The sequence below is a fragment of the Lagenorhynchus albirostris genome, chromosome X (assembly GCF_949774975.1).
Source record: "Lagenorhynchus albirostris chromosome X, mLagAlb1.1, whole genome shotgun sequence".
Taxonomy (NCBI): domain Eukaryota; kingdom Metazoa; phylum Chordata; class Mammalia; order Artiodactyla; family Delphinidae; genus Lagenorhynchus; species Lagenorhynchus albirostris.
This window is the reverse complement of record NC_083116.1, coordinates 105,495,188-105,639,366: the sequence shown is the minus strand read 5'-3', so window position 1 is coordinate 105,639,366 and position 144,179 is coordinate 105,495,188. Positions and strand designations below refer to the sequence as shown.

Here is a 144,179-nt window from a genome sequence, read left to right as displayed (position 1 = left end):
TTAAGACTGTGGAAGGATGCTAGAGGCCTTGGCTATGCTGCAAAGGATGGGGCCCGTGCAATTTGAGGTACTGAGATAATGGATAGTGGAGCAGAGACAAGTCATCTCAGCTGAGGCCGCCTGAGCAACAGTCTGACCACTCTGAATAAGTGAAGATGTCCTAGACCACTCAGCCTCCAGCAGATCCTGACCAGAGAAGAGCAACTGCCCACCTGGTGCACAGAATCACAACAGATCAGAAATAATAAATGTTTGTTGCTTTAAACTACTGAGTGTTGACGTGGTTTGGTACACAGTAAAAACTGACTGATAAGGTCCCAAGATGAGAATTGGTGGGAAGGCTGCTTAAGTATGGTCGACAGCTTGGTCCAAGTCTCCAAATGTGGGAAGCATAAACCTGAATGACAAGGCTCCTTTGGAAGGATGGTGGAGGATTTGTATTGTGTCAACTCAGTGAAGCCGAAACTGTGTTTCCCAGAACTTCCTTCACTGCATAGTTCCACCTTAGCTGGGATCCTGAGACATCCTGCACATCTTTCAGAAGGTGGAAGTAGAATAGCAGTCATTTTCTCCTTAATTCAGAAGGTCAGAGTGGGACGTGAGGTACTGTTGCAGCTCCTGCATGCGTCACCTATCTGCTGGATCACGTGCTTGGCGTGTGGCAGCAGGAGGGCCCATAGCTCTTGCAGCTTCTGTCACATCCACCTCCAGCTTCTCTGACTCCCAGGCCAAGTGTGTATGTAACTATGCAAGAGGTACCAGCTTCTCCTTCGGGACACTCCATCATCAAGGTTGGTAGCTTAAAGGCTGTGAGGGACTGACAGTGGTTCCAGTCTGCCTTCCTGGGTTCCAACTCAGCCTCACAGCTTCCAGCTTATTCTTGTTTCTCCTACTTCGTGTTTGTTTCCTTCCCAAATGCCTACCTGAAGCCTTCAGGCTACAGCATCAACAGCCTCATGTAGATTTCTAAAATTAGCTCCCACAATTGGATAAGGCCAAATCTTTACAATAAATGTATACTATATATAACGTATAACGTACAGATGGTGTATAATATGCAAATTATAATGTTCAAATTATAGTATACAAATCATATGTGTATGTGTGTGTATGTAAAAAATCTAGTAGTTCTGCTTCTCTGACTGACCAACACAGAGAGCCTAAAAACTCTGGCCAGCCAAGATAAGTAGAAGGAACTTCTAGTGGCCTCCTTCCACAAGGAGCTGAAAATACCATAACCCTCGGGTAGAAAAAACTGAGATACTCATCAGTGCATCAGAAGAGAGGAAATCAGAAACAGAGGACAGAAGCAGTGGTGATGCTGTACTATCTAGGGTCTCACTACTAAGGGACCCTTCAGCTAAATAGCTCCCAGCCTCTTCGAACTTCCCTAAGTAGACATTGAAGAGAGGAGGGTATTCTAGAACAATGGAGGATTTGTTCAGACTGCAGCTGGATATCAGATGAAACAATCGACATGAAGTCCTTATAAGATTTGCTGAGAGATGTTCAACTTCACTGTAATCAGAGAAATGTAAAATGGAACTAAAAAGTGATTCCATTTTTTCCCTTACACAAAGGGTCACAGATATCTATAAAAAATGTAATTACACAAACCCTCTGACTGGGCAGTTTTACTCTTACGTATTTATCATACAGATATCTTCACATGTATGTGAAATGATGTATGTATAAGGATATCCACTGCAGCATTTTTTTATTATAGCAAGAGACTGGAAATTGCTTAAGTGTTCCCCAGTAAGGAATTGGATATATAAATACGGTTCATCTATATAGCAGAGCATAATGCATCTATTTAAAAGGATGAAGCTGCTGTATGTGTGCTAATACAAAACAGTCTTCAAGATATATTAAGTGAAAAAAAGAGCTTGCATAATGTGTGTGTAGTATGCTTCCCTGTGTGTGTGTGTGTGTGTGTGTGTGTGTGTGTGTGTGTTTTATATGCTAGAATGCTAGAACATCTCTGGAAGAATTCACATGAAACTGGGAATTTTGGTTACCTCCAGAGAAAAGAATTAGGTGCCTAGGGCACTTTTTACGCTTTTGTACAATATCTCTATATTACTTATTCCCCTTCCTCCAAAACTTAATTTTAAAAATTCTTGCAGGCTTGTTCCAAATATCGCTTGTCAAGAGATGGCGCTTAACCTTTTTCTGATGGCAAGAATGGCCTGAAGAACAATAATGACAATTATACCTAAGATTAAGCAAGCTAAATCCCAGATTTCCCCTGCAACAGAGATTCTGCTTAGGAGCTATTAGGAACATGTATAGGTAAGAAAAATGCATAGACCCAGGAGGGATGCCAAAGAGTGAGATACCCCAGAGAATAAGAGCTTTAGTGTGATGAGTGCATGATCAGTTTTAGGGATGGCATAGTGGCATAGGGAGGAAGATTGTTAGGAACGAGGAAGATATTTCTGTGCAGAAACCAATGGGGTTAAGAATAGTTGGTGTGTATTAGGGAGACTGAGAGAGAGGTAATCAAATCCTCATAACAAAAGGAGTTTGAGGATGCCACAAATATAATCAGGCAAAACTCCAAATATTGATAATTATGTATATGGGATACATCAAAAAATAGAAGGACTTTCTGTTTTGTTTTTTCAGTAGTTTCTTTGTAACCAAGAGAAGTGACAGGAACAGGCCTGAAACAGGCTCCCCTTTAGGTAAAGGACAAGAAATACTCCGTGGGCTAGTGAATTCCTGATGCTAAGATCCAGCTACGCAGGTAGAGGTAGAAAAGGCATGCCTCTTGGTATACAACCTGGACAGGCCCTCCAAAACCCCTTTAAAGTCCTGATGGTGGGCAACTGGGTGCATGAGCACCCAGATACCAATTGCCCTTTCTACTCAACCCAATAACCAGACAAAATATCCTAGTCATGAATGGCATTTTACAAGCATATGCATTTGAAATTTTGTTTGAATCCCTTGAAAATCGAGTAATCTCTCTTTACAAGCTGCAAAGTCTGTTCTTTTTAGGTGTTTAATAAGTTTTATTTGACAGTTGATAAATAACTTGTTTTAGATGTCAGAAATAATGATCTCATATTTATTTACAATTTTTACTTGTTTATTTCCAATATTTAAAAGTGCTTTCATAAATGCTTTGGTTGCCAGACAAACACAACTGTTTTGTTCTCAAATGTTTTTTCTCTGTGATAAATGTAGATTGAATGTTATTAGCTAATTATTACCTACTTGTACCTAATTTTGAAGGTATAAAGTGGCTTACCCAAAAGTCACACTGTCGGCCTATAGCTGGTTTCTATATTTGGTAATTTTTAAATTTGTCATCATCCTGTAAAAACATATGTACTCAACTGAAATATATTGGAAACTGAATTAGTTGGTATGCTAGTCAGGGTTCTCCAGATAAACAGAATAAATAGAGACAGAGAGAGAGAATTTCTGCATATTTTAAGGAATTTCCTCATACGATTGCAGGGGCTAGAAAGTCCTAAATCTGCAGGGAAAACTCACAGGCTGGCGAATCCAGCAAAAAGTTAATGTCTTGAGTCCAAAAGCCGTCTGGAGGCAGAATTCCTTCCTCTCAGGTGGACCTCACTCTTTTCTCTTAAGGCCCTCAACTGATTGGATGAGGCCCACCCACATTATGGAGAGTAATCTGCTTCACTCAAAGTCTACTTATTTAAATGTTTATTTCATCTGAAAAATACCTTTACAGCACCATCTAAAGTGGTATTTGGCCAAGCAGCTGGGCACCATAGCCTAGTCAAAGTGACACATAAAATCAACCGTCACAGGATTTGGAATGGCTGTGTGTGACTCATATCCGAAATTAACAATGACTTAAGCAAGATAGCTTTCAAGTCAGCAGTCAAATGCAGCAGTCCAGAGCTCATATAGTGACTCTACAATCATTAAGGGTCCAAGCCCATTAGAGTTTGTTGCTCCACTATCCTCAATACATAGCTTCTGCCTCATGTCCAAAGATGACTGCTTTAGCCTCAACTATCATAATTTCGTTCAAGTTTGTGGAAGAGGGGGAAACGGAGGGGAAGAGCATCCACCTCACTTTAAAGACACTTTTGGGGAAGTTTCACATGTATTACACACATGGTCTAGAATTGAGTTACATAAGCACAGTTACAGTGGAGGCTGAGAAATATTTTTATTTGGGTATTTATTTATCTGGCTAAAATTCAGGGAATCAGAACTTTGAACTTCATGGAAGAAAAAGAATGGATAGATATTGGGAAGAGGCCTACCAAGTACAGATTACTACACTGAACAACTGAAGGGATGCTATTTCAATCATGGTCTACACCATAAATTATTCAGGCTACCCATATGTGAATGTGAAATAGTGAGTAGCACATAAAAGTAGACGTAGTCTATGTTTGGTTGAAAGGACTATACGAATCAAGGGGCACCAGTCATATCACAGTATGCCATGGGTCTTTCTTAATTTCTACTCTACTCAGTGTGAAGGTAAGTGATGACCACGTGAAAGTAGGCACTGCATGTATGGTGGGGTGCGATGCACAACTGAAGGAGGGCCATTTATATTCTACTCTATTCCACAGATCTTTCTGGACTCTATATGCTCAGTGTGGAGGTAAGAGATGGCCACATAAAAGAAGACTTATCCTATATTCAGTGTGAGCACTGCACACCCAGAGGATGCCATTCACATCACAGTCCACGCCAGGTTTCTTTCAGGACTCCTAGTATGCTCAAAGTGGAGGTAAGTACTCATAGATGCACTGTGCAACTCAATTGGTATCATTTACATTCCAGTATATATCATGTAAGTTTCTGGACTCCTCATATGGTCAATGTGGCGTTAGTAATGATCTCATCAAATATGGGTGCACTCCACAACTTAAGGGGTTCTATTCACGTTACGGTCTATGCCATGAGTCTTTCTGGATTTCTCATATGTTCAATGTGGAAGTGTTGGCCATATGGAGTTAGATTGTGCCATGTATATTGGGTGCACTGCCAAATACAAGTGGTGCCACTCATATCCTAGTCTGTGCCACGGATCTTTCTAGTCTCCTCATATGCTCTCAGTATGGAGGTAAATCATGGCCACATGAAAACAAATTTATCCTTGTACATTTGGACACAGTGTATGACTAAAGAATTGCCATTCGCTGTCTGGTAAATTCCATAGTTATTTCTGGACTGCTCATATGCTAATGTGGAGGTAAGTGATGATCATGTGAGTTTAGACTTATTTCACTTACAGTTGGATATACTGTACGACTCAAGGACTGACAGCCACATTCTAGTATATGTCACAGATCCTTGTGGATTGTTCATGTAGTTAATGTTGAGGTTAATGATGGCCTTATGAAATTAGGCTTTTTGCATATACTGTTGAGTGCACTGCACAAGTTAAGCAGTGCCAATCACATGATGAGCTCTGAACCCATAGGCTTAATGGGGGGGTAAATGCCACATCCAAATAGATTTACTGTGTGTAAATTTTGGTGCACTACAAAACGTAAAGATGTCAGCCACATCCTAATTTGTGACATAGATCTTTCTGGACTCCTCATATGCTCAGTGAAGAAGTAAATGATTTCCACAGTAAAGAAGGATTATGCAAAATGCAAATCAAAACCACAATGACATATCACCTTACATCTGTTAGAATGGCTGTTATCAAAAGACAAGAAAAATAAGTATTGGCAAAGATGTGGAGAAAAGGGAACCCTTGTGCACTTGGTAGGAATATAAATTGATGCAGCCATGAATTTCCTTAGAAAATTAAAAATATAACTACCATATGATCCAGCAATTCCACTTCTGGGTATTTATCTAAAGTACTTCTAGGTACTAATTCGAAAACATACACGCACCCGTGTGTTCACTGCAGCATTTTTTTTTAACAATAGCCAAGATGTGGAAACTATCTGAATGCCCATCACTGAATGGATAAAGGAAATGTGATATATGTATACAGTGGCATATTATTAAGCCATGAAAAAGAATGGAGTCTTGAAATGGCATGGATGGACCTCAAGGGCTAAGTGAAAATAAATAAGACAGAAAAAGATAAACATCATATGATCTCACTTGTATGTAGAATTTAAAAAATTAATCTCATGAGTATAGAGAACAGACCAGTGGTTGTCTGAGATGGGGATAGGCATGGGGGTGCGCAAAATGGGTGAAGGGAGTCGAACGGTGCAAAGTTCCACTTTTAAAAAAATTTTATTTATTTATTTTTGGCTGTGTTGGGTCTTCATTGCTGCGCGTGGCCTTTGTCTAGTTGCGGCAAATGGGGGCTACTCTTCATTGTGGTGCATGTGCTTCTCATGGCAGTGGCTTCTCTTGTTGTGGAGCACAGGCTCTAGGCGTACGGGCTTCAGTAGTTGTGGCACATGGGCTCAGCAGTTGTGGCTCGTGGGCTCTAGAGTGCAGGCTCAGTAGTTGTGGTGCACGGGCTTAGTTGCTCCGTGGCATGTGGGATCTTCCTGGACCAGGGATCAAACCCCTGTCCCTTGCACTGGCAGGCGGATTCTCAACCACTGTGCCACCAGGGAAGCCCTACTCGTCATTCTTGACTCCACACATGCTCAGTGTAGAGGTAGGTGATTGCCATATTAAAGTATATTTATTCCATGTACATTTGGGGCACTGTACAACTAAAGGAGTGCAATTAACATGCTAATGTTAGCCATGAATCTTTCATGATACTTTGTGTATTCAGTGTGGTAGTAAATTCAGTGTGGTAGTAAGTGGTGACTACATGAAGGTAGAAAAAAAATCCATATACAGACGAGTGAACTGCACAACTCTAAGAGTGCCAGTCACATCCCAGTCTATGCTATGGTTCATTCTGGATTTCTCCACGCTCAGTGTGGAGGTTAGTGAAGGACACGTGAAAGTAGACGTATTCTGTGTCCTGTTGAGTGCACTGCACAACTCTATGGAGGCGGTTTACTTCACAGTCTAGACCATATATCTTTCTGGGTTACTTATATCCTCAGTGTAGTGGTAATTAATGGGCACATGGAGGTGGATTTATTCCATGCTCAGTCAGGTGCACTGCATAACTCAATGAGTGCCATTCCCATCACATTCTAAATCATAAATTTTCTGGATTCCTCATATGCTCAATGTAGAAATAAATGATAGTCCTGTGAATGTAGACTTATCTCATGCGTGCTTGGGTAGGCTACACAGCTCAAGGAAAGCCATTACCATCAGTCTATATCATGGAATTTTCTGGACTCCACATATGTTCATGTGGAGGTAAGTGATGGCCTCGTGAAAGTAGGTTTACACCATATATGGTTGTGTGCATTGAGCAACACTAGCATGAACCTGAGTACACAACTCCAGTGGCATAAATCACATTGTCATCTCTATCCTGTATTTCTGGGCTTAAGAAGAAATACCAGATAAATAAGTATATAGAAAAATGGTAACACTCCAATTTTTTACCAGATTTGTAGAATAAATGTTTTCCATATGAAAACATTTCAAAAATTTCCAAATAATTTAATCCCTTATGAATTAAAATCACAGGTGTTGCTATGTTTGATGGAAATTATTCTAAATAAATTACTAATTCCTTTAACAGACAGCCTTAAATGTAAATTGTTTTTGATGAATTGGTATCATCATAGTAATCATGTGTCATTACTCTGTGCTGTAAAAGGATGTCCTTGGGGGTTACTAACCAAACCTCAAATAATGGTTTGGAGGCTCTCTCCTGTCAGCTTTCTGTAGTCTCCTTTTTCCACCTCTCCAACCTGAAGTTAGTTCAGATTGGCACTCCATTTGTCATGTAGTCTTTGCAATCCTTTCCATCCTTTCTGTTTCAGGATTCTACTCTGTAAAATGATCGGATACTCTCTCAAATGTGCCTTTCCACCCTTGGTCTCTATGAGAAGACCCTTCTCTGTCTGCAAAGTTTTCTCCCCTTCACTTCAGGGACCAAGTACATACTTATTACCTAGCTTGCTCCTGTCACATACAAACCCACTTCTCTCTGTCCTGTGTGCCTTGTCTGAACCCCCTTCACTTGCCAGGTAGTTAGGCTGTTTTTGCACTACTGGTGAATGGATGTGGTAGATTGTTTGCAAAGATGACCGCGAAATTTACTCCTACCCCTGAATGCATACCTTTTGCAATGTAACTCTTGACATACTTTTTGCAATGTAGCTGTTCCTTCCATCAAGAGGTGGAGTTTATTTTCTCACCCCTTGAATCTGGGATGGACTTATGACTTGCTTTAGGCAATAGAATACAGCAGAAATTATGCCACGCCAGTTCCAAGCTAGCCCTCAGGAGACTTGAAGCTTCTGTTCTCACCTCTTGGGATGCTGAAGCAGACATGTGGGGAATCCCAGGCTAACTTCTTTGATGATGAGGTCCAAGGGAAAGCAAGGCCCAGTTGACAGCCACTGTCAACTACTAGAAATGTGAATGAGACTGTGTGAGACCATCCAGCCATAGGCAACCCCCAGATGACTAGCCGCATGCACGACCAAAAGCAAGAACAGCAAAAGAATTATCCAGCTGATCCAGATTGCTGACACAAGCCCAAGTTGCTGACACACCAAATAGTGAGGAAATAAAATGGTCATGGTTTTAAATGAACATACTCCACTTTAAGGGTGGTTTGTTATACAGGAAAACTTACACACTGGATTTACCGGCTGAGTTGCACCATTGATCATGGGGCCTCATCTCAATAATTTCAGCGAATACTTTTCAGCATCTATTCTTCTTTAGGCCCTGTGCTAGGCATGGGAAAAGAGCTGGAGGTCCCTAGGGTCAGGGATCTCCTGGTGTCATGTGGAAGTAAGATCCTAAACAGGTAATAACAATTATGACAAATGTAAGAAAAGAAGAAATACAGGTGATTTGGAGTGGATAATGAGAGGGAACCTGACCTAATCCTGATCAGGCAGGGCCTCCCCAGGAAATGACTTTTCAGCTGAGACTAGAATAAGATGCAGTTTGCCAGGCTGAGACTTGGGAGTGAAGAAACTGAGCAGGAATAACTACATGTTTATAGGCTCAGAGTTGAGAGGAAATACGGTGTGTTCGAGGAATGAACAAAGCCCATGTTGGATGGGGCCTCAAGAGGAAACAAAGGAGACTGTGGTTTAAGACAAAATCATCCCCAGAGGACCAAGGTCACCAAATCCCAGTAACCTACTTCCATTTGTTATTTTCTCAGGAAAATCAGAAATTTTCATCTATTTGAAAATACAAAGATGACCACAAAACACTCCCTTGAAAACATTCCCAGTGTTCTGGTTTTAATCTGAGGCAAAAATATAATTTCTGAAGCCCTCGCCGTGTGTTAGGCACACTACTAAGCCCTTTACATGTTTTTATGCCTTCTATTCATTTTCATGGCCCCATGAATTAGATACTAGTCATATTCCATTTATAAAAAATGAGGAAACTGAGGCAAAATTACACAGCTGGTAAGTAATAAAGCCAAGATTTAGGGCTTCCCCGGTGGCGCAGTGGTTAAGAATCTGCCTGCCAATGCAGGGGACACGGGTTCGAGCCCTGGTCTGGGATGATCCCACACGCCATGGAGCAACTAAGCCCGTGCGCCACAACTACTGAGCCTGCGTGCCACAACTACTGAGCCCACGTGCCTAGAGCCCGTGCTCTGCAACAAGAGAAGCCACCGCAATGAGAAGCCCGCGCACTGCAACGAAGAGGAGCCCCCGCTCGCCGCAACTAGAGAAAAACCCGCGCGCAGCAACGAAGACCCAACGCAGCCAAAAATAAATAAATAAAATAAATTAATTTATTTTTTTAAAAAAGCCAAGATTTAAATTTAGGTCAATCTGAAACTAGAGCTCAAAGTATGCTCTCTTGTTAATACCGCTTTAAACTATGTTGTCTTTCTACTAATGGTCTTTTGAGCAGAGAAATTTAGCTGCTCCACAAATATTAAGTGTTGAAGAAATGGGAAGTCCATTGAAGGAAAATATGAGTCATAAGATCTCAGACTGACATAGGCAACTGTCATGCATATAAACTGCTGTATTAATTAATGTGCTCTGGTAGCTGAGATTTCATTCCATTCAAAGGAGATGAAATTTAAAATAAAAAACAATGATTGTTGCCTACACCTGGATCTGTACCCAATAAAATGATCAAGTATGACTGAAGCACAAAGAGTTCACATACCTCTCAGAAGGAGCTCGTTTACATCGTAAAAAGTGAGTTGCTACAGACATTGAAAGAGATGTGTCTAGAGGAAAGCATCATAGTAGTGGCTTGTTCCTACTGGGCCTGGGTCTTCAAGCAGATCCTGATATGGTATATCAAGGCCTTTTTAAAAGCACCGTTATGTGAATTAATCAATAGATCACTGAAAAGTTAAACAAAGTCCCTAGGAAACTAAAAGGAATACTCTAGGACAGTGGCCCCACAGCTAAATTAGGCCAATATAATTCTTTAAGTTCTAGCTTTTAGGCCACTCTAATTTGTCTATAAATGCAGTATCGAATTGCTGACAAGTTAAGGAGACATGGTCTTCACCCACAAGCTTCTGTTTATAAACACCGAGTATGTCTGGAACCACTTCTTTTGCTAGCGAGGTTTAATTCTGCCTTGCAATTTAAGGAGAAGTAAGAATTGTAATAGTTGGAATGTATTCTCAAAGCTGAAGTATTCCTGAACTTGTGGGACAATCAGTAACAAGTATACCTATCTTAAAAGTTGTGGATGAGCAATTCTATGAATATTGAATGTCTTTTTAACCCGTAAGAAGACACCAGCATTGATTTTTGGAGGGCCTAGGTTCAATTTAAAGGATTTCAGCATGAGGTACACCAATTGTTATAAAGGTTTTTTTTCTTATTTTACTTTCACTGTGTTTCCCCATTCCTGTGTGTGTGTGTGTGTGTGTGTGTGTGTATACATACCAACAACACCCTCTCTTAGAATAGAAATATAAATAAATAATATCAATGAAAGAAGTGTTATTTCTGCTTTCCCTATAAAATATGTTTAATTTGTTGTTCCAATAAAAGAGTTAGCAAAACTGTCAAAGTCTGACTTCCTCAAACCTGAAGATGTCTCCTCCTGAGCATTGAATTTCCATTTCCATTTACTCTCTTCCTGAGTGTTTTCTGTCATTTCTTAGTATGGAAAAATACACCTTATTTTGGCTTGTAATCAAAAAGAGGTATTTTTTTAATCACAATTCCTTCAAAGTTTATGTTAATAATGCAGCATTTGGACTTCTGCTTCTAGCCAAGATGGAGTAACAAGGTCTAGATTTACAAGGACAGAGTTAGGAAACAACAATTTTCAAAACACTGGACATTAGGTAATGAAGAACAATAATCCCTGAGACAGGAAACATACTAGGTAACCTCTATGATTGCCCCAGAAAATTGAATCCAACAATATATAAAAAGGATAACACATCATGATCAAGTGGGGTTCACCCAAGAATGCAAGGTTGGTTTAACATTCAAAAATTAATGAGTAAAAACTCTCAACAAATTAGGAATAGAAGGGAATATCCACAACCTAATAAAATGCATCTAAGAGAAACCTACAGCTAACCTCATAGTTAATGGTGAACAGTAAAAAACTAAAAGCTTTTCTTCTAAGATCAGGAACAAGGCAAGGATATCCACTCTCACCAGTTCTATTCAAAATTGTATTGGAGGTTGTAGCCAGTGCAAGAGGGAAAGAAAAAGAAATGAAAGGCATCCACATTGGATGGGAAGAATAAAACTGTCTTTATTCAAAAATAAAGTACTTTTCTCTGTAAAAAAAAAAAAAAGAAGCATATAGAATTACAAGGTACACTAATAAGTGAGTTTAGCAAGTTGCATAATACAAGCTCAATACACAAAAATCACTTGTACTTCTATATACTAGCAATGAAAAATTAAATATTGAACTTCCCTGATAGCGCAATGGTTAGGAATCCACCTGCCATTTCAGGGGACATGGGTTCGAGCCCTGGTCTGGGAAGATCCCACATGCCGTGGAGCAACTAAGCCCATGCACCACAACTACTGAGCCTGCACTCCAGAGCCTGCACGCCACAACTACTGAAGCCCACGTGCCAGAACTACTGAAGCCCACGTACCTAGAGCCCGTGCTCCACAACAAGAGAAGCCATCGCAATGAGAAGCCCGTGCACTGCAACGAAGAGTAGCCCCCGCTCGTCACAACTAGAGAAAGCCCGTGCACAGCAACAAAGACCCAGTGTAGCCAAAAATAAATAAATAAATAAAATCAATTAAAAATTAAAAGTTTTTTTTAAATGTTTAAAAAAAGAAAAATTAAAATTATAAAAATAATATCTATAGGGGCAACTATACAAAATACCTAGGAATGAATCTGACCAAAAAATGTCTGATACCAGTCCATGGAAAACTACAAAAATGCAAAAACATTGCTGAGAGAAATTAAAGATGACCTAAATAAAAGGAGAGATATGCCATGTTCATGGCTTGGAAGACTCAGTATTCTGAAGATGTCAATTCAAAGCAACCCAATTAAAATTCCAGCATGATTATTTGTAAATCTTAACAAGATAATTCTAAAACGTACATGGAAATGCAAATAACCTAGAATACCCAAAACAACTTTCAAAAACAGGAGAAAAGTTGGAGGACTTATAATCACTTGACCTCAAGAGTTACTATAAAATTGCAGTTGGTATTAGTGTAAAGATTCATAAATAGATCAATTGATCAGAATAGGGAATCCTAAACAGACCCACACCCACACGGTCTATTGATTTTTGACAAAGGTGCAATGACAATTCAACACAGAAAGATGAGTTTATTCAACACATTGTGCTGGAACAGTTGGATATCCATGTGTAAAAAAGTAAACGTCAATCCATACCTCACATCATATACAAAAATGAACTAAAAATGGATAAGATACATAAATGTAAAACCGATAACCATAAATTGTCTAGAAAACCATGAAAGAAAATCTCTGTGACATTGAGTTAGGCAATGATTTCTTATATATGACGCTAAAACCATGGTATATAAAAGAAATGATAAATTAGACTTCAACAAAATTAAGAACTTCTGCTCTTCAAAAAAAATAGTGTTAAGAGAATAAAAAGACAAGCCACATATTGGGAGAAAATATATGCAAATTACATATATGATAAACAGTATTCAGAATATATAAAGAACTCTCAAATCTCAATAATATGAAAACAACCCAATTTAAAAATCGGCAAAAAACTTGAATAGATACTGCACCAAAGAAGATAAATGGATGTCAAACAAGCACATAAACAGATGATCAACGTCATTAGCTCAATGAAATGCAAGTTAAAATTATAATGAGCTACTACTACACACCTATTAGAATGTCCAAAATTAAAATGACCATACCAAGTTTTGGTGAGGATGTGGAGCAGCTAGAGCTTTCACACATTTCTGGTGGAAATGTAAAATGGTACAGTCACTTCAGAAGACATTTTTACAGTTTATCAAATAGTTAAACATACACCAACCATATAATTCAACTATTTCATTTCTAGTTGTTTGCCCAATGAAAGAGGAATAAAAGCATATATCCACACAAAGACTTGTATATAGACGTCATACTTTACAGTTATACTGGTAATAACCAAAAACTAGAAATATCCTAGTTATTCAACAAGTGAATGAATTAAAAGATTGTCATGTATCATGCAATGGAATATTACTAAACAATAAAAAGGAATGCACTAGTGATACGTACAACAACCTGGATGAATCTCAAAGTAATTTTTCTGTGTTTAAAAAAAGCCAAACAGAAATGAGTACACACCGTATGATTCCATTTACATAAAACTCTAAAATATACAAACTAATCAATAGCAACAAAAAATACATCAGTGATTGCCTGGAGAGATAAGATGGAGGGTCCAGGAGAGAAGAATTACAAAGGGGCATGAAGAAGCTTTTGGGAGTAAAATGTTCATTATCTTGATTGTGGTGATGAATTCATGAGTGTGTACCTATGTCAGAACACATCAAATTGTACACTTTAAGTATGTGAACTTCATTACATGTCAGTTATAGCTCAATAAAGCCATTAAAAATAACAAAATTTTTCTTCTGCAGTAAATTAGCTTGTATTCTAAAAGATGTTCAGTTGCATTTGGTGCTTTGGCATCAGTGCAAAAGACTCAGAAGTAATGAACAGAATGAGAGACATGGTCAAAGACCAGCTGCCTTGTGGGTTAAAAGAATGTAAAAATAACTTCAACCAACTGAAAAGTTAGTACGAAAAGGGGAAGCAGTTTTAGAAATAAATGGTAATCATTCCTCATTTTATAAATTATTTCTAAATATATTTTGTTAGTAGCCTGTTTTATTCCTTAAGTTGAAATTTTTTTAATTTAAAATTTAAAAGATACATAAACACACACACAACATGTCAAGGAGGAAAGAGATTGCAGTCATTGTGACCAGTTATTATCAAATAATGTGGCATGTTTTGTAACGTAAAGTAAAGCTGAGAGAAGGCAAATGTTCTTTTAAGGTAATAAAACAGAAGTGTTACTTCCCAATAAATAAAGGTCCAGTATGTATTAGAGAGAAAACTGGATTTCTCTTATAGGCCTTTGTCTTTTGTCTCTTATAGACAGACTTCTGGGAGAAAATTAATTTTTGTGAAGGCAGGATGTGTTTGATTTTAAATTCTTTAGCAGATCAGCTAGAGCTCATCATTCTTCATGTCCCCCTTCTCTATGGCCCTGTTCCAACAATAGAGACCACCAGAGTCTGAGCTTATCTGCCTTAGAGCAGTGGTAACTAGAAGGAAAAGAAGGGCATATTGAAATTAGGGGTACCTCAAGCTACAAGATCTGCAAAGCTCCAGAAGAGACTAATGGGTGCTGTGACTTAATTATTTCTACTGGGGAATTTGGCAAATACTTAGGGCAAAGCCTATCTCCTGCCCTACGCTTTACACCAAAGGAGAAGAATAAAGAGAGAGAAATGGTTTGGGAAACATACCAGTCTGAGTCAAATCAGGAAAGAAGAAGCACACAGAGGAAGTTTGATATAAAGAATTATTAATGAGAAGTGACATCAGTAAGATAGGAGAATAGGAGATCCCAGCCCTCATATCAATACATGCATCATGGAAATCCCAGAAAGAGAAGAAGAAGAGAAAGGGGCAGAAAGCTTATTAAAGGAAATAATGACTGAAAACTTCCCAAATCTGGGGAGGAAAATGGACATCCAGATTCATGAAACCCAAAGGATTCGAACAGGTTGAACCTAAAGAGGTCTATACCACTACACATTATAATTACAGGCATACCTTATTTTATTGTGCTTCGCTTTATTGTGCTTCACAGACATTGCTTTTTTTTTTTTTTTTAACAAATTGAAGTTTTGTGGCAACCCTGCATAGAGCAAGTCTACCAGTGCCATTTTTCAACAGCATTTCCTCACTTTGTGTCTCTGTATCACATTTTGGTCATTGTCACAATATTTCAAACTTTATTATTTTATTTGTTATGGTGATCTGTGATCAGTGTTCTTTGATGTTACTATTGCAAAAAGATTACAACTTGCTGAAGGCTCAGATGATGGTTTTAGCAATAAGGTGTTTTTAATTAAGGTGTGTACTTTTTTTTTAGACATAATGCTATTGTACACTTAACAGATACAGTATAGTGTAAACATAACTTTTTTTTTTTTTTTTTTGGCCACACCGTGTGGCTTGTGGGATCTTAGTTCCCTGACCAGGGGTTGAACCCATGCCCCCTGCAGTGGATGCGTGGAGTTGTAACCACTGAACCACCAGGGAATTCCCGTAACTTTTCTTTAAATTGACATATAGTTGATTTACAATGTTGTGTTAATTTATGGTGTATAGCAAAGTGATTCAGATATATATGTCTGTGTGTGTGTGTGTGTGTGTGTGTGTATTCTTTTCCATTATGGTTTATCGCAGGATATTGAATAGAGTTCCCTGTGCTATACAGTAGTACCTTGTTGTTTATCTATTTTATGTACAGTAGCTTGTATCTGCTAATCCTAAACTCCTAATTTATCCCTCCTCCCCTTTCCTCTTTGGTAACCGTAAGTTTGTTTTCTATGTCTGTGAGTCTGTTTCTGTTTTGTAAATAAGTTCATTTGTATCATGTTTTAGATTTTACATATAAGTAATATCATATGGTATTTGTATTTCTCTTTCTGACTTCATTTAGTATAATAACCTCTAGGTCCATCCATATTGCTGCAAATGATATTATTTCATTCTTTTTTACGGTTGAGTAGTATTCCATTGTGTGTGTGTGTGTGCGTGCACGCACACGTGCACACATGCACCACATTTTCTTTATTTATTCATCTGTTGATGGGCATTTAGGTTGCTTCATGTCTTGGCTATTGTAAATAGTGCTGCTACTAACACTGGGGTGTGCATATATCTTTTCGAATGAGAGTTTTCTCCAGATATTTACCCAGGAGTGGTATTACTGGCAACTCTATTTTTAGCTTTTTAAGGAAAGTCCTTAACTGTTTTCCATAGTGGCTACACCTATTTACAATCCCACCAACAGTATAGGAGGGTTCCCTTTTCTCCACCCCCTCTCCAGCATTTGTTATTTGTAGACTTTTTAATGATGGCCATTCTGACCGGTGTGAGGTGATACCTCATTGTAGTTTTGGTTTGCATTTCTCTAATAATTAGCGATATTGAGCATTTTTTCATGTGCCTCTTGGCCATCTGTATGTCTTCTTTAGAGAAATGTCTATTTAGGTCTTCTGCCCATTTTTGGATTGGGTTGTTTTTTTGATATTGAGTCATATGAGCTGTTTGTATATTTTGGAAATTAAGCCCTTGTCAGTCGCATCATTTGCAAATATTTTCTCCCCATCCATAGGTTGTCTTTTCATTTTGTTGATGGTTTCCTTCGCTGTACTAAAGCTTTGAAGTTGGATTAGGTCCCATTTGTTTACTTTTGCTCTTATTTCTGTTGCCTTGGGAGACTGACCTAAGGAAACATTGATATGATTTCTTTCGGAGAATGTTTTGTCTATGTTCTCTTCTAAGAGTTTTATGGTATCATGTCTTATATTTAAGTCTTTAAGCCATTTTGAGTTTATTTTTGTGTATGGTGTGAGGGTGTGTTCTAATTTCATTGATTTATATGTAGCTGTCCAGTTTTCCCAGCACCCCTTGCTTAAGACACTATCTTTTCTCCATTGTATATTCTTGCCTCCTTTGTCAAAAATTAATTGACCATAGGTGTGTGGGTTTATTTCTGTACTCTCTATTCTGTTCCATTGATCCATATGTCTGTTTTTGTGCTAATACCACACTGTTTTGATTACTGCAGCTTTCTAGTATTGTCTGAAGTCTGGGAGGGTTATGCCTCCTACTTCGTTCTTTTTCCTCAGTATTGCTTTGGCAATTCTGGGTCTTTTATGGTTCCAGAGAAATTTTAGGATTATTTGTTCTAGTTCTGTGAAAAAAATCAGGGGTAATTTGATAGGAATCACATTAAATCTGTAGATTGTTTTGGGTAGCATGACCATTTTAACAATATTAATTCTTCCAGTCGAAGAGCATGGGCTATCTTTCCACTTCCTTGAATCATCTTCAGTTTCCTTTATCAATATTTTATAGTTCTCAGCATATAAGTCTTTCACCTCCTTGTTCAGGTTTATTCCTAAGTATTTTATTATTTTTTGAAGTGATTTTAAAAGGGATTGGTTTTTTTTTTACATTACCTTTCTGATATCTCATTGTTAGTGTAAAGAAATGCAACAGATTTCTGTATGTTAATCTTGTATCCTGCTACCTTGCTGAATTTGTTTATCAGTTCTAGTTGGTTTTGTGTGTAACTGTAACTTTTGTATGTACTGGGAAAGTAAAAAGTGTGTGACTTGCTTTATTGTGATATTCAATTTATTGTGGTGCTCTGGAATCAAACCCACAGTACCTCCAAGGTATGCCAATAAACTGTCAAAAGTTAGAGATAAAGAGGATCTTGAAAGCAGCAAGAGAAAAGTAACTCATTACATGCAAGGGGACTCCCATAAAACTAGCAGTAGATTTCTCAGCAGAAACCTTGCAGTCCAGGAAAGAGTGGGATTATATATTCAAAGTGCTCAAAGAAAATAACTACAAACCAGTAATACTAACTGTGCCTGACAAAACTGTCCTTTAAAAGTCAAGGAAAGAGGAACTTCCCTGGTGGTTCAGTGGGTAAGACTCTGCGCTCCCAATGCAGGGGGTCCGGGTTTGATTCCTGGTCGAGGAACTAGATCCTACATGCATGCCACAGCTATGAGCCTGCATGCCACAACTGAGACCCAGCACAGACTAAATAAATAAATAAGTAAATATTTTTTTGAAAGTCAAGGAAAGATAAAACTTTCCAGACAAACAAAAACAGAGAATTCTTCACCACTAGACATGCTTTACAAGAAGTGCTAAAGGGAGTCCTTCAAATTGAAATGAAAGGACACTGAACAACACCACAAAAGCATATAAATGTATAAATCTCACTGGTAAAAGTAGATATATAGGCAAATATAGAATAATGTGATACTGTAATAGTGGTGCATAGAACACATTTAACCCTGGTGTTAAAAGCCAAAGGCATTAAGAATAAACATAAGCACAAAAATTTGTTAGTAGATACATGATATAAAAAGAAGTAAATACTGGTATTAATAACATAAAGGAGGTGGAACTAATATGTAGAAATGTCATATGCAATTGAAGTTAAGTTATTAATTTAAAATAAGAGTAGTATAACTATAAGAAGTTCTATTCAAGCCTCACGATAACCACACAAAAAAACTACAGTAGAAGTAAAAAAGATGATCAAAAATAATCAAAATGTATTACTACAAAGAAAATCAAATCACAAAGGAAGACAGCAAAAGAGGAAGAGAGGAACAAAAGCACTACAAAGCAGAAAGAAAATAATGGAAAAAACGGCAATAGTAAGTCATACCTGTCAATAATTACTTTAAATATAAATAGATTAAAGCCATTAATCAAAAGATACAGAGTGATTGAATGTATAAAGAAAAAACCTATCTGTCTGCAGGACTCTCAACCACTGCGCCACCAGGGAAGCCCGAGCTAGTTTCTTTTTAAAAAATAAACAAAAGTGACAAACCTTTAGCTAGACTAACTAAAAAAAGAGAGAGAGAAGACACAATCAGAAATGAAAGAGGAGACACTAAAACTGATAACACAGAAATACTAAGGATCGGGCTTCCCTGGTGGTGCAGTGGTTGAGAGTCTGCCTGCCGATGCAGGGGGCACGGGTTCGTGCCCCGGTCCAGGAAGATTCCCACATGCCGTGGAGCGGCTGGGCCCATGAGCCGTGGCCGCTGAGCCTGCACGTCCGGAGCCTGTGCTCTGCAACGGGAGAGGCCACAACAGTGAGAGGCCCGCGTACCACAAAAAAAAAAAAAAAAAATACTAAGGATCATAAAAAAGTACTATGAACAGTTACATGCCAACAAAATAGGTAACGTTTAAGAATTGGATAAATTCCTAGAAACATACAACCTACCAAGACTGAATCATGAAGAAATAAAAATCAGAATAGACCAATCACTAATAAGGAGATTGAATCAATAATAAAATACCTCCCAAGAAAATCCGGGGACCAGATGGTTTCACAGGTGAATTCTATAAAATATGTAAAGGAGAATTAACACCAATATTTCTTAAACTCTTCCAAAAAAGAAAAGAAGAGGAAATACTTCCAAACTCATTTTATGAGACCAGCATCATCCCAATACCAGACAAAGACACCACAAGAAAAGAAGTCTACAGGCCAATTTCCCTGATGAACATAGATGCAATAATCCTCATCAAAATACTAGCAAACTGGGCTTCCCTGGTGGCGCAGTGGTTGAGAGTCCGCCTGCCGATGCAGGGGACGTGGGTTCGTGCCCCGGTCCGGGAAGATCCCACATGCCACGGAGCGGCTGGGCCCGTGAGCCATGGCCGCTGAGCCTGCGCGTCTGGAGCCTGTGCTCCACAACACGGGAGAGGCCACAACAGTGAGAGGTCCGTGTACCGCAAAAAAAAAAAAAAAAAAAAAAACTAGCAAACTGAATTCAACAGCACAATAAAAGGATCATACACCATGACCAAGTGGGATGCAAGGGTGACTCAACATATATAAATCAATCAATGTGATATATCACATTGACAGAATGAAGGATAAAAATCACATGATAATCTCAATAGAAGTAGAAAAAGCATTTGACAAAATTCCACACCCTTTTCATGATTAAAAATAATCTCAATAAATAAGATAAAGAAGGAATTTACTTCAAAACAATAAAGGCCATATTTGAAAAGTTCACAGCTAACATCATACTCAATGGTGAAAAAATGAAAGATTTTCCTCTAAGATCTGGAACAAGGCAAGGGTGCCCACTCTCAACACTTCTATTCAAGATAGTACTGGAAGTCCTAGGCAGGGCAATTAGGCAAGAACAATAAATAAACGGGATCCAAACAGGAGAGAAAGAAGTAAAATTGCCTCTGTTTGCAGATGGCATGATCTTATATGTAGAAAACCCTAAAGACTCCCCACATGCCCAAAAAAATCTGTTAGAACTAATAAATTCATTCAAGTTACAGGATATAAAGTCAACATTTTAAACACCAGCAACAAACTATCCAAAAAGGAAATTAAGAAAACAATCTCATTTACAGTAGCATCAAGAAGAATAAAGTACTTGGGGATGAACTCAACCAAGGAGATGGAACACTTGTACACTGAAAACTGTAAGACATTCATGAAAAATATTAGACACAAATAAATGAAAAGAAATGCTATGTTCATTGATTGGAAGAATTTTTGTTAAAATATCCATACTACCCAAAGTGATCCACAGATTCAGTGCAATCCCTATCAAAATCTGCATGGCACTTTTTATAGAAATAGAACAATTCTAAAATTTATGTGGAACCACAAAAGATCACGAATAGCCAAAGCCCTTTTGAACAAAAAGAACAAAGCTGAAGGCATAACACTTACTGATTTAAAAATATGTTATGAAGCTACATTAATCAAAACAGTATGGTCATAACATAAAGATAGACATATAGACCAGTGGAACCAAATTGCTTGGAAATAAACCTACACATATATAATCAAATAATCTTTGACAAGGGTGCCAAGAATACACAATGGGGAAAAGATAGCCCCTTCAATAAATGATGTTAGATATCCACATACAAAATAATGAAGTCGGACCCTTATCTTACACCATACACAAAAATTAACTCAAAATAGATTAAAGACTTAAAAGTAAGACCTGAAACCATAGACTCCTAGAAGAAAACAAAGAGGAAAAGCTTCTTGACATTGGTCTTGGTGACGATTTATTTGATATGACACCAAAAGTTCAAGCAACAAAAACAGAAATAGACAAATGGGGCTACATCAAATTAAGAAGATTCTGCACAGCAAAGGAAACCATCAACAAAAGGAAGAACAACCTACAGAATGGCAAAAAATATTTGTAAACCATATATTTGATAAAGGGTTAATATACAAAATATATGGGGAATTCCTATAACCCAATAGCAAAAACAAAAGAAAACAAAACACAATTTTTTAAATAGGCAAAGGGACTGTATAGACATTTCTTCAAAAAACACATACAAATGGCCAACAAGTATATGAAAATGTGTTTAATCACTAATCATCAGGGAAATTCAAATCAAAATCTCAGTGAAATATTACCTCACACTTGTTAGGATGGCTATTATCAAAAAAACAAAAGATAACAAGTGGCAAAGGTGTGGGGAAAAGGGAACATTTGTGCATTATTCGTGGGAATGTAGATTCGTACAGCCTCTATGGAAAACAGTATGGATGTTCCTCAAAAGTAGAACTACCATATGATCCAGCAGACCCACTTCTGGATATATGTCCAAAAGAATGGAAATCAGATCTCAAAGATATATCTGCACTCCCATGTTCATTGTAGCATTATTCACAAGAGCCAAGAAATGGAAATAACCTAAATGTCCATTTATGTATGAACGGATAAAAAAGGTATGCATTGACAATGGAATATTATCCAGCCTTAAAAAGAAGGAAATCTGTCATTTGTGACAACATGGATGAACCTGCAGGACATTATGGTAAGTGAAATAAGACAGACACAGAAGGCCAAACACTACATGATATCACTTATATGAGAAATCTAAAATAGTAAACTCATAGAAGCAGAGAGTATACTGGTGGTTGCCAAAGGCTGGGGGAGAGAGAGAATAGAGAGGTATTAGTCAAAGGGTACAAATTGTCAGTTATGCAAAATAATAAGTCCTAGACATCTATTGTACGGCATAGTGCCTATTATTAACAATACTCCATTGTATACTAAGAAGATAGGTTTTATGTTTAGTGTTCTTATAATATAAGTCAATAAATAAAGAGGGCAGGAGGAAACTGTTGGAAGTGATTGGCATAGATTGTGGTGATGGTTTCATGGGTTTATAATTATCTCTAAACTCATCAAGTCGTATACATTAAATATTTACAGCTTTTTATATGTCAGTCATACTTCAGTAAAGTGGGTTTTCTTTTTTAAACATCTTTATTGGGGTATAATTGCTTTGCAATGGTGTGTTAGTTTCTGCTTTATAACAAAGTGAATCAGTTATACATATACATATGTTCCCATATCTCTTCCCTCTTGCGTCTCCCTCCCTCCCACCCTCCCTGTCCCACCCCTCCAGGCGGTCACAAAGCACCGAGCCGATATCAAGTGGGTTTTTTTTTAATGAGCAAAGAATACAAAGAGGCATTTCACAGAGAAAGAAATAAAAATGCCTAATTAAATTTTTTAAAGTATCACAGGAAGTTGGGGTAATAAGGGATTGCTTAGTAAAAGGTAAAGAGAACTCTACAGAATCTAGGAATAGAAGATGTAGAAGCGGCCACCACTCCTAGACCCAATCCAGAGCTTGCTAAGAAGTCATGGCCATGACTCACTGGATGACAGAAGTCACTGTGTTGTCATGTCAGCAGAACTTGCTGGAAACCCACTCTGGGAATCTTCTTGGATTCCTGGGAAGCTGGTCACAGGGAGGTGTCTCACAAGAGTCACTCTGCTATAAAACCACTGCAGATGGGAAGCTTCTGGACAGTAGGTGCTGCTGGATTCTGTGCACTGTGGGAGCTGGGCGCTGGAGAAGTTACCCGCACTGGGGCCACCCAGCATCCTGAAGGAGCTTGCTGAGCAAGCACATCAGACCATGAACCAAAATCCTTTCCTCCCGCAGTGTCTCTCCAGCTCCTTCTACTGATAACGCTTCACATTGTGTAACTGGCAAAGGAAGATCTTAAAAAGTCCAGACCCATTTTCCCATAGCAGGGGAAAAGGGTGTATTTAAACCTTAGAGTCAGTGTATCAATAACTGGCACAGAAAATGAGAAAGGAGGAGCAGAGGAGTCAGTGAGCAAGGTGATGAAGGCCTAAGGAAATGTCCGCACAGCACACCTCCCACGTACACACCATGTTCTGAGGAACAGGGAACCGAGTGCACTGGTCCTCCTCAGCCCTCCACCCATAAGGTTTTGAGTCAGCTACTAGCTCTCTACAGGTAAGAACAGTTTAGCATTTGCTCTGGGCCCTGTGTGCCTTCCCTTCAGAAAACTATGGTATCTCAGGCCGGAAGAAGTATCCTCATCCTCCAGGCTCTTCAACTCTCACTGGCTATATTTACAAGGTGGTTTACTAGGAGCCCAGGAGCATTTACCCAGAGATGGTGGCTTGAACAGACTAACAGTATATTCATTTCCCCAGCTTAACCTTCCCCAGCAGGCAACCAAAAAGAAAAGGAAGGGTAACGTAAGAAACATTTATGAAGTGTTCTTTATCACATACTGTAGTGGGCACTTTTATTACATTATATGTATATGTGTGCATTTATGTACATACATTTTACAGAAGAGGCATCTGAAAATTAATGACTTGCCCATGTGGCAGAGCTATGACTTCAACTCATACCTTCTGACTCCAGTTCCAGAGTTCACTAATCCGTGTAGAACACTGGCTCCCCATAAATATCACTGAGATGACTTGCTGACAAGACATAGCTGAGTGCATTCTTTTTTTTTTTAACATCTTTATTGGAGTATAATTGCTTTACAATGGTGTGTTAGTTTCTGCTTTATAACAAAGTGAATCAGTTATACATATACATATATCCCCACATCTCTTCCCTCTTGCGTCTCCCTCCCTCCCACCCTCCCTATCCCACCCCTCTAGGTGGTCACAAAGCACCGAGCTGATGTCCCTGTGCCATGCGGCTGCTTTGAGTGTATTCTTACTGCAGTAAAAAAGAGCAACCTTGGCAGAATCTTAGGTGGGGAGGGGAAAATCAGTATATTTATGAGATTTGGAAGTCTGGATTAAGGAAGGCCTTTTGATGAGGAGTCTTGGTTAGGATTAGGTAAGAATTGTGGTATATGGTAACACAGTTTTAGGATTGGTGGACATAGCAAGGTGAGGATTTTCAGGGCAAGGAATTGAAAGTCTGGGCATGTAATGTGTCTTTCAGAAAGTTCCCAGAATGAGCGATACTTATTTGCAAATATTATCTTCTTGGGCAAGAGTCTGCTGAGATAGTAAATTATGGTGATGAAGACAGTGGAGTATGGAGGAATAAAGTCACATTAATGATTGTGGACAGTAAGCTGTGCGGGTAGATGGTTTTGGTTGTCGTCCATAAGGAGTTTTTTCTTTTTCTCTTTTTCTTCTTGGTGAGCGAGCATGATATGTGGCAAATTATTCTGTTATTGATCATTAACCAATTTATACATTAAAACTAGTCTTAGCACAATAACTAACTCTTACATAGTACTTTATATGTGTCCTTCATATACTAGGTCATTTAATCATCATAACAATTCTATGAGGTAGGTGCTATTTTCATCCACATTTTATAGATGGTAAAGTGATGCACAGAGAGGTTAAGTAATTTACTCCAAGTCACAGTTCAGTAGACAGCTGAGCTGGGATTTGAACCCAGGCCAAAAGGATTTTAGAGTCCTTTCTTGGGAACTAATTAGTATACTAATTATTCCACACTAGGGTTTTACAGCTACCACTCCCTCAATTCATGTGCAATTCATATAATTCAGATCAAAGAGGTGATTCAGATCAATCCACTGCTCAAGGTCATTCAGTTAATAAGTTATGGCCTTAAAACGAAGTTTCTGGACTTCCCCACCCCCACTTGGTCTTCTATAACTACCTCTTAATTTCCAAAGAACAATTAACGTCCTTAAATATTGCCCAACAAAGACTAAATACACAAAAAATTTAGTTCATTATTAAGTTAGATTTTTTTGCAAGTTAGAGCACTGACTAAACTTTGATTCCTGCTATAAAATGGAATTAGAAATAGACACAGTTTTCATGTTCTCGTAGCTTTGAAGTGGCTTCACTAAATGACTTTCATTAAAAGAGGTGACTGAAAGTAATATTTTATTTAAAACAAATATTCAACTCTTATAATAGAAATGTAAACAAAGCAATGATTTGTGATTTCTCAGTATGTATTTCCTTGCTGAAAGGACCTATAGTCAGGATAAGCACAGTGCAAACTTAAGATTTATAACATAAGGACATGCAGACAGGAAAGATAAGCCATTACATAAACCTTTTTCGGAAAAGAAGAAAAAAGCATGGCACCATTAAATTTATGGTGCTAACTCAGGAAATAAAGCTTTATAAAAGTCATGTGGTTGACCTTCTTTAGATTTTAGCAAAATGAAAACTCTTTTGTCTTTTACTTGATGTGCCCTTTGTTCTGGATTCCAAACTCAGTGAGCAAATTGATATACAGTCACTCTTTGAGTTAAGGGGAAAAAAAGATAGATGTGCAACTTACAGACCATTGCCATTGAAGATATTACCTTTCTTTGCTGTGCATTTCACAAACAGATTACATAACATTTTCAGATTATGTCATCAACAGCAGCAACGTATTTAAGTAACATATGCTAAATACACAGGGTACTTGGCTTTTTAATAAGTGTAGTTTGAAGTGGGCTTTGTTGCTTCCCGTCTTTCCTCTTGGTGGGTAGAGTGGAAGGAGATGGGAGAGAGAGGCAGGGGTGGCAGGAATGTTACTGTAGGCCTGCTTGAAGAAAGGCAAGCATGTGCTCCCTATTCATCCCCCTACCCAACGCACACAGCCACATTGCATAAAGAGCCCTTTGCAGATGAAAGAAGCTCTTTATGTATTGCCTTGAAAATGACACAATAATTGTGTGTCTCTCAGATGCCTTTCCCTGGATTCACATGCCCAATGCCATGCATGACTTCCACACCTTCTCCCGCTCCAACCCCTCCTCAACCCCCATTCTCCTGACATGGTTTCCTTGGGAACCAACCACCGTGGAGGCTGTCACCTGGTTTCTAATATTTCTCACCTTTAAACCCGGATAAAAAGAATAGTACAAGTGAATATTTGCTGAGAGCCAGCTATAGCCCCACACCTTTACCTAATACCGGGTAGAGCAAATTCAGGAAGTGCCTTCCCAAACAGGAGATTCTAATCCTGCCTTTTGCCACCCATGAGGGATTCTATTTGGACAGCCATCTCAGCCTTGAAGTTTTGCCCATCCTTCTGCAATGCAACTAGTCAGCATTTTATCTCCACTTTAAAGAGTAAAACTTTTGGAACTGGAAGTTCAAAGAACTGCACTTAAGTTCTGGCTTAGTTCCCTCATAACCTTCCTAACCCATATCACCTCTCTAGGTAGATCACTCTTGTTCATGATTAATCTCCCCCATTTTGATACATATTACCTCCATTTCAGATGGTGATTTTTTTTTAAACCTCATTTTCAAATTCTCAATTGGACACTACTAGTGCCACAAAATCAGAAGGGAAGATTAAACTTGGGGGTTGGGGGCAGGATTATATATAATTGTTCACGAAAATGTGCACCTGGGACCTTAGAAAAGAATCGATGTTCCTAAACAGTATGATTTTAATTACAGAAGCAATTTCTCTTATTATCCACAAATTAACGTTTACTCCTGAACTTTGCATAGGGTTTCTATTTCAAGCCAAATTGTATTTTCCTTTTCTTTTCCCACCTAAACCTCTAGAGTAAATTTTGTGTATGTGTGTCTGTGGGTGTGTCACGCATGTGCACCTCAAATAAGTATTGCTAACTTATATCTTTTGTCAGTGAAGAGTGATGATGATAAGTGTGTTTTAGCAAGGGCTTTTGTGAGTGGTGGAACTTTCTCAGGAAGTGTGACAAGAGCAGAGTACTGTGGCAGCGTATTTTCACACTAAGAACGTGGTTGTGTTGGTGGGTGAAGGACTCCACAAAAGGGCAAAAGCACTGATGCAGACATAGGGCCAACAAATACATCTCAAAATAAAAGGAAGGAAGAAAAGGTAAAGGAATTAAACAATTGGGAGTCCTGTTTGCTTCCCAGGTTCAACTCAAGTACCAAACTAGCATAACAAGTTTTCCTTTAGGCTACACTAGACAGAGGCACTGTCAGTGTGAGATTATAAAAGCACATTCAGCCTCTATAACTTACTAGCATTCCAACCCCTCTGGCTCACGTTGGGAGCATCCCTCTGTAGTCCCAGAAGTGGCCAGTGTCCTCATGTCTTGTGGTAGTCCGAATACTGGTCCCCCCAAAATGTCCATGTTGTAATCCCTTGAGCCATCCCATGTTCTAATCTCGTGGCAAAGGGGATTTATGGTTGCAAACTGAATTAAGGTTGCTAATCAGCTAACCTTATGATAGGGAAAATTTCCTAGATTATTCAGTGGGCCCAATGTAATCGTAAGGGTTCTTAAATATGGAAGAAGGGGACTGTCAGAGTGACGCAATATGAGAAAGACTAGACTGGCCATTGCCTACTTTGAAGATAGCCTGAGCCAAGTAATGCAAGCAGCCTCGAGAAGCTGGAAAAGGCAAGAAAAGGGATTCTCCCCTGGATCTTCCAGGAAGAGAGCAGCCTTAACAGCACCTTGACTTATGCTCAGTGAGAGCCATTTGGGACTCTTGACCTCAGAACTGTAAAATAATAAATGTATGTTGCTTTAAGCCACTAAGTTTATGGTAATTTGTTACAGAAGCAATAGGAAACTAATACAGGTCCCATATGGCTTCTTGGTGATATTTTTAATATTTTTTAAAATATAAAATATAAAAAATATTTTAATATTTTTTACTTTATCGGATTTTTATTTTTTAAAAAGTTTCCTGTTCTTCCTCACTAATCCTGCCCATCCAAGGTTATAATGTAATAGTTATCCTTCCCCAGGTTTTTTTCAGTGAGAAATTTCACTTTTGCAACTTGCTTTTTTCATATAAAATTCCATGGACATTTTTCCAGGTACTTTCATATGGATGTAACTCAAATATAAAAGTTAAAATATTTATTCTTTTTATCAGGGAAATATAAAGAAAAATATACAGAAAAGTATAAAGTTAAAACAAGAAACATAAAGAAAAAAATATTGACCCATGACTCCACAACTTACATAAACTCTGCTGACAATTCCAAAATATCAGTAATAGATGTAAAGGAGTAGAAAATCCATACCGTACAGATGGGACAAGATGTTAAGTAAAAGATTTCCTTTTTCTGTTCTTCTATATCCCTTTCTCCAAAGGCAACTACTATTCAAAGTTTCTTGTGTTCTCTTCTAGAATTCATACATATGTGTGTATGTGTGTATGTTTGTATATGTGTGTGTGTGTATATGTATGTTCCATACACATCAGGGACCATTCATGATTGTGTACCTTTTTTTCTCTTAATAATTTATCTTATGGAGTTTTCCCAGATTGACACACAAAATCTCATTTTTAGTGGGTATATCATACTCCATCTGAAGGATGTTCCCAGTCTATTTCACCCGTTTCCAATTAATCAATGCTTTCGTGATTTCTTTTTTCCTATACAATAATGTTGTAATGAACATCCTTTTGAAAACACTTGGAAGAACTTTTCCAAGTGTATTTCTAGGTTAAATTCCTAGCAGTGGGATTTCTGGATGAAAAGAGCGTTTAAATGATTGGTAGTTCTTGCCAAATTGCCCTCTAGAAGTCACTGCTATGGATTGACACTCCCTCCAACACAATATGAGAATGTCTGTTTCTCTAAACTCTCACCATCACTAGATATCATAATATATTTTAATTTATTACTAATCTTAGATACATAGCATTTTATTATTTCAATTTTAATTTCTTTATGCACAAGGTTGGGGTAATAATACTTTTGACATTGAGTTACTCTGATAGATAATGTGCTTATTTGGAGGTATGACAAATGTGTTTATAAGAAAATAAGTAATACTTGTATATAGTCTAAATATTAATTTGCAACTGACAAGCTGTGTCACTTTGAGGCATCCCTTAATCTCCCTGGGCCTCAGTGTCCTCATTCTCAAAATGACAAGGTTTAACTAGATAATCTCTAAGAGTATACCTAGTTCCAAGTCTACAAATAGAGTTGATAAGGGCTTCCCTGGTGGCGCAGTGGTTAAGAGTCCGCCTGCCGATGCAGGGGACGTGGGTTCATGTCTCGGTCCGGGAAGATCCCACATGCCGCGGAGCGGCTGGGCCCGTGAGCCATGGCTGCTGAGCCTGCGCGTCCGGAGCCTGTGCTCCCCAACGGGAGAGGCCACAACAGTGACAGACCCGCGTACCACAAAAAAAAAAGAGTTGATAAAAGAAAAAAGGATCAATGGGTATCACAATTATAAATAATAAATGTCTTAGTCCATTTGGGCTGCTATAACAAAATCATAGACTGAGTGGCTTATAAACAATGAACATTTATTATTTCTCACAGTTCTGGAGGCTGGGAAGTCCAAGATCAAAGCACCAGCAGATGTGGTGTCTGGTGAGAGCCTCCTTCCTAGTTTATATAGCCGTCTTCTCACTATAACCTTACACAGCAGAAGGGACAAGGGAGGTCTCTGGGAACTTTTATAAGGGCTGAGCCCTCATGACCTTATCATCTCCCAGAGACCCTACTTCCAAACACTATCACATTGGGGATTAGGTTTCAACAGACCAATTTTGGAGGACACAAAAATTCAGTCTATAGCAGTAAATAAACCACGATTTGTAGATGTAAAAAAAATTTTTAAGATAATAATAATCCACAGCCCCAAAGAAAAATTTTATCTCTTTTAATGTATTTTCATATTTTTATGTCTATACGTGGTATAAAATAAAGTCAAACCAAAATAATTAAATGAGAGGGGAAATCTTCATTTAAAAATTATTTGTTATGGGACTTCCCTGGTGGCATAGTGGTTAGGAATCCACCTGCCAATGAAGGGGACAGGGGATCAATCCCTGGTCCGGGAAGATCCCACAGGCCGCAGAGCTTAACTAAGCCGGCGAACCACAACTACTGAAGCCCACGCACCTAGAGCCCGTGTTCTGCAACAAGAGAAGCCACCGCAATGAGAAGCCCACGCACCACAACAAAGAGTAGCCCCCACTCACCGCGCACAGCAATGAAGACCCAACGCAGACATACATACATACATACATTAAATAAATAAAATTTGTTATTTAGCAACAGGGTCCCTTCCAACCCTACTGCTTATACTATAAATTTTATAAGGCTGGCGTCAACATCTGTACATTGTTTGTTTTACTTAGCAGTATGTTATATATTTATTTACATATATTTATATGGTCCAAACATTTGTCATTTCTAATGGGAATATTAATCCATTGCCCAAACAGATCACAGTTTGCCTAGTAATTTCTCCACAGTATTTCAGATACTTCCCAGTTTTGCCTGGAATATGATATACAAATGTAAACGTCTTTCTACAAGATGGTCTTTTTCTTTTCTTTTGAAGTATTTCTTTGGGAAAGATTGTACACATTCTGTCAGCACTGTATAAGAATATCTTTTTTCCCCATAACCCTGTCAAGCAATGGCCTATTTAACTTGATTTATTTTTTACTAATTATAGTTACAATGATACCTTATAGTGCTCTAATTCACAAAATTTTAAATTCTTCTGGGAGCTTAACTTTTAAATAACATTTGGGGCTTCCCTGGTGGCACAGTGGTTAAGAATCTGCCTGCCAATGCAGGGGAAACGGGTTCAAGTCCTGGTCCGGGAAGATCCCACATGCCGCAGAGCAACTAAGCCCGTGCACCACAACTACTGAGCCTGCGCTCTAGAGCTCGCAAGCCACAACTACTGAACACACGTGCTGCAAGTACTGAAGCCCATGCGCCTAGAGCCCATGCTCCACAACAAGAGAAGCCACCACAGTGAGAAGCCCACGCACCTCAACAAAGAGTCGCCGCTGCTCACTGCAACTAGAGAAAGCCCACGCGCAGCAACAAAGACCCAACACAGCCAAAAATAAACAAAGTAAATAAATTAAAAAATAAATAAACATTTGATTACTACATATACTTTTTCTTATGCAACTGTACATTCATATTCTTTGACCCTGCTACCATTAGAAAGCAGTTATTGCCTTTATAAACCAGTATCTCTCTTACTTACATACTTTGGATCCGAAATTTTTATTCCTACATATCAAGTACAAATATCTTTCTCACTCAGTTGTTTCCATTTTATTATTGATTGTGTGGGAAAACATTTCATTTCTTATTTTATCCATTTTATTGTAGATATTTTTATTAGTTTAATTATCCAGAGATTATCTCCCTTTCACAACCAATTTAAGGTTTATGATTCTATTTTCTTCTGGCTTTGGTCATAGATGGCTTTTTAAAATTTAACTCTAATTTGAAATATATTTAGGATATGATATTACTATAAATTAATTTTTCTTCATATTCCTATCCATTTTCTTCAGCACATTTATTAGTGATTCATTTTTATTACTTTGTGTAACTTGACTTGCCATATATTGCCATCTTAAAATGTTTTTAGTCTGTTTTTTATATCTATTCTACTTCATCATTCTATTTTCTGTACTTAAGATAGTACCAGAAAATTGTGACAGTCATTTAAAAGTTTAGCAGAGCAAATCCTACACTTTAATCTTTTTTTGTAAAAACATTGCTTGCTTGAATGTTTTTCCATAAAAAGTTTATAGATAATTAAGTTCTGTTAAGTAGTCTGCTGGAATCACCATATAATCAGTTAACGTTTTCTAGTTTACACAGCATTTTCCCATCAATTATCTCATTTGAGCTTCATACCAACCTTGGGAGGCAGGTCAAGTTCCAGATTTGTGTCTTCAGAGATGAACACATGTAAGAAGTTAGCCCAAAGGTCACTCAGCTATAACTGCTGGAAGTAAGTCTCAAACTCCAATCTAGAACTCTTTCCACCTCCTTGTTGTATTGCATCAGAAAACAGTGAAATGCCGATTTTTTCTTTGTTATTATTATTCCTTAACTGTTATTTCCTTCAGATCAATAAAAATTCATGAAGGGTCACATAGTACAGGGAAAAGCACAAAAATCCTGGCACAGTCATTTATTACTCTTGTGCTAATAAGCAAGGCTTAAACTCTTTGAGCTTTGTTTTCCTACTTGTAAAATTGGAATACTACTTGTCTACTTTGCGAGATTTCAGTGATGAAATGGCATCACACATATGAAAATCCTAAAGAAATGTTACCCGGCAGAATCATCAAATTTCTCAGAATCTAATTTTTTTTTTTTTTTTTTGCGGTATGCGGGCCTCTCACTGTTGTGGCCTCTCCCATTGCGGAGCACAGGCTCCGGACGCGCAGGCTCAGCGGCCATGGCTCACGGGCCCAGCCGCTCCGCGGCATGTGGGATCTTCCCGGACCGGGGCACGAACCCGTGTCCCCTGCATCGGCAGGCGGACTCTCAACCACTGCGCCACCAGGGAAGCCCTCTCTGAATCTAATTTTTAATGTGGAAAACGAGGCATGATCTCCAAAGTTTTACCCAACACAAATATTCCATCATTCAAGGCTGTTAATTAAGGAAGCGATTTACATTTAATTTAAGGATACAGTGTCCTTACTAGATAATTGCAATTTCCACCTTTTACTGAGGGTGGCAGTGCTGATCTCTGTAGAGACCAGAATTTTTGAAATTACAGCAATCTCTAGATCTTTACCCTTATTACCCCTCTTAAACGTTGTATATGTATATGCACATGTGTATTTGTTAAGTGCAGATGAAGTGAAACTTTTTGTTTTGAGTTAGAATATAGTAATATCCTATTTTTTTTTTTTAATTTCACCTTTGGGATGTCACTTGTACTGAGGTTAGAATTTCAGTCAGGTGATTTGTGCAACTCCAAAATAATTCTTTACACTTGAATGTTATAATATTCTTGCTGGCTGTCATCACTGCGTCCACATCAGTTCTTTAAGTAGGTTAGAAGTCACCCTTTACCTCCACCTTTTTTACTACCTATATGAAAGGCAGTGCCAACAATTGAAAGCAGAGGAGCCCATGGGAAGGGATTAAGGCACTCTGGTCTATCAACTACCAACATTGGAATTTGTATACTTTATTAAGTAGAGTTAGTCTTGGGCCAAAACTGTGAAGGTTGTCATTTATCCTCCAGCTCCTAACTTTTCTTCTACAGCCTCTCCTTGACCTTTTGCCCAGTTCTCTCCTTTCAAGAGGAGCCAGATCTGAGAGGCAGAATATGGAGGAAAGAGAATGGCTGTGGCATCAGAAGACCTATGTTGTCACCCTTACTCTGCTACTTTGAATTGATTGACTCCAGGTTAATCATTTAAACCCTGAGCCTGGTTTCCTTATTTATAAATTGCACTGAATGATAGCTTATTGAAGGTTGCCAGAAGATATGACAAATAAGAAAGTTTGTATATAATTGATACATTCTGGTTATTAATTTACCAAGATCTAAACATAAATATTTAATGTGTTGCTCCTTACAGCAACTTGTGAATAATCCCAGGGTCTTTGCACAGGCTGCTGACACTTGAATGACTTCTGCCCTTTACCCTCCGGATTCTGGCTCTAGAAGGCTGGCTAGTGTTCCCTTCCTAGAGGCTCCATAGTGCTTATGCTTACTTCTGTTTAGTCTTTACCACATGTTTCAATTCCCGTTCACGTGTGTACATCTCCCTCTAGACCAACGAGAGTCTTTTGAGGGCAGAGACTTTGAGAACAAGCATCTTTAGAAGTCCAGATAAAGTATAGGATGTCCAACAGATAAGTCATACAGAGGGAAGACGAGAGAAAGGATGGATAAAACAAGTAAAATAATAATACAGGGCAGACTGTGAGATGTTCTATGGGAGTTAAAGTAAGGACAGGTCATATTTGCTTGAGGGATCCACTTGATGGAAGAAGTGGAATTGGAGATAGGCCTTGCAGGATGAGAATAATTTGATAAGCAAAAATTGGAAAGACAGCATCCTAGATGGTGAGAACAGAACAGTCAAAGGCACAGAACAGGAAAAGAGCAGGATGTCTTTGGGAAACAGAAAGCACGCTCGTTGGCAGTGGGTAGAGTACAGATGGGGAAGTTGTGGAGGATGAGGCTGTAAAAATAAACAGGAGCTTACTCTGAATTCAGAGATGAGGAAGTTTAAAGAGTTCCCACTGCTGCTTGGCCAGCGTCCATTTCTTCCCCTAAGTGCTCGGAACAGGCTCCTCCCCCATTGCTCCGAACGCTTACAGTCAGGGCACAGCCTCTTTTCCACCATTAGTAACTAGCTTGTATTGGGAGCCTCTTCTGGGACTATCAGAGTAAAGCCCTACTAATGAATTACTTTTTTTTTTTTTTTTTTGCGGTACGCGGGCCTCTCACTGTTGTGGCCTCTCCCGTTGCGGAGCCCAGGCTCCGGACGCGCAGGCTCAGCGGCCATGGCTCACGGGCCCAGCCACTCCGCGGCATGTGGGATCCTCCCAGACCGGGGCACGAACCCGTGTCCCCTGCATCGGCAGGCGGACTCTCAACCACTGCGCCACCAGGGAAGCCCCCAACTGAATCATTTAGACAAGCGGTATAGCAGGTTAAGGGCTAGAGGAAGTGGGTTTATGAGACAGAAAAAACATTGTGAGCTAACAGAGTTAGTCCATGTTTTGTTTTTCGTTTGTTTTGTTTTTTTTTGCCAGGCCCTGAGGACCTTTAATAACTTTTAATGTCTGGCCCTAGCCAAGCCTGACCAAAGCAAAACCTTCTGGGGCCTGAAGTAGTCTTGTGCTATTAACCTTGGCCCAGTGCTTGCAGTCATGTTGCCACCTTGACTCTGACCTCTTCTGTGTCAGCCAGATATATGACTGTATGTCCATGTTGCTTTTCTGATATACACAGCAGTTTTCTCATTCCAGGGTACTAGTATGGCTCCACCCCAAACAACCTGGCTGGCCCTCTCCAGTAGGGTCTTGTCATGACCTAGAGATTGCAACTGTGGTACCACATTGGATCTCCTAGAATAACAATGCTGAACCAGAGCAAGCCCATATCTACCACGTCCCTTTAAACTGTGTTGTTTCTGCTGCTGACAATCTTAGAAGCCATTCCTACAGACTAGTTCTTCTAGCCCCTGGATCTTCCTGCTCTTCACCGTTAATCACCACCATGACCATCTCTGCTGGTCCAAAGATGAGCCTATCAAAGATGTGAAAAGGGGAAGGTGTATTAGATTGCGTTGTTGGCCCCAGTTCTTCAGCCCTACCTGCAGGCAGACACTTGTCATGGTCTCATCATGGGTGGAGTGGATTTCCCTGCCCCTTGACCTTGGGTTTGGCCATGTAACTTGCTGTGATGAATGATATCTGGATAGAAGTGCCAGTGTGACAGTTTCGAGCCTAGGCCTTAATTTGTTCTCTTTCACTTTTGCCATCACCGTGAGATAAACGTGCCTAAGAACAAGCTATCTCACTGAAGCAAGGAAGGAAAGAATACACATGGAGTAGAGTCTCTCTATCCAATACACAACTAGCAGTGAGAAAAAGGGCCACCTTAGCTGCCACAGCTTGAAGCAGTGGCACCCAGCCAAGTCCAGCCTAGATCAGCAGAACTCAAGGCAACCAGCAGATGCACAGAGTCTTGCCCAACCTATCTGTGTCCCATGTCACCACTGATGACTACATCAGGGTGATCACTTGATTAAAGGGAAGCTTACTCATAAGCAGTAGGCAAATGAGTCAATTAAATTCTTGAGGGTTTGTATTTGGAAAAGATTGTAATCAATAAGGGATGGAGTCTTCTAGACATGGAAACTGAGGTGTCATTTGAAGCCGTGTGCAACTTGATGAATAAACAGAGAAAGCTAGTTTTCAAAATTAAGTAGGAAAACAGAACAGATGCTCAAAGAGTTTCAGAGAAGAGTCCCAGAGAGACCAAAAAAAAGAAAAAAAAAAGATTAGAGTTATTTCTCAGAGGCTTCCCAGCACCAGCAAACATAAAGCCTGGTTGAGCCGCAGGTCTTGTGTGTAAGACGTTGTCTGTTTTGTCATCAAAATCATCCCTTAGGGGCTTCCCTGGTGGCGCAGTGGTTAAGAATCCGCCTGCCAATGCAGGGGACACGGGTTCGAGCTCTGGCCCGGGAAGATCCCACATGCCGTGGAGCAGCTAAGCCCGTGCGCCACAACTACTGAGCCTGCGCTCTAGAGCCCACGAGCCACAACTACTGAAGCCCGCGCACCTAGAGCCCGTGCTCCACAACAAGAGAAGCCACTGCAATGAGAAGCCCGTGCACCACAACGAAGAGTAGCCCCCGCTCGCCGCAACCAGAGAAAGCCCGCGCGCAGCAACAAAGACCCAACGCAGGCAAAAAAAAAAGAAAGACCATCCCTTACCTCACTTAGCATATACACATGTGCACCTGCACACACATATGCACATATATACACACAGAGTTTTATTTTTAGCTAACTTAAATGGGTTTTGTTCCTTGTGACTAAAGAACTGGACTAAGATATTGCCCTTAATGGAAGAAGAGGAAAGATGAGCAACCCGTTGTGTGATCGGTATTCCCTCACATGATAGAAAACCAAACTGATTGAGACTGTGTATCACGTAGCTTTTGCTGCATAACAAACCATCTTGAAATTTAGGGGCTTAGAATAACAAAATATTTTATTTAGTTCACAATTCTGTGGCTTATCTGTGATGACTGGCACATTTGTGATGGCTCTTCTGGACGAGGCCAGCTGGGCTGAGGCTAGACATTCTAGGATAGCCTCACTGACATGCCTGGTGATTGCTAAGCTGGTTTTTCTAGTAGGGCCTCAGTAGCAATGACTTGTCTCTGCTCCTTGAGGTCTCTCATCCTCCAACAGGCTAGCCCAGTCTTCTCCATGTGATACTTTGAGGACTACCAAAGGAGCAGCAAAGGAGCCCTGGCCCAAATGAAGAAGCTTGTTTTAAGTCTCTGCTCATGTCATAGTTACTATTGCTCCCTTAGCCAAAGCAAGTCACCTGGTCAAGTGTAAACCAGGGTGTTGGAGACTAAGCAAGGGCTTGGATACAGGAAGGAGTGAACACATTGGAAGCCATTATTGCAACAACATAAGACAAACTACAACGGGCAGGGAGGGAGGAGGAAATATTGCTAAAGAAGGACCTGTGAGCAAAGGCCAAAGGCCAGGGAAGTGGTATTTTTAAAGGAGTGAGTCTAAGAAAACCTCCAGTTTGTTACAACTTGTCCTACATACCTTTAGAAGAGATCAAGATTTTAACTCAGAGACTCGTGCGCCTCTAAAGCCATAGAAACACGGGTCTAAATAGTTATAAAACAGAATGAAATCTTGCCATTTGCGACAGCATGGATGGAACTTGAGGGCATTATCCTAAGTGAAATACGTCAGACAGAGAGACAAATACCGTATGATCTCACATGTGGAATCTAGAACACAAAACAAACAAAACACAACTCATGGATATGGAGAACAGTGTGGTGGTTGCAGGAGCGAGAAAGGTTGGGGGGTGGGTGAAATGGGTGAAGGGGTTCTGGAGGTACAGACTTCCGGTTGTGAAAAGTATAGGTCATGGGTATGGTGAGCAGCATGGTGATGATAGTCAGTGGCATTGTCGTGCATGTTTGAAGGTTGCCAGGAGAATGGATCTTGAAAGTTCTTATCACAAGAAAAAAAATTTGAGGGGGACTTTTTATGGTGATGGATGGTGACTAGACTTATTGTAGTGATCATTTTACAGTGTCTGCAGGGTCGAATGGTTACATTGTACACCTGAAAGTAGTATAATGTTGTATGTCAATCATACCTCAATTTTTTAAAAAAAGAAAGGAAAAATGTTATCAAATATACAAGTCTCTGTAGTATTTGCACTCGCATTGGAATATATAATCTGCCTTCCCTCCTTTAGAAAAAAAGAATATCAGTAGAATTAACAGGGGGAAAATATCAAAAGATTGAAAATAGTCTTTCCTGAATGCAATCCACATAACAAGCTCTCTTGTACTTCTTAGCAGAGAAGGCTCCCAAATAATAAATGTAATTATAGAGGGAAAAGCTATTCTGCTGCAAAACACTTCACTGAGGGTACCACAGAAGGCATCAAACCCTTACTTGAAATGGGGCTTGTTCCTTTAAGCTTCATAACCACATAGCTGTGAATCATCGCTCTGTCCTCTATTTCTGAACACATATGCCAGTGTGGGTGTCCATATCTGTGAGACTAGCAGACTGGAGATCTCTAAAGGATGAAGCAATATGGGCTCTGTCACCTGTGGAATATGCAGGCATCTCAAAGTATCTAGACATTGGCACTACATCAAAGCAAGTTCTCTTTAATGGGCAGAGATGTCCTCTCACCCCATCCAAAAGAAAAGGAGATCATGAGAGGAGAGTCATACAAACTCATGGTTTCTTCATTATTTTCCCTTTAACCAGGTTCCTCTTGCTGTGTTGCCTAACCAATGATTGTGACATCACCATCATTTCCAGACATGAACTACAAAGAGAAAATTTCCATTTGTGGACTGTAGTGTCATGAACCAGCAATTAGGGGAAAGGGCATGAAGGGGAGTGGAGAAGTTAAGGTACATTTGAAAATGTAAGTACAAAGTGTTCTTGAAATTCTCCTGAATAGCAGGAATTTGGGGACCAACTATTCTTAAAAGCAGGAAAAAACCCTCTGTTCTCCAGAAGTTAGTGATTCCATGATGTGCCAATTTTCACAAAATATTTAAAATAGCCTTAGGTTTAAAAGATTATTAAATTCATAAGCTTATTAAAATACAACTAAAAAGAATTCTGATAAAATGTTATTTTAGCATAAGCAAGGAAATATACCAATGCAAGCAATGTGGTCAAAAGTAAAGGAAGGGCTTCCCTGGTGTCGCAGAGGTTGAGAGTCTGCCTGCCGATGCAGGGGACACGGGTTCGTGCCCCGGTCCGGGAAGATCCCACATGCCGCGGAGCGGCTGAGCCCGTGAGCCATGGACGCTGAGCTTGCGCGTCCGGAGCCTGTGCTCCGCAACGGGAGAGGCCACAACAGTGAGAGGCCCGCGTATCGCAAAAAAAAAAAAAAAAAAAAGTAAAGGAGGTTGAGGGAATTCCCTGGTGGTCCAGTGGTTAGGACTCCGCGTTTCCACTGCAGAGGCATGGGTTTGAGTTTGACCCCTGGTCGGGGAACTAAAATCATGCATGCCTCGAGGCGCTGGCCATAAATAAATACATATATAAGTAAGTAAGTAAGTAAAGGAGGTCAAGACCAGAGAATCGAAATGGCAATGGGAGGGAAAGAGTGGTGATTTCTCAACCAAAGTAATGAATGCCCAGTAACATACAGCCAGCTGGGGAGAATAAGTAGGGGACAGAACCATTCATATCTATCAAAACTGTTTCTACAGTTTTTTTTTAATAGATTTTTTTAGAGCAGTTTTTGGTTCACAACAAAATTGAGTGGGAAGGATAGAGAATTCCCATATGGCCACTGCCCCCATACCCACAGCCTCCCCCGTTATCAGCATCCCCTACCAGAGTGGTACATTTGTTACAACTAATGAACCTACGCTGACACATCATTATCCCCGACTGTCCATAGTTCACATTAGGGTTTGCTCTTAGTATTTATATTCTATGGTTTTAGACAAATGTGTAATGACATGTATGCATCATTATAGTAACGATACAGACCTGAAAATCTTCTGTGCTCTACCTATTCATTCCCACACATCCCCACCCCACAAGCCCCAGGCAAGCACTGATCTTTTTACCGTCTCCATAGTTTTGCCTTTTCCAGATTGTCACATAGTTGGAAGTATATAGTGTGTAGCCTTTTCATATTGCCTTCTTTCACTTAGCAATGTCCATTTAAGATCCCTTCATGTGTTTTCATGGCTTGATAGCTCATTTCTTTTTAGCGCTGAATAATATTCTATTGTTTGCATGTACCACAGTTTATCTATTCACCTACTGAAGGACATCTTGGTGGCTTCCAAGTTTTGGCAGTTATGAATAAAGCTGCTATAAACATCTGCTGCGGGTTCTTGTGTAGATATAAGTCTTCAGCTCCTCTGGATAAACACCGAAGAGAACAATTGCTGGATCCTATGGTAAGAGTTCGTTTAGTTTTGTAAGAAACTGCCATGGTGTCTTCCAAAGTGGCTGTACCATTTTGTGTTCCCACCAGCAATGAATCAGAGTTCCCGCTGCCCCACATCCTTGCCAGCATCTGGTGTTTCTCTATGGTTTTTAATTCCTCATTCTGTAACATAGATTGGTGATAGAGATGAAGACCTAGGTTTTGTGTACAGTGGTGAGATATGGGGCCTTGGGAGAATGGAGTACAAAAAGTATGGTAGAAAAACTCTGAAAAGGGGCCACAGGGAATTCCCTGGTGGTCCAGTTGTTAGGACTCTGTGCTTTCACTGTCAAGGGCCTGGGTTCAATCCCGGGTCAGGGAACTAAGATCCCACAAGCCACAGTGTGGCCAAAAATAAATAAATAAATAAAGAAGCTACAGGTTTTTTTTCACTGATGGCTCAATAATTAATATATATAATGTTTATATGTTTACAGTATCTTTGGAAAATAGTACTGTTGATTCATTGTAGGCTGGCATATACTCGGAGTTCTTTTTCCATGAATAGTAACAAATTCATTAGACGCACATGTGCATCTCAGCACTTTGTGACCAACTTCATGCATTTGAGTGACCTTGGACAAGCGACTTAGATTTTTGCCTTTATTTTCTCCCACTCTAATAAGTTCAGCTGAGCTAGGTAATCTGAAAAAATATTTCCAATCCTTTAATTAAAAAAATAAATCCATATGTTTCTTCACACATAAGAAGTTTCCCCAAAGACACAGATGATTTCAGTGGAATGTTTCAAAAATGAATAGAGTCTCCCATTAAAAGAACAGTGAATATACTTCAACTAAGATCACTGTTCCTCTTTCCTTACACGCCATTACTGAGTGATAAATGATAGATTTTCCTCCAATTTTTTTCCTAGTCAAGTTTAAATAGGGAGATTAAACAAATAAACTGTAAAGTTACCTTTTCTTTTCAAGAGCACACATTTTTTTTCAAAGAATCAGCAAATCAATTATTGTAATCTCACTGAGATTAGTGAATTCCCTCATCCATTCAACATGTATTTTGTGCCTCCTATGGGACTTGTCAGAAAGGCACTAAATCAGTTTTCTTTTCTCTGTTTGATACGAATGTGTGAATGGAGCACTGGAAAAGTCATTGCCCCATGATTATGAATGTAATGCATAATTTCTAATCACGAACATAATTGAACACAATATTGAACATAATTGTGGTTACTTTGACTTCATTTGGGTCATTATTCATACTTTTTACATCTTTATAGTGGCAAAAGGCAGAAAGTAAAAAGGAACTTACATCTTTGTCTTCTATTAGCCACTGGAGGCTTGGAGGTGAGCATATAAAAAGGGAAAGTCAAACAAGCACACAAAAGAGAAAGCGTGAGGGATATAAGAGGAATGTGAGACTAGAGGGCCAAACAGATGCTGGGGGAAGGAAATAAAAACAACCAAAGTGACAGTGGTCCCACCTTAAGCACCACTGCCCTTAACAGACCCAACGAAGACTTCAAAGGCATTCCAGGTATCATCCCTGCCCCAGAACCTTATCAGGAACAGGTTTTCAAATTGAAAGCTTCTCAACTTGCATCAGTTGAAAGTTTTTGGAAAACAAGAAAGCTTCTGGGTGCTCATACTTTGATTTTTCCAAAAGAGCCAGTGTCTTGGTTGTAACCAGATATGACTAAGAATTAAATTCTGTGAGGAATAGAGATCACACCAAAATGTACTCATTGTGTCATTTCCCTGTTGCTCCAAAGCCAAGTGGCTAAAAACAGCAACATTTATTATCTCTCATAACTCTGTGAACCAGCTGGGCGTATCTGGTTTTCCTGCTTTAGGTGATATTGGCTAAGGTCACTCATTCAACTAGGCCACTCATTTAGCAGCTGCAGTCAGCTGGGAGCTCTGCTGGGGCTGAAATATCCAAGATGGTTTCATTCACATATCTGGAAGTTGGTGTTGGTCAGCTAGAATGCCATAGTTCTCCTCCACGTGGCTTCTCATTGGCTAGTAGGTTAGTTTGGCTTTCTTAACAGCATGGCTCAGTTTTAAGAGGGCGTATGTTTCTTGTACAAGTACTTATCAAGTCTCCATCTGCATCATGTTTGCTAACATCCCATTGACCATGAAAGTCACGTGGCCCAAGCCAAATCTCCTCTGCACCTGTGAAGGGACAGAAGTGAGTTGTGACTTGTTTGGGTGAGTGAGAGTAGAGTAGTTACAGGACGTGGAAAGGTGTATAAGGTAATGGATGGGTGTTGTCTGCTTATCAAGGGAAATGTTACCGCTTTATACCAAAGGCATTAATATGGACAGCCTTTGACACAATGTATTCCAAAAACAAGTTTATATTTTGAAATGGTTTTCTACAGCTTAGACTTGGTATGTACTGCCCATGATACCTGTGACAGTTGTCTGTCTTTTGTATCCAGCAGCAAAGCCTATAATAAAACTTTAAAATGATCCCCACCCACAAATGTGGGAAGTTACAACACAAGGACATTATCATCAAAAGGCATGACTCATTAGGAACCACCTATGTAACAGTCTATCACATTGATTGATTGATTCATTCATTCATTCAACCGTCACTTGTAGAACACCCAGACCCTAGGGATATAATAATGATCAGGACAAAATCCCTGGCTCCAAGGAGCCTTGCACATTGCATTTGAGGGGTCGGGGTAGGGAGAAGGTGGCAGGAATCTGAATCCTTAACAAGTGCCCTAGGTGATTCTGACACAGACTAATGTTTGAGAATCTCTGCCCTGAACCTTTACTACCAATATTCTAAGTGGATTATTTGATTGTTAGCAGGAAACTAAGATTTGGGACAAAAAGGTCTACACAAGTCATAACACAAATTTCTCATACCTCACAGTTCTGCCAAATCCTAGAAAAATAGAAATTCCAGCATACCCATAGCACAGTGGTTCTCAAAGTGTGTGGTCCTTGTACCAGCAGTATCAGCACCACCTGGGAGCTTGTTAGAAATGCAAATTTTCAGAACTCATCTACTAAACCAGAAATTCTGGGGTTGTGGGCCCAGGTTTTAACAAGTCCTCTAGGTGGTTCTAATGTAGGTAAAGTTTGAGAATAATTGCCATGTCCTAACTCTGTTACAACTGTAACATTGCATGAAGTGATACATAATATTAGGTAGTTATACTTACATTATTAACATGCATGCGAGTGGATTGTCCAGTTCGCATGGGGAGAGGGGAAGGCGCCCAATTTGGCTGTTTTTATCAAGTATATTTAAATTTTGGATCTGTCTTTAACTTCCTCTGCTACCTTGGGCAAAGCACTTCGTACATCTGCCTACATCATCCCATAAAATAAAGGGGTGCTGCCGCTATTTATTGTCATCCTTTCCAGCACTAACTTTCCATGTTATGGGTTTTTTTTCGTATCTATATCAATCCATATCCAAGTAATTATTAGAATAGCAGGGAGAGATTAAGGAAAGGCTAGCTTTCCAAATAGACTAGACTAGAAAAAGTAAGACAGGCAAATATGGAAAGACCAAGAAGCACTACTGGTCTTCCCAGTAGACCCACTACTGGTCTTTCCCTGAGGAAATGTAGCCTTTCTGCTTATGTAAATTCTGTGTTAATTAAAGAACAAGAAAAACTAGAGGAGGAATAAGTGAAACAGCCAGAGACTCTCCAAGGGGTGGGTGGGGAGTTAACACCGGTTTCTTGCTCTACCAGTCAGAAATATTTCACAGTGCGCTTTTGATGACTCAACCTACTTAAATCATTTGCATGAAGGACCTTGGTCTTTACCTCTGGATTTCTTTGATAGAAACACACTTGCCAGTGAGACTACATCTTGCTTTTCATGATGAACTGTGCTGCTTGTAGAGTGCTTTCACAGACACTGTGTCACTTCAGTCTCACATTAACCCACCCACGTCGGTGATTTTCCCAGTTTTACAAACAAGCAAAAGAAAGACATGGGAGGCAATGAGTTACTCAAGTTTAGGAAGATTAAGTGTTGAATGCCAGGGCCAACACTAGACCAAGGTCCTTAGTTTTCCAATCCAGTGTTTCTTCTACCGCTTTGCCTTCAAATCTCAACGGGTCTTGGGGAGATCAAGGCGGACCATCCTACCTTTTTCCTTTTTATCCATTTCTCTTCCTAGTTTTCCTCAGGTTGCTATCAAAGGGCACTAGGCTTGTGTCAAGGAGATGGAAATTCTAGTCTTGGTTCTACCACAGAAGGACTCAGATGAGCCACTTATGCACTCTGGGCCTCACGTGGACCATTGTTACGATGAAATTAAATTCATATTTTATGGCAAGACAAGAAAAATTTAAACATAAAATTATTCTCTGCCTGTTGGGGCTTCCTCCCTCCCCTTTAGTGTGTATTGTGCATCTGCATTAGCCAGAGCTCCTTAGGAGTTAACATTCCTTCTTAATTTTGTAAAGAGACAGGGTGACCCACTACTGGCTTTCTACATGCAGATCTGCATTGTGCAAACTGTCAATATGTCATTTGACATATCACCCTTTGTCTCAAAAACATAACCGTGCTGTGTCTTCTAAGAGTCCTCAGAGCTTTCTAAAAGACTGTCTCCTGGGTTATAATCCTCAGGTTGGATCGAATAAAATTTTCCATTTCTTTCTTAGATTGACAATTGATTATTTTTTTGTTTTGTTTTTGGCCGTGCCATGCAGCACATGGGATCTTAGTTCCCCGTTGAGGGATTGAACCAGTGCCCCCTGCAGTGGAAGCCCGGAGTCTTAACCACTGGACTGCCCGGGAAGTCCCTTGATTAATTTGTCATCAACAGTTATTTCCAACTTTTTCTCAATCATAGTATGAAAAATGGAATCAGAAGATATATTGGTTGACTTTTGCATTTATATAGATTTAAGTTTACAGACTGTAGCTGGGGTTTAAAGGGATGTGAGAGGGCAGGCAAACGGGGGAGATTCCAAAAGGATAAAAGCAAATAGGTTTGTGACAGTCAGAGTAAATATTTAGGGTGTGGAGTTGAGATACGGCTGAGCTGGATTCTGCCATTTAAGACCCTTCCCTTGGTATCAATAATCAGTATCAAGGCTGCAAAACAAAGAGCTTTGTGGGAGTCTTAGGAATTGCAGTTCTGGAGACAGATTCAGGTTCTGTTCTGGGGAAGATAAAGAGTCAGGGGCTTATATAGTCAAAAGCCATAAGGTTGTTCAAGAATTACAGTTGACCCAACACAAGAAAGGAAATATTTGTCTTTAAGGAATCATGAGTTATTTTAGGGTAGGGGTCCGATAAGTATCTTGAGTTTCTGGAACATTGGGCAGATGTTTCGAATGCCTATGTTAAGACAAGAAGGGATCATAGTTCAGATTCCATCTGGGATGAGACGTGCATAAGTCACATTTCCTCAGTGGCCTAAGTTCTGTTTTGGTGAAAAGAATAAGGATGTGGAACACAGACTATTGTGGGAACCACAGGATCAATAAGTTTTAGAATCTCTCATGTACGTCTAGCCCCACTTTTACAGAAATGTCTGAATTCTGATCACATGATGCTGCTGAACAAATAGTTTGCTGTCCTGTTAGAATCTGGGAGTCAGAAGTGTGTGAAAGTTCAAACATGGTCAGGGATTTTTTTTTTCTTTTAATGGATCAAAGTGGTAGGTTTGGTGGCTTTTTTTTTAACTTTTTAAGAAATAAATTTATTTTTTTTTAAAATTTTTGGCTGCATTGGGTCTTTGTTGCTGCGCAGGGGCTTTCTCTAGTTGTGGCACATGGGCTTCTTATTGCGGTGGCTTCTCTTGTTGCGGAGCACAGGCTCTAGGAGCACGGGCTTTAGCAGTTGCGGTACGCGGGCTCAGTAGTGGTGGCTCGCGGGCTGTAGAGCACAGGCTCAGTAGTTGTGGTACACGGGCTTAGTTGTTCCACAGCATGTGGGATCTTCGCGGACCAGGGCTTGAACCTGTGTCCCCTACATTGGCAGGAGGATTCTTAACCACTGCGCCACCAGGGAAGCCTGGTGGCTTTCTTTTTACTGCCTGTTAGCGTCAAGGAAATCCTTATCTATTTCAGTCAATTAAGTTTTTCAGGGTGTTTAGGGGCAAGTTAGCCTAGTTCCTTTACATGTGCATGTATGCCTGTCTGTGTCTCTTCCTCTTCCAGGAAATTCAGAAATACTGATTCATCTGCACTCCTATCCTTAAGCAAGCCAGTTTATCAGTAGTTACCAAGTCCAGCATCTCTACAAGTAGGCCTCATCTGGAACACTAGAATTCGATTTCTAGACAGAGTATAGGAAAATTTGCTTCCAGAGCAAGAGTTGTAAAACTATAAACACAGAGATGAATAAGTGAGGTGGTGTAGAGGAAGGCGAGAGGGGGGAAAAATAGAAATGATGTTCCAGAACCGTGAGAGATTGGGGAAGTGGAGTGGAAAAATATGCGAGAGTGGGAATAGTACAATGCTTTTGAAATGGATTGAGCATGCTGGTTTACAAAATCAATTTAGTGATTTTTCAACCAGCATTTTTTAAAAAATGATATGCAATAGAATAAAAAAGATACAGAATGCATAGCATTGAAGGATAAATATGGTTTTGGAAACATTTAAAATATATGTAAAAATATATAAAATGTATTTATATATATATGTAACTATATAAATTATAAATAAATGCGCGCCTGCGCGCGCGCGCGCACACACACACACACACACACACACACACACACACACACACACACACACGTCGGCACACAGGCTTGGGGTTGTTTTGTAAGCTATGTCTCACATTGGGTCTCGGTCCAGACTTTGAAAACTCCTGGAACACAGGATCTAAAAGAATCCAGCAAGGTAAATTCAAGGTCAAATAAGCAGGACTCTTTTCTCCTTTTGCTGTCCACATCATTTACCGGAGGGAGAAGAAAAGGGCCTGTGAGGGAGGGGACATCAGACTGAGGCCAAACGAGGGGCAAGGGCGCATCAGGACAGGGAGGACCCCGGCGACTTCTTTCCGGATAGTCTACGGATGACCCCAGGAGGTTGATTTTGAGCGCTTCACTTAAACGCTAAACCGAAAGAACTAACTCGTTCATTATCCCTGAAAAGCCTCCAAAGGCGAAGGATTCGCGCTGCTCCTGAAGGTGACACTACATAGGGTCAGTCCCAGTAGAGGGGATTATTCTTTTCTTGGACGAGGAACCGGGAAGTGGGCGGGGCGTGGGAAGCGCGGGAAGGCCCGGTAGGGTCGGTCCAAAGAGTGACTCACGTCTTGCTTTGCACAGCCCACCAGAGGAACAAGCAGTTCTGCCCTTTGGGACCTATCCGCGAGCGGAAGCCCCAGGGCGCTGGTAGGGTTGTGGCCTTTCCGCGGGCCAGAGACGCTCCCTGACCGTGGGCACCACCTGTCCCAGCCCCGGCCCTGCGGCAGGCCGACTTGGCCGCCTGGTCGCCGGGCCCACGTGACCTGTCGCGCCGGCCACCGCCTCCGCCGCGCCCAGGCCCCGCCCCCGTGACGTCTAGCTACCTCAGATTGTCTGAATGTTCCTTCTCTTTCCGCTTTCGGTAATTGGTCGGCCAGGCAGACAGCGCCCCCCCCTCCGCCCCGCCCCCGGAGTCGTGGGGAACGCTGGTGGGGGCGGGGCCTGGGCTGGAGGGGCGGGGTGAGAAGGCTCCGCGCCGGTAAAGGGGCCGCCCGAGCGCGGTCCGAGCCATCTACTGCTGCCGGTCCCCCGGCCCTCCCGACTCGCCTCCCGCCCCTTCGCCGCCCGCCGCCGTCACTCAGGGAAACGGGCTGCGACCGCCCGCCGACCCCAAGCTGGTTTCATGGCAGCCGCGAAGAAAGCAGTTTTGGGGCCGTTGGTGGGAGCAGTGGACCAGGGCACCAGCTCGACGCGCTTTTTGGTGAGCCCGGGGTGCCCCTGAGTAGGTGATGAACCGGGGCGGGAGCCTTGGAACGCCGGGGCTGGGTGTCGCGTCCCCATCCCGTTCTTCCCACGGCCCGGGGCCCCGGCCGCCAGGCAAGAGAAGGAGGCCAAGAGCCCCAGAGCGGGACTTGCCACGCTGGAGCTGCCCCGCCCGGGCCTGGGGGAACGCGGCCTCTCGCGACCCCCGCGGCTGAGCTGAGCAGCCGTGGCCTTGAAGGAGGAACCGGGCCGCCTTCTAATGGGGGGACTCCTCCCCCGAAGGGAGCTAGGACTCGTCGAGCGTCCGTGCAGAGCAGCCCGCCTGCAGCCAGGGACAGGTGGCCACATTGACCGCTGCTGCAGTCTTCCCCAGAAGCATTTGGCCTGCCGGGGGCAGGACGTCCTTGGATGGGGGAAGCTGTGTCACGGCTGTGGTAGCCTAACAGCGTCCTTTGGAGCAGTGGAACGAATATAGTATTAGCGTGATGATGCCTTGTCATTCTCTCCCACAGACATTGCAGAAGGTAGAACGCTAAGGCGGGGGGCGGGGGCCGGCGAGTGGCAGAGCACATTAGGAAAAAGTCACACTACACTGCTTTTACCAGAGTCTTTATTTAATTTCGAAGATTTGTAAATTTCATTTCTGATACTTTGCCCATTACAAAGATGACTGTCCTCTCTGCGCTTTACAGCGTAAAGCGGCAGGGAAATTCTATTTCTCATTTTATTTACCATGTCTGACAGCAGAGTTTTGCCATAATGGAGTGCTATTTAAGTGACTTTCTGCTGATTAATTTGTTTTGGGCAATTAGGAAACTTGCTCTTAAAGTGACCTAGCACTGACTTCAGTAAGATAATTTAAAAGTAATTTTAAAAAACTATTGTTGTTTAAGAGCCCATGCTTTCAGTGGACATTTGACTAATCTGGCAAGTTGATGTAAATATTTAATGACTACTTAGCTCCCTCTTCACTTCTTTGTCTCAAATCATGTTTTCATGCATTATTTAGTATGTATATATACTGTATGTATACATTGTACATACAGTATATATATTTTTTTCAGAGCTCTGTTTAGTTGACCAAAACCTGCATTTGCACCTTCATTTTTTTTTTTTAGTATTTTTGTGTTTTTAAAAAATTAATTGATTAATTTATTTTTGGCTGTGTTGGGTCTTCGTTTCTGTGCGAGGGCTTTCTCTAGTTGCAGTGAGTGGGGGCCACTCTTCATCGCAGTGTGCGGGCCTCTCACTATCGCGACCTCTCTTGTTGAGGAGCACAGGCTCCAGACACGCAGGCTCAGTAGTTGTGGCTCACGGGCCCAGTTGCTCCGTGGCATGTGGGATCCTCCCAGACCAGGGCTCGAACCCGTGTCCCCTGCATTGGCAGGCAGACTCTCAACCACTGTGCCACCAGGGAAGCCCCTGTACCTTCATTTTGATACTCATCTCTCTTGTCTAAAGTCAAAAGCCTTCAGTCCAGTTTTAGCTTGGTTCTTATTTAATGACTTACCTTGGTTTGAGCTGCCAAGACATAATTCTACCGTCTCTTACACTGTTTACCTTCTGATCACCCAGGGCAGGTTTCACTATGTCTTATTTTCATGTAAGTGTCTATAAAGTAATCCAGAATCATAAGTAAGAAACTTAGCCTACCTGGATTTGATTAATAAAATACACAATCATCACTACCATCTTCCCAAATTAAGAAAGACCATCAAGACAGTGCGCTGTTCGTTGAGTTTTGAAGCCGTATTCAAGAATTGCCCACACAAATGCCTCCAGGGGCCAGGCAGGTAGAGGGAGGAGGGCAGACTGGAGAGCAGACTCAGGCTAAGGGGAAACCTGTAGCTGCCAGGCAGGAACACTAGCCCCGTGCTGCCAAATCTTCAAATTCTTTAAGAAAAGCTGGTAGTCTAGAGTTTTCAGTGAAATCTTCCTGTTCTTAAATGTTGGCAACTAGTTCCTAATGGATTGTAGGGGCCAAACCAAACATGGCAGTTGTTCTCAAGTTTATGCAGCCTTTGCCCTCTATGAAAGTGGGTAAAATATTTCATAACTCTGTAGGCTGCCTTTTTAGTTACCAGCTTGACTGTGCCTTTCTTCCTTTTGACTTTTCACTGTTGCTCTCCATATAGCCCAGCAATCTTCTTTATCTACTGCAGGTTGTTCCTGGTCCCTCAGATTTTGTTGCCCAAGAGGCATCTTTCTGCATTGGTGTGGAAGGAATGAAAACTTAGTATCATCACAATCAGTTGTTCAGTGTCATGAGCCTTTAAAAAGTTGGGTGCTGTTTACTGTGGCTTGATCTCAGAGAGTAAGCTAAGGTGCACATTCAGAAGGTTCCTGTCCTGCTTATAGAATGATGTTTAGAAGTTGATCAATAAAGTTTCCTGCTGCTTGAGAAACAACTATGCAAGAAAGCTTCAGAGGTAAATAAAAGACTACCTGTGTGAAGGGATCCTGTGTGAAGTAGAGAAAAACTTGGGAATGGTTTAGAAAGGGTTTTTTTTTCCCTTGGTTATAAGGAAAGAGGTTTGCTAAAGCACTCCCTACAAAATACAGATAATAGAGTTGCTGAATAAGTGCTTCAGTCACAAGGTGATTCCCAGGAGTTGTTCTAGTCATATTGTTCCACATTGTAATTATGACTCAAAAATATTTGCTTACCTTCTCAGGAAAGAATACAGCAGGTAAGGACTGTCATAAGGAAGCTTATAGAGTGAAAGGTACTAAAATAATTTCCTGACCATTATTCATTGAATTGTCATATCTCATTCAACATTCACAAGACCAATAACCTTGCTAAGTTTTCTTTTCCCTTTTTCTATGCCAGCTATATTGGCTTTCTCCCATAAGGGACACAAGATTTCTTTATTCATGTTCTTTCATCCAAGGGAAATGCTTCCTCCCTGTGAAAATTTCCCATATCTGCTTCTTGAAATTGTGCTCTACCTCCAAATTTTACTCCAAATTTTACCTCCAAATTGTACTCAACTGCCATCTCTTGGTAGAAGTCTTCCTCAAACCCTTAGTCAGAATTTCTCCCCCTTTCTATAGCATTCTTTTTTATTTGTTAATAGCTCTTAGCACCTACTTCGTGTCATTGTATATCTGCTGTACTTGAAAGCAGGAACCTCCTTTTTAAGACTTGTTCATCTTTGCATTCCTTAAAATATCTTGGTCAACATGACAAATGAACATCTGTTTTATCTACAGGAGCACTTTATACATATTTGTTGAATAGATTTTTATAGGTCAACTGAATTTTAAATCTGGTTTTCTTTTTTATCTTGTCAAAAAAATGTTAAAACTCTGACTTAGGTATGTTTGATTACTTAATTTCTTCTCTTTTAGTAGTAGACCTGCAATTTTAGAACATGTTCGTTTCTTCCTCTAGTTGTCAAAGACTTAAATCTTGGGATCCTATGCATATGTTTTGTACCAAAGGAAAATTTCCAACTTGTCTGATAGGAAAGTGAACTGGGCTTGGCATGTGTTTACCCAGATTGCAGAGTAGGAACTTCTTGGAAAGAGAATTAGTGTAACAGGTTTCAAGGAGGAGCCATTTCTTCGTAAGACAAAAGCTTCAGCTTAAACAGTCAACTTCCTTCTTTAATTTGGTAACTTTATTTTTTCCCCATTAAGTTGACTGCTAAAAAAACCCCAAAAAACAAAGGATTAGAATGTGTTGTGACTTGCAATGTGTCAGGCACTGCATTGAGGACTTTTCCAGCATTATCTCATTTAATCCTCATAACAAATATGATGTAGGTAGTATTATTAAGCTCCTTTACCCAGATGATTAGACTGTGCTGAAGAGTGTGCCCAAGGTTACAGAGTAACGTGGAACTGGGATTCAAGTCCAGGTCTGTCACAGTCAGAAACCTATCCTCCTAACACCTCCTGCCTTAGGCTCCCGAGCTACCTGAGTACAGTCAAACCTGGGTATCTAGGAGACTGGTTCCAGGACCCCCGTGGATACTAAAATCCTAGGATGCTCATGTCCCTTATATAATAAAATGGTGCATTATTTGCATAAAACCTATGCACATCCTTCTATATACTTCAAATCATCTCTAGATTACTTAAACCTAACACAATGTAAATGCTATGTAAGTAGTTGTGAATACAATGTAGATGCTATGTAAATAGTTGCTAGGCCCAGGGCAAATTCAAGTTTGGCTTTTTGGAACTTTCTGGAATTTTTTAAAAAATAATTTTGATCTGTGGCTGGTCGAATCTACAGAAACGGAACCGTGGATATGGAGGGCTGACTGCATTGTGAAGGGAAGATGGGAGGCTGGGGAAGGCCATTTACCAGTTCTGATTATGGTCACAGATGAATCTTCACCAAGCAAAACGTACTCACACACAGGTTTCACAATATGTAAAAAAATGTTGCCTTTGAAAAAGTCCTGCTGGTTTGGATCATCTTGTGACTCAGATTAAGCGGGGCCTGGGCAGGGCTTAGGTGTAGTCACCATGGATAATGGTTGCGTAACCATTTTGTTCCAATAGCCAGCATCTATGAAGAATGATCTGAATTGTAGCTCCGTGCTTATTTTGGCAGGAAACATTGCCTTGACCCCGGTTGTCTCATCATACTTAGAGATCTCAAGGTTAAGGGATAGATTTCCGCTTTCTTTTTTCATTTATGTATCCAACACATAAGTATTAGGCACCCATTAAGGGCCAGGAACTAATGAACAGTAAATTTGGTAAAACTAATTTGGCTCATAGCTCGAATGAGGCCCCTCTTATAATAAATGTAAATGTGATTCTTTTGTGTCCCCCCCGCACTAAGTTGGTTAGTTTTCTTGCCCATAACATTACAGACATGGCAAGAACATGTTCTCATCAGAGAGCTGCCACCCTCTCTTGTCCTCTTGTCTCATAAGCATAAATGTTTAGAGCCTTCAGTTTTGAGTTCCTTGAGGGGCAGAATGGTGTCTTTTTTCCCCCTCTCCAAAGCCTAATACAGCATCTGGCGTCTGGTCGGTGCTCATTACGTGAATAGACAACAGCAGAGAGAGGCCTCCAGGGCTTGATGTGTTGACTAGAACTCTTGGACCGAAAGACTAGAAAGGGAGAACTTGCGGGGTCTTGGAAAAAGTTGAATTTGGCAACTATAGCTATGTTAGATGTATGAATATGCTATTTAATATAATTTCCTTTTTTAAGAAAAATACAATGCCATTTGCTGTGTTTACTTCTGTGGCTTGTTGGAAGATGCCATTATGCCTTCTGTGGTCAAGTTTGCAATGTAACATGATTGTAGCTAATATTTTTATTTTAGGTCCTGCAAATTTACATAGTGTTTTAGAGATGGAGTTTATATTCCTGAAAAATGTCTTACTTATCACACAGTAAAGCTGAGTGTGGCATGAGTAGGCTAGTGGGGAAACCACGTGGGGAGGGAAGTGAATGCATGTTTATGATGGGATGGCTGAGTTAGTCATAGGGTGAGTGAGGCAAGCGTGAAAGACAGTTAGTAAGGACTGCATTTCGTCTTCATCTCTCCACTACTCCCCTTCTGCTGAGACAGAAGGCATGCGTTGTTTCAGAAAGTCCTTTTAAAACAATTTTTATAGAAGTAATTTTCCTTGTTTCTTCAGCTTTTTAACTGTCCCCCTCCTCCAAATCTGGAATTGACCATGATTTAGGCACAATGGTAAATATAGAGCTAATGACTTCTAATTCTAATTCTCCTCTTATAATAGAAGTAGTAAGAGTAGCAGTAGTAGTAATAATCATAATAAGTAGCAGTAGTAGCAGTAGTAGTAGTAGCAGCAGTAGTGGTAACGTCTTTTGGGCTTATGCTATGCTATCGTTGGGTTTTGGGTTTATGCTATGCGCCTGCACTGTGCTGAATTCCTTTCCTATGTGAAGTTGTTTCTTCAGTTTCTAATTGCCCTCCCCCACCAAAAACAAAATCTGGAGCTGAGACAGGATTTGGGCTTAGAGATGAATACAGAACTGGTGATTTTTTAAAATTAATTTATTTAATTTATTTTATTTTTGGCTGTGTTGGGTCTTCATTGCTGCACGGGCTTTCTCTAGTTGCGGCGAGCAGGGGCTACTCTTCGTTGTGGTGCACGGGCTTCTCATTGCGGTGGCTTCTCTTGTTGCGGAGCACAGGCTCTAGGTGTGTAGGCTTCAGTAATTGTGGCACGCGGCCTCAGTAGTTGTGGCTCGTGGGCTCTAGAGCGCAGGCTCAGTAGTTGTGACATATGGGCTTAGTTGCTCCGCGGCATGTGGGATCTTCCCGGACCAGGGCTCGAACCCGTGTCCCCTGCATTGGCAGGTGGATTCTTAACCACTGCGCCACCAGGGAAGCCCACTGGTGACTTTTTGAATCCTAACTCTTATCACCTATCTGCTGTGCTGGTGGTAGTAGTAATAATAGGAACAGTAATAAAAATAGTACCAGTTGTAGCCACAACAGTAATGGTAACATCTTTTGGATACATGCTGTGTGCCTGCCCTCTACGAAATACTTTTCATACATTTTTTTTATTATATTCTATATATTTTCGATGTTTTAAACGAAAAAATTTAAAACACACTGAAAAGTAAAAAGACAAACGTAATGAATGGCTGTGAATCCATCACCCAGATTTAACAATTATTCATACTTGTCATATTTTCTTAATGTAGTTTTTTGGTGAATTTAAACCTGGAGTCAGCTATTTTTCCAAATATTTCTCCAAGTTTTCCTTTAGTGATTAACCATATTTAGAGATGAAATTCTGAGTTCTAGTGTTGGTCACTGTCGCAGAGATGTCACTGTTTCTAGGCTCTTTCAGGGGACAGATTTTAAAAGCCTCAGTTCATATTGATATTTCCAGTTCTAATTAACTTTACAGTTCACTTAAGTTCTTTCATTTTATATTTATTTCCTCTTGCACTGAAAAATCTTGGTTCCTGACAATATTAGCATACATTATTTTATTTAATCCTTTCACAGATGGAAAAGTCCAGGCTTAGAGAAGTTAAAGTCAAACAGCTGACATGGGCAGGGCTGGGCTTGACCCCCAGCCCCAGCTCTCCCAGGCCCATGCTCTTTGCCTCCATGTTACACCAAGCATAACGTTCTCAACTGCCTTTTCCGGCCCACATGAAATTCTAAGACTGGATCTCTTGTTTTTTAATTGACATATAGTTGACATATAACGTGGTATAAGTTTAAGGTGTCCACCATGTTGTGTGATACGTTTGTATATTGCAGTACGGTTACCACCATAGCATTATCCACGTAGCTCTACCATGTCACATAATTATCATTTATTTTTGTGGTGGAAATAATTAAGACCTACTCCCTTAGCAACTTTGAAGTTTATGATACATTACCATTGACTATAATCACTCTGCTGTGCATTAGCTCTCCAGGACTTATTTATCTGCTAGTTCCAAGTTTGTACCCTTAATGGATCTCTTTCTTTAAGCTTATGACCTAAAACATAAGCAATTGACTACTGGGTATCTCCACTTCTGTGCCGAGTTACACCTCAAACACACGTTATCTAAAATGAAATTTGCAATCTCCTTACCCCCTTCTGTACCCTAACTACTTCTCCTTGCCCTACCTTTGTCTTGTAAACACTGCCTACTCTAACTTGTAACCTGTCATCCTTGAGTATTCCTCCTTTTTTGTCACTCCTCCCCATCCAAGCCCTTGACGCATCTATTTGCTTATACCTCCTAAACTGAATCTCTCTCAGCAATGCGCTTCATTCAGTCCCCACTGCTGCTGGCCTCCAAGTGGAGCCCTCTAGGTGTCTTACCTGGGTCACTGCAGACACATCTGCAGCTGCTCTCCCTGCCTCAGCCTAGCTTCCCCACCGTTCCCAGTCCCACTCGGACTCCCTTATATTCAACCTTAAGTCTTAGCCTGGAAGTTACCTCTTCTGAGAGCCCTTCTCTGAGCCCACCAGTCTGGGTTGGATGTCCTACCTCCTCGTTGTAGCATAGGCAGCCCTGTGTTAGAAAACTCCTTTGTATTCACTGCCACTTAATGAATGAAAAAGTCCTAATTAGTATCAGTCTGATTTTGTACTGGAAAAGCTCTGCATTGGTATTTAGAAAACCTAGAGTTTAGCCCTGTTTTGTCAGTATTATCCGATCTCTTGGAGCTCCCTTTGCAAACAAGAGAGCATTCCATTAGGGCCATGGGTTTCAGTGTGTGTTGTCATTTTGTTTTTTGCCTTGGAACTCCATTGTTAAGCTCTCTTCTGGAAGCTGAAGTCAATAAAATGTGAAATCTAAGGGAGGGCGTGGTCCAGAGCTCCCTGTCCTTCCCTCTCAGCTTCTGAAGGGTCCTAGAGATGCGGGCAGCACACTTTGAAAACACTAGCCCAGAGGAACTCTAGGATCTCTTCTAGATCCCATAGACTCTTGTGTCTTAAAGTATTTCTTTAAATTAATTTTCTTAAAGAGAGTTTTCTGTTCTGTGCCATTGTGAGTCTGAAGTTTTAACTAATTTTTAAATTGGGTGAATTTCAAACTTGAAAAGGGAGAAAAACATGAGCATCTGTAATTCTGGGGTGTTTCTTCCTTGCCATCTAATGATTTTTAGACAAATGACTGTGCTAGACCTTTTATAAAGCAAACTCTATAGCCCCTGCCATCTTTTATAGACAAGGGCTTTTGAAATCTACTTGAAAAGAACCGACTAGCACTCTCGCTACTCGGCAATGTGTTCTCATATGGAGTGTCTCATACTCTTCAGCCATAGAGTCGTATGGAAACATCATTAGCCTGCTTTGTGTACTTGTCCGTCTGCAGACAAATGGATAATCAGGAGGCTTCACTACAGTTCCTCACATGAACCTAGATTTATGAGAAAAGCAGTACTCCACAACTTCACTGTCCAGTATGACAGCCACTAGCTGCAGGCGGCTATTGATCACTTTAAATGTGGTTAGTCTGAATTGAGGTGGACCATAAGTATAACATCTATACCAGATCTCAAAGACTTATACTAAAAGAGTGAAAGATCTAATTAATTTTATATTGATCACCTGTTGAAATAATTTTAGATATATTGGTTTAAATAAACTGTTATTAAAATTAATTTCACCTTTTTTTGTGTGGTTTTTTTGGCTTCATTGGGTCTTCGTTGCTGCGCGTGGGCTTTCTCTAGTTGCAGCAAGCGGGGGCTACTCTGTTGCAGTGCGTGGGCTTCTCATTACGGTGGCTTCTCTTGTGGAGCACGGACTCTAGGCACGTGAGCTTCAGTAGTTGTGGCTCATGGGCTCTAGGTGCACAGGCTTCAGTAGTTGCGGCACGCGGACTCAGTGGTGGCTTGTGGACTCAGTGGTGGCTTGCAGGCTCTAGAGCACAGGCTCAGTAGTTGTGGCGCACGGGCTTAGTTGCTCCGTGGCATGTGGGATCTTCCAGGACCAGGGCTCAAACCCATGTCTCCTGCATTGGCAGGCGGATTCTTAACCACTGCACCACCAGGGAAGTCCCCATTTCCCATTTTATTTAATTTTTTTTTCCTAATAAGTACCTGATAGACCACAGTTCTTTAGATATTCAGCAAATATTTACTGATTATCAAACCCTATGCCAGGCACTATTCTAGGCCCTAGAGATGCTTCAGCAGATAAAATGGGACAGTTGGAGTGGACATCCTAGAGACCTACCCAATGCTAAGTTGTAAATTACTGGGCTATTACATGGGCTTCAGCCAAGTGCCTTTTATTTATGATGTATCAAGTTAACCTTTGCAGTGTAAGATATTTTATCTCCTCAAAGGACTTGAGAATTTGCCTTCTTGCTTTCATTATGTTTATTACTTCCTCGCCCAAAAATGATGTGTGTGGTGGGGAGGGAGGGGAGCAGCAACCCGACCCACTGTGTGTTTTCCCTTATTACTTTCTTCCTTAGTCTGCATTCAGCAAGTAATTTTCTCCCACAGGAAACCTAGGCCTGGAAACACTTTCTTAATTGGATGTGACTTTACTGCTGCAATTATAGTGATTTTGGAAGTTAGTTTTAATTAAAATATGAATCCTTACTCTGAAAGACTAAGTAATTTGATACTTAAATATAGGTACACCCAGGTGAGAAATAAATATATCTGAAAAAAAGGTTGCTAAGTTTTTAAGAAGTGTTGTTTTAGTGGTTTTAAATTTGTGGAGGCTTGTACTGCACTTCTCTGGTAGCTTTCATTCATTGGTTTTAATGTTTTATCATCAAGAGTCAGCAATTCATGACAAGCATGTCACAGAGAGCACTCAGCTTGATGCCACGGCACTCTTCTCCCCCTGCTGATATGGCTCTACTTACCTCTCCTAAGAGCTAGATGCATTGTTACACTTCCCTTCAAAGGAATTTACACAGTATACTTTCCTGCCTGGGCATCTATTGACTCCTGTCTCCACATCCAAGGTAGATGCAGAATGGAACCATATACTATCACTATCAGCATTTGGCCAGCTCTCTTTTATTTTTGGTTTTCCTATTCTCTAAAAGAAATCCATACTATTAATTGGTTGATGTATTAAGTTTCCGACACCTGGAACCATTTGTTTTAAAGAATGAGGAATTGCCTCTTTAGCTTTATCTTTAATAGATTTTCATTTATCTAAAGAGAAGTTATTATTTCTTAAGCTACCTTATAACTTACATGATTCTATCTGAAGAGAAAGTAGAACATCTTGTAAGGCATTTCATCTGAAATGATTTTTCTATCAGTGAATAAGAACTTCAGTTGCTGAATAACTTTTTTTGGTGGTACGCGGGCCTCTCACTGTTGTGGCCTCTCCCGTTGTGGAGCTCAGGCTCCGGACGCGCAGGCTCAGCAGCCATGACTCATGGGTCCAGCCGCTCTGCGTCATGTGGGATCCTCCCGGACCGGGGCACGAACCCGTGTCCCCTGCATCAGCAGGCGGACTCTCAACCACTGTGCCACCAGGGAAGCCCACTGAATAACTTTTAAACATCTTTGCTCTCTACCTGCATTTTTACCCTAATATTGCAATATATTTTTCAGGTTTTCAATTCAAAAACAGCCGAACTACTTAGTCATCATCAAGTGGAAATAAAACAAGAGTTTCCAAGAGAAGGGTATGTTTCCTAATTTAATATGTAAATGTACATCATGTTTATTAGTCCATCTCACCCCACCTGCCCTGTGCTTTTGTAAAGTAAACTTAACCAAACACCCTCCTGAGAAGACGTGAGGGATAGATGTTAGTCAAAAAAAGAAGCAGTAACTTGGTAGCTCAGCAAAAACATGTGGATGATTGATGGCTTAGGAATTCAGTGACAAATGGAAGCGATAATAAAGTAATAAAGCAAAGGAGTATTAGATATCAGAAATTCCACATTGACTTTGAAATCATTTAGTCCTGTGTGTCCATCATTGCCAAACTGCTGCTTTGCTGATTTGCATGTAAGGGTTTTTTCCTTAAATAAAGATATGTTTTTAAAAAACATTCATATATCTTATCATCTAATACTAAAATCATCCTTTTGGGGAATAATGTTCATATATAGTAATTGTGATATTACTACTTATATATATGTATTATATAGTACATATACATATATTATACAGTATTTTATTTAAAATTTGATATTCATAATACAGCCAGTTTGAAAAACTGTGTGGCAGTTTCTTATAAAATTAATCATACATCTGCAACATTCCACTCTTAGGAATTTATCCAAGAGAAATGAAAGCATATGCCTATAGGAAGACTTATCTACATGAATGTTTATAGTAGCTTTGTTCATACTAGCCCAAACTGGAAACCCCTCAAATGTCTGCCATCAGTAGAACGATAGCAATGAAATACTGTTTGACAGTTTTTCAAAAGTGACCTGATACATGCAATGACATGGTTGAATCTCTTTGATATCCTGGAGAGTGAAAAAAACTGGCCACAAAAGAATACATCCTGCATGGCTCTATCTGAAATTCAAGAAGAGGCTAAACTAATTAGGATGATGGAAATCCGAAAAGTAGTTGCCTGTGGAGTGTGTGATTGACTTGAAAGAGGCATGAAAGAACTTTTCTGGAGCAATGGAAATATTCTATATCTTGACTGGGGTGTTGGTTAGATTAGTATATACATTTGTTAAAACTCAACAAACTGTGCACTTTCAATCTGTTCATTTCATCATAAAATTTACTTCAGTTTAAGAAAGAGAGGGAAAACAGTGTGTTACCAAATTTTCCGTTAAAAATTTTCTCCTATGTTTTAGAGAATTCCTTTGTTTAATAATAAAAGCTATTGATATGTTAGCAGCATTAGAATGACTGTCCACAGGCCTGATCCCAGTGCAATTTTGAGAGAGAATAGCTAGACTTGGAGGGACAAAAATTAGAAATATGTGGAAGGAGATTGGGTTTTGGAAAAAGAGAATTTAGAGACAGAACTCAAAGCTCAGGAAAGCCAGGCAGACCTGAGGAAGGCAGAGAAGAAAGGCATTTGGAATTCCCTTGCTACTTCCAGATTCTAGCGTAGGATTCTTTTAACTTGTGTCATTTCTACTTTTGCATAGAAAAAGTATGCCATTTGTTTCTCCCAGGTATTCTTCCTTTTCATTTATTATGAGCCATTCATCCTTCTGAGGTCCTTGTACCTTAACCATAATTGCACTGGGATTGGGTCTGAAAACTGGGACCAGTCACTTGTCTACATGAAATAGTTGTTGGAAGGAATGTACATTTTTCCCCTAAATTCTAACAAAACATTTTAGGAAATAAAATGACAAAAGAGATTAGTATACTTATTTGACTTCCTAGAATTTGTTTTGCTTCATAAATAAATAAATACACAGATATATAAGTAAGTAAGTCAGTGTATCAAAAGAATAATATCTATATCTAGTCTGTTTAAAACTGACTAATGACTAGTGAAACATAAAGATAGTATATCAGAATTCATCACACCCACAGAATATAAAGAATTGGGGAACCAGTTTCTTACTGGATTTGAAAAATAATTTAAAAATAGGTAGAATATTTGCTATTTGTGGCCTGGTATTACTTACCTCCTTTCAAATAATTAATTACTATATGAAGAATAATAAAAATGTAAAGTAAATAGGCTCTTCTTTAAATCATTTCTTTAGAATATTGGATATGCTTTGCTTATCTGATTTTCTTCGATTTGTGCAGCCACTCCCTCATAAGTGAACATCTCTAGAGAAATAAATTATATGTGTCTTGCTCTCTTGTGGACTAACCAAATACATTCTTTTGTTTGAAGATGGGTGGAGCAGGACCCTAAGGAAATTCTGCATTCTGTCTATGAGTGTATAGAGAAAACGTGTGAGAAACTTGGACAGCTCAATATTGATATTTCCAACATAAAAGGTATTTTTCATATTTTACTCTATATATGATTATCTCAATTAAATTCATTCATCCAGCACATACTTGAGTGCCCATGCAGTGGCAAGCATTTCTTTGAGAACTGAGGATACAACAATAAACAGGAAGATTAGGTCCCTGTTCTCATGAAGCTTTTATTTTGGTGGGAGTGAGACCAACAGTAAGAGTAGATAAGTACCAGCTAATTTCAGATGCAGATAAGTGCCATACAGAAAGTAAAACCCAGTGATATGCTAGAGTGTGCACAGAGAGGCTTCCTTTAGATTGGAAGGCCAGAGAAGTCCTCTCTGAGGAGGTGACACTTTTGCTGCGGTGTCAAAGGCCAAAAGGGGCCAGCCATGCAAATATCTGGGGGGAAAATGTTAGAGGAAAAGAAAGCAACACATGCAAAGGGCCTGAGGTGGGAATAATTTTGGCCCATTCCTGGATCAGAAAGAAGGCCAGCATGTCAAAAATACAGTGGAAGAAGGGTGACAGGTGAGGTTGGGTGGGTAAGGGGTTTCAGAAGGAACTGAAATCTGAGAAGTGGACGGGGCCTTGTCGGCCACAGTTAGGAGTTTGGATGTTATTCTTAGTATCACACGGAGCCATGAGAAGACTTTAAGCAAGGCCATAGGGGATGACAGGATCTGACTTGCAGTTTAAAAACAACTTCCTGACTGCTGTACGGAACACTGTGGAGAGTGAACAGTAAAGGCGTAAGTGTGGACACAAGGAGACCAGTGTGGAGGCCGCCGTGGAAGTCCTGAGAGAGAGAGGACGATGACTTGATTGACAGTGGTAGCAGTGGAGGTGGGGAGAAAGGGCCAGAGCTTGCTGATGGATTGGATGTCAGGGTAGCAGAGAGAGTAGTGGGGTGGGGGAAAGAGATGGGTCACAGATGAGGCTTGGGGTTTTTGCTGGAGCTCCTGGATGGACAGGGATACCCTTCACTGGGGAGAGAAAGACTAGAATAGGGAACAGCTTGGGGAGGGGGGAGGTTGTTTGAAATCAAAGCACTTCACTTTTGAAATCTCCCTTAAATAATTGTCTGAGAGTGTTAGGTTATTACAAGTATCTCCCTTTAATTCCTAGTAGTTTTAATAGAATATCTACCTGAGTTTGGCTTTGCATCATTCATAAGGGAGAAAAAAAATAACCCAGTCATCTAAAATTGATATGCTACTAGTGTAAAGGGTGGAAGCATAATACGGTAATTGCCATCTCCTTAGAGTTTAAATTTTTCAAGCTCACCATTCAAGGGCTACTTGTTTTTTCTTTCTTAGGTAGTTTGACTCTAGATACGGGGAACCATCAGTTGGTGCTGGTGGTTCCTTAATTCATGTCATCTTGGCTCTGAAATTTACCAGCACTCCTGAGTTGAAACATTGATTTTTTTTCAGACTTTCCCTTATTTGTATAAATAAAACTCACTTTAAAAAAGGCTAAGTATAATCAAAACCAGTCATTCAGCAAACTCAGAGTGCCTACGATGTGCTAAGTGTGCTAGGGAAACAGTGGAGCACAAATAGGGTCGTGCCGCTGTCCAATGGGGGAAACATGTTAATCCAATCACAGATTAACGGAAAAATGTAACAGTGATATTTCTGTTACTGCAGATTTTTACAAGAAATACCCATGTACGATTTGATATTTTGTTAACAGTTTTTTAATATCCTACCTTCATTTTATCCCTACATCTAAGTGAAGTACTTCAAACTTCTTTTACAGTTGCATTCACCAAGTTTTAGATGAGTCCTCTGTCAAAGTGATTGTTGGTCAATTTCCTTGAACTGTCCTCACAGCTTTCATGGTCTAAACAGTGTAAACGTGTAAGAGGCATTCAGTAGCACACTCTGTTGTTGAAATATCCATTACCAGTGATGTAGATAATCTAGGTGGCGGAATGCCATGTTCACGATGTAGATTCCAGAGCCATTGGCCATGATTTTGACCTCATTCTACCTCCCTTTCAGGTGAGGTAGGCTGCGGCATGTTGGCCTTCTAGACCCACTCAGGTGGCATTCTTTTTTCTCTTGTTTTTGTGGTGGTCGTGAAGATGACACATAACCCCAGTCCAGGTCACTTGTCTTCCACTTGCACTGTCTGTAAGAATACTGAGCACACAGCTCTCTGCTCTACGCTCCTCTGTGTCTAGCCAGTGTGAAACCCATACCTGAACCAAAGTGACCCAGCACTTCCTTCTCAACAACTACCAGCCTATGGCCAAGGAAGAGAACGTTCCACAAGCCCCTCCATACCGGGCCAGTTGTGTTAAAAAAATTTTTTCCCAGGTAATTTATTGAATTGGCACTGTCAAGGGCCAAGCTTTTGCTTGCCTATATAGAGCTCTAGGTCACAGAACCCTAATGCTGTAAAGGATCTTCCATCACTTAGACCTAGCTGCAAATGAGAGAACAGGGACCCTTTGCAGGTCGTGTAGCTATTTAGTGGTGGTATAACATGAAAGCACAACTGCCCTGTCTCCTGGTCCAGTGCTTTCTTTCCTGAGCCACACTGATAATAACCTCAAAAACCACTTGAGTTTTTGGTTCCAAAGTGGCAAAGAAATGAGTTTTTTCCAGCTAAAGGGTGATTCATTTATCATCTTACCTGGTAATCATTGAGTTCATCATAGCTGGTTGTATTTCTTTGGCAAACTCCAGTTTCATTGGTTTTAGTTGTCCTCATCTGCCAAAGTTTGTTGATTTCAGGTCCCTATAAACAATGTCTCCATAATTAAAGTTCACTTTCCAGTTTAACAGCTCACTTGAGCCCAAGACAAGTAAATAGGCTGCTTCTTTCCATCTTGGCTTAGAGAGCTGGGCCGCTCTGTTTGCCTGTCCCTGGACTGAAGGAAATACAAACTATAAAGAGTTACAATACCACATAGTCTCATTCGTCCTCCCTCATGAGATCCAAGCAAAATACAACATACACTGTTACAAAGTTGAGAACATCAAGTCCTCAGTGATTAGGTTAGATAGTAGTTCTCACACCCTTAGAGGACAGGGAAGCCCGCACACCCAGTGCCTCGCCCTAGCCAACACATCCACCCACCTTTCCTTCGCCTCTGAGACTTGGCCTCTCAGAAAGGCACTCTTTGTCCTAAAGGGCTTCCCAGCAATGACCATATCTCCCTTGCAAGTGGTATAACTTGCCACAGGCACACGTCTGCCAGACATCGAAGCTTTCTACCTCTTCCCAATGGCGCTTTTAGTAGCCCCAGAGCCTTCCTCTGGGGCTTACATTGTTTTGCTATGTGCGTTTATTGGGTTGTTGTTGTTTTCTCCAGAAATGTGTTCCAATTAGAAATTATAATTTTATTTTTAAATAAGGGTGCATGTCATCTATAATTCCACCAAGACAACAATGATAACATTCTGGAGTATTTCCAAAGGCTTTTTTCGAAGTAAATTTTCTTAACTGCGATTATAACTTTTCACAGGCAATATTAAGCAAAATTTAACCAGATTTTGAATATAGCATTTAACTAGTTAATTGTACTAGTGACACTCAGTTTTGAGGGAAAAAAAATCCCCTGAAAAAGAATATATGGATGAAGCATGGACCTGCTAGATACGAGAGTAATGTGTTAGGTTTTATATTGTCCAGTGATTTTAGTATCTCTAGCTAAAAGACTTGCACGTCACATTCATTTGCTCTTATGGTAGGTGAACTAGGGTGGAGGATTATAAAACCTAAACATGTTATTCTGAAAAAGAAGGAATTAAAATTAGGAACTATTAAGAGAAGCACATGTGCTGGGATTAGCAGTCAGAAAAGTTTTCTTTAAGAAACATAGAAAAATATAGAGGATTTTAGGGTAAAAATGCCAAGAAATTAGCACAATTAGAAGTTCAGAGGCAATGCATAAGGCCTGTGTCGGGAGAAACTGGTACTAGACTTGTTTGTGGCTGGAAGAGAATCCTGAGAAGCTGGTTCACTGGACTTCGATTGTTTGCAAGAAAAGCAATTTTGCTTGGCATGAAGGAACCAAATTAAGATAGAGGGGAAAGAAGAAGCGGTTAGAATGAAACCCGTGACTAATGAATCAGATCGAAATAGCTCTAGATAATGTTCTGAATACCAGTTAGAATGAGCCAATAAAGAAAGGTAGCGTGAAGGGCATAGAATAGAAACTCCAGGCTTGGGACTTCCCTGGTGGCGCAGGGGTTAAGAATCCGCCTGCCAATGCAGGGGACATGGGTTCGAGCCCTGGTCTGGGAAGATCCCACATGCCGCGGAGCAACTAAGCCCGCGAGCCACAACTACTGAGCCCACATGCCACAACTACTGAAGCCCGTGCGCCTAGAGCCCGTGCTCCACAACAAGAGAAGCCACCGCAATGAGAAGCCCGCACACCGCAACGAAGAGTAACCCCCGCTCGCCGCAACTAGAGAAAGCCTGCGGGCAGCAGCGAAGACCCAACGCAGCCAAAAATAAATAAATAAAATAAATAAATTTATATATAAAAAAAAGAAACTCCAGGATGGCAACTAAGGAAGCAGCCAGCTAGTTAATGGGAAATTAATGCAGTGGGGAAGAATAGGAGAGTTTAGTAGACCATGAATTCATTGTGAGCCCTCATTGTAAAGTTGTCACATATCACGTTCACAATACTCCACCTTAACAACCATTGCCAAGGTCCCGCCGAGGTCTCTGGCCTCTGCTGTGCCCACAGTGCTGCTGCGGAATTCCTTTATGTGTCCCACTTAGCTCAGTCCCATTCTTTGCAACTGGTACTCCAGCCTCTGTGTAACAATGATGACAATGAATGGCAGCAATAAGTGACATTTATGGAGTGGTTACTATGTCCCAGGCACTGTTTTAATATGCATTAACTTAGGTTTTCCTTTTTGTAACCCTGTAAGATGGGAACTTTTATCATCTCCATTTTACAGAAGATAAAACTGAGACCCAGGATCATGCTGCTAGGAAGCAGAAGAGTTGGAATTTGAACCCCAGCAGTCTGGCTTCAGAGCCTGAGCTCTATTGAATAGCACCCAAGCTTCACAGTCCCTGCTTTCACAGATAACCTTGCGCTCTACTTCACAGAGAAAATTGAGGCTCTGGGGTCTAAATTCCTCAACTTCCTGTCCCAGTACTTAATGTCTGGATCTCTTGCCCCCTTCCCTCCATTACAAGGGAAGCAATAGCCTTCCGCCCTACTGAGGCTCCTCCCTCCACCTGTGTATTAATCCCATCCCCTCCTGTCACTACAACAATCAGGACCGTGTCCCATTCATTTCCAGACCCCTTTCCGCCCACATTCTCCTTTCTCTTCCTTTATTCCTACAGACCTTTTGGCCTTCTATTTTTTAAAAAAACACCCTCAAATCTCTTCCTTTTACCCTATGCCTCTAGGTTTCCTGGTAGTAGAATCTCATTCATCTTTATACCTCTAGAAAAGGTGTTAAATAAAGTAAGTATATTTGCATTGGATAAAGATTATTTAGAACAAGGGAGCTAGCTGCTGGTCCCCTTCAGCTCTCTGTTGGTCAGAACATTCCTAGTATGTCTTATTCTGGGTGTACAGCTTGAGTAATTTGGACAGTTAGTTGCATGTTCCTAGGAGAGGTGGTGAAGGGACTTTAAACCATGCCCTATGGAGGTGGGGCAGTGGAAGGAAATTGGGCTGTTTAGCCTAGACAGGGGAAGAGAAGCCTGGAGGGACAGAATAGCTGCTTCAAGTGTGAAAGACTGACACGTGGAAGAAGGATTCACCTTATTCTTTGTATCTCCAAAGAATGTAACAAAGATCTATAGGTGGAAGCAATGAGGAAACGAATTGTTTTTAAATAGCAAAGCTGTACAGTAGAGATTTGTTTGCCTGGAGAGAGGTAGTGAGTATCTTGTCACTAGAAGTGCTGCCTGAATGGTCATGTAACAGGCAATTCCAGAGATTTGAGCATAAGGTGGGTTGATTATATAGCCTTTAAGGTCTGTCCTAATCTTAAATTGTGGAAAAGCTCCATCCTTTAGCCCAGTGTGTGCAACTCTGCACAGGAGAATCACCTGGGGAGTATTAAGAAAAAATACCAATGCTCAGATGCTACCCCAGGTAGTTAAATCAGAAGATTTGGGTCAGGGCCTGAGCACCGGTATTTTTTAAAAGCTCTGCAGTTGATTCTAATGTACAACCAAGTCTGAGAACCTCCAATTTAGCTGAATCAAGCCGAACTGAGTAAGATGGTATGGAATAGTATTTTACTTATAGTAACTTACTGTAACTATAGCCCTTGAGTTGTATATAGGTTAGTATAATGTAATTGCCATCACATACTGTACTTATGCCTGATTCAAACTCTATGTCTTTTGTTTGTTTGTTTTTTTGGTTGTGCTGGGTCTTAGTTGTGGCTCACGGGCTCCTTAGTTGTGGCTTGCCAGCTCCTTAGTTGTGGCACATGGGCTCCATAGTTGTGGCATGTGAACTCTTAGTTGTGGCATGCATGTGGGATCTAGTTCCCTGACCAGGGATCGAACCCAGATCCCCAGCATTGGAAGCGTGGAGTCTTAGCCACTCTGCCACCAGGGGAGTCCCTCAAACTCTATGTCTTGTAACATATTATTAAAATACATGAAGAAAACTGAATTTCTAACTAAGCATAATATGAGTTTGCCCAGCATGAAGGATTTTATCTGTGACTATTTTCTCAAAATACAGGCATGTGTGCACACACACACACGGAGGGAAATTTCTTGTGGCAGTTAGTAAATAAACGAATGAGGTTATTGTTGGTCTCCGCAGCATGATAAATTGGGTATCGTAAAGTTGGGAAGTTATTGCATTCCCTATTTATAAGGCAACCTGCGAGTCTTTTATTTGGCTATTGATCTGGGTCCATGTTATGGTGTGCTGGTAGTGAAGCAGGGAGAAGTCTGTAGAAAGAAAAAGAAGTAGTTGACATTGGTGGTTCGCTTTTCCTGGGCCAGTCAAAGAAAATCAACTCAGTACCACCACAGACGTTCCAAATGTTTTTCTTCAAATTTTTATGTTTAGTTGTGCCTGTAAAAAAAAAAAAAGTGAGACCTTTGCTCAGATTTCTGCTTTTTTTTTTAATCCTTTCTGTTTAACTTTCTCTTTAAAGCTATTGGTGTCAGTAACCAGAGGGAAACCACTGTAGTCTGGGACAAGTTAACTGGAGAGCCTCTCTACAATGCTGTGGGTAAGCTCTTGTGCATGGATGTCAAACTCAAGGCCTTTCTCCACTTGCAGGAGTTGTCATACTAAAACATCTGGCTAACAAAGCATGTAGTCATGTTCCCTATAATCTCATGGGTTGGGCTGAAGAGTCCTCTAAGAAATGAGTTGTTATATATTTACCATTTTCAGATAGTTATTCCCAATTTGAATTAACTCTTTCCTATGCTTGCCCCTTCCTGATAATTTGCATTATACAAATGAGTCATTGTTACCAGAACTTTTTATAATCCCTGCTGTTTCTGACACCTGAAAGGGATCTCACCTCCTCTTCCCCTCAAAAATCAAGATTACAGATGTCCCCATTCCCTTCTCTACCTTTCCATAAAGTACTTGTATACTTGTTCTTCCCATCTAGAAATTTGAATCGACTCTTTTGAGCTTATGAAAATAAAATGTCAAAATTTTAGCTCCTTCTGCTACAAACTTGGCGATTTCAGCAGGGGTTCAAAAGCTCAATCTCAAATATACCACCGTTAGGTATCACATCTTATTAAATGTAAATAACCATGGGTATATTTTAGCCTCACTCTTAGTAGCACATGACAGTTGAGCACTGAATGACACTGTCACTTGCTAAAAGGAAAGTTTTGTTCTAAATATACAGTCGCTAAAAGGCGTTATTCTGTCGCAAATAGCAAAGCACAATTTTTTAGTCAATAAAGTAACAGGTTGTGGGTTGGACAGTGGAGGCAGAAGTTGTCAGAGATGGGATGATTTATAGAGTGAGCTCTTTTTACTTTACAGTTACTTTAGTAATATATTTAGTTACTTTAGTATTGATTGGAAAAAAGTGATATTCAAGCAGAAAATATACTAACAAGGTGCCTTGTAAGAGTAGTGTGAATTCCTTTGGAAATAATCTTTATAAAAAATGAAGGTCTTTAATGTTATTGTGTTATAAGAAAGCATTTAGTATGTCTTCTGTATCTGTGATAAAAAATTCAAGATGCAAAAAAGGTCAAAGAATTGCAACCAAAGGTTCTCTTACACAAAAGTACCTCTTTTAAAGCTTTATTTTGTTCTCATTCTCATGAGCAGCGCATTTTGAATATAAGCAGGGTATTACAATTTTAATGGCTAGTATCTAGGAGAGTATTCTTTCACAGACCAATGTTAGCCAACTTCTTATACTAGTTAAGGTTTTACTTTTTGTTTTCCCCCTCATGAAAGGAAGGGCCTACTCACAGGAACCAGAAAGTTTCTGTTAAACTCTAAACTTGGAATTGTAAAAATGCAGCTTTGGACTTTGAGTTATCATTTTAAAATAATGCAACTAGGTTAGCTGAAGTTATGCATAAGTGAAAGATGTCAGTAAATATTTTACTAGAAAAACTTTTTGAGATGTGCTTATTTACTCATTCCTTTTTCTTCTACACTTTTTAGTTTTCTATTTAAAAAATATCAGGTATTCAAAACAGAATGACTGAAAACCAAAAGAAACAACTGACATTAGAAGCAGACCAATAAGAAATCCTGATATTAGAGTTGTCAGACTTTAAAATAACCATCATCTACATGTTCAAGGAATTCATTGAGATGCGTGATAATCTTAGCAAAGAAATGGAAATTTAAAGATCGAAATTCTAGGACTGTATTAAACTCAGTTGATGAGTTTTACATCGTATTAGACACAGCTGAGTTACTGAACTGGAAGAGAGATCAGAAGTAAATATCTAGACTAAAGCACAGAGAGACAAAGGTTTAGAAAATACAGAAAAGAATCTAAGAGAAATATGGGGTAAGGTAAGAAGGTCCAACATATTTGTAATTGGAGACCCAAACGAAAAGGAAAGAGAGATAGATGATAAAAGTTTTTCAAAACTGTTGAAAGATATCACGCCACAAATTCAAGAAGCGCTATGATTCCCCAGGCAAGATAAATACACATAAAGCCGTATACAAACATATGCTGAGACCTGAAGATAAAAAGAAGGATTTTAAAGTAGCCAGAGGATATGACCTTCAAGAGACCAACACTAAAACTTTCAGCTGATTTCTCAAAGAAACAGAGTACAATGGAACGAAATCTTTAAAGTGCTAAAAGACAATAACGTGAACCTAGAATTCTATATTTAGTGAAAATATCCTTAAGAAATGAAGGTGAAATATAAAGGCAAAGACAAACAGGGACTTATAGGAATCATTACAAGCAAACCCCGACTAAAAGAAAAACTAAATAATGTTTTTCTGGAGTTACGAAAAGAAGATGGTGGAAGTATAAGACACGGAGATCAACTTCCTCCCCACAGATACACCAGAACTACATCTACACGTGGAACAACTCCTACAGAACACCTACTGAACGCTGGCAGAAGACCTCAGACCTCCCAAAAGGCAAGAAAGTCCCCCTGTACCTGGGTAGGGCAAAAGAAAAAAGAATAAACAGAGACAAAAGGATAGGGACGGGACCTGCACCAGTGGGAGGGAGCTGTGAAGGAGGAAAGGTTTCCACCCACTGGGAAGCCCCTTCACGGTGGAGACTGCAGGTGGCGGAGGGGGAAGCTTCAGAGCCGCGGAGGAGAGGACAGCAACAGGGGTGCGGAGGGCAAAGCGGGGAGAGATCCCCGCACAGAGGATCGGTGCCGACCGGCACTCACCAGCCCGAGACGGTTGTCTGCTCACCCGCCGGGGCGGGCGGGGCTGGGAGCTGAGGCTCGGGCTTCGGTCGGAGGGCAGGGAGAGGACTGGGGTTGGTGGCATGAACACAGCCTGCAGGGGGTTAGTGCACCACGGCTAGCCGGCAGGGAGTCCGGGGAAAAGTCTGGACCTGCCGAAGAGGCAAAAGACTTTTTCTTCCCTCTTTGTTTCCTGGTGCGCGAGAAGAGGGGATTAAGAGCGCTGCTTAAAGGAGCTCCAGAGATGGGTGCAAGCCGCGACTAACAGCACAGACCCCAGAGACGAACATGAGACGCTAAGGCTGCTGCTGCTGCCACCAAGAAGCCTGTGTGCGAGCACAGGTCACTATCCACACCCCCTTCCAGGGAGCCTGTGCAGCCCGCCACTGCCAGTGTCCCGGGATCCAGGGACAACTTCCCCGGGAGAACGCACGGCGTGCCTCAGGCTGGTGCAACGTCATGCCGGCCTCTGCCGCCGCAGGCTCGCCCCGCACTCAGTACCCCTCCCTCCCCCCGGCCTGAGTGAACCAGAGTTCCCGAAGCAGCTGCTCCTTTAACCCCGTCCCGTCTGAGCGACCCTCTCACGACCTACACGCAGAGGCGGGGCCAAATCCAAAGCTGAGCTCCGGGAGCTGTGAGAAGAAGAGAAAGGGAAATCTCTCTTAGCAGTCTCAGAAGCAGCGGATTAAAGCTCCACAGTCAACTTGATGCACCCTGCATCTGTGGAATACATGAATACACAACGAATCATCCCAAATTGAGGAGGTGGACTTTGAGAGCAAGATTTATGATTTTTTCCTCTTTTCCTCTTTTTGTGAGTGTGTATGTGTATGCTTCTGTGTGAGATTTTGTCTGTATAGCTGTGCTTCCACCGTGTGCCCTAGGGTTTTATCTGTCCGTTTTTTTTCTTTAAAAAATTTTTTTCTTAATAATTATTTTTTGTTTTCATAACTTTATTTTATTTTATCTTACTTTATTTTTTCTTCTTTATTTCTTTCTTTCCTTCCTTCCCTCCTTCCTTCCTTCGTTCCTCCCTCCCTCCCTCCCTCCCACCCTCCTTTCTTTCTTTCGTTCTTCTTTCTTTCTTTCTTTTCTTCCTTCCTTCCTTCCTTCCTTCCTTCCTTCTCTTCCTTCCTTCCTTCCTTCCTTCCTTCCTTCCTTCCTTCCTCCCTCCCTCCCTCCCACCCTCCCTCCCTCCCTCCCTCCCTCCCTTCCTTCCTTCCTCTCCCTTTTATTCTGAGCCGTGTGGATGAAAGGCCCTCAGTGCTGCGGCCAGGAGTCAGTGCTGTGCCTCTGAGGTGGGAGAGCCAACTTCAGGACACTGGTCCACAAGAGCCCTCTGAGCTCCACATAATATCAAATGGTGAAAATCTCCCAGAGATCTCCATCTCAACACCAGCACCCAGCTTCACTCACTGACCAGCAAGCTACAGTGCTGGACACCCTATGCCAAACAACTAGCAAGACAGAAACACAACCCCACCCATTAGCAGAGAGGCTGCCTAAAATCATAATAAGTCCTCAGACACCCCAAAACACACCACCAGACATGGACCTGCCCACCAGAAAGACAAGACCCAGCCTGATCCACCAGAACACAGGCACTACTCCCCTCCACCAGGAAGCCTACACAACCCACTGAACCAACCTTAGCCACTGGGGACAGACACCAAAAACTACGGGAACTATGAACCTGCAGTCTGCAAAAAGGAGACCCCAAACACAGCAAGATAAGCAAAATGAGAAGACAGAAAAACACACGGCAGATGAAGGAGCAAGATAAAAACCCACCAGACCTAACAAATGAATAGGAAATAGGCAGTCTACCTGAAAAAGAATTCAGAATGATGATAGTAAAGATGATCCAAAATCTTGGAAATAGAATAGACAAAGTGCAAGAAACATTTAACAAGGACCTAGAAGAACTAAAGGTGAAACAAGCAATGATGAACAACACAATAAATGAAATGAAAAATACTCTGATGGGATCAATAGCAGAATAACTGAGGCAGAAGAACGGATAAGTGACCTGGAAGATAAAATAGTGGAAATAACTACTGCAGAGCAGAAGAAAGAAAAAAGAATGAAACGAACTGAGGACAGTCTCAGAGACCTCTGGAACAACATTAAACGCACCAACATTCGAATTATAGGGGTTCCAGAAGAAGAGAAAAAGAAAGGGACTGAGAAAATATTTGAAGAGATTATAGTTGAAAACTTCCCTAATATGGGAACGGAAATAGTTAATCAAGTCCAGGAAGCACAGAGAATCCCATACAGGGTAAATCCAAGGAGAAATACACCAAGACATATATTAATCAAACTGTCAAAAATTAAATACAAAGGAAACATATTAAAAGCAGCAAGGGAGGGCTTCCCTGCTGGCGCAGTGGTTGAGAGTCCACCTGCCGATGCAGGGGACACGGGTTTGTGCCCCGGTCTGGGAGGATCCCACATGCCGCAGAGCAGCTAGGCCCATGAGCCATGGCCGCTGAGCCTGCGCATCCACAGCCTGTGCTCCGCAACGGGAGAGGCCGCAACAGTGAGAGGCCCGTGTATTGCAAAAAAAAAAAAGACAAAAACAAACAGCAAGGGAAAAACAACAAATAACACACAAGGGAATCCCCAGAAGGTTAACAGCTGATCTTTCAGCAGAAACTCTGCAAGCCAGAAGGGAGTGGCAGGACATATTTAAAGTGATGAAGGAGAAAAACCTACAATCAAGATTACTCTACCCAGCAAGGATCTCATTCAGATTTGATTGAGAAATTAAAACGTTTACAAACAAGCAAAAGCTGAGAGAGTTCAGCACCACCAAACCAGCTTTACAACAAATGCTAAAGGAACTTCTCTAGGCAAGAAACACAAGAGAAGGAAAAGACCTACAATAACGAACCCAAAACAATTAAGAAAATGGGAATAGGAACATATATATTGATAATTACCTTAAATGTAAATGGACTAAATGCTCCCAGCAAAAGACACAGATTGGCTGAATGGATACAAAAACAAGACCCATATATATGCTGCCTACAAGAGACCCACTTCAGACCTAGAGACACATACAGACTGAAAGTAAGGGAATGGAAAAAGATATTCCATGCAAATGGAAACCAAAAGAAAGCTGGAGTAGCAATTCTCATATCAGACAAAATAGACTTTCAAATAAAGACTATTAGAAGAGACAAAGAAGGACACTACATATGATCAAGGGATCGATCCAAGAAGAAGATATAACAATTGTAAATATTTATGAACCCAACATAGGAGCACCTCAGTACATAAGGCAAATACTAACAGCCATAAAAGGGGAAATCGACAGTAACACATTCATAGTAGGGGACTTTAACACCCCACTTTCACCAATGGACAGATCATCCAAAATGAAAATAAATAAGGAAACACAAGCTTTAAATGATACATTAAACAAGATGGACTTAATTGATATTTATAGGACATTCCATCCAAAAACAACAGAATACACATTTTTCTCAAGTGCTCATGGAACATTCTCCAGGATAGATCATATCTTGGGTCACAAATCAAGCCTTGGTAAATTTAAGAAAATTGAAATTGTATCAAGTATCTTTTCCAACCACAGTGCTATGAGACTAGATATCAATTACAGGAAAAGATCTGTAAAAAATACAAACACATGGAGGCTAAACAATACACTACTTAATACCTAGAAACAAATGACAATGGAGACACGACGACCCAAAACCTATGGGATGCAGCAAAAGCAGTTCTAAGAGGGAAGTTTATAGCAATACAATCCTACCTTAAGAAACAGGAAACATCTTGAATAAACAACCTAACCTTGCACCTAAAGCAATTAGAGAAAGAAGAACTAAAAAAACCAAAAGTTAGCAGAAGGAAAGAAATCATAAAAATCAGATCAGAAATAAATGAAAAAGAAATGAAGGAAACAATAGCAAAGATCAATAAAACTAAAATCTGATTCTTTGAGAAGATAAACAAAATTGATAAACCATTAGCCAGACTCATCAAGAAAAAAGGGGAGAAGACTCAAATCAATAGAATTAGAAATGACAAAGAAGAAGTAACAACTGACACTGCAGAAATACAAAAGATCATGAGAGATTACTACAAGCAAGTCTATGTCAATAAAATGGACAATTTGGAGGAAATGGACCAATTCTTAGAAATGCACAACCTGCCAAGACTGAATCAGGAAGAAATAGAAAGTATGAACAGACCAATCACAAGCACTGAAATTGAAACTGTGATTAAAAATCTTCCAACAAACAAAAGCCCAGGACCAGAGGGCTTCACAGGCAAATTCTATCAAACATTTAGAGAAGAGCTAACACCTGTCCTTCTCAAACTCTTCCAAAATATATCAGAGGGAGGAACACTCCCAAACTCATTCTACAAGACCACCATCACCCTGATACCAAAACCAGACAAGGATGTCACAAAAAAAGAAAACTACAGGCCAATATCACTGATGAACATAGATGCAAATATCCTCAACAAAATACTAGCAAACAGAATCCAATAGCACATTAAAAGGATCATATACCATGATCAAGTGGGGTTTATTCCAGGAATGCAAGGATTCTTCAATATATGCAAATCAATCAACGTGATACACCATATTAACAAATTGAAGGAGAAAACTCATATGATCATCTCAATAGATGCAGAGAAAGCTTTCGACAAAATTCAACACCCATTTATGATAAAAACCCTGCAGAAAGTAGGCATAGAGGGAACTTTCCTCAACATGATAAAGGCCATATATGAGAAACCCACAGCCAACATCGTCCTCAGTGGTGAAAAACTGAAAGCATTTCCACTAAGATCAGGAACACGACAAGGTTGCCCACTCTCACCACTCTTTTTTATGTTTTTGCTTGTTTGTTTGTTTTCGTTTTTACTTGCGGTACGCGGGCCTCTCACTGCTGCGGCTTCTCCCGTTGTGGAGCACAGGCTCCGGACACGCAGGCCCAACGGCCATGGCCCACGGGCCCAGCTGCTCCGCGGCATGTGGGATCCTCCCAGACCAGGGCACGAACCTGCATCCCGTGCATTGGCAGGTGGACTCACAACCACTGCGCCACCAGGGAAGCCCACCACTCTTATTCAACATAGTTTTGGAAGTTTTAGCCACAGCAATCAGAGAAGAAAGGGAGATAAAAGGAATCCAAATCGGAAAAGAAGAAGTAAAGCTGTCACTGTTTGCAGTTGACATGATACTATACATAGAGAATCCTAAAGTTGCTACCAGACAACTACTAGATCTAATCAATGAATTTGGTAAAGTAGCAGGATACAAAATAAATGCACAGAAATCTCTGGCATACCTATACACTAATGATGAAAAATCTGAAAGTGAAATCAAGAAAACACTCCCATTTACCATTGCAACAAAAAGAATAAAATATCTAGGAATAAACCTACCTAAGGAGATAAAAGACCTGTATGCAGAAAATTATAAGACACTGATGAAAGAAATTAAAGATGATACAAATAGATGGAGAGATATTCCATGTTCTTGGATTGGAAGAATCAACATTGTGAAAATGACTCTACCACCCAAAGCAGTCTACAGATTCAATGCAATCCCTATCAAACTACCACTGGCATTTTTCACAGAAGTAGAACAAAAAATTTCACAATTTGTATGGAAATAAAAGACCCCGAATAACCATTGCAATCTTGAGAATGAAAAACAGAGCTGGAGGAATCAGGCTCCCTGACTTCAGACTATACTACAAAGCTACAGTAATCAAGACAGTATGGTACTGGCACAAAAACAGAAATATAGATCAATGGAACAGCATAGAAAGCCCAGAGATAAACCCACACACATATGGTCACCTTATCTTTGATAAAGGAGGCAGGAATGTACAGTAGAGAAAGGACAGCCTCTTCACTAAGTGGTGCTGGGAAAACTGGACAGGTACATGTAAAAGTATGAGAGTAGATCACTCCCTAACACCATACACAAAAATAAGCTCAAAATGGATTAAAGACCTAAATGTAAGGCCAGAAACTATCAAACTCTTAGAGGAAAACATAGGCAGAACACTCTATGACAGAAATCACAGCAAGATCCTTTTTGACCCACCTCCTTGAGAAATGGAAATAAAAACAAAAATAAACAAATGGGACCTAATGAAACTTCAAAGCTTTTGCACAGCAAAGGCAACCATAAACAAGACCAAAAGACAACCCTCAAAATGGGAGAAAATATTTGCAAATGAAGCAACTGACAAAGGATTAATTTCCAAAATTTACAAGCAGCTCATGCAGCTCAATAACAAAAAAACAAACAACCCCATCCAAAAAGGGGCAGAAGACCTAAACAGACATTTCTCCAAGGAAGATATACAGACTGCCAACAAACACATGAAAGAATGCTCAACATCATTAATCATTAGAGAAATGCAAATCAAAACTACAATGAGATATCATTTCACACCAGTCAGAATGGCCATCATCAAAAAATCTAGAAACAATAAATGCTGGAGAGGGTGTGGAGAAAAGGGAACCCTCTTGCACTGCTGGTGGGAATGTGAATTGGTACAGCCACTATGGAGAACAGTATGGAGGTTCCTTAAAAAACTACAAATAGAACTACCATATGACCCAGCAATCCCACTACTGGGCATATACTCTGAGAAAACCATAATTCTAAAAGAGTCATGTACCAAAATGTTCATTGCAGTCTATTTACAATAGCCCAGAGATGGAAACAACCTAAGTGTCCATCATCAGATGAATGGATAAAGAAGATGTGGCACATATATAGAATGGAATATTACTCAGCCATAAAAAGAAACGAAATTGAGCTATTTGTAATGAGATGGATGGACCTGGAGTCTGTCATACAGAGTGAAGTAAGTCAGAAAGAGAGAGTCAGGTACTGTATGCTAACACATATATGTGGAATTTAAGAAAAAAAAATGTCATGAAGAACCTAGGGGTAAGACAGGAATAAAGACACAGACCTACTAGAGAATGGACTTGAGGATATGGCGAGGGGGAGGGGGAAGGGTAAGCTGTGACAAGGCAAGAGAGTGGCATGGACATATATACACTACCAGGCGTAAGATAGCTAGCTAGTGGGAGGCAGCCACATAGCACAGGGAGATCAGCTCGGTGCTTTGTGACCACCTGGAGGGGTGGGATAGGGACGGTGGGAGGGAGGGAGATGCAGGAGGGAGGAGATTTGGGAACATATGTATATGTATAACTGATTCACTCTTGTAAAGCAGAAACTAACACACCATTGTAAAGCAATTATACTCCAATAAAGATGTAAAACATAAATAAATTAAATAAATAAATAATGTTTTTCTGGGAGAAGGAAAAAAATGTTCTCAGGTGGAAATTTGGCAATGCAGGAAGGAATGCAGAGGCCTAGATAATAAATCTAGGTAATAGATTTAAATCTATTTAAATAGATTTAAATCTAGATAATAAATGTAGTAAATATGTAGGTCAATCTAAATGAATTTTGACTGTATAAGGAAATAATGTATTGTGATATTCAAAATATATTAAAATTTTAAGTATTACATGGCAACAGTAGTACATGAAAGGAATATGGAGTAAATAAGGTTAAAGTGTCTTGTGGTCCCAGTATTGTCAAGGATGCATGTTGTAATCTCTAGGGTAAGCAGTAATAGAGTGAATAGTGTATGTCACAGGCTTATAAAGGGGAAAAATGGAATGACTGTGAAAAAGAAGGAAAGAAAAAGGAATAGAAACAGGAAGGAAGGACAAATAGAAAGCATTTATATCCAGACATGTAAATAATTATATTAAAAAGGACAAGATTACTCTCTTCAGTAAAATCTTGCAAAGGAGTTAATTGAGACTGCTAATGAGCTAATGGGATTAGAGTGTAAGAATGGAGAGACAACTTTGCCAGACCTTTCAGAGGAAGGATGCAGCTGGTATGTTTGGAAATTGAATAGGGCATAAAGTTGAGGGTAAAATAAAACAGGGCTGCAAGATTTTTAGCCTGAGAGAACAGAAGGAAATTAAGTAATACTGAAAGAGTACCAACGTGGGAGAAAAATGGCTTTCTTTCTTGGACAAGGTTAATATTGGACTTGCAATCAAAGCTCATTTCTGGACAGTTAGAATTTGTAGCTGTGTTGTAAAGAGGTTGTTCAAAATGTAGACTTAAAAGTTGCTAACTTAGTCAGTCTCAGTTTATTACAGAAGAATTCACCATAGGAATGAAGGTAAAATTAATTGATTCAACAGAAGTTTAGGTACCTTTCTGTAGACAGGTTCTGTGATGACCCCTAGGCATATAGTGACAAACCAGGCAATCACCTTGCTTGCCTTTGTGACACAGAGGCTAGGGATAGGAATTTGGAGGCTAGACGAGGAAGGGGCATAGAAAAGGAGGACAGAAGAGTAATTAGCTGGGAAGAGAAGCCACTAAGTAATGACAAGGGTAGATTCTACCTCCAGTTTTATTCCATCTAGGAAAACACTAAGGTGTCATATCTCCGTGCAAGTTTTCAGTTGAGAATATCAACACAATATTAAATCTTTAGCAACTTTATCTTAAAACAACACAAGGTGGGATTGATGGCAACAGAATCAGATTTTTCCATATCTTTGTCTTTGAGCTTCTTTGTCTTTTTTTATATCAGAGTCTGTGGGTTTTCTCCTTTTACCCCCCCCATGTTTTCTTCCTTCCTTGTCCCTCTCTCTTGTAAATCTGTCACTGAAGGCCTATCCTGCTCCTCTTCATTCTTCTCTCTTTACTTAGTAAATTATATAACTGATGAGCAGTATTTGTTATAGGCAAGCAAATGAGAGGGGCAGTCTACATTTTTTTAATTGCCTTTTGTGTCGCCATTTTTATGGCTCGGAGTCCTCGATAAGCAATCCACGCACCCCCAGTACAGTAACAGAGAGGAGAATTTCAGGGGCCTATTAGTGGACATGAAATAGGCTAGGTGAAGAAGTTGAAGACTGAGAAAGGCTATTTGTTCTTCCTCGCAATAAAGGTGTATTTGTTTACTGACATATTTTAGAATGGTATGCTTATGAGAGTAGAGGTGGCCTGTTTTAGAAGTTTCGTATTGTTTTAAGAATTCATGTGTTAGTTCTGTGATAGGCGAGGTGAACACTGGTGTGGTATCTGAGATATAGGTAAAATGCATCCCTGCTTCCCAGTCACTGTGCCATGATGCAGCCATTTACCATGATGGCCTCACAGGTGGATTGCAGCAGCTTTGTGGCCCTGGATCTGAATGAAGCAGGCCTTTGACTTCTCTCCCCTACCTTTAGTTTTCCTCATCCCTCTGGCACTTTTTTCTCTCCCTCTTAGCATTATCTTCATCACTATTTTCCAAAGGATTCCCTCCACCCCACTCTCCACCTTTTTCTAAGCCTTTTCCTTCCAAAACCAACTCTTTTTTAGTGGTCTACAGGCCTTGCTGTCTTCTAAGTAGTATTGAAAAGAAGGTTTGGGTTTACAAATGCACCATAGACTAAATTGATAAAGAAGCACAAAACTACACAGGTGGTTCAGATGTTGAGTGGGGAAAGGCTTGAATCAATTGATATTTAGTGTGTTCCTATTCACATTTCACTAATGTTACCGGTGAAACATTCTGGCCTAACTAGGATGGCCCAGCTCTTTCCCCTCTTCTTGTCCAGGTTTCGTCACTCACTATTGAAGTTGATTGGTGTACACGGCAAGCCTAGTGCAATATGACCCTCATATCGGTAGCTTTCTGTAGAGCACAATTCATGATTTAATATAAAAATATTATTCGTAGTAGCGACTAATATCCAGGAAGGCAAGAGTCACTAATTTTGAGTGACTATGGTATACTTAGTATACTTTAGTACAGTATACTTTACTATACTAATGAGAACTTTAGTATACTAAAGAAAACCACCAACAAAATCATGTGTCTCTTGAGTCATTATTCCTTATTTAGATGGGATTGCAAACATTTTTTTTAAGATATTGGATTTAAAGTTCCCTATGACACATAACTCTTTATGCAGAGTATGGCAGTTTTAAACATTGGTTATCCTCTTTGCCTTTTGTTATTTTTACATGCTAGTTAACCCTGGGCCAGTGATTCAACCTGGTTAGTCATCTGTTGAGATCTGAAGGAACATTGAGCTCAATTCTTCTATCTCTCCTGGAACTGGGTTCTGTTTCAGAGTATCAGCATGAAAGAAAACCATAGATGGCAAACCACCCAAAACTCCTAAGCATGCTTGGCCTTAAACAACAAAGGTGTGGTTTTGTTTTTTATTGTTTTGCTATGGAAGGGAGCAGATTTTTTACTTCTGTAAAATCTAGAGTATTCAGCCCTATCACGATCCACTTATTTTTCATTTTGTCAAGTCTCTTATTACATGGTTCTTTGAATGCCTTACATCTCCTTCAATCCTGGATAAAGAAATACTGCTATATTTTGCAGTGATTGAATTCCTCAACTCTGGCTAGTTTAAATAAAAAGAAACTAAATTAGAGTTCAAGTGTGAGGTATTTTTTCATGTTCTATTTAAGACTATGACTTCATCCTGACTGTACCTATATCGTAGAGATTTCATTCTGGATTCAGACTCTGCCTTTTCCATTTACTACCATTCTGTGCCTGTTGCCTCAACAGTTAAGCTGGAGAAAGTAAAAGTATGGATCTCAAAAGCTTGAGGTGAAGATTAATGAGTTAATACATGTAGGACACTTAAAACAGTGCCTAGCAGACTATAAGCCTTCAGTAAGTGTTCAGAACATGGCCACTGTTCTGAATTAGATGATAGCCTTTTCAGTCCAGGAATGCCAGATGAAATGGCTGATTTATATACAACAGGTGTTCTTAGGGAAAGTGCAGAGCTTACCTGGGGCCACACACACTCATGTCAGCCATTGGCATTTTGGCATTTATACACCTAAGAGCTGAAATAGGTTTCAGCCCCCAACGTTTGACATGCATGTTTTAATTCACCCCCCTCCCCAACTCTCCATGTTTCTTTTGGCCCCACCTGATTTCTGGAAATGTCATCAGGTGAGGGACAGCCTCTTTCCCTTTGCAAATGACCTCTTACCCAGCTTAATTAATAGCTTAACTTTTGGCTAGTGGTAACACATAGCAATTAAATCTGGTTTACTAGGTGTAATGTCTACTGTGGGCAAAACGACCCGATAACACTTTGTATAACTGTCAGCAGTCCTTGCTTAGGGTGTGTTCCAAAACCTGGAGCCTTACCTTCATCTCCCTTTCTGTCAGGCCAGTAGCGCCTCATAGCAAACCATCCAGAGGAGATGTATTATTTGCCTTTGCTTCTAGTCAACTGAAAATAATTTAGTTTATCTTTAGTGTGTTTGCTTATTCTTTTTTCCTTAGGTATATTTCCCTTCTATTGTTATGACTGACCAAAACTGATGCAAACTTCTAAATATTCTAAAAATGATTTCTTCCTCTATGCTGTCACTACGTCACTAAACTAACCTTGGTCCGTGGGCTTTGAGGCAACTGCATTTTTCTTCATTCTTAAAACTTTGTTTTCAGAACAAACTAAATCCACCAGACATATATTGGATGTGACTTTATTTAGTACAAATAAAAATTTCAGATCACCCAAGTTGGGTTTTTTTTAACGTATTCACTTGGTGGTCTGAACCATTTAAATCCAGTTTATTTGGTCTAAGTAAGGGACATGTGTGCTAGAAACAGGCTGTATGGTATTCTGGACTCTATTTTCCTTTTTCTGATGTTTTTCCGAATCACTTTGGAACTTAGCAATTCCCTGTTCCCTTTAGATATGCTGTTGCTTTTTGTGGAGATGAACTTCATCTCCTGCCACCCTACCAGGGAAGTGCTTTCCTGGAGCTGTGCCTTCCCAAAGCCACCCATTTATGTCTTTCTGCAGGTGACCCCAGCAGAGATTGTAGCAATGCTACAATGCTAATGCTCCTTAGCATTCCTTTCAGAAGTCCCTTAGGGATGCACTCTCTCACTGCATCACATAGCCTTTCAATTCAGTGGTTGGGTGAAAGTCAACTGAGCCACTTTCCTAACTAGGACGTAGATTTGTGACAAGGTAGGGAAGAGTCATCTTGAACAAGAAGCAGATATTTACCTGGTCCTTGTCCAAACGGAAATGCTATTGAACCAGAGACTCTGACTGGACTGCCTCTGTTGCCCTTCCACTCCATGTCTCTTCCTTCTCTTTTTCTACGCTTAAATGTGTAGGAAAATGTTCATCCTGATGAACTTGCCCATGTGATCTACCATTTCCTAAATGGTCAGCAAGAAAATGCAAACCTTGAACCTGGCCATCTCTAGCATGAATTGCCATTATTTCTCCTAATGCTCCAGCTGCTCCAGTTTCTCCTGGCCCTTCAGATCCAGTTGCCGTTGTTCCCTCTGGCTCTTCAGTTCCAGCTGCTGGCGCTGCCTCAGGTATTGGTGCTCTGGCCCTTGCTCACTTCCCGGCCTTCCAACTCGGACACATTGGGGGAAATTGACTGCTGCTGCTGGATCTGGATCTGGCCCTTCTTTTGATTGTTCTCAGAAATTATCTCCACGAGGGGCTTAGTCCTCCAGCTTGGGGTCTTCTCTTTGGCTTTTGGTCTCTTATTCTGCAAACGTAATTCTGCCATCTTAGCTTCTTTAATGAGTTGTCTAATTTTTTTTGTTCTTAATTCAGTTAATTTTGAGCATTTGTGAATTGCTTAGTAGTATACCGACCACTGACATTTTTCTCTTTGGCAGTTTTACTAATTCATTCCATGTATTCTAATTGCTTTAAACCCTTGGGTTATAAAAACAAAGTAAAAATTATGCCAGCCTTCTGTGATCATGGAATAATGGAAGGAGAGGGACTTTTGAGACCATCTAGTCCAAACTGCCTTATTTTATATTCTGGAAACCCAGGCCACGAAGGGTAACGTGACTTGCTCGGGTCACATAGCTTGTTGGTGGCAAAGCCAGAAGATGTAGATTTCACCTCCAGTGTTTTGACTCCTTTTGGTGAGGGGTTCATTCTGCACATACCACTGTGGCTACTTGGAAGCTTTCAAGTGAGGAGTGTAGTGCCCAATTTCTTAAGTAGTCCTTGTCAAGGAGCAGTAGAATCACAGAGCCCCTGGAACTCAGAGAGCCACTTGATCATCAGTTTGTCTTTAGTTTTGTTTTTAAATTAATGATTGGAACAAATTCAGTATCCTAAAGAACATTCCCTAAAAAAGAGGTTGTCAAGCTGTAGTATAACACTGAATAACATAGGTAGAAAGACTCAGGCCTTCCTTGCCTGGACTTGCAACCAGAATCCTACAATGTAGGGACCGGGATGTGTGATTTCAAAGTTTTCCAATTGGTTCTGGTGTGCTTTCTGGATCAGAACCACTGATGTTGAGTCTTAAACCACTGCAGTGTTTCTTAAAGGGGAGGGGTATCTGTTTAAAAGGTATATTTCTGGGCCCCCCTCCCCAGACCTACTAGCCAAGAATTTCTGGGAGTGGGGTTTATCTTTAATCTCCCTAGTGATTTTTATGTCCATTTAAATATCGAAAAATGCTGATCTGGAAGGTTTTGAGTCAGTAAACAAAAAGCCTAGAGCAGTGGTTTTCATGTCCCTTGGTAAGAAATAGATTTTACCTCATGATTCAACAAGCCAGCATAACTAAAACAGCGTTTCACAGGTCAATATTTATCCTACAGAGTCCAGTGAATCCTAACGCAGTCCAGTTCCATCCTAACGCATCTTATTTCATTTTTGTAAAGTAGGTAATGGAAACTGTTAATACACTGATTTTTAAACCCCTAGCTCACTGTAGTTTCAAACACTTGAGGATTGAGATGTGCTGTTAATTCTACCTGTCATAGGTTTAAAACTTTTCTCTCGACCTCCTCTACTTTTCCCAGCTCCTCTGGTTAAGCCTTTAACACCTGCTAGGGTTGCTTGCCTATGAGGAAGGTCCACCTTTGTCACAGTCGCACAACACTGCCACTGTGTACAAAGCAGATTTCCCTTGTTCCCTGGACATGGGAGACCTTGCCAACTCCACAGCGCTGCTGCTAATGGCTGTATCAATCACAGGGCAAGTAATAGAAAACTGAACCCCAAGTAAGTGAAGTTATAAGGGGAAAAAAAGGAATTCTACAAGTAGCTTAGTTCAGGTGCTGTTTGATTCTCAAGTCAGACAGTATCGCCTGGATCCCCCGCAAGTCTGTCTCTTCTGGGTTGGCTCCAGATGTGGCCGATTCAGCTCTCTATTCAAGAGGGCAGCAGGCCCAGCTACACACTCCCAAGCTGAGCTGAGAACAGGGACTCTTTCAGACTGAGCACAAATCTCAGTTGGGCTGATTTGACCACATCAGAGCACATCAGAGGCTGATTTGCTCCTCTCCTGAACCGCTCACTGGGGACACGATACTGGACCTGGGGGTAGGGTTGAATCTCAGGCTGAGGATGAGGGAGAGTTGACTTCCTAAAGAGAATTAAAGATACAGCTCCCAGCAGCAAGAGGAATGGATGCCGGGCAGCAAATGCAGGTGTCATTGCTAGGCTATGTATTTCCATGGTCTTCCTCCTTGTGTCCTGTTTCCTTGGTTATGATGAGCCTGTTTTCTTAAAGTTTTCCCCACCTTTGGGAAGCAGCATAGTGTCCTGAAGCCCCTGATTTAATTCTTATGCAAAGTAGCCACTGTCAAAATCAAGCACAGGCAAGCCCTCAAGGGAAATGATGCTTTAAGTAATTTAAAAGAATTGGTTAAAATTCAGGACAGGAAACAACTGATTTTTGAATGAAGAGAAAGGAATAGTACAGTTAAGGATGAGCCAGACCAGACAGTAACTGCCGACACTCACACGTGTAGTGGGCAAGTATGCATAATCTTCCTGGTGCCCTTTAAATAAACTTTTTAGGAGGCATCTGAGCACAGTCAGTGCCTAAAAATATCGAGTGACCACTCACAGATTAAAAGTTATAAAAGTTAAGTACAAACCTGAAATCTGACAAATAAAGCTCAGCTGAGCCTATTGTTTACCTTTTGCAATCGCTCTGTATACTATTTAATGCATTCTCTTTCGCAAGCCTTCTGCCGTAAAGCAGAACAGAACTTTCTACTAGGGGGATCAGAAAGTGGATGATAGTTATTTAGTGAAAACAACATTGATCTGTTAAAATGGGGAGTTTCTTTACAATCTAGCATGGAGAAAGAATGGTGAGCTTTAAATAATTCTTGTAGCGATTCTGGATTCTAGCCTACTTTGAAAGAGTTTAATGTAAATAAGCATTTTGTACATAAGCGACTGAATCTTATTTTTTTCCCCCTCTATAATAGTATCAGGTTCTCTACTTTGTCACAAACTGCTACCAAGTTTTTCTAAGGTACATGCTTTAGACATGGTACAGTGATCCTGGGCTGTGCATTTTGCCCTGGAAACTAGCCTGCCTAGCGTTTAGATTTTCTCTGCACTCATGTATGCATAGAAAATCCATATCCAAAAAATTTTTTCATTTTTTTCTATAAAAAAGGATACAAAATCAGCACCCTCAGGTATGTATTGTTCTCCTAACTTGGCCTATAATTTTGCATAAAAGCTTCAAATTCTCCCTCATAAATTTATTCTCTCTTCTAACAATATGCCCATTCATTTCTAATTTTCTAATTTCTGTCTTTCGAAAGCCGTAGCATTTTAATTGCTTATGGAAACTAATCTGTCTCCTATCCTTGACAGTGATTTCATAAAGATCTGATTTTTTTAAATGAAGTTTTTCATATATATTATTGTATTTTGGTCTATAGTGTGGCTTGACCTAAGAACCCAGTCTACCGTTGAGAGTCTTAGTAAACGAATTCCAGGAAATAATAACTTTGTCAAGGTAAGAGATCTCTTCAAAAGTATACTATAAAAATGCCTGTTTAACAAAAAAAGTTTGGAGATTTCACCAGGCCTTACATCTTATTGCACAGTAGTTATTTGATACAATTGATAGAATATTTCTCCACAGATAATTACCTTTCTATCTTTCTTGCCCTGTGGTAGATTGGAGGAATAATATTCCAAGGTAAATAGGCTGGAGGGGAAAATAAGGTGTCCCAGTGGCTTAAACCATACTCCTCACGGAGTGCTTCCTGTAATTCAACCGTGCTTTCCAAATCCTTCTCTTTTTTTTTTTTACTGTCCATCAAAGAAAGTTCTGCGTGCTTTTGAGTTTTTAGGCATCTGGATTCAGGGAGAGAAACTAGAAGACGCTCCAGCCTTTACTTGAACTCCTCTTCCACTTTCTTCGTATGAAGAAGCCAATAAAAAATGCCTAATTTTCAGTCCTTATATAGGTCTCTCTTCAGATAAATGAAGGGAGAGAAAATTTTTGAAACAGGCAAGGTACTTTTCTTAGCAAGGTCAAGGCCAATTTCTCCTACTGTCCAAAAAGAAATTCCATTTTTTTTCTTTCTTTTTTGTTTTTGGTTTATTCCCTTTATATTTGTCAGTGGGACTCTTAAATGGCAGTTTCTTGTGGTTCTTGGTTCTGAAGCTAGTGCTCAAATCCCATTAATTGCAGCAGTCTAACAAACCATCCCCTACCATTACCCACCCAAATAACCTCAGTCTTGTCCTGAGTATGCCCTCACCCATTTCCTATCCTGTTCTCTTGGTCAACCTGCCCAGCCTTCACGCCTAACCTCCAGCTGCACTTTGCTTCAAGGGGTGCATGTTTTTCTCTCCAAAGCCATTTTCGGCAACTTTTACACCTTCTACTTAAATCATGAAAATGAGATATTTATATGCTACCTCACTATTTGGTTTGTGGGATGACCCTTGGTCCTTCAAATCAAAGAAGCATATTCCCATATGTTATTTCCTTTTATTATTTTTGAGCATTGATCTTTTTTTTCTAGGAAAGCTAGAAAACTATGAGTTAAGATTCTTAACTTACAAGCTTGCATTCAAGTGTTATATCCTTTGGTTTGAGCTTTTTTTACTAAACATCTCCATGGGAGATGAGAAGGAAAAGGGATCACTTTCTGTAGTTGGGTGATAAATGAGAATAGGGATCAAGAAGGGGAAGATAGTTGCATTATTTTGATGTATGTATTTTCTTAACCACTTTCACCAGCCCTTATAAATATAGTGTTTAATATACTAACAAAAATGAATTGGACCTGATCCATTCTCAAGGAAGATTGATAAGCCCATGTTTCATTTTTACCCTTTAAGCTTTATTCAGTTCACCTTCCCTTTGTTCAATCTATTTGCTGAATTTAGGCAACGACTTTCTTTTATATATATATACTATTTTTTTTAGTTTATTGAGGTAACATTGGTTTGTAACATCATATAAGTTTCATGTATACAACATTATATTTCGACTGGCAACTACTTTCTTAAATAGAACAACTTTGTGTTGCTTTAATCTGGCGTGTCTTTGAGCTCTACTTCATTCTCCACCAATTTTATGTTGTTTGAATATGTGTATTGAATATGTATTCGATTTTTTACACACATAAATATATTGTTAAGGCTTATATGTTTTAAAACAATCTTCTGGTTGTGGTCATTAGTTTATGAATTGATATTCTCTCTGATTTTCAATAGTTTAAATATCACTTTCATGGAATATAAAATAAAAAGCAGAGTTTTGGGCTAGCTTCTGTATGTAATCCTAACTCATCACAAAAGTTAACATCTATGTCTTAACTATCTAGATTGCAGGGCATGTGTCATTTAATTTTCTCTTTACCTTGCTATGTGGATGCTCTTTGAACTGCAAACATACCACTCTGATCTTTTTTCATGAACATGCTTTCCTGTGCCATGAGATAGGAAAAGTATTTTTATCCATAATACCGTAGGATTGCCTTTAGGACCGTTGAATATTTTGTGATTTATTGAGTTTTTTGATTTGGTGTTTTATTTTAAGCTGTTATGAATTTAATTTCCTGGCTGAATTTCATAACTGTTTTTAGTCCAAGACAGGCCTTCCACTTAGCACTTATTTCAGTGCAGTGAAACTTCGTTGGCTCCTTGACAATGTGAGAAAAGTTCAAAAGGCAGTTGAAGAAGATAGAGCTCTTTTTGGGACCGTTGATTCATGGCTTATTTGGGTACGTTTAAATATCATGTGTGTGTGGAGAAAACTTTTAAACTGCCTATCTTTCTTCTACAAAGAGTTTCAAACTTTTTAGTTGGCAGCATCATTAAGAAAAGCCATTCAAGAAACAGCAGAACAGTTCAGCCTCCATTTGAGAGGCATTTTTGCCTGCTTCTTCTTGATTTTTTCTTGTCTTATTTCAGCAAAAATGGAGGATGATTACCAAAACCACATCTCATGTCTATTACCTTTAGACTAACTAATTTAGGTAATTAGCAATTAGTAAATTTAAGTAGCCTTTATCTGCTGCCTGTCATACAATCCCTTGCTATGTGCAGGGGCTTGGTTCTAGGACCCGCCGTGGATAGTTAGCTGTCTGTATCTGCGGATCATGTAGTACTGTATTATTTATTTTTAAAATCCACGTATAAGTGCACCTGCACAATTCAAATCTGTGTTGCTCAAGGGTCAACTGTACTTCTTTTCCACTAGTCATTTCCTAGAAGAAATGTATTTATTTCTTCTATTTTCTACTATTTAACATGATAAAACACCTAGGCTACGTTTGAACATTTGCTTTCAACATCACACAGCTGACTTTTACTTAAGTCACAATATGAAAAATCATAGTGGAAATTTCTGATGTACAATCTTTTTGCCTAAGCTGAACATGGATGAACAGAAACAAACATTTCCCAGATATCTGTATATCTTAAAAGTACATGTTCATTCTCTTCGTTCTCTCTCCTCTCTCTCTCTCTCTGTCTCTCTCTCTCTCTCTTTCTCTGTTATTTTTATTAAGGGCATTTTCAAATACACCCAAAAAGCGGAGGGAATAGTGTCATGAACCTCTAGAACAATGAGTCAGCTACAGTAATCAGCTGTGGCCAAACTTGTTTCAACTGTACTCACTCTTTCTCCCCATGGATAATTTAAAGCAAATGCCAGACATATAATTTCATTTGTAAACACTTCTCTAAGTATGTGATTATCTTTTCCAACATTCAGGGGAGCTTCAAGGGAACACTGCCCCTATTCTCACTTGCCAGATCCACAGAGCAGATCTTTCAAACCCCCTATCAGGAAGTAGCGCCTTCTCCAGCCCTCCCTGTGCTTGGCCAGGGCATGCTGTGCATTGTGCTCATGGACAGCAGTTTTCATACGTGTCGGTCACAGTTGAAATAATTCTGACAGTAATTCTCACAATTGCCTGGAGCCAGACTAAGACAAGATGTGGAACTGTGAGCTGCCATTTCTCCACTTTTGTTCCTTTCTTACTTCTCACTGATTCTACATGAAAGAAAGCAGCAGTCCTTGCAGTTCAGGTACAAGGGTATTAACATTAGAGAGTTTAAAACTGCTTTCAGGATATGTGCTTGGGTCACTGCAGGCACAGCCCAATGAGAATTGTTATTCCAAAACATGGACGCGCGCACACACATACACACACAGACAAATGCAACAAGAGCAACAACAGCAACCCAGGGTTCAGTAAGATCCTAAGAGGCAGGCGTTTCAATGTATTTTACTTTGCCAAATTTAATGAGACTCTGCATCTTCCAAAGATAAGAGGAGGAAAACAAAAGCTGAATTTTTTCTTTAACCATCAATTAGCTAGAACTGCTGTCCAGTATGGTAGCCACTTCGCCACGTATGACTCTTGAGCACTTGAAATGTGGCGGGTGTGAATTGAGATGTGCATGAGTGTAAAATAGACACTGTATTTCAAAGAGTTAGTACACAGAATAGAAGGTAAAATGTCTCCGTAATAATTTTTTATATTGAAAGGATATTTTGGATACATTGGACTAAATAAAATATGTAGTATTATTAATTTCACCTGCTTCTTTATATTTTTAAATGTAGCTACTAGAAAATATTCAAGTACATATGTGGCTCAGTGTGGTTCAATTACATTATATTTCTATTGGACACTGCTGAAAACTAAAAAATTAAGTAATTGAAATGTTCCATTCTCCTGCCTTATGTGCTCTGCAACTGATTATGGGTCTTGACAAAGTGTAAATTAAATTGCAAATAAGTACAGATTTAACATGTCCTTTTCACTCTGTCCAGAGCTTGACAGGAGGAGCCAGTGGAGGTGTCCATTGTACAGATGTAACAAATGCAAGCAGGACGATGCTTTTCAACATCCATTCTTTGGAATGGGATAAAGAGCTCTGCGAGTGAGTTGTATTTTGCCCTAAGAATAGTTTTCCAAGTGTGTTGCCTATTTATAACCTAAATCTTACTATTTTCAGATGTTAGTGGGGCACCAAACTTTAACTGTTGATATTTCAACTACAATATACAAGTCTGTGTTGTATATTCTTTTAAAACAGACTTTTTTTTGGTGGGGGAGGGGGTACGCGGGCCTCTCACTGTTGTGGCCTCTCCCGTTGCGGAGCACAGGCTCCGGAAGCACAGGCTCAGCGGCCATGGCTCACGGGCCCAGCCGCTCCGTGGCATGTGGGATCTTCCCGGACCGGGGCACGAACCCGTGTCCCCTGCATCGGCAGGCGGACTCTCAACCACTGCGCCACCAGGGAAGCACCAGACTATTATTTTTTTTGTAACGTCTTTATTGGAGTATAATTGCTTTACAATGGTGTGTTAGTTTCTGCTTTATAACAAAGTGAATCAATTATACATATGCATATGTTCCCATGACCGTTTTTTTTAGTTTGTTTGTTTTCTTAGATTCCATATATATGTGTTAGCATATGGTATTTGTCTTTCTCTTTCTGACTTACTTCACTCTGTATGACAGGCTCTAGGTCTATCCACCTCACTACAAATAATTCAGTTTCGTTTCTTTTTATGGCTGAGTAATATTCCATTCTATATATGTGCCACATCTTCTTTATCCATTCATCCGATGATGGACACTTAGGTTGCTTCCATCTCCTGGCTATTGTAAATAGAGCTGCAATGAACATTTTGGTACATGACTCTTTTTGAATTATGGTTTTCTCAGGGTATATGCCCAGTAGTGGGATTGCTGGGTCGTATGGTAGTTCTATTTGTATTTTTTTAAGGAACCTCCATACTGTTCTCCATAGTGGCTGTATCAATTCACATTCCCACCAGCAGTGCAAGAGTGTTCCCTTTTCTCCACACCCTCTCCAGCATTTATTGTTTGTAGATTTTTTGATGATGGCCATTCTGACCGGTGTGAGATGATATCGCATTGTAGTTTTGATTTGCGTTTTTCTAATGATTAATGATGTTGAGCATTCTTTCATGTGTTTTTTGGCAATCTGTATATCTTCTTTAGAGAAATGTCTGTTTAGGTCTTCTGCCCATTTTTGGATTGGGTTGTTTGTTTTTTTTGTTATTGAGCTGCATGAGCTGCTTGTAAATTTTGGAGATTACTCCTTTGTCAGTTGTTTCATTTGCAAATATTTTGTCCCATTCTGAGGGTTGTCTTTTGGTCTTGTTTATGGTTGCCTTTGCTGTACAAAAGCTTTTAAGTTTCATTAGGTCCCATTTGTTTATTTTTGTTTTTATTTCCATTTCTCTAGGAGGTGAGTCAAAAAGGATTTTGCTGTGATTTATGTCATAGAGTGTTCTGCCTGTGTTTTCCTCTAAGAGTTTGATAGTTTCTGGACTTACATTTAGGTCTTTAATCCACTTTATTGCATATATAATGAATAGGCCAAATTAAGTAATTGTCTTGATTATTTTTCAAGGAAAATTAGGTTCCTCTATAAAAGTACTTTGGTTTTTGTGTGCTTTTTATTTTGTATTGATTTGTTTGTATAAAGTTAGAGTGTTAAATACCCAAGCATACTGCTGGCTTATTTATTTGTTACTATTTAATTGTACACTAAAATAAGTTCATTTTTAATTGTTGTTTACATTACTTTAAATTCATATAAATGTTTCTAGATGTTTATTTAAAATAGTTTTATATACCGAATCTTATTGTTTTTTAGATTTTTTGAAATTCCAATGAAAATTCTTCCAAATGTCCGGAGTTCTTCTGAGATCTATGGCCTAATGGTAAAAAATAATAATAATAATTTTTATCTTAAAAAAGGCTTTACTATTCAGAATTCAAAAGTCAATTGTGTTACGTTTTATATTTTGAGGCCTGTACATTTTGTGAATGTTGACAGTATGTAAACTAAGAATTTAGTATTGTTTAAATAGTTTTATAACTTAAAATTCTTGAGTCCTACTTACCAGTTTATATTTTATATAAACTTTATATAAAACTGTATATAAAAACTTTATCTATTATAAACTTTATTGGCTTTTCTTTGAGTATTTTAAAGTACTATTGAGATAGTCTAACTACAGAGGGTGGTAAGGGAATGTTTGGGCCAGATTATGCTTTTAATCCAAATAACTGTTCGGTAGTTGTGGTGCCTGCTCTTAATTTATGGGAAGGTCTCTTCACATTTTAGTGGTGTTCTTTTTCCTGTTGAATCTCCTTTAATGGCCAAACCATGTCTCATAGTAGATTCTTTGTCAGCCTGAGCAAAACTTTAGCAAAGAAACTGAAAGCAAAGAGTCTGTTCTGGTTTGTGATTGCTGATGAAACTGGTTTTCATCATGGACATTTTTACTGTTGCTTTCATTGAAGCCCACAGAAAAAGTAGTGTAAGCAAAAAGTACACTTAGCATTACTGAGTATCTCTGATTACACATCAGGGATGAAAACCTTTAGGACCATTTGAACTGGTGTTTAAGCTCAAAAAACTAGAATTTATGGTAAAGATTAAGAAAAGTCTTAGATTAATTGCCAAAAAATAATGTTTTGACATTTCATGAAAAGCATTAGAAACTCTACTTATAGACTTTAATAATAATAATAGAGTAGAACACTAAGTGTTCTGGATAAAGCTTACACAAGAATTCTTAAATGTTTTATTTATAATAAAGCCCTTTAAGGCAAAATGGAATTTTGTAAGGGAAGCATAGTCATTGCTTATCTACAATTTAAAAGTGCTTTGATAATTTCATAGCTACCTATAAACTGACTTGGGTCAGAGAAAAAAAAATATTCTTGAGAAACAGTTGCAGAGGATGGTTAAAAAAACATTTAACTGGCCTAGTTTTCTCTTGCATTTAAAATATTATGCTTCTGTCCCCCTCTCTCCCCTTGCTGACTATAGAAAATCTCTCATAGTCTGGTGAGTAGGTTGCCCACCAATTATGCTACCCATTCATTTGGAAAAGATACAGTGCATTTCCGTTTAGTTTTAGATAAGCAGAAGTCCATTTACTAAGTAGATTAATCTAGAGCCTTCCATGACCCTCCAAATTATTATAAGCTCTAGTCAAGCTTTAGGTGTTTTTAAAATGTAACCTTATTTATTTTTAAGTCTTCCATAAGGCTGAGGAAGACTAAGGTAGTTTTCTGGAATGAGAAATTCTGATGGTCCCTATTACAAAGTACAGTTGTGATGTGCTTTGGGCTTTAGCACAATAGGGAAATTAGGTGTAGTTTTTAGATGTCCTAAACATCTATCTTAAATGATATCTTGCCCAACCTTTCAGACCAGTTAGTTGGAAATGCACTGTCACTTTTTCTGCATGCTTCACCAGAGGATATTCCCAGGAATCCTCCAGAGACCCCCCCTCCCTGTGAAGAAAAAAGAGCGCTTTCCGTGCCTGACTGCACATAGTAGATTCTGCTGGTAGTTTGATAATAACTTCAGTAGTATAAGCAAAGACTTCTTTCAGTATTTAAATACATTAAGATATCTAGTCTATAGGTTTCCTGATTCACTTTCAGCCCTTCACTTATTATCCAGGTTCAGATTTTCTAAGAATTTATACAGTAAATAAAAGATAGGTGTTGGATTAACCCAAAAGCATGAAAGAAATAAAATGTCATCCACTAGATAGAGGGCATTTTTTATTTTGTAAAGGGTTTCCACACATATGCTATTATTTCCTTATCATAGCCATGTGAGGTGGCTTCTGTTCTTACCCTCACTGTCACAGATAGGGAACCCGAAGCTCCCAGAGGCCAGGAGACGGGCTTACAAATGGCAGACTGAGGGGTCAGGCAAAAGCTTTAGTTTGGTGCTCTTCTAATACATCACAGGTACATCAGGGATCATATTCCTTTACCCTAATTCCTTAATATCAGTACAAATTGCTTTGTATTAGTGTAAGTTGTTTGGTTTTTTTCACAATTAAGTTTGGTAAAGTCCACAGACAGTCACTTAAATCTCATTTTTTTTTCCCTAGAATGCTGGCAATACTTGATCAAAGTCAAAAGCACTATTCATGGCATAAATTAACTCTTGCTTATCAAAACTTGAAGAATGATGTTGGCTATGAACAAATAATACCCAATACCTGAACCCTCTCTTGTTTCTTACTTATCTTCAGAGCAGTTTGGGTAGGAAGAACAGTTGGTAAAATACAGCCTTCCAAAACAAACATGTTCCATGCTGGTTTAATAGCTATTTATATGTTCATTTTAAAGGATGTGTTAGTCTTTTCTTAGTAACAACAATAATAGCAAAGAGCTAATGGCCTTTGGCATGCATATAAGCCCAGGCCCATTTTGTAGATAAATAAATTGAGGCATAGAAAAGTTTCAGCGGCCTGCTCAGTGACTAACTAACTAACCAGGAGTAGAACCCGCGTCTCCTGACTCTCAGTCCAGTGTTTCACGTCCATGTCTCTTCTTGTCATTCTAGGAATATTTCTAGTATCTCTCTCTCTGAACCACTCATGTAGTTGAAACACTTGCTTTGTCTTGTCTGCCCACATGCTCTGGCATGTTGCTATTTGTGTTCATTCCTGTTGCAGTTATGTTAGTAGAGCCAAATTTGTGATTATTCATAATCCTTTTTTAAAATTTTATTAGAAAGCTGGGGCCTTGGAAGGTGTACCAATATCTGGGGTAAGTTTCATCACCAAACATCTCCCTGCTACCCGCCCCCTTCCATGTTATGGCTTCCCTTAATCAATCTTCCTCCTTCCTTAACTATGGAAAATAAGTAAGAGCAGCAGAATTGGCTAATTCTTGTTTCACTGTGACACAGTGTAGGCTATTGAGAATTTTTTCTGAATAAATTAATTCTACCTCTCCCTTCCTGTACCTGTTTGCAGTGTTAACACATGGGAAAATGGCCAAATGGAGGCGATGCAAAGAACATAAGACAATTCGTTCCTTCATAAATAAAGAGGGGAAAATAAATCTTATGGCTGTCCTAGAAAGGAAATGAACAATATTGTCTTAGTCAGTGTTCTTTATTGTCATGTATACTTTCAGTGTTTGGGGGACCAATCTGCTGCATTGGTGGGACAAATGTGCTTCCAGGATGGACAAGCCAAAAACACGTGAGTTTTAAGAAACAGACCTGAAAACCAATGGTGTTTTGTTTGTTTTTCCCTTTGGTGTTTTGAATGAGGAAATGCTTTTGAAGTTCATCCAGGCTGAAAATTAATAGCTTAAGAGTTCCAGTACAGATATATATACTTTTCGCCATTTGTTTTTCTTCATCTCCTTCACATAGAATTCACTATATCATATGTAAACAAACTGATGAGGCTTGTGAAAACCTTAATTTGTAAAATTCAGTACCTTTTCCATCCAGAAACTAGATGTTGGTTTAAAGTATTCTTGCCTCGGGACTTCCCTGGCGGTCCAGCGGTTAAGACTCTGAGCTTCCACTTCCAATTTTCAACATGGTGTTCCTGCCCTAGACTTTCTCACTAATTATAAAGTCATATTTTTGTGGGATTTTCAGTGTTATTTCCCTGGCACTGTGCTTTCTCCCTGTCATGTGGAGTTTCTCCTTCGACAAGAAGCAGAAGGAATGACGGAAGCAGAGATTTGGTGCATTTTTCTCCTAATCTCATCTTCTTACTGCTCACACATGCAGTCTGTAACAAGCCCCATATTTAATAATGATAAGATTACTCCCACTTTAGGCTGGGAAAGATTCTCAGAGAGGTTAAGCTAGTAAGTGAGAGCAGCAGTCTTTGCACCCAGATGCAGCTGATTCAATTTAGCCGGGGTACTTTACCTCTGTACTTTACTGTCCTCCGTGTGGAAAAGAGTTCCATAGACCTGGCAGGAGACTATCTACGTTTAAGTGTTTTTTTCTTGAGGAATTTCTAATTCTCTCATTAATGTTAACTTCAGTGGTTACGTTCTTCTTTTGTCAGTAATGGAATGTCTTTACGTTTTAGATTAAGTGTTCTTGTACTCTAGTAGGGCCAGAAGTCCTCATGCAAAAGTGTGACATTATTTGTGTGAGAGGTTTTTTTTGGAGGGAAGGTGGAAAAATTCTTTGCAGGTCATGATATCCTGAGGTTACCATCAAGGAGTGTTTGAGTCAGCGTGCGTCTGGAAACATATTCTTTGAATTCTGGGTCCCAGGTAGCTGAGTCAGGAGTCAGAGAAACGATAGAAATGGTGGAAAAGTAAGCTGTCCCCTCCGCCCCCTTCTTTCGTCCTCTGCCAGACACCCTAATGCTAGCTAGTAAATCAGATGCTCTCTCTCTGTGTCAAGTACCTAACACTACAGAGCACATGGGAGGCGCCCAATAGAGTTGCCAGACTTTCCCTCTCTTTATCCTCCCCTCCCCCTTAAGCATTATCAGCCAAGTCCCGAAATGATGAATTTAAGTTAGGGAGGGCTTGCTGAGTACCTCTGCAGCCATTGCAGGTTGGCAGAGGGGAATAATAGCAAATTGTAAGATCTTTGGGCTCATGTTTCGCTTCCTGAGGGGAAAGAACACAAATATACAGTTCATCATATTATATATCAGAACTTATGTGCCATAAAAAACTTGGAAGTACTGCTGTTGGGTTTCAAAGGGAGGGGAGAACAATCACAAAAGATTGTTAGTAATGAGATGTTTGAAGACTTAGCAATATTGGTGAACGCATGGAACACTGAACCAAGATGCAAACAGGGAAATGGAAGACTTTATTTAGAGAATGTGGAGAACATTTGGGTGGGAAAGTGGTTGTGGGAAAATAAGGCTAGGGTGGTGGTGTGAAACCCTAAACTTCAGACTGAGGATTTTTTTCTTGAAGGCGGTGGGACACTTCTGAAGGTTTGTGGGCTGCTGTTCAGAGATGACTGGAGGTGTTCATTAATGATATGGCAGTCCTGGGTTAAAGTGGGGAGAGATCAGAAGCAAAGAGGACATGGCGGAGGCCACCATGGCATCTCAGCATCAAAGACAAGAACTAAGAAGGATGAGGGCTGAGGGAGGCGTGGGTGGATGTCCATGGCGCTACAGAGGGACAAGAGACAGGAAGCAGGTACGGAGACTAGTCCCCTGGGCCCAGTGGTTAGATTTAGCCAAAGTAGGGAATGGGTCCAAGTAGAAGAATTTCTGTTTGGGACACGTTGGCAGTACTGGTAGACTGTACATTACACACATACGGTAATGGGGAATGAACTCAGTATAAAAGTAAGGGATTTTGAATTGCCCATATTTAGAGGTGATTTTTGAAGCGATAAGAATAGATAAAATTACCAAGAAAAAGTATACAGGTAGAGGAGATATTTAGAAGAAGGAAGAGGTGAAGGGATGTAGAAGTCAGACAAATAGAATGTAGTTAGTCATTAAAGTGGAGATCCAGTGTAGAGCTGTTGAAGAGAGGGGCTTGGTCAGCAGTGCAAAATAGTACAAATAGGTCATGGAGGCTGAGAATGAGAACAGACCGTTGTACATAGAAATCAGGTCTTCAGTGGTGACCTCAAAGAATGAAGTTTTAGTACAATGCTCAAGATGGAAGCCAGGTTGCAAGTGGTCAAAAGAGATGCGAGTAGGTAGAGAATAGAGACAGCAAGACAGAATGTGCTTTGCAAAAAGGCAACTATTCAGGAACGGGAAGTGGAGTACATAGTTCGTTAGGTTAACAGGATCATGGGCAAGTTTGGGGAATTTTGTTTGTGTTTTTAAGTTAAGTTTGTGTTTTAAGTGCCTCCTCTCCCCAGAGGGCTTAAGTGTAATAGAGGAGTCCTTCTGCCTGTTTCACAGCTTCGGCCAGGGCCACTCACGCTCCCGCTGTGTACTATCTTTGTTTGGCCCACTACTCCGTGGAGAATAGCAAACAACCTTTAACTTTCCAGAGCTCAGAAACGTCAGACGTCTTTCTGGGATGTTTGAGGAAGGATTGGTAGGCCATATAAATGCTGAAAACCCCATATAGGTTTGATGACTGGGAAGAAAAAAATAATAAAATTTAAGAGGAAAGTAATTGCCTGTACACTGTTTTGAAAGCTGTGGCCTAAATGTAGCAAGGAGGTCTCTTCATACGTTGACAATACTCAGTAATTACTTATCAAGTATATACAAACTTAAGAATTCACTTTTATTAAGTACCTTGAGCCTCTGCGTCAATTTCATACTTTAAGACTTGTACACTACCATTCAGTATACAGAGTGTTTATATGGGGACTAAATCAGTACAGATTTCTCCTTTAAATAGTGTGGAACAGAAAATTCACTTCCATTTTTACGAATATATAGCTTTTTCAGCGTCACAGAAGTAAAAAGGCCTAGCGATTTATGTGTTTGAATTCGTATATATATTATTACCCGTACCTAGTGTCATTTGACTGGTGTCTTTGAAAACTTAGATATTCATGAATCCCATGCAGGCCGACAATCAAGCAGAAGAGATAGACGGTCTTGGGCTAATTCTCATTCACAACAGTGGTGCCTGGAAAAATGTTTATCAGAAAAAATTGCCCTGGCTTTCTATTTGCCCCACAAGGCCCGTGGGGAGGGAATCCCAAACAGGGCAGGACAGCTGTGGAGAGCCAAGGGTGATAGTCACAGCCAACTGATTTGAAAACTGTCGCCATGTGACCCTTACTGATATCAGTTTGGGCTGCTTATCTTCCTGGCACAAGTCAAAACCACTCACTCATGTCCAAGCACCAGATTTGTTGCAGAGTCCGAAGGTTTTGCTGATAAGGCTGTCACAAAATAAATTCAGTTCTTCCACGGCAGCTGTGTTACGTGCTGGCTATGACTCTCCCACCAGTGTTAGTAGAATGCCCTGTCCTGCGCAGAGAACAGGGAAAGTAGACCAGCAATAGCTTTTCCCTCTGGGCCCCTCATTTTCCCAAAGTCCACCTACACTTTCCTGTACCCTGGACCTACCCCCTCTCCATGCCAGAAGTTTATGACTGTGCAAATGATGGAGCTAGGCTGGCCCGCCCCATTGCTGAATGCCTGTTAGTCATGATGCTTCACTCCATGGGGATTAATAGCAATGTAAGTGTGACAGAATTTAGGATTTATTGTACCTCAGTGCTATTTTATGAACATGGCCCTGGGCTATGACTAAGTGCCAAATACTATACTTGCATTTTTCCATTAGGATTGCACTAAGTACATTTTCTTCTAGACTGTTCTTTAAAACATTATTCCAAAGAGTTTGTGATGTTTGTTAGCTTTTAGAACTTTTCTAAAACTTTAATATAAATTACTTTTATTGTTCTAAGTTAAATGTTAGTTTTGTAGTATTAATGTTTCATCATTTACTTTTAATAAAATTGTCCTACTGTTCATTCTTCCCCCAACTATAGGTATGGAACAGGCTGTTTCTTACTATGTAATACAGGCCGTAAGGTTGGTTTTTTTCAAATTAAAAGATTAGTGAAAGTCTTCTTTAACTTCATATAAATAATACTTGAGCATAATTTGCTATTAAGTTACTTTTGAGTCAGGAGCTTTTATTTAATTTCTATCAGGGTTTAATTTAGAACTCAGTAAAAATGATGAAAATCACTACATGTGAATGGTTCTTGTAAGAACCATTTTAGGTTCTTTGAATTTTACATGTGTGTGTTTAATTGTGTTAGTGGGATATCTATACTAGGACTTTGTCAGATTCTTAATGCAAATCTAATTTGGAACGAGGGATAAACTTTTTATACTGTTTAAGTGTACTGTTCTTAATACTGGTAATTTTGACTTTTAAGATCTATTTTCTAAATTGTTATATTTATTGAATTATGTTGTAACTAGATCATTTTTGCTTTAAAAATATTCTAATGCTATCTTTTTGTTTTCCTGACTAATGAAATCTTTTTCTCTTTCCTACAGTGTGTATTTTCTGAACATGGCCTTCTGACCACAGTGGCTTACAAACTGGGCAGAGACAAACCAGTGTATTATGCGTTAGAAGTAAGTACATTTCATTCAGTATAGATAATGTGACAAACATTCAAAGCTAATGAAAACCACAGTGTTGTCTGTAAGAATGAGAAGCAACTCCTCATCTGTTACAATTTTATAATGACATTGCAACAATTCAGTCACATCTTTATTTTTATTATTTATTTGTTTATTTTTGGCTGCCTCGGGTCTTTGTTGCTGCACGCAGGCTTTCTCTGGTTGCAGCGAGTAGGGGGCTACTCTTTGTTGTGGTGCGCGGGCTTCTCATTGCGGTGGCTTCTCTTGCGGAGCACAGGCTCTAGGCGCGCGGGCTTCAGTAGTCGTGGCACATGGGCTCAATAGTTGTGGCGCACGGGCTTAGTAGTTGTGGTGCATGGGCTCAGTAGTTGTGGTGCATGGGCTTAGCTGCTCTGTGGCATGTGGGATCTTCCCGGACCAGAGATCAAACCCGTGTCCCCCTCACTGGCAGGCGAATTCTCAGCCACTGTGCCACCAGGGAAGTCCCCAGTCACATCTTTAGGCTCCACTTCCAATTCTAGTTCTCTTGCTATTTCTAGTTACTTCCTAGAAATAGTGTTGAACCTCTCAAAGTCATCCATGAGGGTTGGAATGAACTTCTTCTAAACTCCTGTTAATGTTGTAATTTTGACCTCTTCCCATGAATCACAAATGTTCTTAATGGCATCTAGAGTGGTGAATCCTTTCTACTAGGTTTTCAGTGTACTTTGCCCAGAATAGACCCATCAAAGGAATCACTATCTATGGCAGCTGTAGCCATACAAGATGTATTTCTTAAACAATAAGACTTGAAATTCAAAATTACTCCTTGATCTATGGGCTACAGAATGTATGTTGCATTAGCAGGCAGGAAAGCAACATGAGTCTCATTGTATGTCTCCATCAGAGCTCTTGTGTGACCAGGTGCATTGTCAATGAGTGGTCATATTTTGGAGGGAATCCTCTTCTAAGCATTAGGTCTCCACAGAGGGTTTTAAATATTCAGTAAATCATGTTGTGAACAGATCTGCTGTCATCCAGGCTTTCTTGTTCCATTTATAGAGCACAGGCAGAGTAGATTTAGCATAGTTCTTCAGGACCCTAGGATTTTCAGAATGATAAATGAGCATTGGCTTCAACTTAAAGTCACCAGTTGCGTTAGCCCCTAACAAGAGAGTCAGCCTGTCCTCTGAAGCTCTGAAGCCAGGCATTGACTTATCTTCTCTAGCTATGAAAGTTTCAGATATATCTTCTTCCACTATAAGGCTGTTTCATCTACACTGAAAATCTGTTGTTTAGTGTGGCCCCCTTCATTAATGAAGGTGTCTTAGATCTTCTGAATTACTTCCTGTGGCCTCTACATCAGCACTTGCTGCTTTACCTTGTACTTTTATGTTACAGAGACAGTTGCTTTCCTTAAACTTCATGAACCAACCTCTGTTAGTTCCAAACATTTTTTTCTGAAGCTTCCTAACGTCTCTCAGCCTTCATAGAATTAAAGAGAGTTAGGGCCTTGCTCTGGATTAGGCTTTGGCTTAAGGGAATGTTGTAGCTGGTTTGATCTTCTATCCAGACCACTCAAACTTTCTCCATATCAGCAACAAGGCTATTTCACTTCTTTATCATTTGTGTGTCCACTGGAGTACTTTTAATTTACTTCAGGAACTTTTCCTTTGCATTCACAACTTCGCTAAGCATTTGGGGCAAGAAGCCTAGCTCTCAGCCTATCTCAGCTTTAGATGTTCCTTCCTCACTAAGTTTAATTATTTCTATCTAGCTTTTGAGTTAAAGTGAGAGACATGTGACTTTTCCTTTCACTTGAACACTTAGAGGCCATTGCAGGGTTATTAATTGGCCTAATTTCGTTATTGTTCTGTCTCAGGGAATAGGGAGACCTGAGGAGAGGGAGAGAGATGGGGAACGGCCACTTGGTGGAGCAGAACACACACTTTTTTTTTTTTTTTTTTTTTTTTTTTTTTGCGGTACGCGGGCCTCTCACTGCTATGGCCTCTCACTGCTATGGCCTCTCCCGTTGCGGAGCACGGGCTCCGGACGCACAGGCTCAGCGGCCATGGCTCACGGGCCCAGCCACTCCGCGGCATGTGGGATCTTCCCGGACCGGGGCACGAACCCGTGTCCCCTGCATCGGCAGGCGGACTCTCAACCACTGCGCCACCAGGGAAGCCCCATATGATTTCGTTTTGATTCATGTAATTTTTTTTTTTAGTTTCATAGAATTTTAAAGTAGAGAGGGGCAATAGATTAGATGACAACAGGCTTTGCTACACCCTGCTATTCCCTTGTTTTATACATGAAGAAGACAAGTGAAATTGGAGTCATTTGGCCAAGGTAGCTTGACAGCTAGTAAGTAGCCAATCGTCGGTGCAAATCCCGGTTATTGGGCATCAAAGTCTAGATGCCTAGGCCGCTCCGCTGTGCCATCTCCTTCCTTGTAAATCTGAGTATTCAGGGCTCCAGTCTACCAAGTCCAGTGTTCTTTTCACTGCGTCTCCCATATGTCACACCCTTCTACTAACCTAGCAACTTGATCACAACACACACACACTAGTATATTAACAACAATAGATAGAATCTTTTTTCTTTTCCGAATTCTCTTCAGTTAACAAACATCTTGTAAAATTAAGAAAATCAAAAAAGAGTGCAGAGAATAAAGTTAGGTGGGTAAAACTTTTTCTCAGTGAATTCATGCAAATTCCACCTGGTCACACTGCTTCCTTTTTGGGTTAAAGTGCTTACAGAGCAGATATTTAATACCCATTTCTTTCATTTGACAGATTGTTGTTAGGCTTGGCAATCTGAGGTATTCAAAAAGTAACTTTCTACCCTTTTTGAAAACTGAAACTATAACTACCCCTCTTAGTTTTTAGTCTTCTTTCATTCTCCCTCTGCTGATTTGGAAGCAACATAACGCATTTCTCATTTTTTGTTGTTGTTTTGGGGTTTTTTGCTAGTATCTTCAAAATAATAACTATATATTTTTCTAAGAGTGCTTATAATTGTTTAGTATTTTTAATAACCACCCAACCATGATGAGGACCTTGAATGCTTTATCCTTGCCACCTCCATCCATAATCATGTTATTGAGTTTAAAATTTTCATTTCCCCTTTTTCTTAAACATTCAATAATTCATACTGTTTTCTTTTCAGTCAATAATAAATCATATCAATTGACACATTTTGTCAATTTCTGTGTCCAGTATCGTTTCCTTGGTCCCATACCTTTTATATCGTCCCCCACCCCCAGTTTTTTCTTGCTGAGGGATAGCCTTTCACAGTTCATAGAGTCTGGTGCGGTGAGCCTATTCTTTTTTAGGTTTGTCTTTATTTTGCTCTCTCTCTGGGGTGGATATAAAAGTCAGTTGCTTTATCTGCATCCCTTCTGGCCATTTTTTGATGCTGATGAGACCTTTGCTGTTCTGATTTAAAAGTGGTTCCTTTGTAGATAGGTAATCTGGAAGTTTTAAACGTTATACCCTTATCATTGATGTCCCATAGTTTTACTATGATGTGCCTGAGTTTGGATTTATTTTTACTTATTCTGTTAGGTACTTGGATACAAGTCTGTCTTCAGTTCTGGAACATTCTCAACAATTATCTCTTCAAATATTGCTTCTCTACCATTACCTCCATCCTCTTCTGGAATTGCTATTGTACGGATATTGGAACCTTCCAACCCACCCTCCATGTCTCTTAACTGCCCTTTTATATATTTTTAATCTCTTTGTTTCTCTGTGCTGCATCCCTGGTGAGTTTCTCAGTATCTACCTTACATTTCCAAATTCTCTCTTTGAGACAAACAAAACAAAAATGTTTTAATTGTGAAATGTAACACATGTATAGAAAAAATGCATAAAACATCAATGTACAGCTTAACAAATTATTATAAAAAGAAGACCCATGTAACCTCACCCAGGTCAGGAAACAGAAAACTACCAGGAACCTTCTATGTGCCCCTCCCAATCACATCCTCTTCCCTTTCCCCTAAGTTAACCCTGCCCTGACTTTTATTATGATCACTTTCTTACTTTTCTTTACAATTCTAACGCTTAAATGTGTAACCCTAAACACGGAAGTTAGTTTTGCATGTTGCTAATACTTTATATATTAAAAATATAAGCGAGAGACTGAGTAATACAGTATGCAATCTTTGATCTGGCCTCTTTCACTCAACATTTTATTTGGGAAATTCATCTGTGTTGTTAAATATAACTATTGTCCCATTCTTTTTCATTACCATGTGTAAATACCACCAGCAGTATATGGGAACACTACTTTGCCTATTTTCTCTGTCTATTCTACAGTTTATCTCATCTATTACATTTTTTAATCTCACTCAGTAATTTCATTTCTACAGTCTTTAACTGGTTATTTTTCATGTCCACCTGATTTTATTTCTCTTTTCTTTTGATTTGTAATTCATGGGGTTTTTTTTCATGGAAATCATACCTTAATCTACCTCTTTGTGTTTTTTTGTTGTTACTGTTTTGTTTTGTTGTTGTTTTTTTCTCTTTTTGGCGGTGCTGCGGACACACAGTGTCTTAGTTCCCCGACCAGGGATTGAACCCGTGCTCCCTGCGGTAGAAGCGCAGAGTCCTAACCACTGGATTGGAATGAATTCTATTCCAGATGTTATGTTTTGTTGACTGATGTCATTTTTTCCCCTTCCATACATTTTCATTAGAAGTGATGCTTGCAAGCTAGCATATGATATGCTGTAATGTCTAATTTATATAGTATATATACAAAGTATATATATATTTTTAATTTAATCAATTTTTAATAGAAGTATAATTGACTTACAATATTACATTAGTTTTAGGTGTGTAACATAGTGACTCAGTATTTTTGTACATTACAAAATGATCACCACAGTAAGTCTAGTTAGCATCTGTCACCATACAAAATTATTACAATATTATTGACTATATTCCCAATGCTGTGTATTACATCCCCATGACTTGTTTATTTTATAACTGGAAGTTTGTACCTCTTAATCTCCCTCATCTATTTCACTCATTCTGCTACCCCCTTACCCCCTGGCAACCAGCATTTTGTTCTCTGTTTCTATGAGTCTATTTCTGTTTTATTATGTTTATTCATTTGTTTTATTTTTTAGATTCCACATGTAAGTGAAATCATGATATATTTTCTTTCTCTGTCTGATTTATTTCACTTAGCACAATACCCTTCAAGTCCATCCATATTTTCGCAAATGGCAAGATGTCATAATATTCCATTTTATATATATTATAAAGTTATCCATTTTATCCATCTATTAATAGATGCTTAGGTTGCTTTCATATCTTGGCTATTGTAAGTAGTGATGCAATGAACGTAGGGGTGCATATATCTTTTCTAACTAGCGTTTTTGTTTTCTTTGGAAAAATACCCAGAAGTGGATTTGCTGTATCGTATGGTAGCTCTACTTTTGATTTTTTGAGGAACCTCCACACTGTTTTCCACAGTGGCTGTACCAACTTAACATTCCCACCAACAGTGTCCAAGAGTTCCCTTTTCTCCACACCCTCGCCAACACTTGTTGTTTGTAGTATTTTTGATAATAGCCATTATGACAGGTATCTAGCTCATTGTGGTTATGATTTGCATTTCCCTGTTGATTAGTGATATTGAGCACCTTTTCATGTGTTTATTGACTATCCATATGTCTTCTTTGGAAAAATGTCTACTCAGGTCCTCTGTCAACTTTTTAATCAAATTGTTTGTTTGTATTTGATGTTGAGTTATTTGAGTTCTTTGTATATTTTGTATATTAACCCCTTATGAGATATATCATTTGCAAATATCTTCTCCCATTCAGTGGGCTACCTTTTCGTTTTGTTGATACCTTCCTTCACTGTGCAAAAGCTTTTTAGTTTATTTTCACTTTTGTTTCCCTTGCCTGAGGAGACAGATCCAAAAAAATATTGCTAAGACCCAAGGTCAGAGAGCATACTGCCTGTGTTTTCTCTAAGAGTTTTATGGTTCCAGGTCTTGCATTTAAGTTTTTAATCTATTTGGAGTTTATTTTTATATATGGTGTGAGAAAGTAGTCCAGTTTGATTCTCTTGCATGGAGCTTTTTTATTTTCCCAACACCACGGCTGATGTTTTAATAATAGATTTCTTCATGTATTTTGGAATTTTCCCTTCCAGACTCATTTTCCATTAAGCCAATAGCCCTAGTCAGCGCGTAGACAATTGCTTGTTTTCCAGTACCCCTACACAAGCAGGAAAGCACTACCTAGCCCCTGGCTTCAGACACTGACAGTCTTCCTGATCTTACACCAAGCACTTCGAATCCCTTTCCTCTGCAGGAGTCAGCTCCGGCCACCACTCCTGCTCCCTGACACACACAGAAAAATGACTCACAATCCATCATGCCTGTGGCCTCAAATCCTGCTTAGCCATGCATTTCTGTTTCTGTCCACATTGATGCTATTCTCTGTCTGAGTTAGCATGTGTTGTTTTGGTTTTCTCTTTTTATGTTTTGCCTGTTATCCTCTGTTAGGGACAGAGGTGATTTTTTTTTAACAATGTAGTTTATTTATTTATTTATTTATTTATGGCTGCGTTGGGTCTTTGTTGCTGCGTGCAGGCTTCAGTAGTTGTGGCTCGTGGGCTCAGTAGTTGTGGCTCACGGGCTTAGTTGCTCCACAGCAGGCATGTGGGATCTTCCCGGACCAGGCCTCAAACCCGTGTCCCCTGCATTGGCAGGTGGATTTTTAACCACTGCGCCACCAGGGAAGCCCCAGGACAGGTGATTTTTAAAGTGCAAACTCATCCATCTCTGTTGATAGGGATGTTTACTTCTTTTTTATCACCAAGAATATTAACATCTCTGGGTCCTTATTTCATTGTTAGTAAAAAGGAATTGGGACACCTGATGCTTCAGTTGTTTTGAGACTTTAAACTCATATTAAACTGCTAAAATTTGTCCCACTCTTTTTTTTTTTTAAATAAACATTTATTTATTTATGGCTACGTTGGGTCTTCGTTGCTGCGTGCGGGCTTTCTCTAGTTGCGGCAAGCGGGGGCTACTCTTCGTTGCGGTACACGGGCTTCTCGTTGCGGTGGCTTCTCTTGTTGCGGAGCATGGGCACTAGACCTGTGGGAGGGCTTCAGTAGTTGTGGCACACGGGCTCAGTAGTTGTGGCATGCGGGCTCAGTAGTTGTGGCTCGTGGGCTCTAGAGTGCAGGCTCAGTAGTTGTGGCACACAGGCTTAGTTGCTCCGTGGCATGTGGAATCTTCCCAGACCAGGGCTCAAACCCGTGTCCCCTGCATTGGCAGGCGGATTCTTAACCACTGTGCCACCAGGGAAGCCCTGTACCACTCTTAATAGTTGGAAAATTTTCTTAGTGGTGGAAGATACTGAAGCAAAATAGACCAAGGATTACCAAAATAGAACGAGTAGTTCTGCCTTCCCTCTGCCATCTGTGCACTGTCTTCCCCAAGCTGTGCTTTTCCCTTCCTTGTTCATCTCCTTTTTCTAAATGTTATTTCACGAAACAAAATTCTTTTGGGGGCCTTTAATCTGATTATGAACGTGAGCTTACTTTGGATTTGAGACTTCCACGTTCTGTATTCTGTCGCTAGGATATAAGTTCCCTGAGGTCAGAATATTTATCTGTCTTGTTCACCACTCTATCCCAGAGGCTGGCACATAGCAGACACTTAATAAATATTGTTTATATACCAAATCCTATGTTATGCCATTGTTGTCTATTTAAACATGAGCTTCAAAGAGGATTCCTTATATCCCCCCATTGTTTTCTTTGAATGTCCTTTTTCTCCTATCGTTTGTATGACTTGTGATTATAGTGTTAAATTTTTGTTTTTGGAGTTTTTCATCCCTCTTCAGCCAGATATTCCATTTCAGGTATAAGTCTCATATATTAGTTAACTGTTGCTGCATAACAATATTACCACTGATGTAAGCGGCTTAAAACCTTACCCATTTATTATCTTATAGTTTCCACGGGTCAGGAGTCCAGGCAAAGCTTAGCTGGATCCTCTGCTCAAGGTCTCACCAGGCTGCAGTCAAGGTGTAGGCTGAGGCTACAGTGTCATCTGAGGCTCCATCTGCTTCCAGGTTCACTCAGATTATTGGCCAGATTTGGTTCCTTGTGGTTGTAGGACTGGGGGTTTCAGTTTCTTGCTAGCGGTCAGCCAGAGGCTGCCCTTAGCTCCTAGAGGCCGCCTGAAGTTCCTTCCCATGTGAGGACTTAACACCAGCAAGGGAGGGAGAGAGTCCAGAAAACAGGTGTGGTAATCTTATGCAACGTAATCATAGGCACATCATCACATACGTCCCATCACCTTTGACATGTCCTGTTGGTTAGAAGCAAGTCATAGTCCCACCTCACTCAAAGGGAAAGGATCATGGAAGGCCATGAACAGCAGGAGGCGAGGATCATGGGGGCCTATAAACATTGTTTATGGACTTTTCTAAGGTAGCTTCTTGGAAAGTGTACTTTCTGAGCAATAAGTGCTTTTAATTTTAATTCCCTAACTGGTTATCAAAGTATTAATGATACAGATTACATTTCATAAATGCTTCCCCAATTCAACTCTGTGCTCCTGTTCTCTTTTCTTTGCAAATAAAAATGCTATAGAGTTAGATTTTGCATTTGTAATTATACAGAAGTTAAGTACAATATAAGTTATATATGTAGTGTTACATATTACTGTAGCATACACAAAACTAAGTTTACTGTGCCTAGTGGTTGATTTTAAGGAATTTAAGGATAATCTTAATTTTACATAATTTTTCTTCACACTTACTGATTTTTTTTTTTTTTTTTTTTTTTTTTTTTTTTTTGCGGTACGCGGGAGTCTCACTGTTGTGGCCTCTCCCATTGCGGAGCACAGGCTCCGGACGCGCAGGCTCAGCGGCCACGGCTCACCGGCCCAGCCGCCCCGCGGCACGTGGGATCTTCCCGGACCGGGGCACGAACCTGTGTCCCCTGCATCGGCAGGCAGACTCTCAACCACTGCGCCACCAGGGAAGCCCCACACTTACTGATTTTAACCATAACTGCATTGTAAGATACATCCTGCATCCTGAAATATCTACTTTATACAGATACTGTTCATGGCAGTGGCATTCATGTCAAGGAGCTTTTGAGGGAAAGTATGTTTGCCTGCTATGACATTATATCAGATCTACTTGATTATTTTTAATCTAATCTTTGCAGAGCCTGTTCCTTAGCCTTTCACTTTCCAGGCTATGTGTCTAGTTTTTGAGTAATTTATTTCTCTTGTCCGGTTATCATAGAACTTCTTCTTTTTACCCTCTCATTTCTATTGTGTTTTTCTTAGAGAACCACTATTAGGTTTGTGTGCAGCTTTCCCAGTGCATCGTGACTTAGAATAAGGGTTGATTCATATTTATAGTTGATGAGCTGAAGTATTGAATGTTTATATTTATGATATAATTGACAGAAACTTATTTGATAGCAAGTAGACAGTCACCTTCTATCTATCATTTTAGGTTTCCATTCCTGTACTCTTTTCTGCTCATCTTCAAAGCATTATACCATCTTCCACTTTATCTCCTGCCTCTGGATTCAGAAGACTACATCTTTTGTGAATTTGGAGATTTCTCTTATTTTTATTAATTTTTAAAAAGCTATACCAAGTATTATATCCTGTACCAAAATTATATACTTCTTTCAGATAAGTGTTTTTTATATTGAACCTACTTCTTCATTCAGTAACAAAACACTCCTGTGTACTCCTGATGACCAAATTTAGAATAATTTTCTTCTGGAGCCTTGACAGTGGCTTTGTATTTTTTTTCTATTGTTTTAATCTAAAATAATGCCCTCTGGTCCTCAACCAGTTACCTTTAATGAAAACCTTGATTTTTCCTTTTACTGCAACCACATTGCTTCCTCTCAAAAAAAATTGAGCATGTAAACATCCTGCACTTTTCAGTGGAAATGAGGTACATCGGCATTTGATTTCCCAAAATATCAAGTTCCACTAGCTGGTAGCTGCAAGACCACTCCACTAGACTTCTAGCTCAGTGGCTTTTTAAAATTCATTACTTACTCACCTAAAACTATTGGAAATATACACATTTTGTGGTTAGATGCCATGTAGGACCAGTGTCTTTTTGAGAGTATAGAACATCTGTTTTTCCATTTAGATCTAGAACTGTGCTGTCCGATATGGTAGCCACTAGCCACACGTGACTACTGAGCACTTGAAATGTGGCTAGTCCAAACTGAGATGTGCCGTAAGCATAAACGATATACCTGATACCAAAGACTTAGTGAAATATACACAAATAAAAGATCTCGAGTTTTATATTGATTACATGTTGCAATGATAATGTTTTTAATATATTGGGTTAAGCAAAATATATTACGATTAATCTAACCTTTTAAAATACGGTAACTAGAAAATTTAAATTACATGTGTGGCTCACATTATATTTCTATTAAACAGCACTGTTATAGAATATCTTATATATTTTCTAGCCTCTGGCAGCTACTATCTCTGAATTGTTCGCTTCCAAAGGATGTGTGAGAGTTGAACTATTGTCTCCAAAAGCAAACAATTTACTTAGTTCTCCTTGATGGTCCCACTCTGTACCTAAATATATAATATATCAAAACTAGGAAGTGTATTAAAAACTTTCTTTTTTGGGGCGGGAGAAACATTGGGTTAGAGTCCCTTGTCAGGTGTTTGCTGAATTGTCTTTGTCCCATTTTTAAAGTCTGGTTATATTTGCACAGGGATGTCAAATCTGTTCCTCAAATAATTTTTTATAGCTGAAAATTCACTGTATAAAAAGAGCAACTGCGATGTTTTTGCCAGCTATGCAGTAGCATATAGTGACCTGTTCTCACAGCTGCTGTGAGTGATAGGATGTATCAACATATTCAGCATCTAGTTTGTTTACATCCTGAAAACTGATGGCAAGAAAGGGTAACCATTTGTAATTCAATTAATTTAATTGGGGACAGGGAGGCAGGCGACATATAAGAAACATTCTGCTTCCTACACTTCTACCTGATGTTTTGGTTTGGGGTGACTCTGTGGAAGTAATTTACATTAATAATGTATATGAAGAAAAAAAGAAAGAAAAAAAATAATCTATATGAATGAAACATCAGAACCAAAAAACTTTTTTTTTTGGAATTCCTAATGGTTTGTGCTGATACTTCTTTTGCCCCCAGAATCTTTCTATAAACATCTTTATTGAGATGTAATTCCCATAGCACATGATTCACTCTTTTAAGGTATGTAATTCAGTGTTCTTTAGTATATTCACAAAGTTGTGCAGCCATCACCACAGTCTAACTTTAGAACATTTTTATCACCCCAAAGAATAACTGCATCACCTCAACCCTAAGCAAGCACTAAACAACTCTTTGTCTCTCTGGATTTGCTTATTCTGGACATTTCATATAAATGGAGTCATACAATATATGGTCTTTCACTTAGCATAATGTTTTCAAGATTCATCCAGGGCTTCCCTGGTGGCGCAGTGGTTGAGAGTCCTCCTGCCAATACAGGGGACACGGGTTCGTAACCCCGGTCTGGGAAGATCCCACGTGCCGCAGAGCGGCTGGGCCCGTGAGCCATGGCCGCTGAGCCTGCACGTCCGGAGCCTGTGCTCCGCAACGGGAGAAGCCACAACAGTGAGAGGCCCGCGTACAGAAAAAAAAAAAAAAAAAAAAAAAAAGATTCATCCATGTTGTAGCAGAATTTCATGTCTTTTCATGGCCAAATAATTTTCCACTGTGGGGATATACTACATTTTATTTACCCATACATCAGTCAATGGAATTTGGCTGATACTTTTTTAACACTTAAAGAATTAAAGAAGCTACTATTTGCATTCAGTAAGAACCTTCCTGTGTACTCCTGTATACTTCCTGTATTGAGCCTCATCGTAATTTCTTTAGGTAACTGTTGTTATAGTCACCACCATTATATAGGTGAATAAATGGAGTCTCAGAAAGCCTAACTAATTTGCCTAAGATCACATAGCAGTTAAGAACTAGAGCTCAGACTCAAACCAGTTCATCTGACTCCAAGCCCCATCTCTTGGTGATTTTGTTGGAAAGAATCATTACTTTGTAGTTAGCTTCTTTGCTAACTTTTTTTTGTGGTTGCTAGATTTAATATAATGTTAGCTATGGGAAACGGGCTTGAAAAAACTCTCAGGGTGGCCTTTCCCAATAACTTTGTGGATAAGATGGGAATGTACTCTGGGTGATAATATACCTCAGTAGTTTAGCAACAGATAGAACAATTGTATAAGAAGCAAATTGCTCAACACATTGATGTCCACTTACGGGCACAGGTCCAAGGGTGTACTGGCGGACTCTCTTCTCTGTCTCATTAAAAACTTCTGTAATGCCCTAGATAAATAATGTTTGTAGTAAAAGACCTAGTTTATGATATTTGTAGAAGTCCCAATGTTGAAATTTTTGAATTTTATCCATCTGGTAGTGTCATACACAGAGAATATGCTCAATAAAAACTTTTTATTGTGATAACATATATTCTCTCTCGGATTCCTTTATTCCCATAGGGTTCCGTAGCTATAGCCGGTGCTGTTATTCGCTGGCTAAGGGACAATCTTGGAATTATAAAGACCTCTGAGGAAATTGGTGAGTATGTTCTAACAAAGGGCTAGAGTCTAAATAATAAGAATTTAAAATATTTTACCCTTGCAATCTGTTAATACATGTGCTTTGCCCCGTATGTGACATTAAACTATATGAATCCCTATTATGAGCTTGATTTTACACATAAAAGATTATTTTGTGAAGATTTATAAAACAACAAATTAACATAATTAACTAATAAACTGGCACGGTAGGGCATAAAAATCACCCAAGTGTAAAAGCGAACACCAAAGATGGCCAGAATCTGCAGTTAAATTCATCTGATGAGAAAAAGCTTTAAGTCTTATTAGAGTGAGAATTAAAACTCCAGTACCTGTAATTTAAGTATTAATATGGCTATTTTCAGACAATGGATAATTATTTTGAACCATCTACTTTAATTTCGCCTGAAGGTGAGACAATCAGGAACACATTTCTGATTAGGGACCCACTGAAGGCCACTTCTTCATCAGCTAGGCAGCAACCTTAAAAATAGTGGAAATAAGCTAAAATACCTTAACAAAACTAATCCAGTTCGTTTATTTCTTGGGCTGGGTTACATTTTACTGGGGGGGTATTCAATGTGGAGAAATTTGCTTTTGTTGCTCCTGACATTCTGCTGTAATTAGGAACATTTTGCTGTACTAACTAATAGGAAACCAAAAGCTCTGTCCTAATTTTTTAAACACATGTGTTTATTGACTAAAATAAGTAGCATATAGTAGAGTGATTTTTGTTTGTTTGTTTGTTTTTAACGTTAGAAAAACTTGCTAAAGAAGTAGGTACTTCTTATGGCTGCTATTTCGTCCCAGCATTTTCAGGACTGTATGCACCTTATTGGGAGCCCAGTGCAAGAGGGTAAGAATTGAAAATAAGGTATGCTTTTGTCGGTCTTGATTTATTTACTATATTAGCTAATAACTTATTAGTTAACAGTTTTCTATTTTCAAACGATTTTAAAGTATTGAGGAAACCTTTTACACTTGGCAAGTATAATTTCAGAACCTTTAAACTCCAAGAAGTTGGGAATTTCCCTGGTGGTCTGGTGGTTATGGCTCCGAGCTTCCACTGCAGGGAGCACGGGTTCGATCCCTGGTTGCGGAGCTAAGATCCTGCATGCCACGCGGCATGGCCAAAAAAAAAAAAAAACCTCCAAGAAGCTATAAATCATCTGACAAATAAGCCCCTGCCATATTCGTATTCATGTTAGTGTTATTATCTTTTATCTTCAAGGCACCTGCAAGTTATGTCTCAAAGGGACACCATCTAGATGAATATTGATTTGGTTTTATATTATTGTCATCTATCCGGATAGATCTTGAACTTTTTCGCATGTGGATGCAGCATTGTAGACTATAAGGACTTTCCAAGCTACTTAATGTTTATGTCCAGTTTTGTTTTTTTTAATGTCCATTCCCTCCCCCCCCCCGTACATTTCTACCTACCAAATTCAGTCTTTCCATATTTAGGACATTTCCAGTTGATGACTCACTTATTCCACTCTAATCTTAAAAATCTTTGTATTTTTAGGATCATCTGTGGGCTCACTCAGTTCACCAATAAATGCCATATTGCTTTTGCTGCATTAGAAGCTGTTTGTTTCCAAACTCGAGAGGTAATAAATATGAGCCCTTTTCTTGTACTTAATCCACCTTTATTATTCCTAAACAAATTATATATTAATGCCAGAAATTTATTACAATTTATAAGCTTACTAAATATTTAATCAAAAATTAAGCCTGCCTAAACGTTAATGTAATAACTGCAAGTTTTGGTTCTTTTCCCAGCTGTCATTACTTTCTAAGTTCCTGTTAGCTGCCAGGCGCTGGGCACTTTACAGTTGAGGGGATGCTGAGTGGTGCATATTAGGCAAAGGGGATAGTTGCACAAACATAGGCACCATGGCAGGAAATCAGGGTGCAAAATAGAATTGTTTGGCTTGACTGGATATAGGGGTGAGTGCAGAGGTGTGGTGAGAGAAAAGGTTGGCCAGATCAAGGAGGACCTAGAAGACCAGATCAAGGAGGGCCTAGAAGACCAGCCTAAGAAATCTAAATTTTTATTCTACAGGCTTTGGGGAGCTTTTGAGTGTTTTTGAGTAGAAGATGGCTATTTTCAGAGATGTTACTATGGAGTACTTTAATTATGTTCATTGCATTGGTTTATTTAAGATTTTGGATGCCATGAACCGCGACTGTGGAATTCCTCTCAGCCATTTGCAGGTAGACGGAGGAATGACCAACAACAAAATTCTGATGCAGCTACAAGCAGACATTCTGTATATCCCAGTAGGTTAGTAAGCCTTCATTCCTTTAAACTCCAAGACTAATGTTTCTTCGGAAGAACTGGCTTTTTTAGGCGTATGTAACTGCAAAGATACTGATGTAGCTCTCTCCCCTCAGTGAAGCCCTCGATGCCCGAAACGACTGCTCTAGGAGCTGCCATGGCAGCAGGGGCTGCAGAAGGGGTTGGCGTTTGGAGTCTGGAACCTGAGGACTTGTCAGCTGTCACAATGGAGCGGTTTGAACCTCAGATCAACGCTGAGGGTACTTGTTTTTTAAAATTTTTTTAAATTGAAGTATAGTTGATTTACAATGTTGTGTTAGTTTCAGATGTACAGCAAAGTGATTCAGTTATACATACATATATATCTTTTTTTTTTCAGATTCTTTCCCCTTACAGGTTATTATAAAATATTGAGCCTAGTTCCCTGTGCTATACAGTAGTTCCTTTTTGGTGAGGGTACTTGTAAAGATTGAAGATTGGTATACTGTGAAAAGTGAGAGAGAGTTTGCTTTTCTGTTTATTCATAAGTTGAGAAAGTAAATAAGATAGCAAATGCTACTGTTTCAGGTTTGGCTACTAAGCATATTTGGATACACTGAATGAATGTGAATGAGAGGAATGGTTCCCTATTAAAAAAAAAAACAAACTTCTATAATCACTTTTTTACCATTCACTTCTAGTGTTTACAGTCCTTTCATGTAGGAGGATAACACTGCCACACTATCAGTTCTAGCTTGTTAGTGTAGCCTTTCCTGACAGTGACAAGGGAGATATATCGGCCACCGACTCCTCATGTCTGCATCGGATCATCTTTGGTGCCAGTGGCCAGTTTTAGGACAGGATTATGTGGGGTAAGCGATATTCTGATAACTTTTAAACACAGCAGGGCTAGCCTGACAAAAACAGCAACAATTTAAATAAATGAGCATTAAATATTTGACTTACTGTCGTAATAAACAAAGCTAAGCCACAAGGTCTGACCAATACCTGTATTAAATTTGTGTATGAAAATAAGGTTTTAAATACTGAATTTGGTTTTAAACCTTTTTAAAAACCTGTGTATGTAAATAAGGTTTTAAATACTGAATTTGGTTTTAAACCTTTTTAAAAACCTATGTATAAAATAACGTCAAAGTGGATTTTGTATGATATCCCAAGCTCCTCCACCCTCCCAAAAAGAGAAAATAGGTCAAGTAGGATTCCCCTTTCTAATTCATCACCACTTGCTTGTGAATGGCCTGGTCTTAGCAGGTAGCCTGTTTCCCCATCTCCCTTCATCGTGCAGACCAGGCTGAATTTCCCTCCAACTTCCAAGCAAGCTTCTCTCCCAGTCACTGGTAGTCACTAGCAATGGTACTCTCCGGAGTCTGAGTCCTGGTAAAACTCCATGTCAGCTTAATACAGTGTAACAAACATCAGTTTAATATGTGTAACAATTTGTCAAGAATGCTGAGTGAGGGACTTCCCTGGCAGTCCAGTGGTTCAGACTCCATGCTTCAAATGCAGGGGGCACAGGTTCGATCCCTGGTCGGATCCCACATGCTGCACAGCGCAGCAAAAAAAAAAAAAAGAACGCTGAGTGAACATAAGTGTGGTACTTAGAACATCTCAGTAAACTGCCTTTCTTATGTGTGGTTTTCCTACCTTCTATGTCTAGAAAGTGAAATTCGTTATTCTACGTGGAAGAAAGCTGTGATGAAGTCAATGGGTTGGGTTACAACTCAGTCTTCAGAAAGTGGTAAAAATGTTTTTATTATTATTGCCACTTTGCCCTAGTATGTTAAATCGCTTCTTTAAGTATCTGGCCATTTATACGTAGCAAGGCTGCTCTGAAGAAGAGCGTTATTGTAAGTTATAGTTTCTAATGTTTTGAAAACACTTTAAAGTTCTAAACATAACATATAAATTATCATGTTGATATACATACTTAACTCTGTCCTGCCATATCTTTCCTTATTAGTTTATTCCTGGTACTTCAATTGATAACTTAGTTTTCTAAAAGTAAAATTATTTCTAGTTTCTTCTTAATGAAAAAAAAATCAACTAGACTTTTTTTTTTCTTCTTCTTCTTAGTGTCTGACTTTGCCTTTCTGGGGGGCTGTCTTCATGACCTGAACCAACCGAAAGCTGTATTAATTTCAGAATATATTTCACTACTTCCTAGACTGCTTCCAAGCCCTTAGTGAGTGTATGTTATGAGAACTCATTTGAATCAGAGGAAGAAAAGTACCAAACATAGTAAATTAGAAATGTCATAATTGGCAAATGCTCTTGGCAGAAAATAGAGGACTATTTTTTTTCAACCTCTTAGGTGGGAAGGTATTGCCTTAAGTAAACTATTTAATTATAAACAGCCCTGAGCTGCCTTTAATGTAGAAACAGCCTTAAACATGCCTTTAATATGGCATAATATTTTAATTCTTTGCTAAATGCAAGATTTCAAACATAGTGAATGAAACAATGGCCAATAATATATTGAAACGTATAGTTTAATGGAGAAGAGAATATAAATGAAATATGGCCTGCCTTCCAACCCCAAAGCGAGTATAGAACCACTTTTAATGTATCTGGCTTTTAGGAGAAGCTTCTGGGATCATCTAGGACCACAGATTACTGTGATCTGTATTTTCAGTCCTGGATGTTCCTACTTGAAGCTTTTGTTTATTCTCCTAAATAAGCTTTAAGCTTAATATCCATTTTCTTTAAATCTTTTGTTCTGAGACTCACCTTTCTTTCTAAGATAGTGGCAGAGCCTTTCTTGCTAAGACTGTTTGCAGTTTTGAGACCCCTTATAGCTAAACTTCTCAATCATAGGTATTTTTGTAGCACAGTGCTAGTTGCTTTGAAAGATATAACAGACATGCACTCAATTTATTTTCTGGTTGCCCTTAATTAATGGCTAATGAAAATGAGTTATATGTTTTCTTTGACAAGTTAGATTTTTTTTTAACGGCACAGGGAATTCCCTGATGGTCCAGTGGTTAAGACTACGTACTTCCAATGCAAGGGGCCCGGTTTCAATCCCTGGTCGGGGAACTAAGATCTCGGATGCCACGCGGCATGGCCAAATAAAATAAGATGGCACAATCCTACCTGTGTTCCCGCACTCCACTGCCCCAGCTGCCTCCACGTCAATGCCACACATTCTTCTCCTTACTTGCAGTTGAAGACATAATTTTAATTGCAAAGTTCTTACAAAACCAATTAATCGTTTTCTCTGTTTGCTTACCTTACCTGTCAGTGAATTTAAAATGCCAAGAAAAAGTTGATAAAAGAAAATTACATGATTCTATTGTTTCTGCCATCAGCATTGATGATAAAGTAATTTGATTTTTTTGAGAGCTTTTGATTTTTCAAACTTTGTTTTTGTTTCAGTTAGGCTGCAGTGGATTTAAGGCAAAGTTTGAAAAACTTTTTGAGTAGATTTATGAAAAGCACTCATGTATAATATTTGAGAGTCTCTAAACTGTATAATAAACAGGCTAATAATATTCAATTAGTGAAATGCTGATTGTATTCCTTAAGCAGTATAAGCTATATAACGGTATGATTTATCAATAAGCTATCTGATAATAGCAGTACAGACAGACTCTTATTTTGACGATCTTGAAAGGATATTGGAATTGCTACCTGGTCTCTGATCCTCTTTAAATAGGTTTAATTTATGGGAAGAATATTATGTTAGCTTAATTTCCAAAGCGTTTTGCCAGTTTTGAAGCATTAATATTTATTTTCTTGTTTGTAACTATATTTGAATGGAGTGTAAAGAATTTTTAACATACATTCAATATGTTCAAAATGTTGTAGAAGTGATTGGGGGTTTGATAGTTTTTGGAGAGAGCTTATCATAAATGATGACTTCTTGGCTCTGTACTCCAAACCCACCAAAATATTTTTTCAAAGAGTGTTAAATATTCTAGATATATAATTTTTATATTCAAGAAAAGTATCTATCTATCTATCTATTCTTAAAAGGAAGGGTTTCCAAGAGAATTCAGGTTGGAAAATATCAAAACAATCGTGTTCTCAGGCAATATTTTAAAATGTAGATTAATACAGTTTGGTTTTTTAATTATACTAACATGAATATTCAGGTACATTTCCTTATACACCAAGTCTATTTAAAAAAGAAAATGAAACCAGTAGGGTTTGAAATTCATTTTTAGTAGACGAATATAACTCTTCTCTGATAGCCAAAGGATCTATAATTTGAATTTGAGGGGAATTGGATTGCTCATTTAGTATCTTTTGGGGAAGAATCAAGAAAGCTAAAATCAACAGCCTCCCAAAAAGTTCTCCATCAGCTTTGGCTTTGCCAGTGGAAGGTTTATGTTGGTCTGTATGTTCTATGTTCTTGGCTACTTGTGGCATGCTATCTGTATTGTTTGTTGACTGTCATAAGCCTTGAATATTGATTCTGGTTTTGATTTGAAGTAAGAACTCTTTGCTAGCTTTTATGAATATGCTATTTTTATAACTTTTTTTGCTATCATGTGATTCTTAACACAAATATTGTAATTATGTGTCTCTCTTTTGGTTTGCTTGACTGGAATTCCCTCCTACTTGGATGACCACAGGTGACCCTAGTATCTTCTGTAGTCTACCCTTGGGCTTTTTTATAGTGAGTAGCATGGTAATGTTAATCGGAGCAAGGTACCTCTCAGGTCAGTTCCTCTTTACATTAGACAATTGTATTAGTTAGCATTAATGTATTTGTGTATGACTCAGCAGAAAGTTTTTGGTGTTTTTCCTTCTTCCTATTCTTAGGAACCTGGAAAATCTATTAAAGGTCTAATTAGTTAGACCAATTGATCTTTGGGGGCAGTCAGAATTAAGGACTGTGACTCTGCTTTTATTCTCTTTTTAGTAGATGATGATTTTCTCTGAGGGGCTACATTCTGCTGTCAGCTGCAACAATAAGCACAAGTGAAAGTACTACTGTCAATGTTTAAATGAAAGGACATTCAGAGTGATAGATGAAATTTATAGTATTTGAAATCAATTAAATTGGCTTTCAAATGTACATAAGTTGTTTTTCATACTTAATGAAAATCTGCTACACAAGTCTTAATATTTCAATTCTGGTAAGAATTTCAGCCAGAGTATGTTAGCAGAGTTTCTGTGAAACTCTACAGCTAGGGAAAATTTATCATCACTTTTATTTTAGTTAAAAGAATACATTTGGTGAAATGAAGTTTTTTAAAAAGTTATTATTGAAATAAATTGGGGTCGAAATTCAAACTGAAAAAAAAAAGAAATTCAAACTGAATTATTATTTTGCATATTAACTTCTGAATATTCTTATAAGAGTAAAATTGCTCAGTATTTTATAAAACACATTGCATAACCTGTATTAATTTAAATATAATAATCATTTTTGGAAGATGTTGCTGATGATAGCTCTCAGTGTTTCTTCAAATTAATGGCCTAAATGGAAATGATGTATTTCTTATGTTGCCAAGAAAGTGAAACATTTTAGCAATCTTCCTAATTAAGGAAAGAGTTAAATTATTTTTCTTAATTAATTAGAAGATTACCTGGGTGTAAAATATAAAATTTTTTATTAATATGGGAGAATATCTGTTTATAGAAATCTGACAAGCGTTAATCAGCTTGACATCATCACCAAAGTGCTATATATAAATATGGAATGAAAAGTTATTTACATCAGCAGAAATGGGATGAAAATTATTTACATTAGCAGAACATTAAATTATCTTTTAATTGATGATAAAACTTGGGTTACTTGCATGAGAATTTAAAATTAGATTGCCTTTTTCTGTATTCTTCATGTTCCCGATAAATTTGTTCAAATCTTCTACTTCCATAATAATCATACCTTATGTTGGTATTAGTGCTTTATACCTTACAAAGGGCTTCTGTATACATAAATCTATACAGAATTAGCAGGTGCTTATTTTCTTTCTGCTTCTTGGGAATGTTTGGTGGAACGGTCCAAATATTCCCCAGAAGAACTGTAGTTTAAATTAATTTTTTAAAAAAATGCTGTTTGAGGAAAAGTTCTATTTTTTTTCTTTACCGTGAGTTTTTTTGGCTGCATAATGATGGTCTGGAAAAGGAAAGAAAATAACATTGCAGCTGAATGTTTTCATTGATTTTTTTTTTCACCTCCTGTTTCCCCTTTGATACCAGTACCAGAATGAAAAGGCTTGGTCTATGAAAATTAGGATATGTAGCATATCTCTAAGCTAAAGGATACAGTAAGTGTCCAAATTCCTAGGCTTCCAAAATAGATATGATTGCCATCTTTAGGATCTCTCTTGGTAACATATGCTGAGATTTGAGAAGAATTGGGATGGCTTGCCTTGGTAAACAGTTAGCAATAGTGTTTATTTGCTAATTTTGGAATTGGATCAGTTATATTTGTTGCATTTTTACCTGTGAAGCAATATTTAAGAATCATATGGAATTTCTAGCTCAATAAATTATTGAATTGTCTTCATTGTTTTAACTCCTGAATTGCATGTATTTTATTACTGACATATATGATTTTTGTCCCCCATTTTAGGTATGCCATAAATACTACCAACTCATGGATTCCAAAGATGCGAGCTCTTTACCTACCGAGAGAATCCAGTGATTCTGTCTCTTAATGTGATGACACTACTCATAGACTCTGATTTTATTTATAAGCCACTAGCTGCATGACCCTCCAAGTAGACCTGTGGCTTGAAATAAAGTAAATGCAGCAGAAAGAATGCTATAGAAACATTTGGTGTGTTTTTTAACATCGGTAGTTAAGATTGGACCAGCTACCTTTGGGGCTGACCCGCTCCTTTGCCATCATTTCCTGCCTCATTCCCTCTAAGATCTAGGAATAATTCAGGTCCTGTCCATTGGAATCTTTTATCACATATATTCAAGCTCTGATGGGCCAGGATTTGATTCCTGAACTACACATGCTTGATTAAGGGGCTGTTACTAATGGGCTAAAAATTTGTGACCTTTTGTTTGCTTCTTTTTAACAGACCCCCCTACCCAAAGTCCTCTTTTCTGCATATTAGGGAGACCACAGCATCTTCACTGAATGTTTAAATGGAAGCCTCTACTAAATTCTTAAAATGGAAATTTAGTACCCTCATTGCTTTGGTATTTCGCTGAAAAGTATTTGCCAAAACTGAAAATTCTTCATATATTGTATTTAACGTGGTCTCACTAATTACACTGAATTGCTCTCTGGATCTTATAGGGAAGGACACTTTCCTTTTTTTTTCTTTCATCTCTCCTTTTTATATATTTTTTTACTTTGTATGTCTAACATACATGCCTATATATTTTATATACCGAGGGTAGCCCATTTATAAAAAGAGTACGTGTTCTCACTAATTACACTGAATTTCTGTCTGGATCTTATAGGGAAGAACACTTTCTTTTTTTTCTTTTTGTCTCTCCTTTTTATATTTCTTACTTTGTATGTGTAGCATACATGCCTTTATATTTTATATACTGAGGGTAGCCCATTTATAAATTAAGAGCACACTGTATTCGGTAGGTTATAACGGGGCTGGTCTTAAGTGGACCTCTGTGTGTATAAATATTTTGGAGAAAACAGCTGTATACATTTTTGGGCAATGGTTATGCATATTATTTACCAGGAGAAACTTTTTCTTAAAGAGCCAACATTTAAAATTTAAGTATATGTTCTATGTCAATAAAAGAAAATATACTTTATTGTGACTATAATTTCTTATACCATACTTTTATATGCTAAAAAAGAAAAGAGAAAAAACTGTGGAATACTACAGCAAACATTGTTTTCAAATACAAGCACTAGTTCATATAAAGTTATTTTTCCTTTGACGTAATTTTACACATATTTAGTATATTTTGAGGGGATGTCAAAAAATGTTAAAATACTTAAGTAGAAGAAAAAGCCAAGAATCTCTTTCTCTCCAAGTATGTTATCAATTGCTGATAAGCAATTAAAATTTCTATTTGAGATAACAGATAGCTATCTCTGCTTATTGTCATATTACAACTGAAAAAAAAAAGGTTTTATTGATAGAAATGGCTTCTAGCAAAACCAAGAATTTCTTTCTGCCCCCCACTGACAACCAAGAATTTCTCAAAAAATTTAATGTTATGTGTTGTAAAAACGTAACCTAATCTAGCTTCTTAATGTCAATTTAAAAATATCTTAAAATTAATTTGTGTTTACTACAAACAAGAAGATACTGCCTTCTAATTATTTTCTTCAATCAGTGATGAAAGTGGGAGAATATTTATATATTAATATAAAAGGTTTTGTTTTGTTTGGAATTAATGTAGCTTTCATTTGCAGTTCTGATTATGCTGTTTCTAAATTATTGAATCTGCTGGGTTTTATTGACACAGCTGCCACTTTAGTGACGTAAATATTATAGAAAGGTACTATGAAATTATTACTTTGTGGCAAGGATACTTTTAAACATAATTATGTTTCTACAAAGGTAGGTTGAGTTAATGTAAATAGTTGTGAGAATCATTGTTCAAATAATTTTAAGATTACATTAATTTTCTATAAATTGCAATATTTATAAATGTTTGAAATTATACACATTGATATTTAATGATAAATTTACTTAAAATAAATCAACCTTCATTCTTACTTGCATTTCTCATTTACAGACTAGAACTTAGATCAAAGTTAAATTGAGAAAGAAATTGCAGGACATGTGAAGCTCAGCTGTTAGCACTTGATCAGGCACACTCTGAAGAATTAACCGACAGCCGAAGAAGTAGTTTCTGGAATGATGAGCACCTTACTCGTTCTGTTAGAAAAGACTACAGTGTCCCATCTCAGCATCCAGAAAATACCCTGCTGAGGTCAGCAGCCTTTATCAATAGGGTCTTGTGGTCATGGCTAACCATGACCTACTGGTTCCACTCTCTGCTTCAGTTTCTCTCTACCTGGGTGATTGGTGGAGTGAAGTACACCACTGTTCTCTGAACACAATAGCCAACACCTCAACCTTTTTTTTCTCCAGGTAATCAGTAACATAAGTAATGCATTTTTGCTTCTGTAATAATATCTTAGAATTTTTTAGTGTGTTTCTTTTGAAATGCCTAAAGGTCAGTTCTTTGGCTTATGGGTATTTTGTATCATGTGGGAATGAAGAATGATAGCTATTTAGGAGGGACCACCAATCAAAATATGTCATAGCACAGAAACTGTAACAGTATTGGCAGTCTAGTCGGTAGTATTTACCTCACAGTGTCTACCTAATCGTAAATAGAAGTTCAAAAATTATTATTTTTGTAGCTTTAATGAGTCATAATTGATATACAGAAAACTGTACATATTTAATGTATATACTTTGATGAGTTCAGACATATGCATACACCCATTATCCCATTACCACAATCAAGGTTATAAACATATCTGTCACCTCCAAAATTTTTCTTATGTCCCTTTGCTTGTTGTGTTTGTGTGTTAAGAATGCTTAACATGAGATCTACCCTCTTACATTTTAAAATATTTATTTATTTATTTTTGGCTGCATTGGGTCTTTGTTGCTGCGTGTGGGCTTTCTCTAGTTGTGGTGCGTGGGGGCTACTCTTCGTTGCAGTGCGCGGGCTTCTTATTGCGGTGGCTTCTCTTGTTGTGGAGCACGGGCTCTAGGCGCGCAGGTTTCAGTAGTTGTGGCACACAGGCTCAGTAGTTGTGTCTCTTGGGCTCTAGAGCTCAGACTCAGTAGTTGTGGCGCACGGGCTTAGTTGCTCCGCAGCATGTGGGATCTTCCTGGGCCAGGGCTCGAAGCCATGTCTCCTGCATTGGCAGGCGGATTCTTAACCACTGTGCCACCAGGGAAGCCCTACCCTCTTAAATTTTTAAGTGCACAATACCATATTGTTAACTGTAGGCACTATGTTGTACAACAGATATCTAGAACTTATTCATCTTGTGTAATTAACTTCATATCCACTGAACAACTCCCCATTTCCCCCTCACCCCAGACCCTGCTAGGCACCAATCTCTTTTCTGTTTCTATGAGTTTGACTTTTTAAGATTCCACACATGAAGTAAGATCATGCAGTATTTCTTTCTGTGTCTGGTTTATTTCACTTAGCATAATATCTTCCAGGTCCATCGATGTTGTCACAAATAGTAGAATTTCCTTCTTGTTTTAAGGCTGATCAAGATTCCACTGCATGCACATACCACATTTTCTTTAACCATTCATCTGTCAATGGACATTTGGGTCGTTTCTATATCTTGGCTGTTGTGAATAATGCTGCAGTGAACATGGGAGTGTAGATACCTCTTCAAGATCCTGATTTCAATGCTTTTGGATATATACTCAAAAGTGGGATTGCGGGATCATATGGTAGTTCTATTTTTAATTTTTTTGAGGAATCCTCATACTGTTTTCCACAGTGGCTGTACCATTTTACATTCCCACCAACAATGTTACAAGTGTTCCAAAAATTATTTTTTAACTAGAACTTTGTAATAACTTGTTTTAACTAATAATATTTAAGTAATGAAGTTTACTTGGTCCGTTCTAGCAACCTAACAATTTGTAAGGTCACATAACAGGCAATTATTGGAAAACTGAGTGGCTTTTTAAAAACCAACTTGATTGCTACTTGGTCTATACTTTATAGGTATATATCTTAGTTCTGGTCTTATGATAAAGTATAAATTGTGTTAAGTATCATAGACAAAAAACTCTCGCAAGTGTTTCCAAACATTTCCCTGTCATCAGATTTAGTGAAAATGACCTATTAAATTAAATTTGGGGACTATAAAGATAAATATTCTGAGAAGCAGAAGATAGTTTAAAAACAAGTTGCTCAACTAGACCAATATCTCTATTTACCAGTTTTCATCCTATTTCAGGTAACTAGTTCTACCTGACAGCATAATAGTTGAGGATAACAATATTTTTCAGTTTTCCTGTATAGTATTAAAATTAAGTAGCTTCTTTTATTCCCCATTATTAAACCTGATATTATTTATCTCATTGATTGCTTATTATGATATGACTAGTTTACAAGTAGATTTCATAAATATCAGATCACTTAAATCATCTCCAAAACGTTCATCAAAAGGAGACTGGTTAAACTAACTGTGCTATAGCCACACAATATAGAACATGTAGCTTTAGAAAAGCATGAGGATGCTGTCTAGAAACATGGAAACATCCAAGGTAAGTGAAAAAGCAAGGTGCAGAGGAGTGCGTAAGTGTGCTACCTTTCCATTTAAAAAAGAAAGAAAAAGAAAAATCTAGGATGTTTGCCTGTGCCAGAAGGACACATAAGGAAATTGGGAAGCAGCCGCAGAGCACAGGGAGATCAGCTCGGTGCTTTGTGACCACCTAGAGGGGTGGGATAGGGAGGGTGGGAGGGAGAGGCAAGAGGGAGGGGATGTGGGGATATATGTATACGTACAGCTGATTCACTTTGCTATGCAGCAGCAACTAACACACCATTGTAAAGCATTTATACTCCAATAAAGATGTGGGGGGAAAGAAAAAGAAGCTGTTAAATAGTACTGGAACAGAATGCAGTGATCAGGCATGTGGGACACAGGAGTAGGGAAAAACATAAAAGTTATGTATTTGAACCGTGTTAATTGCTAGTATGTGTAATATTGAACCATGTTAATATATTAACTGTTTGCAAAAGTAATTTTAAATTTTTGAACTTAAATTCAGAGGCCATTGTACATGAATGTTCATGACAGCATTATTCATAACAGCCAACAAGGAAATAACCCACGTGTCTATCAGCTGATGAATGGATAAGTGAAAGTTGGTATATCCATACAATGGAATATTATTCAGGTATAAAAATGAATAAAGTACCAGATACATGCTACAACATAAATGAACCTTGAAAACTGCACAAAGTGAAAAAAGTCATGTACAAAAAGCCACATATTGTATGATTCCAGTTGTATGAAATGTCCAGAATAGACAAATCCATAGAGACGGAAAGTGGATTAGTGGCTGCCAGAGTCTGGGGGGAGGGGAAAGGGGACGTGATTGCTAATGGACAGGGTTTCTTTTGGGGTGATGATTGCACAACTTTGTGACTATACTAAAAACTGAATTATACACTTTAAAGGAGTGCATTTATGGTATATGAATTATATTTCAATAAAAATGTAACTTTAATTTGCATTTACGTAAAATAAATATACATGACCAGTCCCCGATGGCGTGTGAACTTGTAGGCCCTGAAATGAGCCCTCTGAAGGAAATAAATTTTATTTGCTTCTTGAAAAATGGAGGTTAATAAATTTATCTCCTTTTTATTTCACTTTCATTAACTATTTTTTAAGTATCTAATACTGGAAATAAGAAAAATGCTTTAGTCACTGATACATAAAAGATTATGATGAAGTAGAAGATCTGGGCTCCCATTCAGTTTCCCAGGCGTTTTCATGGTCTGTCCAATAGAATATAGTGATAAAAAGGACGCAGCTAACTCGTTTTCCCCAAAGACTTGGTAAACGAGGAGGCGGTCTTCTGAACGTATTAAGCAAATCATATCAGTCTAATTACCAGTAACTTGACTTCTAGTTACGAAACTATGCTGTTTCCTAATTTTCTTGAAAGTTTAGCCTCATCTGTTTATCATCTTCTTTCTCCTCAAACTCATTTTAAACCTTCAGCCTTTCATTAATTTACCACCACATCTTTTTCTTTACTACTGTTTATAGGAGGAAACAATAGGTCTGTTTGTCATCTACCTCTTCAAATAATTGTAAATCTAATTCAAATGGCAGTGAATGTTTACAAGTTCACACTCTACATCACTGGTTTCTCAACAGCCGAGGGAGCGCTTTGTAAAATGAGCATTCCTGTCCATTTAATTCTTTTGATCAAATTGTTTGTTTGGAAATCAGAGTAATACTGCTCTTAGAAAAATCCGAAGATAAGAGGTTACAAAGAATAGTAGAAAATCATTTATTTTTTCCCCAAACTTTAAGGTGGTATTTTCATAGATCTTGAATGTTCATAAACTTTACATAAAAATTTTAACCTGCACAACAATACAACGTATCATGTGTATGGACACATACAGTTGAACTAGAAGTATGAAACTTGCATAGGGATGATAGATACCAAGTTTAGGATGGTGATTACTTCTGGAAGGCAGAGCATGGAATCAGGGCAAGAGACTTCACTGGAACCTGAAAAGTTGTGTTTCTTAAAAAGTTAAAAGCTAAAGCAAATATAGCAAAATCTTAAGATTTGACTGAGTGGTGGGGTACGGATGTATTTACTATATTCTCTACTTTTCTGTATGCTTGAAATATTTCATAGTAAAAATATAAGGTGTATCGTCCTCCTAATTATATGTATCTAAGTCCACCACTCACTGTCCATTAGTGTAATTTTGTTTATCCTGGCACCCTTCCCAATTAAAAGGGCTGAAATCTTATTGATCTTCTGGCACAATTATTTCAAGCACCTCATGTAAAGCGTCAATATTCAGAATAAATAAGGTGTACTAGAAATTATATCCTTGCTTAGCCATTCATTTGTTATGAATTCCGTGACTCAATACTTGTCTTCTTTCCAATATAGAAACTTCCACAAATTTTAATAGATAATTGCGCTGCTGACAGCCCACCGCATTTATAATTACATATTAAGGCTAGAAAATTTCTGGGCCGAAAAGTCTCAATTCTAGATTTAAGTTTAATATCAAGGGGAAAAGATCATTGCCATTATATTGGATTTCAAATCAGGCACAAGACCTGTTTTATTCTATTCCAGGTTCTAGTTCATTACAGTTGAAAGAAAGCACTAAATAATAAAATTGGTTGAAATTTGTTTCCTTCCAAGCATGTGTTTACAAGACCACAAAGACATGGGTAAAATAAAATGGTAGGGTGGCAATCAAAATGATTAGCACCTTCTGTGGAAGGGAAAATTGGGCTCTGAAACTGAACAATTATCCCCATAATTTTCGTTTTTTGTTTGTTTGTTTTTTGCGGTACGCAGGCCTCTCACTGTTGTGGCCTCTCCTGCTGCGGAGCACAGGCTCCGGACGCGCAGGCTCAGCGGCCGTGGCTCACGGGCCCAGCCGCTCCGCGGCATGTGGGATCTTCCCGGACCGGGGCACGAACCCGCGTCCCCTGCATCGGCAGGCAGACTCTCAACCACTGCGCCACCAGGGAAGCCCTATCCCCATAATTTTCAAAGAACTCTTAATGGATGTCATATTTCGTCTCAGGAGTTATGGTAATTTATTTAATCACTCTCAGAGCAATTCTGTAAACTATTTTTTTTTGAATTTTTGAATTTTATTTTATTTTTTTATACAGCAGGTTCTTGTTAGTCATCCATTTTATACACATCAGTGTATATATGTCAATCCCAATCGCCCAATTCATCACACCACCACCACCACCCTGCCACTTTCCCCACTTGGTGTCCATACGTTTGTTCTCTACATCTGTGTCTCTATTTCTACCCTGCAAACCAGTTCATCTGTACCATTTTTCTAGGTTCCACATACATGCGTTAATATACGGTATTTGTTTTTCTCTTTCTGACTTACTCTGTATGACAGTCCCTAGATCCATCCACGTCTCAACAAATGACCCAATTTCGTTCCTTTTTATGGCGGAGTAATATTCCATTGTATATATGTACCACATCTTCTTTATCCATTCGTCTGTCATTGGGCATTTAGGTTGCTTCCATGACCTGGCTATTGTAAATAGTGCTGCAGTGAACATTGGGGTGCATGTGTCTTTTTGAATTATGGTTTTCTCTGGGTATATGCCCAGTAGTGGGATTGCTGGATCATATGGTAGTTCTATATTTCATTTTTTAAGGAACCTCCATACTGTTCTCCATAGTGGCTGTATCAGTTTACATTCCCACCAACAGTGCAAGGGGGTTCCCTTTTCTCCACACCTTCTCCAGCATTTGTTGTTTGTAGATTTTCTGATGATGCCCATTCTGACTGGTGTGAGGTGATACCTCATTGTAGTTTTGATTTGCATTTCTCTAATAATTAGTGATGTTGAGCTGCTTTTCATGTGCTTCTTGGCCATCTGTATGTCTTCTTTGGAGAAATGTCTATTTAGGTCTTCTGCCCATTTTTGGATTGAGTTGTTTGTTTTTTTAATATTGAGCTGCATGAGCTGTTTATATATTTTGGAGATTAATCCTTTGTCAGTTGCTTCGTTTGCAAATATTTTCTCCCATTCTGAGCATTGTCTTTTCGTCTTGTTTATGGTTTCCTTTGCTTTGCAAAAGCTTTGAAGTTTCGTTAGGTCCCATTTTTTAATTTTTGTTTTTATTTCCATTACTCTAGGAGGTGGGCCAAAAAAGATCTTGCTGTGATTTATGTCAAAGAGTGTTCTTCCTATGTTTTCCTCTAAGAGTTTATCCCTCTAAGGGATTACTTCTGTAAACTATTCTTTTTAGCCCAAGCTCCTAGGTCAGAGCCACTAGGGCGGGGGTGGGGGGGCAGACTCCTTTGGAGCTACTGACTCTACTGCCCCCACCTTCCCGGCATTCACTGCCCTCGGCCTGCGCCTGCCTCCCTCGTTCCTCAGCTGGAATCAGTCGCCCTCCCTTCAGGCCCATCCCTCCTGCCCCATGACATCAGTCAACCAGTAAGCCACTACCAGGTGCCCAGCCCCATGCCAGTAGCTCAAGGGTGCCCAAGAGAAGAAGGCTTAACCTGCCTTCAAGGACCCTGGTGTCTGTCTGGAGAAGTAAACCATACACAGTAAGAACCAGGGAGGTGGCGCCCTGAGGGACGGGGTGCTCAGAAAAGCGGAGAGGATGGGTTGATGGGATCTGTTCACCTGTGCTACATTTCTTTTTCCCCATTACGGCTGGATATTTCACTTCTCTTTACTCACAGTCGGGGAGATGTGACTGCTAGTTAGTTGCTTTGTCTAATAGACTTGTAAAGGAAGAGCCATGACTAATGAATAAAACTAAATTGTTTAGATTTTTCCTTGACTTTTCAGTGTTATGGTTACATATCCATCCTGCGTATTGGGGTAATTCTCTCATTCTCTTTGTTAAATATGTGTGTATATGTGTATCCTGCAGGGATACACATTCACCTCTCCCAACACACACACACACACACACACACACACACACACACACACACACAATGGGCTATAGACTTCTATGGGTTATAGATAATACGAATTATTGGAGGGGAATTTTTGCCATGTCTCTAGTGTGTATATGTGTTCACGAGAGCCAGCAGGTGCCCCTTCCCTCCTTCTCAGAAAGAGGCACCCATGTGTGCCAGGCCTGCCCGGGACCATGCCTCTAACACACAGGGCTTAGTATGCTCTGAAGCCTGTTGCTGCTTATTACTGTTTTCCTAATTAACTTTGATCAGTGTGTTTGGCTAATTGAACTGCACTCACTGGTAATTGCATGGGCCTCCCAGAAAGAATGTTGCCTTTCAGGACTAAGGCAAGAAAATCCCCATTCCCAGATTCTTGGCTTGAGCCAAACAACTGTGTAGTTCAAGCCAAGGATTTGTGTCCCACAACTAGTAGAAGAACTGGTGAAGGTACAAGTGTTAACGTGGGTTTCTTTAATCTGGTTATAGTAGACGGGATTTCAAACGTAATGTTGTGGGTTTTTTTTCCATTGAGTTACACTTTGGACACTGTAATGCCAATATTAAGTGATTATAACATGGATGGATGCTGAGCCATTTCTGCTGAAAAGCCTCAGATATCCAATCACAATGTGTACCATACAAGATTCCCCTATGTTTCCAAAGTCCATCACTTGTAGTCTAAATTTTTTTATCGGCTTCCTAGAGGTCATGTGGAATAGAATCTAGTGACTGATTGATTACCTTTTGAAAAGCTGGCTTGTTATAAACAAATTCACCTCCTAGGTGGCGCTGTTTTCAACACTCAGGCTTTTTGTCTTCTCAAGTAGCCTTCCTTTCCATCAGCGTATACTGCCGAAGTGGCTGGGGTACTTGTTTTGGGTAATCATAGTTACATGAAAGCATCGTAGTGATCATAGGAGATGTCCAGGATGCCTTCATGCTAGGATCATAAAAGCCAAAGGCTTAAGTGAAGCCATCAATCCATTTATACTTTCCTGCAGCTCTGATTTTTCTTAGAATTTTCAGCTCATGAAAAAACTCAGATTTGTAGATAATTTTTTTATCATCTATAGTTTAACATTTAACAATTTAAAAACTGAAATATCACTGCTAATTATACATTATATACTGTCCTAAATTTATTCAGTCATAAAGATCTTCATAGTTAGCCTATTTTCTTAAAAAAGCCTTTTTAGAATACCTCTCTTCATAGTTGACTCTTGGGATGACATAGTAGAATCAGCCAATTCCAAGGCAATATTGTGCATCCATTATTTTCCCTGATACCAACCAGATTATTTTTCATTCTTCCTTATTTTATTGTTTCTGCTTCACCTATGCAGTTCTAGAAAATTATAAAGAAATAATCTCTTTATAACAATCCACAAATATGACCAAATCAAGGCAAAATTGTGTTAATTGTACCTTATGTTGATACCATCATTATTGTCTCAATACCAAGCAGGTTTCTTAAAACTCTATTATCATTGTCATTAGCTTCTTACATATTGAGTTTTACAGTTATTAAGAAAATATTCTTTATTGCTACAGTCCTTCAGCATGTTGATCATATATCCACTATAAGCACTTGAGCATCCAAATATAACAAAACACGGGACTTCCCTGGTGGCCCAGTGGGTAAGAATCCGCCTGCCAATGCAGGAGACATGGGTTCGAGCCCTGGTCTGGGAAGATACCACATGCCGCAAAGCAACTAAGCCCGTGAGCTACAACTACTGAGCCTGCGCTCTACAGCCCGTGCTCTGCAACAAGAGAAGCCACCGCAATGAGAAGCCTGCGCATCGCAATGAAGAGTAGCCCCGGCTCACCGCAGCTAGAGAAAGCCCACGCACAGCAACAAAGACCCGACACAGACAAAAATAAATTAATTTAAAATATATATATATATATATATAAAACAAAACATAACTAATCTGGAAAATGGTGACTAATCTAATTTACATAATAATTTGTAAACATTTTCCACATACAATTGTATGAGATAAAGGGTATACTTTGAAAAAAACGATCACTCATATCAATGTTAGTAAGCTACAAATAGGATTAAGTTCCTCTCATCATAAAACAGTTGTTGAATCAACAATTTGAACAATTTATTCCTTAGGTATCTTTTGGGTAAACTGTATTTTAAATGGAATTCTTTTTCTATAAAATAAAATATATTTTCCAAGAAATTTTGTTGAATACACCACTCTGAAAAGAATCATAAACAACTTTGGAATTGAGTAATCCAAATTAATTTTTATCTAAGAGAAGTAATGCTATTCTGCTTTGCATTGTACTATGAGTAAGAAATTTAGTTGTAGATGTATAGATGCTAAAAATACATAAGCAGGAAGATGTAGTGAAAGATTCTTTTGCTCCCGAAATTCTTTTCGGAGCTTTGCTGTAGAAAGACATTAAAAATGCTTTTATCCAAAACACATGAGTAGGATGTTAACTTGAAACGAAGTGAATGGCCTTAGAGTTACATTATTCCCTTCTCTACACTCAGGTTTCTAGGTTAAAGAATGAGTTTTGTTTCTTTATTTTATTTTATTTTACTTTATTTTATTTTATTGAAGTATAGTTGATTTACAATGTGTTAATTTCTGCTGTACAGCAAAGTGATTCAGTTATATATATATGTGTGTGTATATATATATATGTGTGTGTGTGTGTATATATATATATATATATATATATATATATATTCTTTTTCATATTCTTTTCCATTATGGTCTGTTACAGGATACTGAATATAGTTCCCTGTGCTATACAGTAGGACCTTGTTGTTTATCCATCCTATATATATTAGTTTGCATCTGCTAATCCCAAACTCCCAATCCTTCCCTCCCCCACCTCTCCCTTGGCAACCACAAGTCTGTTCTCTATGTCTGTGAGTCTGTTTCTGTTTCGTAGATAGGTTCGTTTGTGTCGTATTTTAGATTCCACATATAAGTGATCTCATATGGTATTTATCTCTCTCTTTCTGACTGACTTTGCTTAGTATGATAATCTCTAGGTCCAGTGAGTTTTGTTTTTAAAATTGCTTTCAGTGGAGCTAATTTTAGTGCACTTGGGGAAGGGATTGGAGAAAGGAAGGTAGAGTTCTTCTTTTCATGTTTTATTGATCAGTTGGCTTTAGTATATCCAAATGGACTTGGCTATTCTAATCATGTATGCTTAGAGATTTTCTGGAATCAAAAGGAAAAAGATTAAAATCCAATTCTGCCATCAAATATTTGGTTACTAAAGTAGAATATACTTAGATTATTAACAAATTTTGCATAAATATCATCTCAAAATAATAAAATTAAGTTAGTGACGTTGTTAGCATTAAAATTTCAGTTTAGAGTAGTTGTAATTTTTAATAACTTGTGAGCTGGGTGTGTCAGTTATCTATTGCTGCATAGGAGACTGCCCCAAAACTTTGTGGTTTAAAACAACGACAATTTTATTGATCACAATTCTGTGGACCATCAGTTTGGCCTGGGCTCATTCGGGGCAGTTCTGTTGATCTTGCTTGGATCATTCATGGGCCTGCAATCAGATGACAAGTTGGCTGGGAGCTGGCTGGCCCCAGTTGACCCTAGTCACACATCTGACAGTTAGCTAAGACTGTCAGCCAGAGCACCTAAGTTGCTCTTAATTCTTCTCGTGGTGGCTGGGTTCCACGAGGACAGGAGTGGAAGTTGTAGGGCCTCTTGAGGCCTTGGCTTGGAAGTCCTACAATGTCACTTCCACTGCTTTCTGTTGGTCAAAGAAAATCATAAGGCCAGCCTGAATTCAAGGGAAGGGAAAATAGTTTCCATCTCTTGATAGAAAGAGCTGCAGATAGTTTGTGGCCATATTTATCTATCACACTAGGTTATTTGGATCAACCTTCTCATTGAAAATGTTGAAATAATACCTTAAAAGTATTGAAGAGCTAAGAAAACAATAGTGAACTCTCAGGTTAATGTTTAATTGGGGGATGTTAGCCTGTAATCCGAGGTATAAGCTATCAGAGCACCAAAGATGAATTGGCTTTACACTTCGGATCCAGATGTCCAGGACCAGGACACTTCAAAATAAAGGGAGTCTTACAGGTGATCCCGCAGCATTATGGAAGGACCCGGGAAGATTGCACCTCCAGGATAAGGACTAACCCTTATTCCCTATCGCAGGAGCCTACAGAGAAGGCTGCCTTGGCTCTGAGCACAACTAGAGAAGAAGAAAGAGAAGGAAAAGAGTCCCTGAGAAGTTGGCACATGCCTGTCCCATGCAGATTTGTACCCCCAGAACTCATAGCTTCAATGAGCTGGGTCCCTCAAGGCCTGAACTTAGTTGATGCAGTCTGAACAGGAAGTGCTGCAAGGTGTCTGACCTAATCGAACCGCAGAGCCTCTCCTTCCTAGGCCTTTGGAGGCCACCAGAAATAATTTTCCTAAGACATCAAGCAGCATGGAGTCCACGGTGCCACTAGAAGACAAGACACCATGAAAAAGAACCTGCTAGAATAACAGCAGAAAGAGATTTTTATAGTTTCAGATATTATCAAACAGGTTTAAAGAAATCAATGACAAACTTGAAAACATCTGCAAAGCAGGTTTGAAAAAGAATCCATCTGAAATTCTAGGAAAGAAAAACTCATAACCAAAATTAAGAATGCCATGAATGTATTGAGGATTGGACACCTCAGAAGAGAGAATGAGTAAACTGGAAGACAGATCAGGACAAATTATCCAGCATCGAGCACAGAAAGAAAAAGTGGAAAACCTCTGCCAGCCCAACAGGGAGTTCTGGAGGGCAGATTGACTGTTAAAGGAGCCCCGCATTGGGCAGAAATGGCCAGACCTGAGACCACCACCTGCTCAGTCGTTGGCCAGCAACCACCCCAAAAAGCATGAGCCCAGTTCAGAAACTGAGAAGGAACCCAAAGGAGCCAACAGCTACTAACCGCACTCCTCTCAGGTGAGCAGAGCCCCTTCCACGCCTGTCACAGACATCGTAAGAAGTGAAAACGCTGGTCAGGGAGAGGACAGATATTTGCATCATACATGACCAAGAACTTGTATCCAGAATCGAAAAGAACTTCTCTAAATCAATAAGAAAATGGGAGACAGCCCAATTTAGAAAAATGGCTAGAGGAATGGAGCGAGCATCTCACTAAAGAGGAAATCCCAAAGGCTATACTATCTTTTTTAGGGAGGCATATGTAGGTAGTAAAACTATTAAAAATGCAAGGGAGTGATTAATGTGCAAGTCAGAATAGTGGTTACCTCTGGAAGTCTGTGGAGGGTATTGTGGTTAGGCCATGTCTTAGTCCATTCAGGTTGCAATAACAAAAATACCGTAGACTAGTGGCTTAAACAACAGATATTTATTTTTCACAGTTCTGGAGACTGGGAAGTCCAAGAGCAAGGCACCAGCAGATTCAATGTCAGGAGAGGGCCTGCTTCCCAGTACATAGCCATCTTTTCACTCTGTCCTCACAAAGTAGAAGGGACAAGGGAGCTCTTTGGGGTCTCTCTTACAAGGCCAGTAATGGCATTCATGAGGGCTTCACCCTCATGACCTAATCATCTCCAAAGACTCAACCCCAACCACCATCACCTTGGGGATTAGGCTTCAACAATATGAATTTTTGGGGGGACACAAACATTCAGTGTATAGCAGACAGTAACGTGGGAAGCATGTAGGATGACAGCCATTGTATCTCATGAGTGGAGTGGTGGGTACATGGGTGTTCACCTTATAATAATACATCATTTATTTAATTGCATATTTACATTTTATGTACTTTTCTGTATGTAAATTCCATCTCACAATAAAAAGCCAAAATATTTAAAACAGCTGAGACCATAGAAGAAAATATCTTAAATGAGAAGCAACATGAGTAAAACCTGAAGCCTATCCAACCCTCTTTACTCTGATATTTTTCCTCCATATTACTTAGCGCCTTCTGACACATTATGTATTTTATTAAATGACTTTGCTTTGTTGTCTTTTTCTCTTACCCTCCTCTGGAATGTATGCTCCATGAAGGCAGGGAGTTTTTTTCTGATTTGTCTATTTCTTAATCCTAAGTACCTAGGAGTGTGTAGCACGTGGTAGGTGCTGAATATATATGTGTAGAATGAATGAATGAATGAATTGCATTCTAAGAATTTACCTTTAGCTGCTAAAGAGATTGTTCTGGTGGTTTGGGAATGGCCGTTTTAGGATGCCACTTTATGAATGATGGAACTCCTGGTGGCTTGGATAATAATTTTTCATCATGTATATGGTGATTGGTCACTGGAGTGTTCAGCTTCCCACAGAGTTTGGTCTGAAGGAGGGCTCATGGGCCATTTTATCTCCTAGGAGCTGCCTCTGGAGTCACTTTTCTACTTCTAAATTCTCCTTAAAGGTTGAGGTAAAGTGAAGAAAGTTTAACAAAAATAATCAGAACTCAGAAAGCAATTCTGGACATAGTTCCTGCATATTATAGTCATGCTATTAGAAACTCCATGATACTGGTTTTCTCCTACTATGGCCATTGTGATGTCAGTAGAGAATGCTATTGAGATTCATAAGAAAGGTCTACACTGAACAATTAATGGTGCTTTCCTAGTGAGGTATGGGGAAGGGGACTTCACTTTTACTGTATAGACATCTGTATTGTTTGACTTTTTTTAAAAGGTTTAGTAAGAATTGCAACTGTATAGATGACAAACTGAAAGCAAATCACAACTTGTAAGAATCCTGAAGGAAAAGAAAATATGTTTTTAAAACAGAGGAAAACTGGGCTTCCCTGGTGGCGCAGAGGTTGAGAGTCCGCCTGCTGATGCGGGGGACATGGGTTCGTGCCCCGGTCTTGGAGGATCCCGCATGCCGCAGAGCGGCTGGGCCCATGGGCCGTGGCCGCTGGGCCTGTGCGTCCGGAGCCTGTGCTCCGCAGCGGGAGAGGCCGCAGCAGTCAGAGGCCCGCGTACCCAAAAAAAAAAAAAAAAAAAAAAAAAAGAGGAAAACTAAGGGGAAAAAGAATGTAGTGGTTAAGATCTTGGGCTCTCTGCCTGGATTTGACACACAATAATTAGTTGTGTGGCCTTTGTCTCGTTCAGTTTGTTTGCGTCATTCCCTCGTCTAGAAAATAAGGGCAGTAACAATCCCCAACTCTTAGAGTTGTCAGGATTAAAAGAAATAATACATACAAATTGCTTAGAACAGGGGTGTCACAGAGCAACTGCTCAATAAATGTTAACTATTATTATCTTTTAATAGGAAAAATGGTAATGATAAGGTGTTACAAAAGGAAGAGGGTCTATACTGAGTTTTTTCTCCTTTCTTTTGCTTCCTTCTGGTGCCTTTATGCCTTGTGCCCATGTTAAAATGTCAAGTGCCCCCAGAGGCCAGACAGGAAACTTAAAAAGGGAAGAGAGAAAGTAAAGAAAACAGGGAGAGACAGAGCTCTAGAAACAGAGGCCACACACCCTGTGTTGTTGCTATGGGGGAATTCAGGCCCCTGTTGCCTATCTTAATTAGCATAATGCTACTCATAGAAAGTAGACATTTGGGAAGTAAGAGTAGACAACCTCAAATTCGGAAGCTCTTGGAAGATAGAAGAGGTTACCAAAGCCTGAAAAATATTGCATATCCTTAAAAAGGGGGAGCCAGAATTTGAATTTAGACCTGTCTTCAAGGCGAAATGCCCAAGAGGTTCAATATCAAGCACTGACCCTCTGGTTTATGAAATGTTGCTCCTGTGAGGTAGACAATAGTAATAATATTTACTGAGATGTTATTATATATCCACATTAAGTGCTTTTATATACTTTACCATATATTATCACATTGAATTCTCATCAATACCCTTAAAATTAGTTAGTACTATTTCACTCTGACTAGATAATTTATTGAGCTATTAGAATGTGTTTTGTTTCTGCTGTACGTTTTTTTTTTCCTTTTAGCGATTGGAGGGTTTTATGCTTGGCTGGGCGTAGGCGGGTACAAAGATAAATGCTTATAAGGGCAGTGAATGAGGAAAGAAAGGACACAGAGCCCCATGTCTCCACCAGAGGGGAGACTCAGGTTCTTCTCCTTACAGAAACCCCAGGAGGGAAATTTAGAGGCCTCGTGGGTGGGCAGGGGTGGGGAGGGGCAGATGGTGGAGTGGTGCTCAAGGAGGCTGATTTTAGGACTAGAATCTTCCCCAGGACAGACAAGCTCCCTGAATCCCTAGCGGTGGCTCAGGAATGTTGAGTGATTTGCCCAAGGTCAAAGAGCAAGTGAGTAACAGAACTGAGATTCAGGCCCAAGTATGTCAGACTCCAGAGTCAGTGCTCTTAACCACACTACCAGATTTCTTAGCACTACTGACTCTCTTCTAATCATGACTGACTGTTGTCCTGCCATATGCATTTCTGGGGCCAAAATCTGGGTGATGTACACATTCAGAAGTGTTACCAAGAAATGATGGTGGGAGAGTAGATGGTCATGTGCAATTCAGCCACATGCCCTGAAATCCTACTGGGTGAGCTTTGATTCCATATTCTAGTCTATAACACGGCCTTGCTTCCTAGAAATGTGGGTCACTGTCATTCAGTAAAGTTACCATGATGAATATTTGCAGGTGTATTTACTTGCAAGCCTTCATTTTCTACTTCCATAACTTCTGCCATTAATGTTTATGATTAATCCATAAAGCATACGTAATCGTACCTAAGTAGGTGACCCTAAATTAGCAAATTCCTATCCCATCAACCACAGAAGATTTATTCATTCTAGGAGTAATTTATTTTTTCATCACTGATTCTCTGGGGGAGATTTCAGAGCTGCTTTTCATGGCCATTGCTTCTCCGATAACTGGCAAAATAGCCTGAGAAGCCTCTGAAAGTGCTAGGTGTTTGATAAATGTCTAGCTAGAACTTTCATTGAAAATTAAGGACAGGGGCTTCCCTGGTGGCGCAGTGGTTGAGAGTCCGCCTGCTGATGCAGGGGACACGGGTTCATGCCCCGGTCCGGGAAGATCCCACATGCCGCGGAGTGGCTGGGTCTGTGAGCCATGGCCGCTGAGCCTGCGCGTCCGGAGCCTGGGCTCCGCAACGGGAGAGGCCACAACAGTGAGAGGCCCGCGTACCGCAAAAAAAATAAAAAAATAAAGTTAAGGACAGAAAATGATCCTTCCTCTGTGAATAATACCAGAAAAGGAAAGAATGTGTTGATATAGTTGGAATAAAAAGGGCACAGTGAGTGATACACTTGATATCTTAGTTTAGTGAACAAATTTCTTACCCACCTATTCTGGCAATTGACAGGTGTAGAAACAATAGACAAACTAAAATGTCTCTATGAATTTCATGAATAAAGTGGATCAAAGAAAAGGCATCTTTTAAAAATCATTTTAAAAATTAGAAATAAAAAGTCAAAGAAACCAGCTACTGTGTCTTAAAACCTTCTAAAAACTGCATTTTAAACACGGATGAGTGGGGTGAGGGGGGAGGGAGAGGGAGAGGGAAGGGGAGAGAGAGGCAAATTAGAAAACTAACAAGCAAACCAACCAACCGGGGAACTCAGTGTGGCCAGTAGATTTAAAAGATAAGTCATTACTGAAAAATCCTTATTACCTAACCCTGTGGATTGAGGACAATAAGATATACCTGGAGCTGACTCAGATGAGCTGAGATCAGCAGACTCCCCAGCTGGCCCACAGACATGTGAGCAAAATCAGTGTTTACTGTATGCAACAGATTTTGTTTTGTCACTTATATACTAATAGCTGACTGATACAATCATTGTGTCTGTTAGGAAATGGAAAGCTAACATAAGCAAATGTATAGCGATCCCAGACACACTTTAAGTCAAGTACAAGAGAATATGGAGACCAAAAAATAATTCCAAGTTTCCTCATTAGAAGCACAAAACCAACAGGGGCTGATACTGCAGGGGCCGGAGAGCTTGCTGGGAATCAGTGCATTAGAGCTGTGGTGATCCAGGAGGAGAGTATCCATGGGATAAGCGTCAATTAATTCTATGCTCTGATCTTGACTACTGAGGACACACATTATGTCAGCACAGCTAGCACCAGGTTTTTAGGCTTGCCACCTGTACTTTTGTATCTTCTCACTATTTTGCCCATTAGGTGAGTTTGTTCTTATAAACTGTTCATAAGTAGCTCGTCTGGTTTCGGGGTGTTTAACTTAAGTTCTCTTTGTTAAAGTTTTCTAGTTAAATCATTATACAAAAGGTAAAAGGGGTAAGCTTTGCTTTTTGCTGCTTTCAATGCTTCATTTAATTTACTTTTAATAGTTGAGCTTGGTGGGAAGTTTGGGCTAGTTTCAGTTCCAAATGTTCGTACAGTATGAGATCTCCTGGGTGTAAACTAGGTGCTTTTGTTTAAGCCACACTTTCTGATTCATCCAAACACGTTTGGTACTTGTTAATAGGTTATAAGAAGTTTTCGATATTTGGGGAGGGTGGAGGGCGGTGCCTGTGTGCCTCCAGGCCTGATTCAAGTAAGCATTTGATTCTTAATTTAATACTAAGTCATCCTTTGGCTTTTAATTTCATAAAAACTGTCTTATAAAATATTTTATCTTCTTGAGGTAGAAGGTGTAGACCATTTCTTCCCACCCCATAGGTTACAGCTTGACCTAATATTTTTATGACTGATCATTATGCTTACTATTATTCCTTTTCAGGGTTTGTTGAAGACGGCAGCATATAGACTTTATTAACAAAGGTTGGTGAGGTTTATCAGGGTTTGTTGATTATAGAACAGGCTCCTCTAGAGGGGTATTAAGCACTGCCAAGTCCTTTGAGTTTTAGCCTATTGCCAGTAGTACTCTGGTGAATAATTTTGTTTTTAGAATTATTTGGGTTTAGGGCTAAACATAGTGGGATATCTAACCCCAGTTTGGATCTTAGCTGTTGTGTAATCAGAAATGTTAAAGTCACTTTTGTAGCTTATTTTTATTTTAGCTATGGCTTATGGCAGCTTAGCTAGGACTTTATTTGGGGGCACTCTTTGACACGCTTTACACTGGATTTCTATTAATTTGGGTTACTTGTATGACTGCCGTGGCTGGTGTGAATTTACCAACCCTGTTTAGTTAATGTAACTCAGTCAAACTTTCGCTTACAGCTTACTTTTTATCACTGCTGTTTCCCATGGGGGTATGATTAAGCAAGATGTTGTGAGCTACTTTTTAGTGTGCTTGATGCCTGCGCCTTTTAATCTTTTAGGATTTAGAGGGCGTTCTCACTGGGATGCAGCTACTTGGATGAGTCATTTTATTAGAAATTAACAGAAAGGCTGGGACCATACCTATGTGTTTTCGGAGTTAGTAAACTCATCTAGGCATTTTTCAGTGCCGTGCTTTAATTATTAAGCTACATTAACAGGTTGAGTTGCATTTTATATATATAAGAATTATGTATTTAAGTGATATATTGGTAGTCGGTGTGGTAGTTTGGATTGTGTGTTAAAATTAGTATCGA

General features: G+C 39.4%; 1 protein-coding gene across 3 annotated transcripts; it reads left to right on the top strand.

The window, feature by feature from the left end:
- The first annotated feature begins 48,164 nt into the window (after nt 1–48,164).
- GK (glycerol kinase) lies at nt 48,165–124,431 on the top strand. Of its 3 annotated transcripts, XM_060136826.1 has the most exons (22): nt 48,165–48,365; nt 59,367–59,440; nt 61,594–61,700; nt 68,789–68,866; nt 83,864–83,947; nt 87,299–87,375; nt 89,465–89,602; nt 91,666–91,775; nt 93,528–93,594; nt 94,713–94,730; nt 96,425–96,460; nt 96,833–96,900; nt 101,124–101,166; nt 101,644–101,724; nt 114,284–114,362; nt 115,121–115,217; nt 115,890–115,974; nt 116,531–116,651; nt 116,762–116,905; nt 118,303–118,383; nt 121,223–121,309; nt 123,175–124,431. In XM_060136826.1, exons 1-22 carry the CDS (start codon nt 48,288–48,290, stop codon nt 123,183–123,185), a joined length of 1,764 nt encoding a protein of 587 aa, XP_059992809.1. In that variant the 5' UTR covers nt 48,165–48,287; the 3' UTR covers nt 123,186–124,431. The 3 variants fall into 3 exon arrangements, with proteins under 3 accessions (XP_059992809.1, XP_059992810.1, XP_059992811.1); XM_060136827.1 differs by lacking the exon at nt 83,864–83,947; XM_060136828.1 differs by lacking the exons at nt 83,864–83,947; nt 94,713–94,730.
- The last annotated feature ends 19,748 nt before the right edge of the window (nt 124,432–144,179 follow it).

Excerpts from the sequence above, each read along its gene's own strand:
- GK (XM_060136826.1), top strand. The coding sequence starts at position 48,288 with ATGGCAGCCGCGAAGAAAGCAGTTTTGGGGCCGTTGGTGGGAGCAGTG. Across the intron at positions 83,948-87,298 it reads AGCTGCTGGCGCTGCCTCAG|TGTGGCTTGACCTAAGAACC; the intron begins GTATTGGTGCTC and ends TTTGGTCTATAG. Across the intron at positions 116,652-116,761 it reads CATTCTGTATATCCCAGTAG|TGAAGCCCTCGATGCCCGAA; the intron begins GTTAGTAAGCCT and ends CTCTCCCCTCAG.